At 40.4% G+C, this 144,179-nt stretch overlaps 4 protein-coding genes, 2 non-coding genes and 1 pseudogene across 27 annotated transcripts; 5 read left to right on the top strand and 2 right to left on the bottom strand.

The window, feature by feature from the left end:
* Positions 1 to 3,523: 3,523 nt before the first annotated feature.
* Positions 3,524 to 3,932, bottom strand: LOC115930434 (cytochrome c oxidase copper chaperone-like). The gene has a single exon (XM_055359628.2). The coding sequence runs from the start codon at positions 3,863 to 3,865 to the stop codon at positions 3,674 to 3,676; it is 192 nt and encodes a 63-aa protein (XP_055215603.1). The 5' UTR covers positions 3,866 to 3,932; the 3' UTR covers positions 3,524 to 3,673.
* Positions 3,933 to 28,933: 25,001 nt separating this feature from the next.
* LOC115930426 (keratin-associated protein 21-1-like) lies at positions 28,934 to 39,834 on the top strand. Of its 5 annotated transcripts, none has more exons than XR_004067055.3 (5): positions 28,934 to 29,117; positions 30,807 to 30,897; positions 33,837 to 34,076; positions 37,136 to 37,209; positions 39,526 to 39,834. XR_004067055.3 is itself a non-coding variant. In XM_031001334.2 (2 exons), the coding sequence occupies exon 1, from the start codon at positions 35,745 to 35,747 to the stop codon at positions 36,000 to 36,002; it is 258 nt and encodes an 85-aa protein (XP_030857194.1). In that variant the 3' UTR covers positions 36,003 to 37,209; positions 39,526 to 39,834. The 5 variants fall into 5 exon arrangements, 1 of the variants encoding a protein (XP_030857194.1); XR_004067057.3 differs by having other exon boundaries at positions 28,940 to 29,117; positions 33,936 to 34,076; XR_004067054.3 differs by having other exon boundaries at positions 28,940 to 29,117; positions 33,851 to 34,076.
* An 11,433-nt stretch (positions 39,835 to 51,267) lies between these two features.
* On the top strand, positions 51,268 to 54,388 carry LOC101125773 (dehydrodolichyl diphosphate synthase complex subunit NUS1-like). Its single transcript, XM_055359626.2, has one exon. It carries the CDS (start codon positions 53,363 to 53,365, stop codon positions 54,242 to 54,244), a length of 882 nt encoding a protein of 293 aa, XP_055215601.2. The 5' UTR covers positions 51,268 to 53,362; the 3' UTR covers positions 54,245 to 54,388.
* Positions 54,389 to 59,601: 5,213 nt separating this feature from the next.
* Positions 59,602 to 65,204, top strand: LOC115930428 (protein phosphatase inhibitor 2-like; annotated as a pseudogene).
* On the top strand, positions 60,050 to 142,056 carry LOC129526151 (protein associated with UVRAG as autophagy enhancer-like). Of its 18 annotated transcripts, none has more exons than XM_063697351.1 (13): positions 60,083 to 60,192; positions 60,991 to 61,094; positions 97,080 to 97,250; positions 101,560 to 101,682; positions 109,483 to 109,685; positions 125,163 to 125,432; positions 128,559 to 128,641; positions 129,125 to 129,335; positions 134,157 to 134,255; positions 134,737 to 134,797; positions 135,759 to 135,891; positions 137,706 to 137,851; positions 140,847 to 142,056. In XM_063697351.1, exons 5-13 carry the CDS (start codon positions 109,532 to 109,534, stop codon positions 140,923 to 140,925), a joined length of 1,236 nt encoding a protein of 411 aa, XP_063553421.1. In that variant the 5' UTR covers positions 60,083 to 60,192; positions 60,991 to 61,094; positions 97,080 to 97,250; positions 101,560 to 101,682; positions 109,483 to 109,531; the 3' UTR covers positions 140,926 to 142,056. The 18 variants fall into 18 exon arrangements, with proteins under 18 accessions (XP_063553425.1, XP_063553434.1, XP_063553426.1 ...); XM_063697358.1 differs by having other exon boundaries at positions 60,086 to 60,192; positions 61,029 to 61,094; XM_063697353.1 differs by lacking the exon at positions 101,560 to 101,682.
* Positions 87,019 to 87,122, bottom strand: LOC115933320 (U6 spliceosomal RNA). The gene has a single exon (XR_004069195.1). It is a non-coding gene; the product is annotated as a U6 spliceosomal RNA (small nuclear RNA).
* On the top strand, positions 122,783 to 122,972 carry LOC115930496 (U2 spliceosomal RNA). The gene has a single exon (XR_004067132.2). It is a non-coding gene; the product is annotated as a U2 spliceosomal RNA (small nuclear RNA).
* Positions 142,057 to 144,179: the final 2,123 nt, after the last annotated feature.

Genomic DNA, 144,179 nt, shown 5'->3' with positions numbered 1-144,179 from the left:
TTATTGAGGAACTTAGAGTAGTCAAATTCATAGAGACAGAAAGAAGAATGGTGGCTGTCGGGGCTGAGGGGTGGGGAATATGAGGTTGTTATTTCAGTTTGGGGTGATAGAAAGCTCTGGTGATGGATGAGGGTGATGGCTACACAACAGTGTGAAAGTACTTAATGCCACTGAATTGTACACTTAAGATGGTTTAAATGGTAAATTTTACATTATGTATATTTCACCATAATAAAAAATAAACAAAAACCAAAAAACTTTGCACTGAAATTGAAATGGCCAATTTTATGTTGAAGCCAGAAAGTTTTACAGATTGGAGGGAAGATGGTGTCAACTCAGAGGTGAGTAAACTGAGCTCCAGGAAGTGAAGCTCACAGCCGGAGGCCCAGCCAGGACTAACACCTAAGCTCCTTAAGCTCCCAGGCCATTGCTCCTCCCGTAACAGCGTTAACAGCCCAGGTTTCATGGGAGATACGTAAGTCACACGGCCATTCTCTGGTGTTCCTACAACATTAAAATGCCTTCCTTAGATCAGTGACCACTTCTGTTTGTTTGTTCAGCTGCTTGACTCCCCAACCCCCTACTCACAATAAGCTCCTTGATCCCAAGATCCATGTCTTTTTTTTTTTTTTTTTTTTTTTTTCAGATGGAGTCTCACTCTGTTGCCAGGCTGGAGTACAATGGCACAATCTTGGCTCACAGCAACCTCCACCTCCCGGGTTCAAGCGATTCTCCTTCCTCAGCCTCCTGAGTAGCTGGGATTACAGACATGCACCATCACACGTGGCAAATTTTCTATATTTTTAGTAGAGACAGAGTGTCACCATGTTGGCCAGCCTGGTCTTGAACTCCTGACCTCAGGTGATCCACCCGCCTCAGCCTCCCAAAGTGCTGGGATTATAGACATGAGCCACCGCACCCAGCCAAGATCCATGCCTTTTTATCTTTGTATTAACACCTAGCAACTTGCCCAGTATATCACCAAACCTGAATAAGTATTGTTAAAGGAATAAACAGGCTGGGTCCAGTGGCTCATGCCTGTATTCCCAGGGCTTTGGGAGGCCAAGGTGGGCGGATCACCTGAGGTAGGGAGTTTGAGACCAGCCTAGCTAACATGGTGAAACCCCATCTCTACTAAAAATACAAAAATTAGTTGGGTGTGGTGGCACATGCCTGTAATCCCAGCTACTTGAGAGGCTGAGGCACAAGAATTGCTTGAACCCGGGAGGCAGAGGTTGCAGTGAGCCAAGATGGTGCCACTGCACTCCAGCCTGGGTGACAGAGTAAGAATCAATCTCAAATAAATAAATAAATAAATGAACAAGCCACCTATCAGCAGTTATAGGTTGCTCAGCCTTGAAAACAAGTATCAGGAAGAGGATGGTTCATTATCTTATTCGTCAGTCCTTGAATATTGGGTGGGAATCCAATTGCAAAGAAAATACTGTATCATTTTGTTTTGTTGTTTTTAAACCCAGATTTGGAGTTTGAAGAATAAATCAATACTCACATTCATGCAAAGTAATATAAAGATATGTTTCTAATTTTATTAGGGAACAAAGACAAACAATAACAACTTGTTCCTTTGGCCACCTCTTCATTTTGTACTTTGCAATGCCCAGATGCTGTTTTCTCAGCCAGAAAGATGAAGTTTGGTGCCCTCTTGTGGTCTTCCATTTTTTAAAAGAGAAATGCAAGAAGTTTTGTCCTGGGAAATTTGGATCCAGGAAATAGCATCTTGCTTCTCTCTGGAGGAAAACTGCTTCCTTGAGACTCATTGCTTCTGATACTAACCATGCTTTTAAACAATTTTAAATCAGAATATCCTACCTGCCAAAGATGTAGTCAGGGTGGTTGTGATGTCTTTGTTGGTAACCCAGGAATGTATTTGAGTCCTGCGGAGTTGCTCTAAAGAAAGAGAATTAAGATACATGAGATCACAATTAAAACCCTTTTATAATTCCATAGTGCTAGATCACATCCATGTGTCATATAAGGACCTTCATGATCCAGCCCACAAATTTAACTTCATTTTCCTCTCTCTCATGTCCTCCTCATCCTCATGTCCCCTTGGTTAAAAACATTTGTCTATTTCTCTCTTGGTGCCTCTACCTCCTCCCAGTCTCTATAACGGCTGACAACTGATTGTACTTTGCTTTGTATTTATCCGAATCCGTCACTAATGGTTGTGCTTTTGAGCACAGAGTTTTGGTCTTGAGGAAGTAACTACATATTCCCAGCCACCCAATGCTTAGCACAAAGGTGCAGTAAATGTTGATTGAATTACTATAAACTGAAGAGCAAAGCAGAAAATCATATGGAAGCAAAGAACAGGGAAAAACTAGTAGTTGTCTCCAAGGACTCCAAGATTCTTCTCCCTTTTTCACTGCACTGTGTGATCTGTTATTTGGTACAGAGACTATAAAGGCAGCATCACTTCCATGAAGTCTGCAGATCCCCTAGACCAAAAGGAGATAAAAAGATACATTTTCCATGGCCACTGTATGTTTTTTAGAAAGCTTTAGTAAGTCAAACTAACCCCTTAATGTAATGGAAACCTAAAGAGAGCTGAAAGCACTGTGATATTCCTCCCATATAAATATATGAGGATGACAGGACTCAGTGTATTGATAAAGAAATGAGCTTAGAGAGACGTTGCTTGCCCTAAGCCACACAACCCAAAAATGATGGCATGGGGACTGGAATGTGGACCCCTGACTCCAGTCCCATGCACTGTTCATCATGTGGTGCAGTACTTCCTCTGGGCAGGGAACTCTATTCCTGCACTGGACGTGTGGGCTCTCCGTGCACACACATATACAAAATATTTTAGTAAATGTTGAAAATTATTTACATACAGCAGGAGGCCATCACTAACCAGGCTTCCCCACTTCCAGTTTCCAACTAAAACAAAACAAAACAAACAAAAACAAACCCATGCCATGAAAACAAATGAACAAAACCACTAACCACACTCCCATGGGCCCAGCAGAGTAGCAAGAGTGCTTTGGAGGAATCTGGACACTTGAGACTGCGTGGGAATCCATGCTCTGCCACACAGTTCACTCCTCTCTGCCTTCATTTCCTCATATACAAAATAGGTAAGAAATTGTGTGTAGCGGCCAGGAGCAGTGGTTCACACCTATAATCCCAGCACTTTGGGAGGCCAAGACGGGCAGATCACTTGAGGTCAGGAGTTTGAGACCAGCCTGGCCAACATGGTGAAACCCTGTCTCTACTAAAAATACAAAAATTAGCTGGGCATGGTGGCACTTACCTGTAATCCCAGCTACTCTGGAGGCTGAGGCAGGAAAATTTCTTGAACCCGGGAGGTGGAGGTTGCAGCCAGCCGAGATCACAACACTGCACTCCAGCCTGGGGCAACAGAGCAAGACTGTCTCAAAAACCAAACAAAACAAAGTATAGTTTGTGTTTTCTTTTTCTGGACAATTGTCTACACTGGTGAAATTCACTGCACATTATTTTATTTTTCTTTATATTAGCTACAGTCTTTGATGGATGATTTCTTTTTTTTTCCCACTAGTAATATTTTACTTTCTTCTTACAATAAATTATAAATACTTTTTCCACATATCAAAGTTCATCAAAGAACTCCCAAAATTAATCTTCTTCATTCTTCAGGAATTATTTATTCACACAGCAGACCACCATTTCATATTTTAAATCCTAGGGCTCTCATGCATTCCTTGTGGGCCTCAATTAGATGTCCACAGTGTTCTTCTCCTTTCTCGATGATACACGCATCGCGCGCCTTCTTGGTCTCCGGGCAAGCGCAACAGGGCTTCAGCGGCTTCTTCTCCTGAGACTCAGGCAGGGCAGGGTTTGAGTCAACCAGATCCGGCATCTTTCGCGCCAAAAGCAGCTATGAGCGGAGACAGCCAAATCTATGCCAGCCTCGGCAAACGCCAATTCATCCGATTTCTTTAAATTAAAGTTGATTGCACCTACTGTGCTATACATATCAGCAAGACCATCTCATCCTTCTCACTCTCTTGGTTTCAAAATTAAGAAATCATTTTAATTCTGTCACTCCAGATAAGCTCTTCTGTAATGCTCTGTATGTCCCATTTCCAAAGGTCAGGGGCTCAAGGCAATCAATTCTTTAAGTAACTGGCTCAGACTCTTGTCAATGTGGAAAAGGAAGCTCTGCCTGTTTGCTTCTGAGAGGCAGCTGTTCTCTGAAAACATCTACCCCAAAGGGAAGCGTGGGGGTGGGGGAGAATTGATTGCCTTTGATTACTTTTATACCCCTGTAACTGGCTTTAACTCTCTGACTTTTCATCTCTTTCAATACCAGTTCATGATACAAATATCCCTTGACGGATTGGGGAACTAATAGTGCCCTCTGGCCAACTCACTTCTGTATCCCAAAAGAGCCAATAGCAATCACAGCTTCCCAAGCACAGCCTGGCGCCTACCCTTCACTGCTGCACGTGGTGGTGTTTCTCCTTTATCTTAACACACACATTATCCTAATCAGGTGGGATTTGCCTGGCTTTTAAGCAATAGTCCTATCAGACGGTGTTTGTTTTCTTCCTAGAAATAGAAAGGATTGCTTCTGCCAGAGCAAGGGATTAAATCTTTATTTGGAAGCAGTCAACAAACACATTTGTAGTGAGATCTTTGAACTAAGCATCTTAGAAGCATTAACCCTTTTGATACCATCTGAAAGAGAAACTGAGCTAAACGCTTCCTGGAAAAAGACTAAAAATTAAGCTTGGTAGTAACCAAATTAGATGGCTACTGAGGACAACCTCGAATTTAGTAAAACAGGGGAATCTCCAAACAGGCGCTTGTCACCAGCTAAGCATGTGACTCCTACAAGCATTGATGATTGTGACTCAGGGCATTTGGGCAGAAACTTGGGATTGTGTTTCCTGGCTCTGCGCCTCAGAGTCCTGGTAAAACTACAGACCCACCACCTGGGAGATTTCTTTTCCTCTCTTAAAGAAATTCAAACCACATGTGGTGACTTATTAAAGAAACATATGTCATAACATATTTGGGTAACTCTTGGGCAAACTAAAAATAAGTTGGCAACAAATCTCAGAAAAGTGACTCAATCGTTGTCTGGGAAGGCAAAGCAACTTTCTGGACGCACAGTGACTTTCCATTTCTTTATGCTTCCGGTGTGAGCGGCTGCAGGGCTGAGGAGGACTATGACCAAGATGCTCCTTTATCCTTTCTTCCTGAGCAGGGTGAAGGTGGGGGTCTCCAGTCCAGCTAGAGATGTTTGCCTGCACTGCATCTAAGGAGGCAAAAGCCCAGCCAAGTCCCACCGTGTGCACCAGACTTGTTTGAAGGATGAGACTGCTCATGTGAGCAACTGGAGATCAACTCGTTTAGGTCTCTGCAGGTTTGCAGGGCACACTGGAAGGCCTTTGAGTTAATTGGCAGTTGGTTCTTTTTTTTTTTTTGAGACAGAGTCTTGTTCTGTCACCCAGGCTGGAGTGCAGTGGACCCAACTCGGCTCACTGCAACCTCTGCCTCCCGGGTTCAAGCGATTTTCCTGTCTCAGCCTCCTGAGTAGCCGGGGTACAGGCACCCACCACCACGCCTGGCTAATTTGTGTAGTTTTAGTAGAGATGTGGCTTCACCATGTTGGCCAGGCTGGTCTCAAACTCCTGACCTCGGGTGATACACCCACCTCAGTCTCCCTAAGTGCTGAGATTACAGGCATAAGCCACCTCACCCAGCCCACAGTTGGTTCTTAGAATCTTTTGTCTTGCAATTCTGTTGGGGTAGTAAATTTATAAATGCAAAAAATACCAAATACACAGAAATGCGAACCTATCCCCCTTTCTGGTGTCACAGGAGCTAGGAAATACAAAAGCATCGATAGAGACATTCGAAGTTGCAAGTTGGTTTGAAGTTTCCCCGCTTTTCTGTGGTTATTGTAGCTGCTTAAGATGATGATAGACAAATAAGACAACATGCTTAAAATTCACAGATGGAACTCGAAAATCATCTTTACAGCTAACACTGAATCTCTTACTGTTTGTATGGTATGGCAGAAAGAGACTTGGGCTCAGGGGAATTAGGTCCTGGAAGCCAAGGAAGGGGAGGAACATTTCAAAGAGGAGGAAATTTCCAGTTTTCTCAGACACTGCAGTTAAATCAAGTAAATGTAGGACTTAAACATGTGTATGGGATTTTTTTTTTAAAAAAAACAGCGTTATGGCAGTACAACTGACATATAACAAGATATTTAAATACAAATATGTAAAGTGTATGGTTTGACAAGTTTTAGCATATGTACATACCCTAAAATGATCACCAAAATCAAGATAACAACTTCTGTCATCCTAAAATTTCCTCCTCTTCTTTTGTAATCCCTCCTTCCTGCCTGTCATGAACCCTCCTTCTTAGGCAACAACTGATCTGCTTTCTGTCACTATAGTTTGTATTTTGTAGAATTTTATGTAAGTGAAGTACTACAGTGATATGGTTTGGATATGTGTCCCCACCCAAATCTCATGTCGAATTGTAATCCCCAGTGTTGGAGGTGGGGCCTGGTGGGAGGTGATTGGGTTATAGGGACAGAATTCTCATAAATGGGTTAGCACCATCCCCTCGGTGCTGCTCTTGTGATAGGGAGTGAGTGAGTTATCGTGAGATCTGGTTGTTTAAAAGTGTGTAGCACCTCCTGCTCCCTCTTTCTCCTGCTCCTGCCATGTAAGACAGTTTGCCTTCCCAGAAGCAGGTGCTGCCATGCTTCCTTACAGCCTGCAGAACCATGAGCCAATTAAACCTCTCTTCTTTATAAATTACCCAGTCTCAGGTATTTCTTTACAGCAGTGTGAAAATGGACTAATACATAGAGTATGTACTCCCTTTTTTGTCTGGCTTTTTTCACTTTCACTTGGGCTGATTATTTTGAAACCGAGAGTCATCTGTGTTGGAGAATGTATCAATAGCTCATTCATTGTTTTGCTTTGTTTTTGTAAGCAGTATTCCATTGTATGGATAGAACACAGTTTGTTTACCCATTCACCTGTTGGTGCACATTTGGGTTGTCTCCAGTTTGGGCTATTACAAATAAAGTTGTTTTGAATATTTGTATTTATGTCTTTGTATGAACATTTGTGTAATGGACTAAATGTTCGTGTCCTCGAATTCATGTCTTGAAATCCTAATTCCCAAAATGATAGTCCTAGGAGGTAGGGTATTTGGGAGGTAATTGGGCCTTGAGGGAGGAGCCCTCATGAATGGGATTAGTGCCCTTGTAAAAAGAACCCCTAAGAGTTCCTTGCTTTCTTTCTACCATGTGAAGGCAAAAGACAGTCGTCTATGAACTAGAAAGTGGATCCTCACCAGGCACTGAATTATCTGGTACTTTGATCTTAGACTTTCTAGCCTCCAGAACTGTGAGAAATGAATGTTTGTTGTTTAAGCCATTCATGCTACAGTACTTTGCTGTAGCAACCCAAACTGACAGAGACAATGTGTTTTCCCTTCTCTTGGGTAAATATCCAGGAGTGAAATAGCTGGATCATATAGTATGTGCTTATTCAACTTTTTTTTTTTTTTTTTTTTGAGACAGAGTCTTGCTCTGTCTCCCAGGCTGAAGTGCAATGGCACGATCTTGGCTCACTGAAATCTCTGCCTCCTGGGTTCAAGTGATTCTCCTGTCTCAGCCTCCCGAGTAGCTGGGACTACAGGCATGTGCCACCACACTGGGATAATTTTTTGTATTTTTAGTAAAGACAGGGTTTCACCATGTTAGCCAGGATGGTCTCGATCTCCTGACCTCGTGATCCACCGGCCTTGGCCTCCCAAAGTGCTGGGATTACAGGCATAAGCCACCATGCCCGGCCTGTATGTTCAACTTTTTAAGAAACTGCCAAACTGTTTTTCAAAGTGAAGCTACCATTTTACATTCCCACCAGCAGTGTTTGAGTTCAGGTTCTTCCACATCTTTGTCAACACTTGGTAGTGTCAGTCTTTTTCATTTTAGCCACCCCACTGGGGGTTGTCCATAAAATCTGACAATCAGAATGTTCTGACCATCTTCAGAAAGCATCTCCATTGTAGGTATGGGGACACAAGCGAGACTGCAGTGGTCAGGGAGGCAGAAGTGAAGCAGGGGAGACCACGAGTGTAGGCTGTTTCACAGACCTTTGGCTATAAAGGAATGCTCCAAATTTGTATGAAGATCAAGGTCACATATTCAAAATTGGACCACTGTAAATTGGAATTAGAACATTTTCAAGTTTATTAGTATCCTAGTTCACTGTGTGGGCAGTTAGGTGGAGCTTTACAGAACAAAAATTTGTTTTGAATTTTACCAAATCATAAGGCCACGTCACTTCTTGCATAATATCTAAGCATGAAGGTTGGGTAAAATTAGCTGGAACTTCTCACAGTCCATTAATAAAGCTTTAAATATGACACATGTGTTGTTATCCTCTTCCAACAGGGCACACCCAGACAGAAGACAAAGAAGGCTGAAGAAGTAAGAGTGAGAAACCAAGAGGGTGAGCACCTGTCCCAGCTTTAGCACTGAAGGCGTTGCATCTGTGAGTGTGCGGGGCATGAGTTCTGCTTTAGTCAAAGACAAAACAAGAATCATGTCAATAAAGCCTGAGGACTTGGATGGAGGAAAGATGTCACATGTTCTCTCACTAGTTTAGAAAATATTTCTTATTTCTTCCTAAAAATGAGAAGTGCAACTTCACAAACCAGCAATGTGGGATACGTGAAGGAGTCATACAAAAACTAGGCATTTCATAAGATGGAAAATGTTTCAGAGCCACTCATGAAAGCACATAGGTTCAGTGAGAGCAGGGACAAGGCTGGGATGAGTTCATGATCCCTCCCCTGCTCCTCTCTCTCCACTCTCCATCCTGTGGCCACTGGTTTCTTCTACCCATTTTGGATGCTGTCCTAACCTCAGCCACTTGTGAGCTTATTTGGAAATAGGGTCTTTGCTGATGTAATCAAGTTATGATGAGGTCATTCTGGATTAGAGTAGGCCCTAATCCAGTGGCTGGTGTCCTTATAAGGAAGGAGAAATTTGAACACAGAAACACACTCAAGGGAAGACCACGTGCTGATGAGGGCAGAAGCTGGAGTGATGCGTCTACAGCCAGGAACACAGGGACTCCTGGCAGCCACCAGAAGCTGAGAGCGAGGCATGAAGCAGAGTCTCCCTCTGAGCCTCCAAACAGAAACCGGCCCTGCCCCAAACCTTGATTTCGGACTTGAGTCTCCAGAACTGTGAGACAATAAATTTCTGTTGGTTTAAGCCCCCTAGTTTGTGATACTTGGTTACAGCAGCCCTGGGAAAGGGATACAGATACTTCCACTCTATGGATCATTTTCATCCTGAATACTCATTTGACAAAAGTTTATTGAGGCCGGGCATGGTGGCTCACACCTGTAATCCCAGCACTTTGGGAAGCCAAGGCAGGTGGATCACCTGAGGTCAGGAGTTCAAGACGCCTGAACAGCATGGAGAAACCCCATCTCTACTAAAATTACAAGATTAGCCAGGCGTGATGGCACATGCCTATCATCCCAGCTACTCGGGAGGCTGAGGCAGGAGAATCGCTTGAACCCAGAAGGTGGAAGTTGCAGTGAGCCGAGATTGAGCCATTGCACTCCAGCCTGGGCAATAAGTGTGAAACTCTGTCTAAAAAAAAAAAATAGAAGGGCCGGGTGTGTTGGTTCATGCCTGTAATCCCAGCACTTTGGGAGGCCAAGGCGGGTGGATCACAAGGTCAGGAGATCGAGACCATCCTGGCTAACACGATGAAACCCCGTCTCTACTAAAAATACAAAAAAATTATCCGGGCGTGGTGGTGGACGCCTATAGTCCCAGCTACTCCGGAGGCTGAGGCAGGAGAATGGCGTGAACCCGGGAGGCGGAGCTTGCAGTGAGCCGAGATCACAACATTGCACTCCAGCCTGGGCCACAGAGCGAGACTCTGCCTCAAAAAAAAAAAAGTTTATTGAGTAACAACAATGTTCAAGGCCTATGTGGGCATTTTGACAAAGTAAAACGGCAAGGTCTTGCCTTCTTCTTTGCCTGGACTACTCATGTGTACTTTCCAACTCTACACTCAGCTGTTAACTCCTTTTAAAGAGCCTGTCTTCATTATAACTCCCTAGATGGGTTTCAGGATTCTCAACTGTCTGTGAGCCCCAGAATCACCTGGGGAGCTTGTAAAAATATCTAATGCCCTCTAGAGCTGAGATTCAGAGTCGATTATTCTGAAGGGGGCCAGATAAATTTTTTTTTTTTTTTTTTTGGAGATGGTGTCGCTCTGTCGCCGAGGCTGGAGTGTAGTGGCGCAATCTCGGCTCACTGCAACCTTTGCCTCCTGGGATCAAGCAATTCTCCTGCCTCAGCCTCCCGAGTAGCTGGGACTACAGGCACACACGAGTAGCTGGGACTACAGCCACCACGCCAGGCTAATTTTTCTGTATTTTAGTAGAGATGGGGTTTCACCGTGTTGCCCAGGCTGGTCTCGAACTCCTGAGCTCAGGCAATCTGCCTGCCTCGGCCTCCCAACGTGCTAGGATTACAGGGGTGAGCCACCACGTCTGGCCTCTCCCGTGGATTTTTATAGAACTATGTGACTACTTACTTCAGCCTCAGAACTCTCAGTATTGTATTGAAATGAGGTGCTTCTTCTAACACAACAACTTTCCTCAACTTTGGCTGCACAATCAAACCATCCAGGAAATTAAAATTCCTGATATCCCTGACCAATCTGAGGCCCATCAAATCAGAATCTCTCCAGGCAATTCCAAATTGCAGCCAAGTTTTGATAGTCACTCTACTATAATAGATCATAAACACTTTGGGAGCAGGAATTTAGCCTTATTGATCTTGGTAACTCCATTGCCAATACACTGCTGGTGTGGGACTGGCATAAGCACACTGACAAATGTTTCTTAAATTAGCTCCACCAGAAAGTGAGTTTATAACCTAGAAGGGGATAAAACAAACAAGCAATTTATTATTTACAAGGTTGTAATCAATGACCTAGAACAGATACAATGAAGTTGTGTCTTATTTGGGAGATGATGGGTAAGGAGAAAATTAAGAGTTTTTAATTTTTAATTTTTAAAAACTGGCACATAATAATTGTACATATTTGGGGAGTACATAGTGATGTTGTAATACATATAATGTATGGTGATCTGATCAGGGTAATTAGCATATTCATCATCTTGAACATCATTTCTTTGTGTCATGAGCATTCAATATCCTTCTGCAAGCCTGGATTTAGAGCACCCTCCAGTGCTGAGATGGCTTCAGTGGTCACAGGCTGAAGGAACTCAGCAGTCAGCTTAGAATTTTAGGAAAGCCCTCAGCAGAAGGACAGCCACAAACAAAGCCAGACTGCAAAGACTAAAATAAATACCTAATCCCTCAAAGCACAGACGTTGTCACGCATCCACAAAAAACAAGAACATTTAGGGAAATATGACCTCACCAAATGGACAAAGTAAAGTTGCCAGTGACCAACCCTAAAGTGATGGAGATGTGTGATGAGGTAAATAATTCAAAATAGCTGTTTTAAGGAAGCTCAATAAACTTCAAGCAAACACAGAGTCAATTCAGAAATTTATCAGAGAAATTTAACAGAGATTGAAATACTTAAAAAAATTAAACATAAACCTTAGAACTGAAAAATACAATGAGTGAAATGAAAAATGCAATAGACAGCATCAACAGCAGAACTGATCAAACAGAATAAAGAATCAGATCAAAGAGACCGTTATAAAATATGCAGGAGAAAAACGAAAATGAATGAAAAGGAAGGAAGCTAGCTCATGGAATCTTCGGGACAACATCAAAAGAACAAATATTTGGGTTATTGGTGTTAAAGAAGGAACTGAGAAAGACAAAGGAGTCAAAATCTTATTCAAAGAAATGATAACGGAAAACTTTTTTTTTTTGAGATGGAGTCTTGCTCTGTCACCCAGGTTGCAACCTTTGCCTCCCGGGTTCAAGCAATTCTCCCTGCTTCAGCCTCCAGAGCAGCTGGGATTACAGGTGCCTGCCACCACACCTGGCTACTTTTTATATTTTTTAGTAGAAACGGGGTTTTGCCATGTTGGCCAGGCTGGTCTTGAGCTTCTGACCTCAGATGATCTTCCCACCTTGGCCTCTCAAAGTGCTGGGATTACAGGCATGAGCCACTGTACCTGGCCTGATAACAGAAAACTTTCTAAACCTGGAGAAAGTTATAAATAGAAACCCATAAATCCACACACAGCCAACTCATTTTTGACAAAGGTGTCAAGAACATACACTGGGGAAAGGACAGTCTCTTTAATAAATGATGCTGGGAAAATTCAATATCCATAAGCAAAAGAGTGAAGCAAGATCCCCATCTTTCATCATATACAAAAAATCAACCTAAATGAATTAAAGACTTCTGAATGTGGAAAAAAACAACAATTAATGTGCTTTTTCCTATTTTCTCACTCAATAATACAACAACAATCAATACAGGAGTCTTCCGTGACCCCAAAATATGTGGGGATTTCTCCCCGCCAGGAAGCAAGCAATTAATTCTGCAGTGAACACCAGCTGAGTGTTCTTCAATTTAATTCCGACACTATCTACCTAGTGATAATGTCAGATCCCACAGGTTGAGGGCTCAGTCCCCAAGACAACCTCCAGCCTTCAGACACCAGTAGCAGGTTCAGGACTCTGAAAATTCTAACTGACCAGCTTCAAGTTGGAGTTCCCATGACCCTGTCTTTGGATTTGACTAATTTACTAGAGTGGCTCACATATCTCAGCCATACACCTACTTATGTTTACCAGTTTATTACAAAGAATATTTTAAAGAATACAAATAAATAGCCAGATGAAGAGATGCATAGGACAAGGTCTGAAAAGGTCTGGAGTGCAGGAGCTTCTGATCCATGGAGTTGAGGTGTGCCATCCTTACAGCACATGAATGAATTCTTGTTTACCTTCCTGTCAGCCTCCATGTGTTCAGCTCTCTGGAAGGCCCCCAAACCCAGTCCTCTTGAGCCTTTTATGGAGACTTTGTTGGATAGGCATGATTGAAACATGGACATCCATGTCAAAATGTGATTGGACAAAACAGGTATGATTCAATACTAATAGACTGATTGGGGAAACCCAGAAAGGCCTGTCTGTTCACGTCATTCTGTCCTCTCTGTGCAGCACTTTTTTCCTTTAGGGTATGGGGCAGGACACTCTCGCAAATGAGGCTCTTAGGGCCCACAACCAGACTAGGGTCCTGCCTTGGGCAGGTCAAAGGAGGACAGGAGAATGTTAGAGAGAGAGAGAGAGAGATTCTGTTTTCTGATTCCTGCTTCCAATGCCTGGCCTACAGTGCCCCAACATTATAACAAAATTCTGTCCGTGGAAGTTATGAGATAGGAATTGTGGATAAAAACCTACAAACACACACACACACACACAATCACACACACACAGAGGCTGGCAGCCATAGGAAGCAGCTGTGAGAGTCTTTGTTTCTGTTCCTGAGTCCATTTAACCTTAAGGGTGGCTCTAGTTCTGTCCCCATTCTAAAAGCATTTCATTATCTCCCAATTATAAAGGACTTTTTTCCTCCCAAAGCTGTTTGCTGGTACAAGGAAACAGAATAATATACACTATATGTATGTATGTATTTAAGATAGGATCTCACTGTATCATCCAGACCAGAGTGCAGTGGCACAATCACAGCTCACTGCAGCCTCGACCTTCCAGACTCGGGTGATCCTTCCACCTTAGCCTTCCAAGCAGTTGGGACTACAGGCACACGCCACCATGCCCTGGTGATGAATATCTCAGTTACCCTATTTGATAATTACACATTGTACATATTTGTACACATTACAAATTATCACATGTACCCCAAAAATATGTACAACTGATATGAATCAGTTTTTAAAATACATTTTTGCTAAATAAATAAAATAGCAATGGAAACTTGAAGAGGAAGACGAGGTCTCAGAGGATGTGCTGTCTGAATTAATTCCAGAGGTCTCTGTAAATGAATTGTGCACCAGCTGATTGAAATATGAGGCTGGTGCTCAGGAGAAAGGTAAGGTCTTGATAAGTAAGCAGGGATGTGGTCTGCATAGAGAAGAGAAATAAGGAAGTGGATGTCAATATTAAAGAGAAACTATGGAACAACAAAAGAAGCAAGAATGACTGAAACTTGAAGAAGCCTCTGCATGTAAAGAGCCAGAAACAGAGAGAGAAACAGCGTAATGTGAGATCTAGAAAGAGCAGCTGTGGGAGAAAGACTGTGATGCTGAAATATCTGAAGAAGGTGTGACTGAGTCTTGAACCTTGACAGACAATAGGGTTGCCTAGGAGAAGGGTATGGGATGAGTAGATTTCATGGACTTCAAAAGAGCAGGAAGATAAGGAGATGTTGATGGCATCTACCTCTTCTTCCCCTTGGTTCCTAACCTTCTCCCATGCCTTTCCTGCCCCTCTCTGACCCAATTGCTCTATCCGGCCAATGTATGGACATGGCAGCAGCAGGAATAAGTAGACAGATGTTAGGAGAGTGGATGCAGGTTCTCTCTAGCCCATGGAAGCATAAGCTTTAATTACCCTGTCTCTGACTCAACTCTTCTCATGCTTATCAGTAGCGTAGCTGAGATCATTGAACATTCTCTGTTACAGTGCCTATTTTATCTAGAGCCAGCCTTCATAAACAAGTTGGCAGCTATCTATTCGAGATGGAATTTCCAGTAACCCTCCTTGACTGGTAGCCGATGTCTGCCATTCCACTATCAAAGCTTCATTTTGTTGGTCTAAAGCTTTGTTTCCTTTTGGGTTCCAGATTCCACTGGGAGAACACACACATGCATCTGCTATCAGTACATAATTTTGTTACAGAATTTATTATCATGGTTCTTTACTTTGTTGTCCATCTCCTTGACTAGCCCATGCATTAATCTGAAGCCATAAGCTGTGTTTTATTTACTTCCGAGCCCCCAGTCCTTAGCATGGCCCCTGAGTGTGTTGGAGCCAGCATGCACTGGCTTGCCAGGGTGGACCGTGCTCATCTCTTTCCAATTCTGTGATATCATGTTGATGGCTTGACATCAACGTGATCAGTTGCAGTAGGAGTATTTGCATCACAGATCTTGGCAAGTACAGCCTTTTTCAGGCCTTTTTCCTCTGGAGGGTCATCTACGACCACACTGCTGCATGTTCTTTTAAACTTAAGCAGCTTATTTTTCCTAACTATTGAACTTCTGGGACTATAGTAGGTTTCAAAGTGATACTACTGTGTATTAGTCTGTTCTCACACTGCTAATAAAGACATACCCGAGACTGGGTAATTTATAAAGAAAAGAGATTTAATGGGCTCACAGTTCCACATGGCTGGGGAGGCCTCACAATCATGGCGGGAGGCAAAGGAGGAGTAAAGTCACATCTCGCATGGTGACAGGCACGAAGGCATGTGCAGGGAACTCCCCTTTATAAAGCCATCAGATATTGTGAGACTTACTCAATATCACGAGAACAGCACAGGAAAGACTCACCCCCATGATTCAATTATCTCCCACCAGTTTCCTCCCATGACACGTGGGAATTGTGGGAGCTACAATTCAGGATGAGATTTGGGTGGGGACACAGCCAAACCATATCATACTGTAAAATAATAATAATGGGTTCTTAAATTTCCTTAATGCTTTACAGCTTCCTCCTTTGACCTCTCAACAAAGCTGTGAGGTAGGCCAGGAAGACTGTCGAGCCATCTGGGTTAGTGGTGAGCTTGCCAGGGATGTGATCAAGGAACTCTGCAGGGTGGCATGGAGGGAGAAATAGGGAGGATTTTCTCCCTGTGTCTCATGGAGTAGTCCTGTTCATGAACTTGGAATCATCCTCTTTGCCCCTTTTCTGAACTGCTTTTAGCTTTTGAAGACTAAGGACCAGAACTAGCTGCAGTATTGGGCTAAGCAGCCGTCCCCAGGATGCAGACGTAAATAGCCAAGGGCTACTTTTAAATATGTAGAAGAGCAGTTTGTGAGGTAAGCTGTGAGAGACCACCAGCCTTATCTTGCTTGATTCTGTGGCTTTTTGTAATCAGTATCCTAGAGGATCTTATCGGGTGAATCTAAAAGTAAGACTGCTGACAAAGAGAGTATGTTTCAAACTTAGCCTGGAGGCTGAAGAGCTTTTCCCCATCCTGCCCGTCTCTGTCTCCAAAGAGCCTCAGGATAATTGGAATATGGCAGCATGCTAAGCCAAGATGAGAGAATCCAGTAGCATTCCCCAGCAAGGAGGATGTTTTGATGTGTTTTAAGCATAACGTTGTACATCATGGCGAAAGCTCTAAACCGGAGATCTGAGGCTTCTTTGGAGAAAAAGCAATTAGCTTAGGAAATGTAATCATGTCTTAAGTGGAGAATATTCTGGCTCTGTGGCCTGGCTCTGACTTCTGACATGTTCCTAGGACCAAGCCCCAGGTTTGCTCTACTGGAATCATGTTCTCTGGTGGGTTCTGCCAAGCCTGGACCCTGCTTTGATAACAGGTCAGGTATCTCAGCCGCTGGGCCAGGAATGCCACAGTAGTTTCAGTCTTCCCAGGTGGCTGGATTCCTGGCCCTGGGCTGTGTTGAACAGCTACATCCTAATTGCAGGCCTCATCTCTGCTTCTTTTCAGCACTTGGAACTCTCTTCAGGCTGCCCATAACATCTCATCTAATGCTCTTCCTGCTTGCTCCTTCTCCAGAAAAACACTTATCATTCTTGAGTACTGCCCCCTCCCCAAGCCATTCTGTATTTTTCTTGATAGTACTATGTGAAACTACCCTTTTAGTTGTCCAATTACTTATTTACCATCTGTCTCTCCTGCTTCTTTGCTAATTACTAGAATATAGACTCCAGGAAGACAGGGATTGTTTTGTTTACACTGGATTTCCAATACCTAGGATAGTATCTGACCCACAGATAGTATCTGACCCACAGTAAGCTCTCAAGGAAGTATTTGAATGAATGCATACATGCATAAAGCCTTAGGCTACACTGTTCTGTCTTTACTCTGTCATTTCTCTAACTGCCTTCACCTGGGACGCTAGTGCCGCTGCCATCACAGTAGGTCTGTTTTATTCCTAGTCCCCATCTGTCTTTCCACTCCCCAGCTCAACTGGGCTTATGCCAGGAGACTCAGCATCAAATCTCTGGAGTTCTAAGTTTCCATTCTGAGAACTTGCAATCTCCATAACTGTCCAGATCTCTGTTTACCTGCCTGGTCTTGACATCTATCCTTGCTCTTATTGCCAGTAGCTCTGCCTACTTGACACTTGATTCCCACTATGAGCTGTGGTCTCCCTGCTCTGCCTTGTGTCTTCTTTTTCCTAATCGTGCTCCCCCAACTTTTGTCCATCCCTTCATATTTCAGCTCCTGCCCTTGCTGCCTATGGTGCCAGGACTTTGATGGAGAAGCCAGCATCAAGGCTGGTGGCTCCCTCAGCTTCTAATCCTAAATATGAAGGACTTTCAGAGATACCAAAGTGAGAGACTCACTCTAGTGAAACCCAGAGTGTGTCAGTCACTAAATATTCAATGGTGCCCAAGTCTCATCTTTGAGAGAATGTTTATCTTTCTAGGGATGATTAATGTAGCCATTTATCTCATTAAAAAAATTGTGAAATAAAACATGCACTCGTAAAAAATGCATAAAACATGTTTTGTTTAGTGAATAATTATATCACAAACTCCCTGTCTTAGCCTTTTTTGTGCTGCTATCCACAATATCTGACTGGGCAAAAAAGAGAATTTATTTCTCTGTTATGGAAACTGAGAAGTCCAAGATCGAGGTGCCAGCATCTGGTGTCTGGTGAGAGCCTTCTTGTCAGGTTCTCAGATAGCCTGGCTCTCTGGTGTCTGTGCACTTAACCTCTGTGCTATGGTAATTGGCTAGATACCGCATTCTCACATGGTGGAAGGTGGAAGGGCAAGCAGGGTCCAACAATTTGTCCTCATGTCCCAAAACAGTAAAAGAGAGTGAACCCATTCCTGCAAACCTCTTTTATAAGGGCCTTGATGAGGGTGGAGCCTCATGACCTAAACACCTCCCAAAGGCCCCACCTCCTAATACTGTTGCACTTGGGATTACATTTCCAACACCATTTCTGGAGACGCATTCAGACCACACGACACTTTATATAACTACCACCCAGATTAAGAAATATAACATTACCAATGATACAGGAGTTAAGAAGAAATTACTTAGGCCAGGCGCGGTGGCTCACGCATGTAACCCCGGCACTTTGGGAGGCCAAGGCAGGCGGATCAGGAGGTCAGGAGATGGAGACCATTCTGGCTAACGCGGAGAAACCCCGTCTCTACTAAAAATACAAAAAAAAAATTAACCGGGCGTGGTGGCGGGCACCTGCAGTCCCAGCTACTCCGGAGGCTGAGGCAGGAGAATGGCGTGAACCCGGGAGGCGGAGCTTGCAGTGAGCTGAGATGGCGCCACTGCACTCCAGCCTGGGCGACAGAGTGAGACTCCATCTCAAAAAAAAAAAATAAAGAAATTACTTAGGCAGATAGTGAGGAGTACAGAAGTCCTCAGTAAGGTTTTCCTTTTAATGAAAAGCAGCCCCAAATTATTTTCCTTTCTAACAAAGAGCAGCCTGTAAAATTGAGCTGCAGACATAGATCCTGGCAGTTGTGCCAGTCATGTTCAAGATGGCAGCACCATCTTCCCTTCTCTTTGTCAGCCATGTGGACAGTAAGGAGCAGACAAGATGGCGCCACAAAGGGGAAAGTTCATTTGCGTAATAAGATTAGGGTGGGGAGGCCAGCCTTCCCCTCTCGATATGTAAACGTCATACCTGATGGAACCAATCTGTGTGCCCTATGTAAATCAGACACTGCCTCCTCAAACCTGACTATACATACAATTCGGAGCATCTGCCACTGGCCAGTCTTTCTTCTTGGAAGGCCCCTCTCTCTCTCACTGGAGAAAGAGCTGTTTTCCTTTCTCTTTCTTTTGCCTATTAAACCTCTGCTCCTAAACTCCTCGTGTGTGTCCGTGTCCTAAATTTTCCTGGCTGAGATGACGAACCCCGGATATTTACCCCAGACAACGTAGCCACTTCAGCAGCGATCCAGAACTCCCCTTGTGTTTCCACTCAATCGCAGCCTGTTCCCACCCTACCCCTAATGGGAACCACTACGCTGAATTCTGTGCTTATTTCTTTATTTTTCTTCGTGCTGGTACCACTTATCACTCTCTCGCTCTAAAAAACAGATTTGGATATTGTCTATTTTGAATTTCATGTAAATGGAAACAAACTCTATGTATCTTCTTATTTCTACTTCTTTGATGGAAACTCATCATTTGTTATGAGAGTGTTGTTTTCAAAAGACATTCTCTTTCTTTGTCATTCTGCCTGTACCATCAGGATCTAGCAAAAATTATTATTGCTAAATTTATCCTTTTCTCATCCCAGGTTTTCTCGGAATGTGACTTGCAGTTTCCAGACAGGGTTTACTACTATGTTTTCCAGATTGCTTTATAGTAAATCCAGTTTCAGTATGCAGGCCCTCACCCCCTCCTAGCTGCCTACCACCCATCCCCTCCACCAAAGAAGGCGCACAAGATGCTTCCTTATCTCGTCTTTTGCACGTTAATAATAGAGATCCAGGCCAGGCACGGTGGCTCACGCCTGTAATCCCAGCGCTTTAGGAGGCTGAGGCAGGCAGATCACCTGAGGTCGGGAGTTCAAGACCAGCCTGACCAACATGGAGAAACCCCATCTCTACCAAAAATACAAAATTAGCCAGATGTGGTGGTGCATGCCTGTAATCCCAGGTACCCGGGAGGCTGAGGCAGGAGAATCGCTTGAACCTGGGAGGCAGAGGTTGCAATGAGCCGAGATTATGCCATTGCACTCCAGCCTGGGCAACAAGAGTGAAACTGTATGTCAAAAATCATTATAATAGAGATCAAAATGCTCAGTGACTTGCATTGAAACCTAATATGTGAAGATGCAAGTTCTTGTTCTGTAGAAAAATAGAAGAATTGCTGAGGCTTTTGCCCTGACACAGGAAAAAGAATGTTGAAGAGTTGCCAGTCTTGGATAAAAATGATTCATGTGTCCAGGCAGGGCACGTGTCTGTAGTCCCACCTACTCAGGAGGCTGAAGTGGGAGGATTGCTTGAGCCCAGCAGTTTGAGTCCAGCCCAGGCAACATAGCAAGACCTTATCTCAAAAAAACAAAAACAAAAACAAACAAACAAAAAAAGATTGATGTGGAGTAGCTAACCACTAATTTGTTGTAAAGAGAAGCTTTTAGAGTTTTCGAACAGGAATAAACTAGTACATTTTAAAGTACTTCAATTCTAGAGTGCATTCATATCACTTAAAAATATTGAGATAGTCTAATTCTAGTATTCAAGAAAAATAGTGATCTGAATATGTCTTTTGATTCAAGCTGAATCTTTCAGTAAGTGTATCTGTGCAGTTCTATTTATGTTGCACAGTTTTGTAAATAGGGCCTGAGTGCATTCTCTGGGTGAAATGAGTCATGAAAGTGGTGCTTCATGTTGCTGCTGTTCCAATGTTGGCTTTCCGAGTCACGGGTGTCATCACTAATTTATATGCGGGAGGATGATCATTCTGAGGCAAAGAATAAAAAACAAAGCCAAACAAAAACAACAACAAAAAAGTCTTCTCTTTTTGGCGATCAAGTCAGAAGCTTCCATGTGGTTCTCAGAAATTGCATAAATCCACCCACTGTTCTGAGCTCATTCATACTCTGCACTAGAGCCGTTTGGCATGCGGTGTAGTCATTGCAAAGGGCTGTGTCAGCAGGTTCTAGTTCTTATCCATGCTCCCGGTTGCTGGCGTCTGAACAGGTGTGGGTGTGTACTCTTGCACCTGTGAGTAATGTCTTTAACAAATCTAATCTCACCGGTACCTTTGGATAGGGGGATCGTCTCTAAATACTCACTATTACTTTCAAGAATAAATACCTAAAGCCCAGGACTTTCCGGCTCACATGCACATCTCAGTTGCCTCTGTTTCTACCTTTTGCACAGCCAAATGTTTTCTTACCAGTAAGATAGAGGGAGAAGGAAAATACAAGAATAACCTTCACACAACCATCTGAAAGATGTCAACTATATGAAACAAGAAGAAACAAAGCATGCAGCTTATGACATTGTGGGGCCCAGGCCAACTTTGTGTCAGGACCTTTCCCTCCTGGAGAGGGGGCCCTTGGAGTGGCTCTTTGCTTAGGGAGTTAGGTGGCTACAAAAAGCAGCTGAAAGTTGTTTGGGGAATCCACCCAGAGACAAAGTCCCACAGAGTTTGGAAAGCCATACACAATATAATTTATTGTAAAAATACTCTTTAAAGAATTAGTGCAGAGGAGTTCATTTTTCAGCTAATTTTATCTGTGTAACTCGGGAACACACCCCAAGTGGGACTGTGAAGTGAGTTCTCTTCTGTCCTCTCCTTGACTGTCATCATATTAAAAACTAAAAATGCTAGCAGGAGTCTAGGTAATTTAGATGTTCTTCCTTGTCCCCTCCTGCCCCCTCCTTAACCTCCTCCCAAATAGTTCCACTTCATTTCTATTAACTCTCATTGAAATCTAGTCCATATACATCCTACCCCATCACAATGTAGTGGGGCTAGATGCTTTGTAGAAGGATGCTGCAACGTTTGCAGTTACTAGTGTTTTATAGTCAATTATTTTATTTTATTTAATTAATTTATTTATTTATTTTGAGACAGAGTCTCACTCTGTCACCCAGGCTGAAGTGCAGTGGTGTGATCTCAGCTCACTGCAACCTCTGCCTCCCAGGTTCAAGCGATTCTTCTGCCTCAGACTCCTAAGTAGCTGGGATTACCGGCACCCGCCACCATGCCTGGCTAATTTTTTGTATCTTTAGTAGAGACAGGGTTTCACCATGTTGGTCAGGCTGGTCTTGAACGCCTGACCTCGTGATCCGCCTGCCTCGGCCTCCCAAAGTGCTGGGATTACAGGAGTGAGCCACTGCGCCTGGCATACAGTCAATTATTTTTATCCTCAATCTGCCTTAATCTGTTTCTGCTGCTATAACAAAAATACCTTAGACTGGGTGATGTATAAACAATAGAAATTTATTGCTCACAATTCTGGAGGCTGGGAAGTCCGAGATCAAGGTGCCGGCAGATTTGCTGTCTGGTGAAGGCTCACTTTCTGCTTCAAAGATGGTGCCTTGTTGCTGCCTCCTCACATGGTGGAAGGGGAGGAAGGACCATGCAGGCTCCCTCAAGCCTTTTTATAAGGCACTAATTCCATCTGTGAGAGCAGAGCCCTCATGACCTAATTGCCTTCTAAAGGCCCCACCTCTTAACTGTCACATCAGGATTAAGTTTCAACATGAAGTTTGGAGAAATACGTACATTCAAACCATAGCATCAGCATTCCATGAATACCATAGATTCTGAGACTAGCAGTAAGCAGAATGTCTCTTATAAACCCACCCCTCCTTTGGGAGGCCGAGGTGGGCGGATCACGAGGTCAGGAGATCGAGACCACAGTGAAACCCCATCTCTACTAAAAATACAAAAAATTAGCCGGGCGCAGTGGCGGGCGCCTGTAGTCCCAGCTACTCGGGAGGCTGAGGCAGGAGAATGGCGTGAACCCGGGAGGCGGAGCTTGCAGTGAGCCGAGATTGCACCACTGCACTCCAGCCTGGGCGACAGAGCGAGACCCCGTCTCAAAAAAAAATAAAATAAAATAAAATAAACCCACCCCTCAAGGGCCAGGCAGAGCTGACAGCTGTGGGTGGGGTTAAGGGTCTGTAGGGGTGAGTGTCAGTAGGAGATAGGCTAGTGAGTGTGGCTGGCTTAGGGCAAAACTATGCAACAATATTTTTTTTCGTAAGACACGGTCTCACTCTGTCACCCAGGCTGGAGTGCGGTGCCATGATCTCAGCTCACTGCAGCCTCCCCCTCCTGAGTTTAAGTGATTCTCCCACCTCAGCCTCCCAAGTAGCTGAGACTACAGGCACACACCATCACGCCCAACTAAGTTTTGTATTTTTTGGTAGAGACCAGGTTTCACCGTGTTGGCCAGGCTGGTCTCAAACTCCTGACCTCAAGTGATCTGCCCACCCTGGCCTCCCAAAGTGCTGAGATGACAGGTGTGAGCCACCACATGCAGCCCAGCCCTATGCAACTTTTTTTTTCTTTTCTTTTCTTTTTTTTTTTTTTTGATACAGCGTCTCACTCTGTTGCCAGGCTGGAGTGCAGTGGTGTGATCTCGGCTCACTGCAACCTCTGCCTCCTGGGTTCAAGCGATTCTCCAGCCTCAGCCTCCCAAATAGGTGGGACTACAGGTGCGTGCCACCAGGCCCAGCTAGTTTTTGTGTTTTCAGTAGAGACAGGGTTTCACCATATTGGCCAGGCTGATCTCGCACTCCTGACCTCATGATCTGCCTGCCTCGACCTCCCAAAGTGTTGGGATTACAGGCGTGAGCCACTGCGCCTGGCCCCTATGCAACATTTTTGATGAAAAAAAACTCAACTGACTTTTGAAGATAAAAGGAAGAGCTAGGTATGTTTGGATTTATATGAAGAGTTTACATTTAAATTGATTTGAAAATTCCTTTCATTCAACAATTAAATACAGATTTCATCTCTAATAAGAATTCATTTGTTTACAACTCAGAGTGGCCAAAGGAAATAGCAACACAGAGAACTTAGTCTATTGAATGAACAAATAACTCATTCACCAACAAGGCTGCTACCTCTTAGGATCTGCTGGGAACATGTGAGTGAAAAACTAAATGTAGGAATCAAGGTAAAACTTACTGTTTATCACCATAGGCAAACACATCAGTCACTGCATCATCTATCTCCTTCAAGTTGTGAACCAAAACATATCTGATACAGGTCTCAATCCATTTAGAGATAAATTGCCCAAGGTTAAGTATATGCAGCTGAGAGGCAGGTCTGTGCCTTTCTCCAGAGATGATTTTGAGGGCTTTAATATTTAAAGGGGAAAGAGCGGATACTGGGGAAAGAGGAAGAAATGTTTACAAGGTGTGGAAAGATACGAGACAAATGGTTGCATTCTTTTGAGTCTTTGATCAGCCTTTCACCAAATACGCAATTTACACGTGAGAGGAGGGTGAAGGAGTAGTCACTTACGCCTTAGTCTAGCTCAGTGAATGTGCATTTTTATAGAGGAAGCAATCAGGTATGCATTTGTCTTAGGTGAGTACAGAGGGATGACTTAGAGCTCTGTCCTTTGTCCTGTACCTGTGAAGATAAGCTATCAGTTTACATTGTCAGGGTAAAATTCAACAGAACTGTTTTAGGGTAAAGATCTTGGGGCCCACAAGGAATTTCCTGATGAACAAATTGTGAGGGAGGTATGTAGCCTTTTAAAAAATCTTGGCCTGGTGCGGTGGCTCATGCCTATAATCCCAGCACTTTGGGAGGCTGAGGTGGGTGGATCGCATGAGGCCAGGAGTTCGAGACCAGCCTGGCCAACATGGCAAAGCCCTGTCTCTACTAAAAACCCAAAAATTAGCCAGGCGTGGTAGTGCGTGCCTGTCATCCCAGCTACTCAGGAGGCTGAGGCAGGAGAATCGCTTGAACCCAGGAGGCGTAGGTTGCCGTGAGTGGAGATCGTGCCATTGCACTCCAGCCTGGGCAACAAGAGTGAAACTCCATCTCAAAAAAAAAAAATCTTTGGGCCAGGTGGGATGGCTCACATCTGTAATCCTAGCACACTGGGAGGCCAAGGTGAGCAGATCACTTGAGATCAGGAGTTCAAGACCAGCCTGGCCAACATGGTGAAACCCTGTCTCTACTAAAAATACAAAAAATTAGCCAGACATGGTGGCAGGCGCCTGTAGTCCCAGCTACTCGGGAGGCTGAGGCAGGAGAATCGCTTGAACCTGGGATGCAGAGGTTGCAGTGAGCTGAGATTATGCCACTGCACTCCAGCCTGGGTGACAGAGCGAGACTCCATCTTAAAATAAATAAATAAATAAATAAATAAATAAATAAATAAATAAATCTTTGTAGCTGTCTTATTTAGGAATAAAATGGGAGGCAGGTTTGCATGACACAGTTCCCAGCTTGACATTTTCCTTTGGCTTAGTGATGTTGGGGTTCCAAGATTTATTTTCCTTTCACAAAGCCAAATTTTAAAGGTCACGATAGAAATGGAGACTAAAGTTATTTGCTGTCATTCTTTATACATCTGACACTTCTAGTATCTAAACCATTAATGTATCCCTTGGTCTCCAACTATATAAATAGAACTTGGCCCACTCTTTTGTATAAAAAGTGAATCGTACCCCTGGCATATGTGGTGGAATGGTAATTTTATTAAGCAGTGAGTGTTGGTTAAATAAATTGTGGATCAGCCATATTATGGACTATTACACAGTCATTCAAAATCAGGTTTTTTGAAAGACATTTAGTGATTATAAAGCTGCTGATGCTATAATGTTGTTTTTAAAAGTTAGATATTTGATAAGATGATTATTTTAATATGCGTATGTGTAACATATATACTGTGCATCCATATATGCAAAAAAGACTAAAAGAAAATATACCAAAATATTAATAATGGTTATAAGTTTTAGGATTATATATGATTTAGACATTTAGAATATTTTTCCATCCCAACTATTGTACAATGCACATATTATATTTAGTATAGAAAAAAAAATTTTGTTTAAGAATTGCTATCACTCCCAAAGTGTCTAATCTATTTTCTGGAACATTACCAAAAGATGAACATTAAATTAGACGTTGATAATGTCAGGAAGACAAATTTAATCATTTTGCAAACTATTTACTTTGGTTCCCTGGCCACATGCTACCCCAAATCTGCAGAGCTGTCCCTAAAACAAAAGACACAGATAACTGCTGGTGAAGCAGCTTGAAGTCCTTGTCTTTTTTTTTTTTTTTTTTTTTTTTTTGAGACAGAGTCTCACTTTGTTGCCCAGGCTGGATGGAGTGCAATGGTGTGATCTCGGCTCACTGCAGTCTCCAACTCCAAGGTTCAAGCAATTCTTCTGCCTCAGCTTCCCAAGTAGTTGGGATCACAGGTGCCACCACCACACCTGGCTAATTTTTGTATTTTTAGTAGAGACAGGGTTTCACCATGTTGGCCTGCCTGGTCTCGAACTCTAGACCTCAGGTGATCTACCCACCTCAGCTTCCCAAAGTGCTGAGATTACAGGCATGAGCCACCACACCCGGCCTGAAGACCTTGTCTTTTCTTTTTTCTTTTTTTTTTTGAAACGGAGTCTCACTCTGTCACCCAGGCTGGAGTGCAGTGGCACGATCTCTGCTCACTGCAACCTCTGCTTCCCGGGTTCAAGCGATTCTCCTGCCTCAGCCTCATGAGTAGCTGGGATTACAGGCACCCGCCACCACGTCCAGCTAATTTTTTGTAATTTTAGTAGAGACGGGGTTTCACCACGTTAAGCAGGATGGTCTCGATCTCCTGACCTTGTGATCTGCCTGCCTCGGCCTCCCAAAGTGCTGGGATTACAGGCCTGGCCCAAGCCCTTGTCTTTTTTTTGTTTTGTTTTTTGAGACAGTCTTTCTCTGTCACCCAGCCTGGAGGGCAGTGGCGCAATCTCGGCTTACTGCAAGCTCTGCCTCCCAGGTTCACGCCATTCTCCTGCCTCAGCCTCCCGAGTAGCTGGGACTACAGGTGCCCGCCACTACGCCCAGCTAATTTTTTATATTGTTTTAGTAGAGATGGGGTTTCACTGTGTTAGTCAGGATGGTCTCGATCTCCTGACCTCGTGGTCCGGCTGCCTCAGCCTCCCAGAATGCTGGGATTACAAGCGTGAGTCACCCACCACGCCCGGCCCCAAGCCCTTATCTTTTAATGGGTCAATTGCATCATCCTCACCTATGAATGACAGCACTGGAAATGGTGACTCCATGGGTAAATACATGGTTTTATTTTTCCTATTCTTTTCTTTTTTTTGAGATGGTGTCTCTCTATGTTGCCTAGCCTGGTCTCGAACTCCTGGGCTCAAGTGATCCTCCTGCCTCAGCCTCCCAAAGTGCTAAGATTACTGGTGTGAGCCACCATGCCGGTCCAGCAATCCATGGTTCCATAGAGGTGAATAGGAAGACTTTCTTTCTTATTATTTAGATATCTTTGAAAGATAATCAGTAGTTTAAAGCAAAATTAGCTCCATACTAAATATTCATACTAGCTATTTTAATTTTTATAATTATACTATTGAAGTGGATACTCTTATGCAGACTTTACAAATGAACAAACTGAAGTTTAGAGATTCTAAATATTCTAAATAAATAGGTCATATAGGCATATCATTATACTGTCTGTTGCTCAATGCCCTTGACAGTGCACAGTTCTTTGGCTAAAAGTATGTGGAAGCAGGGAAAAATGAATCCAGCAATTACTACATTTAGCTGCTTTTACAAATGCCTCTTGGTTAAAAAAAAAAAAAAAAAAAGACATTCATTGGTAGACATTACCACATTGCCAAGTGACTCATAAATCTAAGTACGAAAGTCAGTAAAAAAGGATGATGTTATCTGATTCACTGAAAGGGAAATAAGCTGAGATCTGCTGGGTTAGGACAAAGGCCAGCTGGGCTTTATGAGAATTCAGATGGCAAGGAACAAGCTTTTTATGGCAATGACAGAGTGAGAAGGGAACAATACTATAAGGAAGAATCTTTGTGGTTCAAACAGATTATGTGGTTTATTATTTTCATTTAGATTAGGGAAAAAATCAGTGGGCACAGAATAAATAGCAACTGCCTCTTTCCCCCTCCCCAGCAAGCAGAATATTCATTTCCTCTTTGAGGAAAGGATACATTAAAAAGAATACTCTTGAGATGATAAATATGCTAATTACCGTGATCTAATCCCTATACATTATGTATATGGAAACACCACTATGTACCCCATGAATGTGTACAATTATTGTCAATTTAAAAATACAATTTTAAAAACACTTATTTTATTTTTTTAAATTAATCGTTCTTATTTTAAAAATTATTATTTTTTAGGGATGGGATCTCACTGCATTGCTCAGGCTGGTCTCAAACTCCTGGGCTCAAGCAATCTTCCTGCCTTAGCTTCCCAAAGTTCTGGGATTACAGGCATGAGCCACCACTCCCAGCCAAAAAAAAAATACTCATTTAAATCTGCACAAGTTTGATGGCACAAGTCTGTATAACTGGACCTGTGCCTTTATAAAACCTCAAACACTGCAAAGGTTCATGAAACAACGTATATCTATTCTTCTTATTCACTGTCATCAATGCTGACCACGGAAAATTGCACAGGTGCGTGTGTGTGTGTGTGTGTGTGTGTGTGTGTGTGTGTGTGTGTGTGTGTGTGTAGGGCTAGTGAAGCAGGCAACTACCAGAGATACATTATTAAAAAGCTAACATTCATTGGCCAGGGGCGGTGGCTTACGTCTGTAATCCCAGCACTCTCACGGGCGGTGCCTCCCCGCCGGCAATGGGGTTCCCAAGATCCAGGGGGGGAAAAGGGGATGGCTCTCAGCCACCACAAAATGGGGGGCCTGTATGTTCAGGTTTTGCCCAAGAGTCAGCTTATTTGATTCTTGTACTAGCAGGGCAGTTGCTGCCAAGGCCTCAAACAGGGGGGCCATCCTTTAGGAACCCTGTCTAGTTGTTCAGAGATGTAGGCCACCAGCCTCAGCCAGGGCCCCACAGTTTGGGTTAAAAGTCCAGCTGCCATCTTTTCTCTCTCTAACGCATACAATGGAAAAGGCTTTGTCAGATCGGGTAGCCCCGGGGCTGGGGCTGCCAGAAGTTTTTCCTTGAACTCATGAAAGACTTGCTGTTCTTGGGATCCCCATTCCAAAGGTTCCCGGTCCCCGCCCCCTTTGTGACCTCATACAAAGGCTTGGCTAATACTGCAAAGCTTGGGATCCACAGTCTACAAAACCCCACATCCCCTGAGAATTCTCTCGCCTGCCTTCGGACCTTAGGCTCCGGTAGATTGCAAATGACCTGCTTTCTTTCTGTTCCCGGCGTTTGGACCCCTGTCGGAGAGTAAATCCCAAGTATGGTACCTGCCGTCGGAGATTTGAGCTTTCTTCTTGGACACCTAATACCCACAGTCCTCCAGGTGGGTCCTAAGGTTCTTAGGATCCGCGATGGGGGTCCTAAGCCAGGGGGGGATGAGGGGCTGGCTCTCAGTCCCCACCTCGCGGGGGGTGCCTCCCCCCTCTGCGATGCGGTTTCTAAGAGCCAGGGGGGATGTGGGGCTGGCTCTCAGTCCCTGCCTCGTGGGGGGTGCCTCCCCCTCCTGCGATGGGTGTCCTAAGAGCCGGGGGCGGGGAAGAGGGGCTGGCTCTCAGTCCCCGCCTCGTGGGGGGTGCCTCCCCCCCCAGCGATGGGGGTCCCGAGAGCCGAGGCGGATGAGGGGCTGGCTCTCAGTACCTGCCTCGTGGGGGGTGCCTCCCCCCCTGCGATGGGGGTCCTAAGAGCCTGGGGCGGAAGAGGGGCTGGCTCTCAGTCCCTGCCTTGTGGGGGGTGCCTCCCCCTCCTGCGATGGTGGTCCTAAGAGCCACAGGGGGAAGAGGGGCTGGCTCTGACTCCCTGTCTCGTGGGGGGTGCCTCCCCCTCCTGCGATGGTGGTCCTAAGAGCCACAGGGGGAAGAGGGGCTGGCTTTCAGTCCCCACCTCGTGGGGGGTGCCTCCACCCCTGCGTTGGGGGTCCTAAGAGCCGGGGGCGGAAGAGGGGCTGCCTCTGAGTCCCTGCCTCGTGGGGGGTGCTTCCCCCTCCTGCGATGGTGGTCCTAAGAGCTATAGGGGGAAGAGGGGCTGGCTCTCAGTCCCTGCCTCGTGGGGGTTGCCTCCCCCACCTGCGATGGGGGTCGTGAGAGCCGGGGGGGATGAGGGGCTGGCTCTCAGTCCCTGCCTCGTTGGGGGTGCCTCCTCCCCCTGCGATGGATGTCCTAAGAGCCGGGGGCCGAAGAGGGGCTGGCTCTGAGTCCCCTCCTCGCGGGGGGTGCCTCCCCCCCTGTGATGGGGGTCATAAGAGCCTGGGGTGGAAGCAGGGCTGGCTCTCAGTCCCTGCCTCGCGGGGGGTGCCTCCCCCACCTGCGATGGGGGTCCTGAGAGCCAGGGGGGCAGAGGGGCTGGCTCTCAGTCCCCGCCTCGCGGGGGGTGCCTCCCCCCCTGCGATGGGGGTCCTAAGAGCCTGGGGCGGAATAGGGGCTGGCTCTCAGTCCCCGCCTCGCGGGTGGTGCCACCCCCTCTGCGATCGGGGTCCCAAGAGCCATGGGGGGAAAAAGGGCTGGCTCTCAGCCACCATAAAATGGGGGGCCTTTATGTTCAGGTTTTGCCCAAGAGTCAGCTTATTTGCTTCTTGTACTAGCAGGGCAGTTGCTGCCAAGGCCCTCAAACAGGGGGGCCATCCTTTAGAAACCCTGTCTAGTTGTTCAGAGACGTAGGCCACCGGCCTCTGCCAGGGCCCCACGGTTTGGGTTAAAAGTCCAGCTGCCATCTTTTCTCTCTCTAACGCATGCAATGGAAAAGGCTTTGTCAGATCGGGTAGCCCCAGGGCTGGGGCTGCCAGAAGTTTTTCCTTCAACTCATGAAAGACTTGCTGTTCTTGGGATCCCCATTCCAAAGGTTCCCAGTGCCCACCCCCTTTGTGACCTCATACAAAGGCTTGGCTAATACTACAAAGTTTGGGATCCACAGTCTACAAAACCCCACAGCTCCTGAGAATTCTCTCGCCTGCCTTCCGCCCTTAGGCTCTGGTAGATTGCAAATAACCTGCCTTCTTTCTGTTCCCGGGTGGCGTCAGACCCATGTCGGAGAGTAAATCCCAATTAAGGTACCTGTCGTCGGCAGATTTGAGCTTTCTTCTTGGACACCTAATACCCACAGTTCTCCAGGTGTGTCCTAAGGATCTCAGGATCAGGGATGGGGGTCCTAAGGCGGGGGGGAAGAGGGGCTGGCTCTTACTCCCCTGCGATGGGGATCATCATATCCACAGGGCGAGAGGGGGGTGATATGACTGCCTGCATCGCGGGTGGCGCCCGCCCCCCTGCGATGTGGATCGTCTTATCCAGGGTGTGAAAGGTGGGCGATATTACTCCTCGCGTGGGTGGGGGTCGCCCGCCCCACTGCGATGTGGATCGTAATATCCAGAGGGTTAGAGGCCGGTGGTATTACTCCTTGCATCGCAGGGGGCACCCGCCCCCCTGCGATGTGGATGGTCATATACAGGGGGCCATAGGGTGGTGAGATTACTCCTGGATTTTTCCTAGGATCCTTTCTATACTGCCACCCTCGGTTCACACCCTGGAACATTATCTTCCATATTCTAGCGAGATGCGGCTTCTAAAGTCGCAGGGGGTACACACCCTTCAATATTATTCGTAATTTTGTAGGGGAATATTAAACCTGATGTCACAGGACTCTGTACACTGTGATGTTATTCCCAATGTCCTAGCTTTACCGTAATAATAATGTCACATTGTGTGTACACCTTGTGGTGTTATTCTTATTCTCCTAAGGGGAGGTTGCATTTATTGTGACACCAGGTATGTTCCTTTTGATATTATCCATAACGTCCTAGAGGGATGTCACCCCTTATGTCACAGGGTTTGTACACCTTGTGAAATTACTCGTATTATCCTCATAAGATGTCACTCCTCATATCACAGACGGTGTACACTCCGTGATATTGTCATCATATTCTAGGGAAATGTTACTTTTAATATCACAGAGGGTGCACAGCTTGTGAATTATTCGTTATAATTTTGTGGGATGTTACCCCTAATGTCACACGGCATGTACACACCGTGATGTTACGTGCAATATGCTATGGAAATGTTACTCGTAATTCAGAGGTCCTGTACACCCTTTAATATTCTTCATAATCTTCTAGGAAAACGTTACTGCTAATGTCATAGGGCCTGTAGACCCTGTCATAAAATTCCTAATATCCTAGCGGGAGTTCACTACTAATTTCACAATGTGTGTACACCCTTTGATATTATTTGTATTGTCCTGAAGAGATGTTACTACTGATGTCCCAATGCAGGTACATTCTCTGATCTTATTGGTTATATCCTCGGGGGATGTTACTTCTAATGTCACATGGGGTGTCCTCCCTGTGTTCCATTTCGTAATATCCCATGGCAATTTTACTTTTAATGACACAGGGGGTGTACACATCGTGATATTATTCGTGATATTCTAGAAAGATGTTACTCCTAATGTCACAGGGCTGTACACCCTGTGATAGTATTCATAATTTCCCAGGGGTCTATACTCCTATTGGCACAGACAATAACACCCTGTGACATTATTCGTAATATTCTAGCAAGATGATACTCCTCATGTCACAGGGGGTGTACATCCCCTGTTATTATTCTTACTATTCTAGGGGGATGTTACTCCTAATGTCACAGGGATGTACACCCTGTGATATTATTCATAGTGTACCAGAGGAATATTAGCACTAATGTCATGATGTGTGTACACCTTGTGATATTATTTGTCATATCCTAATGTCACAGGGGGTGTGTTCCGTGTGACAGTCTTCCTAACATCCTAGACGGATATTGCTCCTAACGTCACAGGGTGTGTACACCTTGTCACATCATTCATAATATCCTAAAACTACGTTATTCCTCAGGTCACAGGGGGTGTTCACCCTGTGATATTTTTCATCATAGTTTTGTGGGATGTTACTCCTAAAGCCACATGGGGTGTACACAGAGTCACACAGTGATATGAGTTGTAACATTCTATAGACATGTTACTTGTAAATCACAGGGGCTGTACCTCCTGTGATATGATTCCTAATATTCTAGGGGAATGTTGCTACTATTGTCACGGGGGTGTACACCGTGTGATATGACTCATCATATCCCAGCGGAATGTTACTACTAATGTCACAATGCCTGTACACCCTGTGATACTATTTGTAATATCCTAAAGAGATGTTACTACTAAGGTCACAATGTATGTACACCCTCTGATATTATTCGTTATATCCTTGGGGGATGTTATTCCTAATGTCACATGGGGTGTACTCCCTGTCATATTATTCGTAATATCCAAGGGGGATGTTATTTTTAATGTCACTGGGGGTGACATTACAGATTAGAAATGCGTATTCAACACCTGTGATACTATTCCTAATATCCTAGGGGCATGCTGTTCCGAATGTCACATGGGGTGTACTCCATGTGTGTACACCTGCTGTGATATTATTCATAATATCCTAGGGGGATGTTACTCCTGATGACACAGGCGGTGTACACCATGTGTGTACCCCTCCTGTGTTATTATTCATAATATCCTAGGGGGATGTTTCTTTTAATGTCACAAAGTGTGTACAAAACGTCACAGAGGTGTACACACTGTGACGTGATCTGTAATACCCTAGAAGGATGTTACTCCTAATGTGTCACAGGGGTGTACATGCTTTGATGTTATTTGCAATCTCATAGAGAGATATTACTTCAAATATCACAGTGCATATACACACATAGTATATACCCTGTGATAGTATTCATAATATCCTAGGGAGATACAACTCCTGATATCACAGTGCGTGTACCCCGTGTGTGTACACCCTTGATGTTAGTCGTAATATCCAGGGTAAATATTACTCCTCATATCACACAGTGTGCACACCCTGTGATATTTTTCCTCATACTTTAGGGAGATATTGCTTCTAATATCACAGTGGGTGTACCCCATCTGTGTATACTCTGTGACAGTATATTCTATATCCTAGGGAGGTATTACTCCTAATATTACATTGGGTGTTCACCCTGTGATATCATTCTTATTTGACCTTGCTGCCTTTTTTAAGCCACACTACAGAAGGAATGGAACAGATAAGAAGATACTGAGATTGGACGGTGCTGCCGTGCGGCCGCCGCAGGACACTTTTAATATCCCTGTTTCTCAGGCTGTAGATGAAGGGGTTCAGCATGGAGGTGATCACCGTGTACATCACTGAGGCCACTGCAGCCTTTCTCGGGGAAGATGACACATCTGAACTGAGGTACCCTCCAACGCCTGTTCCGTAAAATCAGCAAACAACTGACAGGTGAGACCCACAGGTGGAGAAGGCCTTATACTTCCCACGTGATGATGAAACCCTCAGAATGGAGGAAACAATTTTATAGTAAGAGAAAAGGGTCGCTGAGATGGGAAGAAAACCAAATATGGCAGCAGGGAAATACATGATTATGTTATTGGTGAAGGTGTCACAACATGCAAGATGGGGGAGTTGAGAAGGGTCACAGAAGAAACTAGGAATTTCTGCATCCTGGAAGCAGGTCATTTGTAAGGCAATCAAGTTGTGCAGCTGGGCGTCTAAAAGACTGAGAAAAAAAAAAAAAGACAAGAAAACTAGAAAGCCACAGAAACACGAGGTCACGATGGGGTTCCTAAGAGCCAGGGGTGGGAGAGGGGCTGGCTCTTACTTCCCGCATTGCAGGGGGTGCCTCACCCCCCTGTGATGGGGGTCCTAAGAGCCGGGCAGGGGGAGAGGGGCTGGCTCTTACTTCCCTCATTGCGGGTGGTGCCTCACCCCCCTGCACTATTCACAATAGCAAAGACTTGGAACCAACCCAAATGTCCTTCAATGATAGACTGGATTAAGAAAATGTGGCACATATACACCGTGGAATACTATGCAGCCATAAAAAAGGATGAGTTCATGTCCTTTGTAAGGACATGGATGAAGCTGGAAGCCATCATTCTCAGCAAGCTATCACAGGGACAAAAAAAGAAAACGCCTCATGTTCTCCCTCATAGGTGGGAATTGAACAATGAGAACACTTGGACACAGGAAGGGGAACATCACATACTGGGGCCTGTCATGGGGTGGGGAGAGGGGAGAGGGATAGGATTAGGATATATACCTAATGTAAATGATGAGTTAATGGGTGCAGCACACCAACATGGGACATGTATACATATGCAACAAACTTGCACATTAAAGTATAACTATATATATATATATATATTTAAAATGAAGCTGGTTTGGTTTTAAAAGGCTCCTCAATGACAATTACTTATATAGCTGAAGAAATGGGAGACAAAAGGAGGGCTTCTCTGCCTCCCAAGGGTCTTGGTTTGCCTGGAGGATGGAAGGAAAATATAAGAAGCACTTGCAGATAGCATACAGTCTGGCTTTGAATGATCAGATGTAAATATGTTTCTTGGGATTTGAGGGAGGTTGGACAAGGGGTAGGTGTGGAAGTGCAGAGTGAGTTGGAGAAAGAAGTCTGGCAAAGAAGTTGTAATGACTCAGGAAAGGGAATAGGGTTGTCTCTTTCCCTATGGGTAGAGGTAGATATTTTAGGAAAAGAGAGAGAGAGAGAAAAAGGATAAAATTTTGTTATGATCCCCCCAAAACTTGTTATGTAAGATATATATCTACTGATAGGACATTTTGAAAATTAGTATCAGCTTTATATTTGGGCACATGATTTCACTGAGATGGTTCTTTGGCAGAGCAGATTAAAATGATGTTCCTGAAATGAAACTAGAGTCTCCAAAATAATTGGCTCATTTTAAGCAAAATATTATTGATGATCAACAGTGACTGGCACATAATAATTGTTTAAATATTTGTTGGCTAAGTCAGGGAATGAATGATATGCTTTGGCAATTACTGACAGTATATAAAGGTCTCAGGGAAGTAGAAGATGTCCACACCTCAGAAGCATCTTCTTGAAACCCATCTCAAGTCTCTCCTCTTGACAACATGTGTTGCAACTACTACGGCAACTCCTGTGGCTATGGCTCCAGCTATGGCTGTGGCTATGGCTCTGGTTATGGCTGTGGCTATGGCTCCAGCTATGGCTGTGGCTATGGCTCTGGCTCTGGCTGTGGCTATGGAACTGGCTACGGCTGTGGGTATGGCTGTGATTATGGAACTGGCTATGGCTGTGGATGTGGCTCTAGCTCTGGCTACTGTGGCTACCGGCCATTTTGCTTTAGAAGATGCTATTCTTCCTGCTAAAACATCACTGTCAGAGGACCATTTGCTTCTAAAATGACACGTCTAAAGATAATACTGATTCAAGGATTCATACTCCAAGATTTCTATATCCAAGGATTACATGCCTGACAGAGTCTTGGACCTCTAGCCTCACATTTCTTTGAATGAAATCATGGCCATAGGATCCACGGTGTCATCTGACTGTTTTCCAAATGTTATCTTTTGCTCCCTTAATCTCTGATTCTCTGTTATGACTGTGTTAATGATCATAACATCTACAATTGGGGAAGTCAATCATTTGTAATAAAAATGGTTCTTTATTCCAGAAAAAAAATGTTTTAGTACAAAAGAGTCAAAAAGCTAAAATAAAATATAGTTTATAAAGCAAAAAATTATCAGTAAGCTAAGTTTAGTGTATTATTGAAGAAATAAAATGTATTTTATACATTTACCCAATGCCTAATGTTTAAGACATCTACTGTAGTGTACAGTAATATCCCAGGCCTTCACATTCACTCACTAATCACTCACTGATCCACCCAGAACAATTTTCAGCCCTTTAAGTGCCATTCGTGCTAAGTGGTCTATATAGGTACTGTTTTATTATTATTATTATTATTATTATTATTATTTTATACTGTGTTTTTACTGTATCTTTTCTAGACTTCAATAAGTTGAGATACACAAATATTTATTATTGTGTTACAGTTGCCTATATTATCCAATATGGTAACATGCTGTGCAGGTTTGTATTCCAGAAGCAATAGGCTATACCTTATAACCTAGGTGTGTTCTAAGCTATACCATACAGGTTTATGTAAGTACACTGTGAAATCTGCATGGCAAACATCATTGCCTTATGATACATTTCTCAAATTTTCAGAACATATCCCTGTTGTTTAGCAGCACATGAATGTATTTGATTTATTGTCTTGATGTCCCTTGGCTTTCCCCATGTGTTACCATCAACTGCCTAATGAAACAGCCTGGGATTGTGTAATGACTAACTTAGTGCTTTGAGTTTAATTCTTTTTCAGCCACTGTGGTATGTTGATTACTATATTAATAATGTGTCTCCTTTATGTGTTTTCAAATAGTTACTTGGTCATGAACTATTGATAAGCTTTGGAAACATGATTTCATTTATTCTGCAGGATAACTTCAGGAAGTGGGTATTAATTCTCACGGTATAAGTGAAGACATTAAGCACCAGAGTTTAAGTAGCTTGGTAAGTGTTATTCCAGTAATTAAATAGGCGTAAATAGAGTTCAACTTTCTGAGTTCTATCTATAATTTCTCTCTATGTATGGGCTTATTTATATCAACCAGTATACACCTTGGTTTCGGCAGTCAGTTATTGACTTTCTTTAAAGAAGGAAGAGAAGAAAAAAAAGGGAAGAAAAAACAAAAACCATAACCCTCTTACTGTCAGACACCACATTTTTCTCTTCCACATTATCTTCTTTAAAGAACTGCATGTTGCAGAGTCTATGAGTGCAAGTGCTAGAAAGGCCAGGTAGAAATATTAAAAGTGATGCAGTTCAATACTGACAGTGATGAAATACAGAATGTATGGACCCTAATGTCCTTAAAAGGTGGCACAAATACACCATGGAATACTATGCAGCCATAAAAAAGGATGAGTTCATGTCCTTTGTAGGGACATGGATGAAGCTGGAAATCATCATTCTCAGCAAACTATCGCAGGGACAAAAAACCAAACACTGCATGTTCTCACTCATAGGTGGGAAATGAACAATGAGAACCCTTGGACACCGGAAGGGGAACATCACACACTGGGGCCAGTCGTGGGGTGGGGGGAGGGGAGAAGGATAGCATTAGGAGATATACCTAATGTAAATGATGAGTTAATGGGTGCAGCACACCAACATGGCACATGTATACATATGTAACAAACCTGCAAGTTGTGCGCACATACCCTAGAACTTAAAGTATAATAAAAAAAAAAAAAGAATGTATGGACCCTATAATCTCAAGGAGGGGCGGCAACCCGGTTGAATATTTTTTCAAGCCAGTTTAGGGAAAGATGGATAAGGTTTCCAATTTTTCAAAAGGACCCATAATCCAAATTTTTATATGAAATCTAATTTTTAATTTGAGTTGGAAATTAAAATCAATGTGTTATTTATATTATGATCTCTACTTTTGGTTCTATGAGATTATTACTTGTTTAACTCTCTGTAATCTGAATTCTGCCACCCACAAGCCATATTAATGGAGATCGTGAATGACTTACATGTTGTCTTTTGAATACATATTAATTTGCATCTTAATTGACCTGCAAGCAGTTTAAAACTCTTCAGGTGTGTTTATCAAAAGATTCCTTCATGTGACTTTTTATCTTTCTCTACTCTTTCATCAATCTCATTTATTATTAAATTTCGGTTATCAGCTGCCATGCCAGTAACTGCCAACTCTAAACATTTAGCACAGTTTACTATGCAAGCTTTATAGGAATATTAATATACCTCATATTCACATATTCAGTATACATCTTAAGTATTAATTCCCCAAACATATGATTGTCGTTCAGGAGACTTTCTTTGAACCTCAATAAATGTCATTACACTTTATAGCACTCTATTTTTGTTTCATAGAACTTCACTGTTTTATTAATCATTTCTTTGGATAATATCATATATCTTCTACAAAAGTATAATTTCTATAGGGAAGATAATTTTATTTCTTATTTTTACTGTGACATTTTAGCATCTACTATGCTGGCCAGCATGCCACATATTTGTCAATAAATAATGTATTGCCTCTCAGCTCCAAATTTACCCCGCAATCACTCTGCCATAACGTGTGGAATTCCTCTTGTATTTACTTCCCCATAGTGAGCACAGTATTCAAGCCTTCTCAGTAGAGAGCACCGGAGAGATGTTGTAGAGGAAAGGGCTCTCCTGTGGTGCCTGGCTCCTTACAGTGAGTGGGTGGTGTGAGTGTCAGAACATCTAGAGGTGCTATACTTCAGAATCTGAGGTCCCTCAGGAATCTTACAGCTGGGGCTGGCTTCCTGCAGCCTTCTCAGCATGGACACCACAATTTGCAGGCTTCATACCTCCACAGGTTTTTTGATTCCCTCTGCCCACCTGTGTACCTGGGCCCTTGCTAACTTTTGCCTGTGGCCTGCTTGCAGTTAAGAATTTGTCATTAAAAAAAAAAAAAAAGAACTTGTCATTGGCAGCCGGGCGCGGTGGCTCACGCTTGTAATCCCAGCTCTTTGGGAGGCCAAGGAGGGCGGATCACGAGGTCAGGAGATCGAGACCATCCTGGCTAACACGGTGAAATCCCGTCTCTACTAAAAATACAAAATTTAGCCGGGCATGGTCGCGGGCGCCTGAGGTCCCAGCCACTCTGGAGGCTGAGGCAGGAGAATGGCGTGAACCCGGGAGGCGGAGCTTGCAGTGAGCCGAGATCACGCCACTGCACTCCATCCTGGGCGACAGAGTGAGACCCCGTCTCAAAAAAAAAAAAAAAAAAGACTGTCATTGGCTCACTCCTTCTATATCCTTTTACCTAGATCCACTGAAAGAGATTCAACTGGGTGGAACCTATGCCGCGGAGAATTGCTTTCTGCCATTGTTATCGTCCAGCAGTTGCCGAATAGCTCTGACCTGAGCAAAGCAGTGAAACGCGGTGCTGTTGAGTGGGTTGCCACTGCACCTTTTTCAACTACTCTAGTCTTGTGGAGAAAACACCCCTTCTAAATTTTTTCTTCATTGAATACTCTCCCTCAGGTCCAGGGTACCATATAGAGTTTTCTTGTATTTTAGAGTTACTGTTTTATCAAAGTTTACCAGTCTTTTGTATTACATTTCTCCTGTCTAAATCAACTGTGTGGTTGCTACTCATTATGGATATAGATTGATACAAACTCAATAAATATTTCTGAATGCATAACTCCACAGTCCAAGTTATTTTAATCACTATACAAAATCTCCAGAGTTTCTTCCATATTTCTGAACATGGTAACTATGTATCAAGAGACAAACCACAAATTTAAAGAAGGTGTGGTCAAATTTTATAAGTGTTTATAATATTTGTAAATGTTTGGCATCTAGAATACATGTATAATTCCAACAAATAAATAAGAAAAAAAAATAATCCAGTGGGATATTGGGCAAAATATTGAAACCAAAGTGTCATAAAAGAGGAAATATTAGTTTTTAATACACGTGGAAAATGTGTACCCACCTGAGCAATCACATAATGCAAATGAAAGTTAAAACAAAATACAACAAGGCAAAAAAAATTCCCTTGCTTAAGCCTAATGTAAACAAACAAACAAAAATTCATCAAAAGACTATTAGTTTCTATACAGTCAAGGATAATGTCCAAAATCTGGAGCCGGGAACTGATTCAGGGAGGAAACCACGCTCACCACCATTGAAGATAAGTTGCTATAACTTACATGGGTGTCACTATTGTTTCAGTAACTTGATCTTGCCCCTACTGCTATTGCTACCAGTGAGAATTTTATAGTGCTTAAATGTATCATTATATCATAATTAAAATTCTGGGGAGTGGGTTAATCTAATTGGTAGAGCTTAGGTCATCGGGCATACCCTAGCTGCAACAGAGACTGAGATAATGATTACCGTTATCTTCAGCTTCTATAGTAGGTGGCAAGCTCTGCATTGCAACAATAATCACAAAATAAAAGGTTTCTCAATCATATAAAGGTGATTAAGATACTGAGCAGCCGAAATGCACATATGTACATAAACAGACACTCTCATTACACATATGCCCAAAGAGATTTATTTCAGTATTTTATATAATATTAAAAAGTTGAAGAAAATCTAAATATTGGCCAATACAAAAATGCTTGAATAAATGGTGACATGTTATTGGCAGACATTACTATTAGCAGCCATAAGTCAGTCTCTATATGCCACTTTCTCTGGCATTCTACTATGGAAAATAAACAAATAAACACTTTCAAAGTTTCTCTTTTGCCTTTTAGTCCATGTAAATTATATCTTGGTTAGTAATATTTGAAGAGAGATCTCCTGTGAGGTTTATGAGAAAGTTATTTCTCTTCCTATAAAGACGTGTGTGTGTGTGTGTGTGTGTGTGTGTGTGTTGAGGGGCTGTACATAGGAGACCAGCCTAGTTCTTGCTTAATAGTGAGGGCATAATACGGTGAATTGAAGCAACTACCTTTCAGTTATGAGGCTGCGGGTCTAAGAATGAAAGTGAGGATTGCTGATGGAAAGAAGTGAGCCTGGCCTACAATAACATTATTTAGGGACTGACTCTCTGTCCAGATCTTTATTATTTGAGAAAACAACCCCTAAATTTAAATGGAAGTTTGTCGGGAATTTCTATTAAGTAAACTGAAAGTATCCTTAACTTACTCAACATTTATTTCATAGAATATTAAACAGCACTTGATTATGCTGGACCCAAATGCATCAAATCTTAAAAGTATAATGTTGAGTAAGAAACCACTATGTTTGGAATAAGTATAATATGATGAAATGTATTAATTAAGAAAAATTATAAAACATTTCTGAATATTGTCCAAGCATACATATTTAATGATAATGTGAAATATGAATAAGAAAGTTGCACAGCGACACCAGAGAGGGAAAGAATAAAATAGAAATCGTTCAGGAGAGGAAAATTTTGACTCCCTCTTTAATACTCAGAAATAATATAAAGCAAGTTTAATTAAAATTGTTGAATATGGAAGTAAATACATGGATGTCTATTATATTATGCTATTTTGTTTTGTATGTTAGGCATATTTCAAACTTAAAAACTTTTAGAGTGCTTTCCAAAGTAATGTGCAATTAAATTCTTAGAGAAACACTGTAAAGAAAGTAGTATTGTCTCATACTACAGAGTAAACTACTGAGCCTCTGCACAATTGTTTCTACTCCAACTGAAGTATTTTACAAATTGTTATGTCACAACCTGGGATTTTTCTTTTGCGTTATCATCATAGATATTCAGGAAATATCTACTCATATGTTCATAAAATTGCCTTAAAATGTTTTTTACCAAAGAGACAAATGTTTTCATAGCCTTCATTCTTCGAAAAACCATCTATAACTTTAAACTCATGATAATGTGTTTCAAGAAATACGTGACATATGAAATTTTCCCACAGATTAAGTGGTAAAGATGAGAGCTCAGTGGTGGATAAAGGACAATAATAAATAGCTATTTTTGTATTTCTCCTTTTTTACATATTGCTCTTCTTCACTATAAATCAAGTATACATTATTTTATTAAAATAAGTGAAACACTAGAATCTAAATATCTACAAAAATTAAGTGAAGAAATATATCAGAACCCATTGTAGGTTGAGCATTCTGAATCTGAAAATATGAAATGCAAAACGCTTCAAAATCTGAAACATTTTAAGTGCTAATATGATGCCACAAGTGGAAAATTCCACACCTAACTTCATGTGATAGGTTGCAGTCAAAAGGCACAACCCACAGTTTATTCAGCATCTCCAAGGAAAAATGACCATCTTAGCCCACTTCAGCTGTGATATATCTTCTCCATGCCCTTCTACGAAGGGTAATAAAATGGCACATGCACAGGCTGGATGTGTGTTCCCACCAGTGCCCTACATGGGGCCAAGACCTACGTGCATTACTGACTGTGCTTTTTCTTGCTTATTCTCTGCTCTTTGGTGTAAAGACATTACTGAAAATGTCAAAAAGGTCTGCAAATACCTCTGTGGGTAATGGTAATAAGAAAAAATAAAAGCGTTTCTGTTTATCTATATAAGAGAAAGTCAAGTTGCTAGAGAAACTGGACAGCAGTGTACGTGTGAAACATCTTACAGAAGAATATGGTGGTAGACTAACTGTCCTATATACCCATGGAGAAACACAAGGATAGACTGTTGAAGATCTGTGCTGAAAGTGATGAGCAGAAGATATTGAAAAATACAAAACCACTGCATAAAGCTAAAAATAAATAGGTAAGTTGTGTAACCAAAGTGGATATGTTAGCATCCCTGAAGAAACACATATATACCCCTGAAGAAACTTAAGGGTAAACTGCTGAAGATCTGTGCTGAACGTGATCAGCAGAAGATAATGAAAAATACAAAAACACTGAATAAAGCTACAAATAAATATGCTTTATTTATAAAGCATGCCACTTAATGGTGTGTGGATCATGACATTAGCAAAGATCTATTACAATGAACTAGAAAATTGAAAAGAACTCTGAATATTAAACAGATTGGTTGCAAAAATTTAACAAAAGTCATGACATTACATTTTTAAAGATTTATGGTGATAAAGCATCTGCTGACCATTAGGCTGTAGATAAATTTATTAATGAGTATATCAAGATTATCGCTGATGAAGATCTGATGCCAGAACAAGTCTATAATGCTGATGAAACATTCATTTCTGTTTTGGTGTTGTTGCTCTAGAAAGACATCGACTAGAGCTGATAAGACAGCCACTATAGGAATTAAGTATGCCAAGGACAGAATAAGTGTCTGGGATGTACTAATGCAACAGGCAAACATAAGTATAAACTTCCTGTGATAGGAGAAAGCTTGCATCCTCACTCTTTTCAAGGAGTAAATTTCTTAGTCCATTATTATGCTAACAAGAAAGCATGAATCATCAAGGCGTCTTCTTTGACTGGTTTCACAAACATTTTGTACCAGCAGCTCAAGCTCACTGCAGCGTCGCTGGACTGGATGATGATTGCAAGATTTTGTTATTCCTTGACAACTGTTCTCCTCATCCTCCAGTTGAAATTCTCATCAAAAATAATTTTATGCCATGTGTTTTTCCCCAAATATGACTTCATTAATTCCATCATATCACCAACATATTGTTAGATCAATAAAGAGTAAATATAAACACACTTTTTTTGAAGAGATGCTAGCAGCAGTGAACAGAGATGTGAATGTAGAAGGTTTTCAAAAGAAGTTTAGCATGAAGGATGCCATCTACGCTGTTGCCAATGCTAGAATAAAGTGACTAAAGACACAGTTGTGCATGTCTGGAATAGCCTCTAGTCTGTAACCATGTTTAGTGATGATGATGAATAAGGTGGTGGGTTTGAAGGATTCCACATATGAAGTGAGGAAAAAAAACGATGTCTGATCTCCTTACATATGCAAAAAACACCTTCAGAGTCCCTCAGTAAGCCGGAAGAAGTGGAATTTAGGAAGTTTTTAACAGTGATAATGAGAACGCAGTTTTTCATTCATTGACTCATGATCAAACAGCCAAAATGGTTCCGAATCAACGTGATCATGAAAATAGTGATCATGAAGATGATTTATACGTTGCAGAAAAAGAGCCCACGACAACATGGTGAAAATATGTGATGAGCTTATTGAAGGCCTAAAGCACTGTGCACTCATAACAGAAACAGAAATCTCAGTTCATAAAATCAGAAAGTGACTTCTAAGACAAAGAGTGTTGTTAATGAGACAGATGATTCTGGAGGAAGCATTTAAAAAAGCCATCCAGCTGAATGTCTCCTCACCCCTAGAGGATCCACTTCCTGGTTGGCGACTGTTTCTAGTGTTTTTTTCTCACCTACAAAAGATAAAATACTGTCTACAGTAACCTTTTAATCAAAACACAGCTTCTTACATGGAGACTGAAAGCCTGCTCTTATTTTTTGTTGCTGTTGTTTAACAGCTGTTAAAGGTATTCTGGTGAAGCTAGTGTGCTGATTAGTTATCCTAAATATATTATTTTTTCACTGTATTAATATTATGTCATATTTATTATGGTTAAGTGCTTATGTGTGAAAAAAATATAAGAAAATGCTTATCAGTAGTTATAAATTCAGAGTTAGGAATGATGGTGTTGCCAAAAAAAAAATCCCCACAGACTGTTCACGTGGGTGGCTGAGATAGTAGCACTTTTGGTTTCTGATGGTTCACTGTACAAGAACTTTATTTTATGCACAAAATTGTTAAAAATATTATGTAATGTTAGCTTCAGACTATCTTGGTAAAGTGCTTATGAAAAATAAATTTTGTGTTTACATTTGTGTCTCAACCTCAAGACGTCTCATTATGTATATGCAAATATTTCAAAATCCCAAGCAATTCAAAATCTTACACACTTCTGGTTCCAAGAATTTTAGACAAGGAATAGTTAATATGTATGAATAAACAGCACTTAAGAGAGAAAATGAAATTAAATAAAAGCTGAAAGAAGAATAAAGAAATTTTACTTCACTAAGAAAAATAAAAATAGCAAAGAAGAAATGTGATGTGTTACTGTGCTAACCTAGAGTTAGAGTTATGCTACCATTGCAATGACTTTCAGGAATATTTGATGATATCAACAAGGTATTGCTTCTGCAATACATGGAAAAGGCTATAGAGATAGTTTCGGCTTAATTGAAGTGGAGCTAACATTGTTAGTTTTACTAACAATGGAAGTGATATGCATGATATTAGAATTATATAATTGTTCTGCAGGTTTTGACTGCATGCTCTATGTCACCAATTTTTAATATTACAAAAGTACAAGAGTGGGAAAAGTACAAATGGGCATGATTTTTTGTGTGTGCTTAATGTGTTACCAAAATGTAAGGGCTGGTGATTGGTAATTCTATCAAAAAGAACATACACACTGCATACATACATATCCTGGAAAGAGAAGATTTAAAAGAAAAGTGAAATTAAGATCAATAGAGTCTGTGCTAAATAACAGTTGACATAACAGACATTGTATACTATTTCAAACAATAATTTCCATAATAGCTATAAGATAGGTTACCATTATTATTCAAATTTTAGAGATAAGGAAACTGAATTATGGTTTTATTTAGCACTGGAGAAAGCACAGACAGTAAGTAGTAGATATTTATTTAAAACAATATTCATATTTTATCTAGAGCCCACAGTTTGAACATAATATCATAAAGGATTAAGTTGGAAAAATTAAGAACTATTAGAAGGTGATGACAGTCCTAGGTTTACATCATATTCTTATAATTTATTAATTTTTCTTCCATATTTATGTGTATTTTCTGAACCCGTTTCCTTATCTTAAAAATGGAAGTGTTAATACTAGTCTTGTAAGAGTTATTCTATCTTTCCCACAGTTTTATCATGGACAGAAAAAAAAACTGATAGCTACGTATAAACGCATGAAAAATGAAATGATATTCATTGTTCAAATATTTTATCACATATATGTACACCTCTTGTTAAACTTTATTTTTTCACAGAAAATGATACAAGTTATTATTAAATTTATTGCTTAATCAATGTCTTATAAGCTTAATTTATAAGTTTGTAGTTGGCCATTTTATTCTCTATTTTATTGAGAATTATTCACTAACCATGCAGTAGTATTGTTAGTACCTTTCTTTTTGATCATATGAATGATTTTCTAAAAAAGTGAAGATAGAGTTTTGTGGATTAAATACCATTCAAATTATAATTTATTGTTTTATTTCACTGGCACTGCTAGAAAACTAGTAGGTTTAACTATGTAAAGATGCTCCATGTTTTTCATATTTTAACTAAATGTTATATTTAGTTTAACTATATAAATATTAACTTCCTAATACCCCAATATATTACTCACAAGCCATGAATGAACATACTTTACATGGTAAAAAACAACTTTTACAAGTAGACTCAGATGCCAGTATGTAATTCCCAAAAGGCTAAGAGGCTAAGAACTTGGTCTTGTGTACTGCTGTATTACTAATGGCTGAGAAAATGCCTGGGACTCAGTGAACACTCCATAAATATTGATCCTATGAGCGTGAGAGTGTGTGTGTGTGTATATGCACGCATGTGTCTGCGTGTGTGTGAGAGAGAGAGAGAAGGAGAGAGAGAGAAAGAAGAGAGATCAACTTCCATCTCATTATTTCAGGCAAGAGCCACCATAAACAATGTGTACTAAGTCATAAGAAGAAATGGAATTAGAGCTTTATTTTGGAATAAGTACTCACTGATATTAAGCAATGTCAAACATACAGAAGATTAACGTAATGTTCAGGATTTGAGTAAAAATAAATCAGAAGAACTGGGAGAAGAATATATCTGCTTAAGTTTTGAAACCCTACAAAACAAAGTAGCAGCTTACATATATCAAAGTCTGGCTGTTTAGTAACTATTTTCTACTTCTGTTTAATTTTTATTGTGTGTGTGTGTGTGTGTGTGTGTTTGTGTAGCCTTAAATTTGCAGAATAACTTAGGACCATTTCACATTATTATCAAATTAATGCAGCAAATGAGGAAAAAAAGTCAGTGTATCTACATCAAAAAGCAAGGGTTATTTTTAACATTAATAGTAATGAAATGTTTAAATGCACTGTTTAAACTTCAAAACAGAAGTGATAGGTGCCCATTTTCAATGAGAGGAGGCAAATGAACATTTGGGAATTTTCCAACAATTCCACAATTAAAGAATATATAAAAACTAGATATTGAAAATGTGTATATCATCAGGGTGTTTGACTAAAATGTACTGTCTGTTTTGATGAACCAAAGCAAGGAAGTGTTTCAGGAGTTCATCAGTGTTGAACAGTTGCTGACAACTTTGTTCTAATTTTTGAAAACAATCGTTTGCTAAATTATGGGGTACCTGATGAATAACTTTAATTAGATTAGCATCAAGAAAAAAGAATAAAAAAGAATATATTCTTTAACTACATCAAGATCTAAGCTTATGTTTATATTCAGTGAAAGAAATCTATTAATGAGAAAACCTTTTTGTTTTTCCCAAAAAATACAATTTAAAAAGCAGATGTCTGTCTCTTACGGTCCACTGTTTTCCTGGTTTTAATACCAGGGTGTGCTTCCAGTTTTAAACTCCTTTAGTCCCCTTGATGGTAGAAATCTTTTTCGGAGCCAACATCATCATTTCTTAGGGCATATATCAAAAGCTTAACATATTATTTCAGGCTGAAAATATATCAGTGCAAATGTAATTGCAATCTCTGCAGCATCAAAGTAGAAATACCCAGAGTTCATGATTGGTCATTCTTATCCATGAATGTATCATAATAGGCTGATATGCTCCCTTTCCCAGGAAACAAATTTTCTTTTGGACATGGTCCTTCTGATTAAATAATATCTTATCACAAAGAATGACACTAATCGTAGAAATTTCAGGCCTTGGACATTTCATCACTGATCCAACCTGGTAAGTATAGAACATTATTAAAGGGGAAAAAAAGCTTATAAGTTGCTTAGTAATCAATCAACTAGCATTTACAACCATCATTTGATTATTACTGTCTGTGGTACTGTAGTGGAAGGAAAATCTAAGCCGTCCATCCACTCCTAAAAGAGATTTGAATTAAGCATATCTGATATATCACATCAATTTAATGAGTAAAATTATTCAGTTGAGCACTTTCTGTTGAATACTTTCAAAGAGCAGCTTTGGACACTGTCAGTGTTATGTTTAATGCTTTTTCCCAGAAAGTGCTAGCCAATCTAGTATTCAATGATCAACTCTAGTCACATCAATTCTAAATTATATCTATAAATGTAAACTTTCTTTAATATTCCAGAAATCTATTTTCGTATTTAATATATTTCATTTATTCAAAAGATACATTTATTAGTCGCCTATTTACATGTACCTCTCTAAGCTCTGTAACAATTTTACCAGTTTTGATAGCTCAGTGTCATAATCGTTGATTCTTGATCATTGAAATGTTCAATAACATGGACATCAAGTCAAGCAATCATAGACACTTAAATTACTTATAAAAGCCCCTAGACAATTAATTTTCACTTACCAATCCTTATTTGCTAAAAATTTTGTCAGGATTTATTCTTTCTAGAGTATTCAGATGGTACTTTTATGAAACTTAACCTGAGTTTTTCTATTTTTCAAAAAATATGTATTCAAATTTGTATTTTCTAGAGTAGTTATCTGATTTTTACCTAGAATTTCAATTTCTTAAAATTTTTACTTTATATTTTTTAAACCTGATTGTCACCAAGATAATTTTTATTTAGTACAGTAGGCACACTATTTTTCTACTAAATATACACTTAGTTCTACCTTTCTACCTTTGATTCCACCACAGCAAAAAAACAAAGTCTGGCATAACCTCCTCCTTTTGTTTCAGCTTTTTTGCTCATAGATATATTGGCCTGTGGCTTTGAGTTTATTTATTCATCTGCATCATTTACCTATTCCAAGTATTGTTGCAAAAATGTGCCCATCTATCTACCTTTTTCTTTACTTCGCATTTTACTACCAACTTCCTTTTTCTTCTCTTTTCTAATTGCCATCAGTAAGTATAAAGCATCACAGATTTCAGTGTGAAAATTAATGTGGCTGAAAAAAGAGATGTTAAGAAATAAATGCCTATAAATGCATTTTAGGTAAGGAAAATATTATCCTGTGTAAAGATTCCTGAATTACTCTGGTGGAATTTACTTTATTCTTGTTTGTGGAGCACGGGAATTATTAAGATAAATAGAGCTTTGTTGATTCCCTTCCCCTAGTGAATGGATTCCTCCCCACACATTCACAAATTTGGTAATAGAGAATATGTTACCAGAGAAAAAGGAATACTTTTATTGATTTTTTCTTTTTTACAAACATCATGTGCAAGCACCACAGTATGATTTTATGCTATCTTTATCCCAGAATGAGTGAAATGTTAAATTTTATCTAATATTGGCTTCTAGGGGCAATAGGGAGTGAAATAGATTAAAGTGGATTATCTCAGAGGCGGGGCAGATTGAAATTCCAGTGCTTTGATGTGGGAGACAGGTGTAGTATGGCATTAGAAATAGTGCTGGAAATCCTAAACTGAGATCATTAGGTATTTGAATGCTGTTTGCATGAATAATACCAAATAATTTGCATATATATGTCTTTGCAGAGGCTGAAAATGAACATGTAGCACTTCTGCCTTGGGATTCTAAGCAAAGGCCTTGTTGGCTGAATGTTGCCTTTGGGAGGAAAGATCATTCTAGGGGAGTTTACTATTGAACTTTGAAGGGGCCATGTGGGCACAAGAAAGGTGCCAAGTTGGCCCAGGAAAGATGCATGTCAGCCATGGCAACAACAGGAAGTTCTTCCCATTTCCCTGAAGTGTATAAACTTCAGATCACTCAGGATGCTCAGATGCTTTCAACTGGCAATCTTCATAAACAATTAAAGATTAAATCTGGAGAGAGTAAGGGGAGCAGGACAGATTTATTTTGCTCAGGAAAAAAAAAGGAATACAATATTTCTTTCACCTGCGGATATTTTAAAACTATAAATTGCCCTTGAATTTCAGTCAGTTATGAACTGAGATTAAATCTTACTTAGAATATTGTTCTACTTCAGGAAACACGCACTGTGATTCTCTAATGAGAAAAAGCAATATTGTGCTATGTTTTCTATAAAGATTATGAAATACATGGAGGGAATAATGTTTACTTAGCACAATTAAAATAAACATTATGATAGGTGAGGATTGGTATCTTATTGTTGTTTAATTTGAAAGACTCCAAAGATTAATGAGCAAGTTGGAATATTTTAGCTATCAGGCAACTTGGTTATACTCTTTTTTGCAGTACCCAGTCAAGTCTTGGCCCCTGTGCATGTGTGTATACACACACACACAGAGACACACACACACGCAAAGAGAATTATTGAATTCTCTTGAATTATTAGGAAATCATGACTTTTGTTATGGATTGAGATTAAAGTTCAAGGTGTTTTTAAATCCAATATGAATATCAAATTTCTTCAGCATGACTTATTAAAAAATAAGCTATACTTTTTCATATATATATATTTAAACAGAGAGACAGAGAGTGAGCGAGTGAGAGAGAGAGAGATCATGAGCCTATAGAGGTGAGTCTTTTTCTGGACTGGCTTTTGTTCCATTAGTGTACATCCTATTTTTGTTTAATACTACACTGTTTTAATTATTGCAGAATAGGAATCCTTGATATATTGTAGGGCATAATCTCCATCTCTGCTCTTTTTCAACATTGATTTGGCTCTTCTAGATTCCTTAGGATTTGCTTAAAATTTCCACAAAAAATAAAAATGCAAACAATCAAATAAATTTTATAAAAAGAAAACTTTCCATGACGTAAAATATCACAGGATATAGATAAAACTTTTTCACAATTATAAAGTCAATAATTAAATGTTCATTTAGGAAAAGAATAAATTAACTAAGTATTCCAGTTGGCTGAAGGAAAGGGAGAATGACCATATTATAGGAGGAAGAACAAAAAGTAAATTAAAAAAAATACAGTAATCACAGTGATTAATGCAAACACTTTAAAGAAAAGTAAACCAGAAAATATCTAGAAAATCTAATCATATTTTTTAATAAACAAACTTCAAATAAGATAAGAGCATTAATTTGCACAGAGGCTACTTATAATATATAATACATTTCAAAGTACATTAATATGACATGTTTAAAAATATTTTTATTTTTGTGAATAAGATGGCAGAAACAAAATGGCACAAAGCAAGAATAATAATAGGGTAAAGAAGCAAAGAAGGAAGGTGAAAAATTTACTTTGTATATTAGAGACCTTTGAGGATTATAATATATATTATGAAGATATGAGAATCATTACTTCATTTTATGCTCTAAAAATGAAATATAAATTCAAATAATACTATCTTAATCATTCTTTTCAGTTTTTCTTAAAAATAAATAAATTGATGGTGCATTCTTATGTGAAGTATAAGTGAATTTGCAAGTTTAGAGAAATACAAGATTATATATTTCTCATTAAATGCATGAACTATTCAGCATTTAGAGAAACAAATTCTTAACCAAACATTATGGAACCATCCAGAATCTAAAGTAAAAGGTTATGATGTGCACAATGGAATAAATAACTTGAATAAAGATATATTTTAAGCAAAAGTTAGGTATTAAAATTAAACCTTTTAAAAATTTATTTAAAGTATTAAAGCTAACTGAATATGCACAGAAATATGTGTTTGCACGAGCAGTAAAAGGACATAAATATTCATTAACAGAAAGTGTTGAGGCATCGTTCTGTACTTAGGTTATGCTTATTCAATGTTACCTTGCTTCTAATTATTCTTCATTTAACCACTTGTGTCTCAAAGGTTTTCTGATATAAAGGAAAAATGCAGCTTGAAGCAAAAAACCAAATACTCGAATGCATTCAAATTTATACACCTGGATATACTTTCTCAACTTACAGAGGCACTTTTGTGAATTACCACTTCATCAGTGAAATGAGGTGAAAAACTAACATTGCTTTTACCTTAGGCATTCTCGTCAAGGGAACATTAGAAGCTGAAAAATGAGACTCTTTAAGTCTTCATTTATCATATTCTCCAAAATCTTAAAGTAATTGTATGTCATTTCACATATAAACACAACACATCCACTTCCCTGGATATTCTAAAAGCAAAATCACAAACTATCTGTGAAAACCGTTACATTAAAATGTGGATCAGAACAGCTGTTAGCATTGTTTTATTTGCTTTCTTAAAAATCTAATGTTATGAACATTAATTATCCATAAAATATCATCATTATGTAAAAGAGATAATTTCTCAAATCACTTTTTCTCCAAACTAATTATAGTCGAATGAAACCATGCTTCATCACTTTATGAGAAAAGAAGCGACATATTAAAAGTGTAAGCTTAGAAGCCCATCACAACTTATAAGTAAATACTGACATAAAAATAAATCTACTTTGACCTGTCTCTGTTCTGCTTGTCACTTCTTCAAGGATTTTCTGTAACTTCTCTAATCCTCTTTTGTCTCTCTATCTTATGCTCTCCCAATTCCACACATTTCTATTTTATTCAGAAATTAACTTAGGGAAACATGACTTTTTTTCCGCTTATGCCTGTGGCATCATAGAGATTGCTGATTTTAGGATGCTGGCATTTCCCCATTTTCTAGAAGACCATGGTTTCAAAAAGGTGAAACCATCACTTCTATGTGAGAACATGGTAAGTTAGATAATTTATTCACTGACTATGTCAATAATAGTGGAAGAGAAGGATAGTTTTTGAAACTATGGGAACTATTGTCTTAATTCTTTAATTCTAGTTATATATAAGTGACATTAAAATGAGTTTCACTACATAACTCATTAGATTTTATTTTTAACGAAGATTTCAAACTGAGTTTGAAAACAATTCATTTTCTCATAAAACACAAAAATGACTGAGACTTTAAAACATATAAATGTAGTCACGTATATAATTGTACCTAGAGTTATGGAATAAATACTTTAAGACTATTAAGGAAAGTTAAGGTGTTGGCAGTGGAAAGGGGTTCGGGCTCGGGGGGCGGGGGGACGCGGAGCGATGGCCCGCGCCGGCCGCAGGGGCGGATAAAAAGCCGTCGCGCCGCGGGAGTGGGCGGGAGGGAGAGGGGGTGTCCGAGGGCCACAAGAGTATGAGGGGGGTGTACGAGCTGGTGCGGCGGGTGCTGCACGCGCTGCTCTGTCTGCACCGGACGCTCACCTCCTGGCTCCGCGTTACGTTCGGCACCTGGAACTGGATCTGGCGGCGCTGCTGCCGCGCCGCCTCTGCCGCGGTCCTAGCGCCGCTCGGCTTCACGCTCCGCAAGCCCCCGGCAGTCGGCAGGAACCGCCGTCACCACCGGCACCCGCGCGGGGGGTCGTGCCTGGCAGTCGCACTCCACCGGATGCGCTGGCGCGCGGACGGTCGTTCCTTGGAGAAGCTGCCTGTGCATATGGGCCTGGTGATCACCGAGGTGGAGCAGGAACCCAGCTTCTCGGACATCGCGAGCCTCGTGGTGTGGTGTATGGCCGTGGGCATCTCCTACATTAGCGTCTACGACCACCAAGGTATTTTCAAAAGAAATAATTCCAGATTGATGGATGAAATTTTAAAAGAACAGCAAGAACTTCTGGGCCTAGATTGTTCAAAATACTCACCAGAATTTGCAAATAGTAATGACAAAGATGATCAAGTTTTAAATTGCCATTTGGCAGTGAAGGTGCTGTCTCCGGAAGATAGAAAAGCAGATATTGTAATAGCTGCTCAGTACTTTTGCCAGTTAGTAGCCCAGAAGCAAAAGAGACCCACAGATGTGGATGTAGATACGTTAGGCAGTTTACTTAGTTCAAATGGTTGTCCTGATCCTGATTTAGTATTGAAGTTCTGTCCTGTGGACAGCACATTAGGCTTTCTTCCCTGGCACATCAGATTGACTGAGATTGTCTCTTTGCCTTCCCACCTAAACATCAGTTATGAGGACTTTTTCTCTGCCCTTCGTCAATATGCAGCCTGTGAACGGCGTCTGGGAAAGTAGTGGTCATTGGTTGCATAATTTGATTTGAGGCTTGTGGAGGAAAGGACCCAAGTGACTCTGATGTTTACAAAGCACCTATGAAACCCTGTACACACCTAGTTCATAATCCTCATAATTTATCAACAAACACAAAAAAGTGTCTTACTTGAGAGTGTGTGTGTGTGCGTGTGCACGTGCACACATGTGCACGTTTGTATGTATGGAAATAAACTTATAAATGGGGACGTATTGGAGAAGGAAATACATAGACCTACAACTTTGAGCAAATAGCAGTGATGTTTTAGGAACTGAAATGTCACACTTAAAGTCTTCAGCCCAGCTACTTCCCTATTTTTGTGGGGAGAAGAGGGCCTGATTAGAACTGTTCTGGTTGTGTTTGGCGGGAGGGGAATAATTTTTGTTCAGTCCTTCTTAGTGACCAAACTTTAATTTTTAAGAATAATATATTGACTTACTGAACTGAAGCATTCTGAGTTGAAAGGAGCTCCAAAGGAGTGGAGTTCTGTGTTGCTCACATGTTAAAATCTTGCTCACCTTCAGAGCAGAGGGAATACCTATCTTCAGATATCCATCCATTTTCATCTCTTAATTGTAGTCAAAAGTATGACTTGAGAGTGTTGCTCTGGTATTCTGGGTTCTGAAGTCTGGTATTCTGGTATTCTGGTATTCTGGGTTCAAAAGTATGACTTGAGAGTGTTGCTCTGGTATTCTGAGAGTGTTGCTCTGTATTCTGGGTTCTGAAGATTATTTGAAAAATAACTCTTACTACATTGAAATGCAGACTTTTAAAAATTTAAACATTGGATTAGGCAGTCAAAAAAACCAAGCAAGCATAAAAGGTCAATAAGTTGTAATCTTGATAGTAAAGGTGGAAAACTTATTATAAATGGAAAGAAAGTTTTGATTTCCTTTTTTGTTTGATGGGCAGTATGCCATATTATACCCAAAGTTCTTTTAAAAAATATTTCCATCAACTATTTTTATTTAAACATTTGAGGGAAGTTACCAAGGCAGCTTTTTTCCTCAAAAGTAACCTGTTCCTCTTTGGAATAGCACATTTTAGGGGCATGGTTAATACCTGAGATTTTTACTCAGTAAATCCTGATGGTTACTGTGTGTAAAATATCTTTAAGTAGGACTGAAGGCCTCTGGGGGGGAATAAAATATTACCAAAGTCTATAAAAATAAATTTTACATGTTCTCTTTTATGACAGAGAGCAGCACTGGTTCTGTTATTTTTAAAATGAATAAGTGATTTCTTGATAGGTGTTTAATATTTCTTCCCTCACTGCTGATTCTTAGATAGAAACCATTCTTTATATTTGATAGACTGTTTTCAGAAAACCCTTATCAACAAGTGTACAATACTTATCTAAAACTATACATTTAGAATGGAGCAGTTTAATACTAGATCTCAGAAGTTTGAAAAATAGCAAAGAAGACTGGATTTGGAAAGCATGGTCTACAATTGGTTGTTAAATTCTGAAGCTTTGAAGAATAAATGTTTCAACTTTGGATTATGAAACCCCATTTATGATTTTTTAAATACACTTGAAATAAAAATGATTAAACTAAAAAAAAAAGGAAAGTTAAAAGAACTTTCCATAATTAAAATATTATATTTTTGATGTAGAATATAATGAGTTTGTTTTGGGAGCCCTTATATAATAGGGAAAAAAGGATTTCATTAAAACATAGAGGATGCAAACATTATGGTCAATATCTTACAAATCTCATAGATTTTCAATTGCCTTGCAGAATAAATGAGGAGAATAAAAGTGTTGACACAGCTTGATGAGTTGATATTTTTTAATGCTTACTTTAAAAGAGTGCCTGGTGCAAGCTATTTGGCAATTTTGCCAAGTTTCTAATTTCTGAACTCTCATTTGAATTAAACTGTCTACCAACCTCTTGCTCCTTGCATGAGGAGACATAAAAACTGAATTAAGTTGATGGAATATACATTTTAACTAAACAGTTTTTTAAGTGTATTGTATTAAACTGGAATTAAAATTTTAGCACCTATAAAGACACCCCACTATCCAAAAATAAATAGATAATAGCCCAACTTATAACTTTATAACTATAGTCACTAATTCTGTCTTAAAATATTTCCTCTTATAGTATATAATTATTCAATGCTAGCACTAAATGGTTACAATCTAAGATGTAGTATTTGTGAACTTACATTAATAAAAGATGCTATCGGTGGTGGCGGGAGGCAGACAGGTTCCTAGGCAGGGCAGGTCCCTGGTGGGGCCCAACCATCAAGTCAAGGATAACCTAAAGCCTGGGGGCTGGGCTTCCAGTTCCAGGTAGGGTCTGCAACCCAGAGTGGGAACTTCCTTGATGCCTTTCAGCCAGTCAGTTGGCGCTTTTTCCACACTCACCCATGGACCAACTCAGAACCACTTCCTCCTGCCCATGGACCAGTCAGCATGCACTTCCTCCATTCTGAGCCCATAAAAACCAAGGACTCAACCGGACTCAGGCACCTCACAGGCTACTCGACTTTGGGTAGGGGGCTGCCCTCTTTGGGTCCCCTCTCTGCTAAAACCTGTGCTGTTGTCGCTCAGTAAAAGTCTCCACCCTCCTCACCCTTCAGTTATCAGAGTAACTTCATTCTTCTTGGAAGTGGGACAAGAACTTGGGACCTGCCAAACGTTGGTATGAAAAAGGCTGAACCACTGTAGCCCACAGTCCTCCACCAGTGTCTGGCGGCTGCCCTAGACAACAGAAAGTAGCAGTGGGGCTGGGTCTGCCCGGGAACCACAGGCCAGAGTTGGGCAACAGGACTGAAAAAGATGTTAACACACCCCTGTACACTGAGCTGCAGAGGGTGGGAATGATACCCCCTCAATAATAATACTGGAGTTGCTGGTGTCTCCGAGTTTCTTGGCAGCCACTGCATTCCCCTCATCCAGATGCAGGTGCCCAAGGTGGAAGAAGGTTGCTGCATGCCCGGCTGAGCTGCAGGCTGAGCGTGGGATCCCACCGTGAGTGCTTGATCCAGCCTGGAGCACAAGCCAAAGGCAGCCCACTGAACCAAGTGGGTGGGGTACCTCCCGTGGCAATCCAAGGGCAATCCTGGGTAGGGGCGTCACCAGCCTCAGAAGTCACCAGCTTGCAAAGCAGCACCGAAAATTCCTGTGTCACTAGTCTGCTTTCTTAGTTTAAGATACTGGGAGGAGACATAGTTCTTTGCTCCGCTGATACTAATAAAAAATACCTTTTGAATATTAAGCCTCCTTCTTACTTGTGCCTCCCCCAACAATTTGCTCTATAAATTCAGACAAATGTCTTAGCATCATCAATGCATTTTTCATTAGCTCAACCTATTTCTCAGTTCCTTCACGATCTGCCATATTTTTTCAAGGTGACCTATTACCGTATACATTCTATTTAAGCAACACTTGAGCAGGACACAATGCTTTTCTAAGTAAGTATTCATTGACAAAGTGTATTTTCTAACATAAGTAATTCTCTAAAGGTCACCATATATTGAACTAGAATTCTTAGTATCTGATGTACTTAACCTAAATTTTATATTAACTTAAACATTTGTGTCAAACACAAAAAATATCGCAGGCATGAAAAAAGTACATTTCACAGAGAATGAATTGAATCAATAAGGATAAATTTGAAAAGTGTTAGGGAAATGAATAGAAGGTCAAAAGTCAAATATTCTTTTGAATATATGCAAACAGTCTTAGTGCCAAGACTGAAAATTAGTTTTTATGATTACAGAAGCTGTAGATATGCCCTGACATTTGCAAAAAATATGCTATAGTAGTGGGCCAAGAGAGGTAGTCTAGAAACTGATTGATTTGGAGAACATATAAAATAATCAGCTTAAAATGTATTATTATTGTTTTCTTACCATAGCCAGTTCTGTGAATCAGGAATGAATCTAGGAATGCTGTATTCTGAAAGCATGTGGTGATTTTATGGTTCAAGTAAAACAATAACAAAAATATTAAAATAAGTACCACACACTTGTTACAAAAGGAATGAACACTGAAGTCAAATATGATTCGGTTTTAAATCTCTTAGATATATTAGTGTATCTTGATATCACAAATGTATTTAATAAATATACTTCTAATTTGATGTCAATTTGAATTAAGTGATTACATAATAACATAATTGTTATTAACTTGTAAAGAGCTTCTTTTTTGCCAGACTCTATTCTATTTTGTTTACTCCTTACAACTCACTGAGAAAGTTATTTTTTTTTCATTTTACAACGGAGGAATGTGAGGTTATAAATGAATTTCCCAAGATCACACTATTCCTGACTTGATACCAGTTATATCTTGGTCCAAAATAAAAATAAAAGCTGTAATTTGTTTTAAAAATTTGTGTAAAGAATATTATGTTATTTATCATCTATTTATCTCTATCAGCTGTATTTCTTATAACATCCCAATTGCTAGATACCATGACACTGCAAGTCATTCAATCCCTTCTCAGAATTAACGAGATTTAATAGTGCTGAGTATATTAAGTATATTTTGACTGTAAATGAAATGTTTAATGACTGATATTCAAGTATAAAGGCATCAATCATCTGGCACGCACCATTTTTAAGAGAAAAATAATGTATTTTAAATTCATGATGAAAGAAGGAATTCCTAATTTGGACTCAAAATAAGATCAAAAGTCCAACGACTAGCACTGGTTCTGCTAATAGCCATCTTAATGGCTCCTTGCATAAAGATACCTGATATTTTCCGTCTCACTCATCTCCATATTTATTCAAACAGTATTTTAAAAGGACTTATGATGTGCCAAAAACAAAAGCCGAGCTCGGAATAAAGTGATATAACAGAGTCATCAAACATACAGACTACTTTTCCAGGCATTGGACTGCACGAAATAACTTAGCAACAGGGTGCAGAAATTATAATAGAGAAGTGGTTGGAAGTCTCAGTTCGTAGACACAGAAGAAATTCCAGATCCATAAAATGAAAAAGGATAAGCAAAGGGGAGTGAGAAACAGCTGCCAATGTGATAGAATTTAAACCAAGGTAAGATATCGCGAGAGGGCGGTCCCGCTAGGCTTGGCGTCGCTCCCGAGCTGGAGCTCTTACCGGCGTCTCCCCGCGAGCAGCGGCTGAAGTGCTGGCGGCTAAGGGCCCGTGAGCAGCCGCCACTCCTTCGGCCGTTGGCTCTTGCGCCGGGGTCGTTGTTTCGTCACAACCACCCAGGTAGCCGTTTCTGAGACGGCAGATGCGGCCGCTTTAGCCCTGAGCGGGCTCCGCGGCTCCCTGGACGGTCTCTGCCAGTGCCCGACTCTTCTCTTCCGGACTCCACGCCAAGCAGCGACCCTGAGCCAACAGCCAGAGCGCCCAGAAATGGCGGCCTGGACTGCCTCGCACTGGCCAGTCAAGGGGATCCCGAAGAACAAGACCTCTACAGCTTCCTCTATGGTGGCCTCGGCTGAACAGCCCAGCGGGAGTGTCGAGGAGGAGCTGAGCAAAAAATCCCAGAAGTGGGAAGAAATGAACATCCTGGGGACATATCATCCAGCGGACAAAGACTATGGTTTAATGAAAATAGATGAACCAAGCACTCCTTACTGTCGTAAGATGGGTGATGGTGAAGATGCGTGTAGTGGTACAGAAACCACTGAAGCCGTGGCACCAGATATCTTGCTGTTGCTGAAGGCTTGAACCCAAAGTATCGGGTTCAGGAACAAGAAAGCAGTGGAGAGGAGGCTAGTGACCTCTCACCTGAAGAACGAGAAAAAAGGCGACAATTTCAAATGAAAAGGAAGCTTCACTACAATGAGGGACTCAATATCAAACTAGCTAGAGAATTAATTTGAAAAGACCTACATGATGACAAAGATGAAGAAATGTTAAAGACTGCAGATGGAGAAAGCATGAAGATGGAAGAATCAAATCAAAGCTCTACAAGAAGTGACCAACGGCAAAACACATTCAGTAAGTTCATAGAAGAGCTTTGTTCAACACTGCAACTGTTTGCTAGATAGAAACCCTGTTACTATAATACATTGCTTCTTCTTCTCCACAATTTATGATTTAAGTATCAAAATCATACCAGTTATTATATATTACCAAGAATTAAATGATATCCTTAGAAACTGATTAGACGGAACATGCCTAATTGGTATATATATCTTGTGCCTAGTACTTTACCACAAATCCAGTGTAATATCATCAGTCCAAAACTGCATTACTTTTGTAAAAACACTGGTTAATTTGTGTAAGATATTATATAGCATTTTTAGAGGATAAAAAATATCTTTGGGGAGGGGAACTAAGTTATTTTCATCACTCTAAATGGGGCGATACCTCTTAGAAGTTTGTTGGTTTGCTTTTTTTTTAAATCAAAAGACAATTGAACAACAGGATGTATAGGCTGATAAATATTCAGGCCGAATAGTATTTTAACACTTGTCTTCAACTTGATTTGTCTGTTTAATTGAAAAGGATTATAAGAGTTACTCTTGCATTTTCTGTCCTACTACCTTTAAAGTTCCTGTTGAGTTTCTTTGTATTTACAAGGGAAGGACTGAACTTTTTCTCATCAAAACTAGCCTTTTTTTCTCACAAATAAATTATGTTTAAACTTGCAAAAAAAAAAAAATTAAGCCAAGGTAGAATGTAGTTGTGGTCTGAGGAAATTAATGTTCTAAAAGTTGTAGAATGATAACAGGGTGTGAAAAGATACTGTTAAGTCAACTTAAACATGAACTGATAATTGACCACTGGATTCAGGTGAGCAGAGATGACAACAGCATGTGATATTTCTTCAGAGTAGAGGAAGCAAAGTCTGATTGAAGTTTGCTGGAGAGAGGATGGGAAGAGAAAGCGTTCAGACAGTAAGTACAGTTACACTTTCAATGAGTTTTGTTGAATAGAACAGTCAAGTCAGGCATTAGAGGAAGAGGCAGAGTCAATGGACTTTTATTTTTTTTGTTGCTTTGTTTCTAAGGCGGTAGAAACTGCAATGTTTCTATACAAATGAAAATGCCTAAATAATAAGGAAAACATTGATCATGCAGGAACATGATAGGGAAGTTGCCGGAGTAATTCACTTTGCAAACAAGAGGTAATGGGATCTGTTGCACAAGTGTAGAGCTGAGACTTATATAGGAGCATATAGCTTATTTGTTGTGGGAAGAGGATAGGAGTATAGGAAGGTTGATAGACTCGATGATGGGTCCATGCAGGCATTTTCTTCATATACTTTCTACTTTCTCAGTGAAATAATAGCCATGAATATGTATCTGGAAGAAAAATGCTCTAGTTCCATAGAGTGGGGAATAATTGGAACAGTTACGCAGAATAATGGGAGAGCAAATTGAATAAGGAGATAGAGTGGTATCACCCTACAGCCTTAAGGAATCCCTTGAGTTCAGTGGTCAGGATATTAAAATGAGATCATTCAACACTGTTGTGAGGTTTTCTCCTTTAAGTTCACTTATTCGATGATGACTTAGAACAGGTGACCAGTGAAAAACCAGTGAAAACAGTAAACATTTTTTCAGGAAAAAAAACACGGGTGTTGATAATGGTATTGAGGCTTTATGAACAATGGAAAGAGGTTATAATGAGTGGTTATAAGATGTAAGTCAGATAGGTAGGAAAGACATGGTGAAACAGTGAAAATACAGTAGTATCAATGGATTGGTTGGAAGATGGGATGAACCTAGTAATAAGTGAGGAAGAGGGGTTAGCTGTTACTGGTAATTTTCAAAGTTCCGATGGCTGAACTAACAGGGACCAGAAGTCCATTGAAGGAGAATTCCTAAAGGAACTGCGTGTGTAAATAAATGGATGTTGAAAGCATAGTGTATATGGATAGGAAATTTACTGAAAAGTTGCAGAGATAGTTTGGAAGAGAAAGATAGTAAGCTGAATTACTAAACTTCAGAGAATGAGGGAGACAAAATTACAGATCTGGAGATCTGTAAATAGCTGTGGCAAAAAGGGGCAATGTGTGTCATAAACTGTTGTCATGAGCTTCAAAATAGATGAGAGTTTGGAGAAATGATGAGGAACATTGGTTTGTTTGTTGTGAATAACACCACAGATGATTATGGGATAGGTATAAGACTTTTGAGTGGATATGAAGAATCAGGTAGGCCAAAATCATACTAGCATAAACTGTGTTTGTTGATTGTAAATGCAGTGGGCTCCTTGAGTTAGAGAACTGGGTGGTCCTTGATGCTTCCCAAGAGTCTCTGCCTGGCACTTGGTCTGCCACACCTTAGGATCAGACTTTTTGGTAACCACACCCTGATTATAAATACCCGTGGTTTATCTGTCTGTTGAATCACATTTCTCCCCTCCTATCCAACAAGACTTGTATATTTAAGAAACCATTATCCTACTACAGTGGGAAATCAGTACCTTGTCCCATACTCCAAATAGAATTTCCTCACTCCAACAGAGTAGCACTTCCATTGTGATGCTATAAAACAGGGGGCACAAACTCAAATATGTACAGGAAATTTAAATAAAGTGGCTAGAGGAAAGAAAAATCAACTACCAAAAATATAATAAAACACTACTTTTACAGAACTATGTAGTAAATAACAATATAAGGATGATTAGTCCTAACAATTATATTTTAAATGTAAAAAAAGTAATGCAATTACAATCAAAACAGCTGTGCATGACCTTTTTCTTAACTTTTGATTCAGTTTTGATATAATAGAACTTTTTTTTCTTAACTTCAAAATGAGAATGTTATATCTTTTTCTTTTTTTTTTGGATGTTGTAATATAAACCATAGCATGTCAGAAACTTTTATAGCGACCACATGAAGATTATTTTAAAATTAAATCTGTTACAATTTTAAATTGTAGTTATAAGTTGTTAGTGAATTGAACATATGTTGAGTAAATTAAGTTTTTATTTTTAAAGGTTAGTATCTATAATTGTCAACTTAGTACTGATGTAAGGATTTTGTTGGGAATGTAGGGATTAAATTATAATGACACCATGAAGAATAATTCTATCTTCAGAATTACTAAAAGTAAATCTACTCAAAGATCAGAAGATTGGAGGATTTGTGAGGTCAGGAAATGTGTCTGTATTGTTCACTGTTAGATTCTTGGAACATGGAATAAGGCCTGGAACATAGCATCCATTCAGGAAATATTTTTGAGTGAGTTAATAAATAAATTTCATACCTGTGAAAGAATTTTTTTCTGTTAATGCTGCCTAAAAGGACATTGCTAGATAAATTTTAATAATTTTATGTCTCACTTAATGAACATGTCATGTTAACAATAACATAAAAAGTAAATTATTTTCGTATTTGAAATTAACTTCTGTAAAATCGATGTTCCCATTTTTTGCTTCTTTGTTTCCAGAAAAGTACAGCGCTATGCATTTACCCTTGAAAAAAAGATGTGCTTTAAAATAATGAATTGAATCCCATTATTTAAGGATGTGAATGCATTATTCTGTAGAATTTACACTTGAAAATGTCAATTAGTAATGGGGGCAGTACTTATTTTGAAGTGCAGAAATCTGATCATAGGATCATAGGCTATATAGTGTTCATGTTTACAATGCTACAAGGCACAAGCCCAAAGAGATAACAGTGTATCTTAGAAATCCTGCAGAGAAACACACCCCTGTCACCCAGGCTTCAATCACAAGCCTATGATAAGGTTTGAGTATAGAAGAATATTACTCCCTTTATCTCATTCCTGTCCCCAGCTACTCTGGCTAAGAAGAATCAGTGGAAGAACATTAGGCTTAGTAATCATTTTAATGCATGCCTGAGCCTATTTGTAGCTATCTCTCATAGACAATGTTTCTTTAACCTTTTATTGTTTCTGATTGTTCTGTTTGTGAATGGTTTTATTGTTTATAATGAGGTTCTGTATTGTTGATTGTTGTAGTTTTGTGTTCTTTGAGGTTTTTTCTTTGCTTTTTTTTTTTTTTTTGTCCTATCTAGCTGTAGTTGCCTCTGTTTCTTCATGGTATGTTTATGTGTGGTTGTGTATGTCTGCATGCACCTATGTGTGTGTGTCTTTACAGAGTACTCTGTAGACAAATTTGGAACTCCAGATCTCATGAGGCTTCTGTTGGAACAGTGAGACTATCCAGAGTTGACCTCAGTCTAACTCAGTGTGGGAAATTTACGTGACATAAATTAAAACTCGTTATGTAAATAGGAAGAGATCCAAGTTAACATAGTTTCTAATAGTCCCACAAGGTGTTACAGTTCATCTGACAAGATTATCAGGCTATTTCATTTCTATGAGTCATTATGTTCTGTATTACATTCTTCAAAGTAAGACTGTTTACTTTAGCTCCTAGGAAGCAGTCACATTACCATCAGTGATAATTACCATCATTAAAACAATACCTTAATAGAACACTAATTTGGGGGCTCTTGCAATTCTTTTATAGGAAGCGTTACATGATGAGTGGATGTTACACTTACTTTCACACAAGTTCCTAATAATAATGAGACACAAGAGAGCCTCCCATTGGGAAATGTCTCACCTCACCAAACACTACAGAATTTCATGGGAAGTGATTTTAATTCAGATATAAAAGTATATTCATAAAAATTCCAACTTGTTTAACTACTTGTATTTTTATAATGAATGAACAAATACATAATTATATTTTGAGTTTGGAGAAAGGAGTATCATCATCAAGTATTTGATGATTGATGATATAATTATAGTTATACCCTTTGGTGCAAAAAATGTGTGTTAAATATATCTAACTAATGGCTGATTGGTTTTAAAATAATGATGGAGCTGTGTGGAAACAATGGAGATATAAATGTAAGTTTTAAAATTTTGATTATCTTGAATGTGTCTAGTATTTACAAAAATCAATCCCTTACATCAGTGGTTCTCTCCTTAGGCTGCATTCTGGTATTACCTTGAAGTCTTAAAAACCCGAGTGTGCTGGATGCAACCCAGTCCAATTAAATCAATGTCTCTAGAGATGGGACCCAGAGACCTGTATTATATAAAGCCTCAGGTGACTGTTTTGTGCAGACAGTGATGAGAACCATTGAGGATAATCTGAATACATGATTAGGCTTCAAGCTAACCTGGAAAACTTCGCAACAAAAGAATGATGTGAGTCAAATCAAAACACAAATTTTTTTATGAAGATAATCACTAACAATGTTTTTCCTGAAGAAAATGTTCTATAGCGAGTTATTATCCCAACTAGCTACTGATTTTGAAGAGCCATAACCAATATTTTCTCACTGTTTTGTGTGCTTTTCCATAAGACAAAGTTTATTAACACCAAAGGTTATTGTATTTATCACTTAAGTCAGATAAGCAGTTTATTAGAATAAAATTATATTCTGTGTCCTTTATTTTCTCTAATGTGTGGGACACATATGTACACTACATATATATGTGTATGTATATATATGTGTGTATGTGTATATGTGTATATATGCATATATATCTTAAAAACTATTCTGGTGTACTAATTTTTGAGAAAATATAAGTATATACTGAAAAAATATAGTGATGTTTGTTCTGTATACACAAATGAGCTCTGAAACATGAGCTCATTTCTTTGCTAGATTATGTCAATTAAAGGACTTTAAGATAAGCTCAATTATTCATCAATATACAGTTTTTTCAAGAAATTCTCTCAAAGAATAATATTTAAGAACAATGTAAGTTCATTTAAAAATGCCCCCACCGAGATATAAATCTTACAACAATCCCATTAAATGCATTCGATGTTATTTAAGCTTTTAAAACATACAGGCCCCTCAGCAGATATGCTGCTTTTTGTTAAAATTTCCCAACCTCTTTTGGACAGTAAACATATCATGCATGTTTTATGCAAATGGTAGAAACAATTTTCCATATGTGAATACTTTTAGCAATTAAAATAACTACTTTCATGAGTATACTAGTGTCTTTTGAACATTTTAAAAATGACCTTATGCTAATTTTTCCTGTGATAATTTTTTAAACAGGGCATTTTTCTGACCTAGAGAACTACCTCTATACATTTTGTTTGTCCAAAAGATCAAGAGAACCAGTATCATTATAATTTTCCTGTATAAACTGCAAGGTGCAAGGGTTTCATTATTGTTCTATATCTGAAATTTAACATGTAATTTATGTTATTACGTACCCATTTGCATATCAAATTAGATAATATGCTGTGCTCAGTGACATAAATAATTATATTCATTTATGTCACAGAGGTTAATTATATTCAACCTCTGTAGGCTGAATGTCTTTTCAGCTCTCTAATCAAATGATGATTTAGAGTTATAGGATTAAATAAAATTATAAAATAATTAGTTATATATCTCATCTATTGATTACAACAGAAGCTTGTTTGTTTTATCAACAATAAAATGTATGTCGTTCTAAATAAGAATTTTGATACCTTGTCGCTCTTTGAAATAATTATCATTATGAACTGAATATAAATGATCACTTGGGCTATAATCAATAAAATATGTCAATATTGTTTTAAAAAGTAAAGTCCTTTTAATGTTTAGTTATCCTGCTTTTGAACACTATATAAAATAAATGGTTTTGAAAATTTTTATAAATCCACTTTTACAGCACAAATTTTAAAAACTTGAATACTGTATATAGGTAATAGTCCTATTCACTGTTTTATTAGAATTCAAGCATCCTACTTAACTACTTAGATTTATAATATGTTACCTGTAATATAATTTTATAATTAATGGTAATATAATCAGTCTTCCATCGCACATATTATTAGGCACCCCTAAATACACTTAAGATATTACCAAATAAACAAGAATTTATGCTTTCTTACAACCCAGTTCTAAAAGATGGATGTTTGTTAGTTGCTGCAGCAGTAAATAAATCTTGGCCATGACTCTCCTGAAACAGTCCAACATGCTGTGTGGCAAGCTTGCCACAGGTAAAGATGTGGTAGGTACGAAATTAAATGTTAGCTTAAAGGTTAGAAAGTTAAGTTCAAACAAGTTGAGAAAGGCAGCATATGCAACTTCTTGCTGCCTGCATGGCTGCGTAAGAGTGGCCTTGGGCCTGTAATATTTCTTATTGGGAGATAAAAAACCCTCATAGCCTGGGCTGGGCTTGTCATATTTCCAGCAAGAAAATACTTTTCCCTGTTTAGGCTTGATGTATGCTCCATAAATATTCTACTTAGGCCCAAGCTTCAGTGATCCTCTGGCACTCCCCCAGCTTTCTGTATTTCAGACCCAAGGGGAAGAGGTCATGGTCCCTTTAGTGCAGTACAAAGTGAGGGACCTGCAGCCACACTAACCACATCGGCTATGGAGTGGATTCTCTGGCCATGGGGAAACAAAGTCTTGCACTCCTTTTCTTCTTTTTCTGTAAATAAATAGCTGTACCATACCACTGGAGCCTAGTGTACATGTCTACGGTTCTCAGTGACCCCAAATCATGTAGGTCTCTTCCCTGGGTGGCATTCATCTGCTTGTTAACCTTGGCCACGCTCATTTTATATTCTGTCCTGCAGCACAGCTTGACCGCCCCGTGAACAGTGAAACACAGCTATTTCTAAAAAGTATTTTGGTAAACTCTCTTGGAAGGAACAAAAGTAGTGTTTGTTGGTCTTCTATATTACCATGTGAAACTGAGAGTGTTAAGGCACAACTACTGCAGATAGTTGCTAAGTGATGTCAGGGAAACTTGTGCACCTCTTAAAAATGTGAACAACTCAAAGTTGTGCTGTATTCAAAGTTTAAAATCAAGCATACAGCTTCAAATATTTTGATACATGCTTTTAAACAAGAGTATGTCCAAATAGGCTATACATCAGAAAAATCTAGAGGCTCAGAACATACCTTGCAAATAGAATTGTAAAAAATGTAGCCTAAGTAAAAGCAGATAAAATCTTCTGATTGAAAAAATTACTGCATAGCATTGGGCAATTTTTTTTTTTTGAGATGGAGATCTGTGCTAAGAAACTATTATATACAGGAACTGAAGTCATCATTTGGGGAACACTAGAGTAAATAGAAAACAAAAATAGGAAAAAGATAAAAGAAAAAACAAAATATATGAAGGTCTCCGTCTTTGTGTGTTTTATATTCTGGATAGGAGAGACAGATTATAACCAAACAGTTAGAAAATGTTATAGAGGCTAAAATATGATAAATGTTAGTGAAAGAATAAACAAATAGATCAACAAAATAGAAAAGAAAGAGAAAGACTAGAATAGAAAGCCCAGGAATAGACCCAAATAAATACAATTGATCTTAAATCAACTTAACTTAGACAAAGGAGTAAAGGTCCTACAATGCAGGAAAGACAGTATTTCCAACAAATGGTGCTGGAGCTTCTGTGTATCCACATGCAAAATAATGAAATCTAGACACAGACCTTACATCCTTCACAAAATTTAATCCTAAATGGATCTTAGATCTAAATGTAAAACACAAAAGTATACAACTACCAGAAGATAACATAAGAAGAAGCCTAGATGATCCTGGGTATGGTGATGACCTTTTAGATACAACGTCAAGCGCATGATCCAAGAAACAGAAAAATTGGTAAGATGAATTTAAAAACCGTTCTGCAAAAGACAGTGCTAAGATAATTAGAAGACAATCCACAGGGTAGGGGAAAATATTTGCAAAACACACATCAGATAAAGGACTGTTACGAAAAATACGACGAACTCTTCAAATTCAACAATAACAAATCAAATAACCTGATTGAAAATGCAAATTAAATAAGAATGAGATACCACTACACATCTTTTGAATGATCGAAGTCTGAAATACTGGCAACACTAAATGCTGGCAGGTATTTTGAGTAATAGGCACTCTCATTCATTGCTGGTGGGAATTAAACATGGTACAGTCACTTTGGAAGACCATTGGAGCTTTCTTACAAAATAAACATAAAATCCAGCAATTGCCCACTGTCCACCTGTATACTTAACAAAGGAATTGAAAACTTATATCCACACAAAAACTTGCACAGCATATTTTTATAGCAGCCTTGTTTATCATTTCCAAAACTTGGAAGCAACCAAAATGTCCTTTAATAAGTGAATGGGTGCATAAACTATGACACATCCAGACAATGAAATATTAATCATCACTAAGAATAAATGAATTATCAAGCCATAAACAGACATAGAGAAACCTTAAATGAATATGACTAAGTGAAATAAAACAATCTGAAAAGATACATACTGTATGATTCTGTCAGTTTGATATTTGGACATTTGTCCAAACCCATACAGTGTAAATCCTAATGTTAACTATGAACTTCAAGTTATTATGAGGTGCCAATGTAGGTTCGTCAATTATAACAAAGGTATAATTGTGGTAGGGGATGTAGATAATAGGGGAGCAAATGCATGGGTGTGGGCAGTGGGTATATAGCACACTAGTCACATCTTATCTACAGGGTAGAAGTTCTAAGACTTCCAGTGGATGCCTGAAACCACTACAGATAGTACCAAACTTTGTATTTTTAGTTGACTCTTGAACAGTATGGGGGTTTGCGGTGCCAGTCCCCCATGCAATAAAATACCCGCATATAACTTTTGTCTCTTCAAAAACTTAACTACTAATAGCTACTGTTGACTAGAGCCTTATCAATAACATAAAAGAGTCAATTGACACATATTTGTCTGTTATATGTATTATATACTGTATTCTTACAATAAATAAGCTAGGAAAAAAATATTAAAATCTTAAGAAAGAAAATATGTTTTACTATTTATTAAGTGGAAGTGGATCATCATAAAGGTCTATCATCATTATCTTCACATTGAGTAGGCTGAGGAGGAGGAGGTAGAGGAGGGGTTGGTCTTGCTGCCTCAAGGGTGACAGTGGTGGAAGAAAATCTGTACATAAGTGGATCCACTTAGTTCAAATCTGTATTGCTCAAGGGTCAACTGAGTGTTATGTGTTTTTCCTATATATATATACCTATCTACAATAAAGACACTTTAATTTATTAATTAGGTATATTAAGAAATTAATAACAATATTACTGTATTAATCAGTTTTCATGCTGCTGATAAAGACATATCTGGGGCCAGGTGCGGTGGCTCACGCATGTAATTCCAGCACTTTGGGAGGCCGAGGTGAGTGGATCACCTGAGGTCAGGAGTTCGAGACCAGCCTGACCAACGTGGTGAAACCGTGTCTCTAGTGAAAATACAAAATTAGCCAGGGGTGGTGGAACGTGCCAGTAATCCCAACTGCTTGGGAGGCTAAGGCGGGTGAATCACTTGAACCCGGGAGGCGGAGGTTGCAGTGAGCCAAGATTGCGCCATTGCACTCCAGCCTGGGCAACAAGAGCAAAACTCCATTTCAAAAAAGAAAAAGAAAAAGAAGATATACCTGGGACTGAGAAAATTTACCAAAGAAAGAGGTGCATAGGAGTTACAGTTCCATTCCACATGGCTGGGGAGGCCTCACAACCATGGTGGAAGGCAAGGAGGAGCAAGTCACATCTTCGGTGGATGGCAGCAGGCAAAGAGAGCTTGTGCAGCTCAACTCTCGTTTTTAAAACCATCAGATCTCATGAGACTTTTTCACTATCATGAGAACAGCAAGAGAAAGACTCACCCCCATGAATCAATTACCTCCCGCTGGGTCCCTTCCACAACACGTGGGATTTCAAGATGATATTTGGGTGGGTACACAGCCAAACCATATCAACTACCAATAAAATATGACAGATAAAAATATCCCAGCGTCACAGTCCTTGTACTTTGGGGCTGTTATTAAGTAAACTAAAATAAGGGTTACATAAACACAAGCACTACAGTTCCATGGCAATCTGATAACCAAGGGGTCTACTAAGTGACTAATGGGTGGGATGATTTATGGCCCTGGTCCCTGGGCAGGACAGAGTGGGGCAGCATGAGGTTTCATCATGCTACTCAAGATGATGTGCAATGTTAAACTTATGAATTGTTTATTTCTGGAATTTTACATTTAATATTTTTGGACCATGAAAGTAACTGAAACTGAAAAGTCAAACCACAGATAATGAGAGACTACTGTAATTCTCTGTACTTTCTGCTCTATTGTGGCATGAGCTTAACTGCTCTAAATAAAAATAAAATCTTTAAAAGTAAAAAAAAAAGGTGGCTTATTTCATCTACATATAAAAATATGTATGCATATATGGTAAATGTTACATTTTTTTAAAGTAGAATATGGATTATGAGCGGTTCCCATGGTAATGCCTTGTGGTGCAGTATTGTGGGCATAACGACACATAGAGAAGATGAGATTTGAGCAAATCTTTGAGAAAGGTAAAGGAGATGCCAAGCAAATATTTTAGAGATGTGCCCTGCAGTCATGGGGAGTGTTGAAGGAAGAACACTGTGGTCAGTGTGCCTGGATATTATCTGTTCTTACATGGAAATCATTTTATTATTCTGCGTGTTGTGGGTTTCCATGAAAATGCCATTTCTCTTCTTTAATCATAAGCTGCGTATGAAAATATATTTTCTGTAACTCATTTTTTATGCCTGCATATCCTGGTGGTTAGAAGCTGCATTGAACCAAATTGATTCTAGATATGAAGTCAGACAAAAATGATAAATAAAGTTTTCATAAGCATCCAGTTTGAATTACTCAAAAGGTATAAAGGGAAAGAAAAAAATAATGAGAATGCAATATTTATATGATATTTGTAATGAGGTCAACTTTAATGTTATTTTTCTGTGTTTTGGGTCAGCTTTGCATGGGGGGAGGATGATCTAGTCAATATGCTCAGTTGAAAGAGATATATAACCACTAGAAATTTACAAAGATAATTTATATAAAACAACATTGCTTACTTAGCAGACAAGACTGAGAAGCAGTTAATAAGCTGAAATATATAACAAGAAAATTCTGAGAAGACAAAGTAATAAGCATGTAAAAAATAAAGCAATAAAAAGACATGGCAGAGTAAGGTAGTATGATCTGCATCTAATTGAAGTTCTGGAAATAAACATATAAATAAATGTGTAAATATGTAATAATTTCAGAGGTAATGGTAAAATTTATGGCAAGTGTTGACACACAGATTTAAGAAGCCCCAAATTCAAATCATAATGCATAAAATATAAATTTCACTTCAATGCATCTTAGTAAAGCTAGAGTTAACAAAAAGACTTTAACAATAGCCAGAGAAGAGATAAATAATAACTGGAAGTCAGAGAATAAATGAATGTCTGCAGAGTACTAAGAGAAAATAATTAGCTTAGAATTCTAACACACAGTCAATATATCTTTCAAGAATGATAGTGGAATAAAAATACTTTCTACTAACAAATGTTCTCTATGAAAGATATTTTCTAATGAAAGATCTAATAGATGTTTTTATGATGAAGAAAAATTACTTCAAATGTAAAATTTGAGATTCAAAAAGTAATGATAAAGAAAATAATTGATAAATTTGTAGGTTGATAGAAACAAAGACATAATTTTTAAAAATCATTACTTCATTTAGCATGAGGAAAGAGATATTAATTTTAACAATTACTTGGTTGACATACATTCTGGCTTCCCACGATATTTTAAATGTATAATTATGTAAATAAACTGTATGTCTCACTATAAATACAAATATAACTCATATTTTCAACAATGCCCTGAATTAGATGACAAATCATATGCTAATAGTGGCCCTAACGTTGATAGGTGAGTTTTATAGCAAAAATCTGTCAGAAAATATTAGGGAAATAGAAATGACATATTTAAGTTACAAATTATTAGAGAAAATAAAGAAAAGATCTAAATCAATTAAAACATAAGAAAATAGAAAAACCACATTAAGGGATGGTATAAACAGAAATTACATAAGATATTTGAGAAATAACAGTAGTTCAGTAATAATTATTAATTAATAAAAAAGACCTAGAAAAGACAAAGATTATAAAACTGCATTAAACTACTAAATTTATCTATATATTTTTTAAATAAACATACATAAAAACAAAGAACAAATTTTCAGAATAAAAGAGTGATAAAAGATGATCTAGCCAAATATGTAGTAACTGGAAATAGCGGAGATAGCCACGTTTATATCTGACAATATAGACTTTACATAACATTTTTACTAGAAAATAAGAATTCAAATTACCCTTAAATATCTAAATCTTTTAAAATGTATAAATGTAAATATTCCTAACAGCACATCTTCAGAATATATAAATTAAAAATTTATGTTCTGGTTAGGGGATGGGTAGCAGCAGAAACCCAGCAGTATTCATTGTGTATTTGGTGGTTCTACCATCAGAAGAGTATATGAATTTCAGTTCTCATTATCAGGTTGATTTTGGGGGTCGTATATCTGGCCAGTTGTTCTGTGAAAAGGTGATTTTCTTCAGTGTGATTTCATCTGACAATAGACTAAAAACAGAGAAGTTCTCCTTTATGGAAATCTTTAGGGGATACTCATGAGACTGCTTGTTGAATTTCAAGTTGGGCAGATTCTAGAACCTCTTGTTGCAGAGAATCCCATTCAGAGTGGGCTGATTTGTGAATTATAGCATAAATTAGGCTAAATAAAATTTTAAAATAGGAATATATTGCCTCCAGAACCTTCAAAGCCTTAAAAGAAGTCAAGATTCTTTCAGCATTCTTGGTGCTGAGATGATCAATAGTTTGTTGTTGTTGTTGTTGTTGTTGTTGTTGTTTCTAACAGTGTCAGGGATGGAACAGTTTTTAACAAACCAAATATTTTTCAGAAATCTAACTGAAGTAGTGGGACCTTGTTGTAAATGCAGAGTTATAACCTATTTCCACCGCTACTTTTTGTAAACGCCTTTGTGATTACTTTTATGTCCTGCATGTGTGTGTGACAAATAAATCTCCTTGGAGGAGATACCATCAATGTAATGTCAGACCTGTGCTCCTGGAGAAAGCCAGATACAACTAAGATCTTTCCTACAAAGACTGTAAAAGAATGCAAGGCTATTGAATCACCCCATCAGTATCCAGGAAAATGCATATCCCTTCAAAGGTGAAGGCACTGCAGCTGAAATAAGCACTAAACAGAACATGTTCACCTAACTAGGCACTGAGTAGAGCATATTAATCAAATCTAGTACTATAAAGTATTTACTAGTTGTTGATTGGATGGAATCGATGATTTCAGTAATATTATAGGTGTGGGCTTTAATGGGTAGAGCCACACTGAGTTCATGGTCATCCACTGCCACTGCAAGATGTCCATCATTATTTTCAGTTTTAAGAACAGATTGAATTGGGCTATTTAATAGTAAAATAGTAAAAATAATCATCCTTTTCTACATAGGGCTACAAAGTAGATTTCAAACATTGAAACCCACATTTTAATTTATATTAGGCTTTATCAACTGTTTTAATTAAAAAAACTAGAAGATCCATCGGGTTTTATTTGTCAAGTCGATTTTAAGTGCCAAAGACATAATTTTATTTCAATTATTTACTTGAGTCAAAGGGGCCACTATAGGATATTTTAAGGGCAATGAATACTATGGCCATTAGAAATTCTGGCAAAGCAACATTTCTCATGGTTAAGGTAACACATATCTGTTAGTTTTCTGTTTTATGCCTGGTAACTTCCTTAAGAAAATAGCAGGTACTTTGTTTAAATTTAGTGAATTTAGTGGGACATCCATGTATAATAACAATTTTGTCACCTATATCAGTTAAGGCCATGAATAGTTGTCAATACGTACATTTCAGCAGATTTTAAAATTAATTTAGAACCAATGATGTAGAGATTTAAATGTCAAACAGCACCCTTTTAATATTTCTATTGGGTAAATTCTTTAAGTAAGTAAATTTATTTCCATTTATATCAGACTGTGGGCCTCTGTCTGAGTTTCTGGCTTGTCATCATGTATCTAGGTGTCTGTCTTGGTTTTTGTGCTGATGGTAGCTCATTTTGTGTATTTGTCCCTGTTAGTCCCCATGTTCTTAGGGTCCTTCTCTACACTCCTAATATTTATAAGTTTCTTCCTCCAGAAGTTCCCAAATTGCTGTCATCACAGTAAAGAGGCTCCCCACGGTACTTATTGCATTACTGGCTTTAGAGGCGCTAGGCAAAAGCCAGGTTTGAATGATCTCTTTGGTATGTTGACAAGCCATAGCATTCATCAGACTCACAGTCCAACCATTTTATCCTTGTCCAATAGATTGATGATGCCCCCTGGCTTTTTAAAGAAGAGGTGGGTGGAAGATAAGGCGATATAAAGGATTCAAGATAGCTTTTCCCAAGATCTATGCCAAGGTTCCTTGGATGTTTTCCTCCTTAAGTTTGAGGATCAGAATCTCTGTTGTGATAGAAGTATAGATGGCGGTAGCAGCATTTGGATTCCTAGAGACCTATCTGATATTAAGAGCGTTGACATCAGCATTCAAAAATGGTGACTATAGTTATTTAAGCAACCACCTAATGGGTCCATAAATTGTACAGTATATAGGTGTTTTCCCAAGCACTCAGTAGAAAGTGAGCCAATGTTTTACTGATGTCTAGATTCAATCAAAGCTTATGGTTAGATCAAAATAAATGATTTAATTTGACACACAGATAGGTATAGGCTGAGACACACAATCTGTGCCATGTTAAGGAAGATCCCTAATCCCATGCTGGTATTCTTGAGCACCAACTACCAAAATTTTCAAATAATGCCAGTTAAATATGAAGCAGAACCTTGACAGAAGTAACATATGTGGCACTAAGAAGTAAAGCTCAAAGCACATGGAAGTCAGCTGGCAACAGCCGAAAGTACATACTGTCCAGCAGAGAGCAGAGCCAATCAGTGAACCAGGACATAAAGGGCCACAGATGGTGGTCATTACCTAGGCTATCCTGTTCACATACCAATTGTTTTCTGGTTCACTATGGGATCCATCCCTCCAACCCAAAACTGATATGGATGTGGAGATTGATTATACCACAAAAACACCAAGGTATAAAAAGATTTATTACTCACATAATGGGACTTTTTGATTGAGTGTTTAAGGTGGAGGAGGAGAGAGAGGGTTTCTGCATGGGAGCTTGGGTTTGTGTTGTTTGATCTTTCCTGTTCATCAAAGAAAGGTGCCTGTGGGCTCTATCTGCTTTTCCAGAAATAGCACAAAAACAGAAAGGGGCAATTTAGGCCTCAAAGCTATCCAACAGTCAAATATTAAAAACAGAGTCGTTTAAAAAGATTGTGTCTTTTTATTTGTCTAATATAACAGGTATATAAAAATTTCACAAGGCATATGTATATCAAATCATCACATTGTATACTCATATTTATATAATTTTTGTCAATAGATATTAATAAAACTAACAGAATTTTATTTTAAAAATAGAAGCCTATAACCACAATCCAATTAAGCAAAAATAAAGAGAAACCAGGAAAAATGTGTTTGGAAACTAAAATATATTTCTGAATAAATCAATGTCAAAAAAGGGAAAATATAATAAAAGCAGGAAATTTTCTTAACAGATGTCTTTCTTTCTTTTTTTTCTTTTTTTTTTTTTTTTTGAGACGGAGTCTCACTGTGTCACCAGGCTGGAATGCAATGGTGCGATCTCGGCTCACTGCAACCTCTACCTCCCAGGTTCAAGTGATTCTCCTGCCTCAGCCTCCTGAGTAGCTGGGATTACAGGCATGTGCCACCATGCCCAGCTAATTTTATATTTTCAGTAGAGATGGGGTTTCACTGTGTTGGTCAGGCTGGTCTTGAACTCCCAACCTCAGGTGATCCACCCACCTTGGCCTCCCAAAGTGCTGGGATTACAGGCGTGAGACACTGTGCCAGGCAAATAGATGCCATTATTAAAGCTGTGAACTAAGACTACAATATTGCTCCAGAAATAAATGAATTGATTAATGGAACATTAAAACAATTCAAAAATATATATTGTTTCAGTTGGCCTTAGTTGCATGTGATGGGCTGAACTGTGGCAAAATTCAAATGTTGAATCCCTATCTCCCAGTGGATTTTATTTGGAGATAGAGCCTATACGAAAGTGATAATTGTTAAATGAAGTCATTATTGTGAGAGTAGGGCTGATGATGTTATAAGAAATGACATCTCTATCTCTGTGCACACCCAGAAGAAGGCCATGTGAAGCTACTGCCAGAAGGGCCATCTGCAAACCAGGAAGAGAGACCTCACTGGAGACAAACCCTGACATTACCTTGATCTAGATGTATAGACCCCAGAACTGTAAGAAAATAAATTTCTGACATTTAAGCCAGGCTGTGGTATTTTGTTATGGCAGCCCAAGTAGGCTAATACATTCCATAACACAATAGTGGCTTAAACAACAATTAATTACTTCTCATGATTCTGTGCATTGGCAAACTTGGTAGTTCTTCTCTTTGTTTACCTAGAGTCAATTATACGGCAGCAGTAGTCTGGTATCTAGGCTGGAGCTAGAGATTGTCTTAGAGACCCTCAGCCTAGTAGTGCCTCACCATACACCTGCCTCCAGTGCTTCACCACGCTAGTACTGGACAGTGATCATGAGGTCTGGCACCTCATCAAATGCTGACCGCACATTTTCTCTCATTTCAGATGTCCACATTTTTCTTGGGTGGAAGGTGTTCCTATGGCACAGTCATTCATATTTCATTCACATGAGTGGTGGATAAATTTTTTAAACAGCAGAAAACCAGGAATCACACAAGCACAGGGCACTCTCAGGCACTCACTAGCACCTAAACATTGTCTTCACTACTTCTAGACTCTTGCCCTGTGCTAGGCTGGTTTTTCTACTTTATTTCCCACCAGTTGTTTATAGTGTAAATCTTAAGACTGCCTTAAAGCTTACTATTTTAAAACTCTAATGGCACTTTCAATGTTAAAAAAAATGCTTGCTTGAAAAATGTAAGATATTTACTCTCAACACTGCTCTTCTGATATAAGTTTCTGGATCATGTTTTGGGCCACTATAGCAATCATTCTTTCTTTATGTAATCTTGCCATCAAATTTTCAGTGCTTCTAACTAAAAAAGAGGGTTGTTAAATCTGTCGGATTAGGTCATGTCATGCAGCTGTAGAAAACATTCTAAAAATCATAGAAACTTATTAAAACAGACCTTATTTCATTTTCCCATTTTATTTTAATTATGGGTCAGTGGTTGCTCTGCTCAATGTCATCTAATTTGCAGGACTCAAATCGTAAAGCAGCTTCTATCTAGACTATTTCCATACATCACAGCAGAAAAGACATCTGCACTTGATTCATGCGTTTCTACCTTTCATTGCCAACAAGAGTCACATTCATATTTCTGAGTAGAACAGGGAGAAATTGTAGTCTTGTATGGAAGGCAACTGCCAGGAAGAAAAACACATGTAGCATGGTCACCTATGCAGAAGGCCAGGTGTTATGTTGCCATAATTTTACTACTAATATCTATGACTCATCAAATATGTAAAATACAGAGTGTTATAGAACATTTTACACTTATTATCTCAGTGAATTTTCATGCTAATTTTAAGTAAATTTGCCTAGACCACACAAATTTTAGTGGCACTTCTTATATAAACCCAATCCTGTGATTCTTGGTTTTCTGCTTTTTGAAAAATGTCTCTACCTCTTATGTTAATGAAATATGAATTACCATATGCTGCTTCATAATTATAACACATTGCATTTATGTAGTATCCATATTATACAGGTGGTTCTTCTAGTTTTTCACTTATAAAATCAATTGATTCCTATATGTATTTAGCAAATATGCACAGAATGTCTAATATGTACCCCCAAAATTACTCTGGGGCACAGTATTGAACAAAGCAAATATGTGACCTACTATCACAGAGCGTATTGTCTAGTGAACAACGGAGACATATCACTAAAGTGACAAATAATTTCCAAATCATGTATAGAGATTTGCAAATGCCTATGGTAGTTGAATCTAGTTTACTCTGTGCATTTAGGGAGACCAGTCTGAGAACCCACTTTTATACTGAGATCTGAAGGTGAGTGGACAAATAGTTTCCAATAAAAGCACTTTATAGCTAAAGCGTATCATATTCTTGACCATTATATAATCAGGCATGTTTCATCTTTAACTCCGCCATCATTCACTGTAGTGTTGTGCATTAAATGATCAAAGTTTTCTATTTACCAACAATAAAAGTTCAATTGTAGTTGTTTAGCACTTTCTCAAGATATTTTTTGGCTAAGCGGTTTATCAAAAAAGCATCAACATAAGCATCTCTAAAAGATGGTGAGAGCTGCAAAAAGAGCATTAATATACTTTGGGGCTGTAAAGGTGATCTCTTCTGTCTCATCTCACACAGCTTCTATCCTTCTGGTATAATTCTGGATGAACACAGGCTGTTCAGAAGAGCCTGCAGACAATGACCTAGTGTACTTTGTGGCCTGAGGTAAAATTGCTATTCATCAAGTCATTTCCTTTTGAACTTAACTCTCACAGTTGTCCTTGATTCATCACAGTTGTCATTCTCAGTACAGCACAAACATTGTCCTTCTTTGTCAATATAGATTTATTTATGAGCCTCATTTTTATGTAAATATCTAAAATAACTGTAAAATATGATGTTTTTCCTCATGCAAATGTGATCAACACATTTCAGTGCTAAAATAAATTTTATAATATTGTTGAAGGGTTATTTCTCTATGTAGGCAGCTTTGTATGTAACTTTTTTCCCTCTTATTTGTTATTCTTTTGAAAATCAACAGTCTGTTTTATTACAAATTTATATTATTATTTTTGACAGTTGACTCTACCAATATAGTAGCAGGACTGTAGGAGGAATTTTTTCACATCAAATTTAGGATTACAGTAATCACCAATGACAAATTTTAATGTTAACAATGTTCGCCTCACAAGTAACAAATGACAGTATGTTTGCAGACAAAATCCTTGAGAAACAAGTTAAAAATACAAAGCGAGAAAAAACTGAAAAGGGCACAAATCATCCACATATATATGTAATTATCTTGGAAAAATAGTCTATTACCTATTTCATAATGATTAATATTAAACCAAATCAATTTATAAAAATCATTATACCAAAAGGAGTCTCTAATTTTTAATTGTCCAAATAGTGCCTCAACAATTAATCAGTAATCCAGTATACAAGTTAAAGAATAAGGGTGTGTGTTTGTGTTAAACTAAACAAAATTACAACAAAATGAATTATTATCCTTTGACAGAATGATTTCTGGCTACAAGAGAGTGCTTACTTAACAAAACCAGGCATGAGAAATGAAAAAATAATATAATGCCTAAAATGGAAATAGGAGAAAATGCTCTTATCTCAATTTATTGAGTGTTTTCTCATGAGAAGAAAAGGTAGTCTAAATATTCTGTTATTTCTATCATGTGAAATGAGATAACTGCTTTTCTATCTAACCCAGACTTTACTTTTTGCAACTTAATATAAATTCTGCCTGGCATCTTTGCTTTTGATTCTTTTCTCAAATAAGTTGTGGCTAGTATTATATTACTTTAAGTGCATTTCTCCTGGTGGAATAAAGAGTGATTAAACATTTGCATTTCTATTACAATGTTAAGGTACTCCTGTTTTTTTTTTTTTGAAATATTTTATCCACATCTGACCCTCCATATTCCATTAAACACTAGTTTCCCTTTGTTTTGCATTATCAGTCACTGTTTCAGAAATTTGTATTTGATTCCTGAAAAAGACGTTCTTGTTACCTGTAGTCATATATAACCAAGTCGTTATTAAATAAAGTGATTTTTTTAAGCAGCAATGTATCAGTAAATATACTGTGAGGAATAAACTATTCTAAGAATCTTCGGGATGAATTAGATCAGAGAATAATTTGATTTTGATTACAGGTTGTCTCTCTACTCCTCATTTAATGTTCCATTAAGATTATTTTTTAGTCAAGCCAGGTAGAATCAAAATATCCAAGAATATAGTTATGAATTGTCATAGGAATCTGGCATGAATCACATACTTATTATTAAAATGCAAAGGTTACTCTATCTTCCTGGAAATCATAATTCACTTTTCTCTGCCTTTTCTGATGCAATTTAAAATTTTCCCATGTAGATGCTCCATCAAAAGCATGGAAACTTAATTTTTTGTATTTAGAAAAATGTCTTAAATATCTTATGGGCAGCTGATTAGAACTTTATCGATGATATTTAACTCAAGTTTATAAAATATTTTGCTATTAATAAGGCTAAGATAACAATAAGGTAACTATGCTAAGTAAAGCCTTTGTGCATTATTTATATTTATTATTTGTCACATTTAAATATATGAAAGACGGGAATAGGCATTATTTTGTCTTTTTAAATAAGTTTTAATTTTTGTGTGTACATGTTAGGTGTGTACCTTAATGGGGAACATGAGATCTTTTGATTGAGGCATACAATGCATAATAATCACATCAGGATAAATGGGGTATTCATCACCTCAGGCACTTATCCTTTCTTTGTGTTACAAACAACCCAATTATAATGTTTTAGTTATTTTAAAATGCATAATAAATTACTGTTGACAGTAGTGACCATGCTGTGCTCTCAAATACTAGATCTTATTTGATTCGATCTTTTAATCAAATGGTTTAAATCATTTTCATTTAATTTAAATGATTCAATTTAAATTTAATTTGGTTACATTTTCTTTTTTTTCCTTTAACTTTTAAGTTTGGGAGTACATGTGCAGGATATGTGGTTTGTTACATAGGTAAATGTGCACCATGGTGATTTGCTGCACAGATCATCCCATCACCTAAGTATTAAGCCCAGCATCCATTAGCTATTCTTTCTGATGAGCCCCCTCCCACCACAACTCCCCTGACAGGCACCAATATGTGTTGTTTCCCCCACAGTGTGTCCATGTGTTCTCATTGTTCAGCTCCCACTTTTAAGTAAGAACATTAGTGTTTGGTTTTCTGTTCCTGCAAAAATCTGCTGAGGATAACGGCTTCCGGCTCTGTCCATATCCTTCCGAAGGACATGATCTTGTTCCCTTTTATGGCTGCATTGTATTCCATGGTGTATATGTATCACATTATCTTTATTCAGTCTATCGTTGATGGGCATTTGGGTTGTTTCCACGTCTTTGCTATTGCGAAGAGTGCTGCAATAAATATACGTGTGCATGGGGCCGGGCGCGGTGGCTTACGCCTGTAATCCCAGCACTTTGGGAGGCTGAGGCGGGCGGATCACAAGGTTAGGAGATCGAGACCATCCTGGCTAACATGGTGAAACCCCCTCTCTACTAAAAATACAAAAAATTAGCCAGGTGTAGCAGTGTGCGCCTGTTGTCCCAGCTATTCGGGAGGCTGAGGCAGGAGAATGGTGTGAGCCCAGGAGGCAGAGCTTGCAGTGAGCCAAGATCGCGCCACTGCACTCCTGCCTGGGCAACAGAGAGAGACTCTGTCTCAAAAAAAATAAATAAATAAATAAAATAAATAAATATATGTGCGCATGTATCTTTATAGTAGAATAATTTATACTCCTTGGGTATATACTCAGTAATGGGATTGCTGGGTCAAATAATATATCTAACTCTAGATTTTTGAGGAATTGCCACACTATCTTCCACAATGGTTGAACTAATTTACATTCCCACCAACTGTGTAAAAGCATTCCTTTTCCCCTGCAACCTCACCAGCATCTGTTGTTTCTTGACCTGTTAATAATTGCCATTATCACTGGCACGAGATGGTATCTCATTGTGGGTTTGATTTGCATTGCTCTAATGATCAGTGATGTTGAGATGTTTTTTTCATGTTTGTTGACCGCATGTATGTCTTCTTTTGAGAAGTGTCTGTTCATGTTCTTTGCCCACTTTTTAATGGGGTTGTTTGCTTTTTTTCTTCTAAGTTTGCTTAAGTTTCTTGTAGACTTTCCATATTAAAGCCTTGTCAGATGGATAGATTGCAAAAATATTCTCCCATTGTGTAGGCTACTTGTTCACTCTGATGATACTTTCTTTTGCTGTGCAAAAGCTCTTTAGTTTACTTAGATCCCATTTGTCAAATTTTGCTTTTGAAATTGCTTTTGGCATTTTCATCATGAAATCTTTGCTGGTGCCAATGTCTTGAATGATATTGCCTAGATTTTTTTCTACGGTTTTTATAGTTTCCAGTTTTACATTTAAGTCTTTAATCTCTCTTGAGTTAATTTTTGTATAAGGTATAAGGAAGGGGTCCAGTTTTAATTTGCTGCATATGGCTAGCCAGTTTTCCCGGCATCATTTACTAAATAGGGAATCCTTTCCCCAGTGCTTGTTTTTGTCAGGTTTTTTGATGATCAGATGCTTATAGGTGTGTGGTTTTATTTCTGAGGTCTCTATTCTGTTCCGTTTGTTTTTGTATCTGTTTTTGTACCAGTACCTTGCTGTTTTGGTTACTGTAGCCTTGTAGTATAGTTTGAAGTCAAGTAGCACGATGCCTCCAGCTTTGTTCTTTTTGCTTAGGATTGTCTTGGCTATTCAGGCTCCCTTTTTGACTCCATATGAATTTTAAAATAGTTTATTCTACTTCTGTGAAGAACATCAATGGTAGTTTAATGCGAATAGCATTGAATCTATAAATTACTTTGGGCAGTATGGCCATTTTCACAATATTGATTCTTCCTATTCATGAGCATGGAACGTTTTTCCATTTGCTTGTGTCTTCTTTGATTTCCTTAAGCAATAGTTCATAGTTCTTGAAAAGGTCCTTCACTGCCCTTATAAGCTGTGTTCCTAAATATTTTTCTCTTTTTGTAACAATTGTGTATTGCAGTTCATTCCTGATTTAGCTCTCTGCTTGACTGTTGCTGGCGTACTGGAATGCTAGTGATTTTTGCACATGGATTTTGTATCCTGAGACTTTGCTTAAGTTTCTTATTAGCTTAAGAAGCTTTTTGACTGAGACAATGAAATTTTCTTGACATAGGATCATCTGCAAATAAAGATAATTTGACATTCTTTCTCCCTATTTAAATACCCTTTATTTATTTCTCTTGTCTGATTGCCCTGGTCAAAACTTCCATACTGTTTTGAATAGGAGTGGTGAGAGAGTGCATCCTTGTCCTATGATGGTTTTCAAGGAGAATACTTCCAGCTTTTGCCCTTTAAGTATGATATTTGATGTGGATTTGTTAGATATGGTTCTTATTATCTTGAAGTATATTCCTTTAAAACCTAGTTTATTGAGAGTTTTTAAGATAAAGGGATGCTGAATTTTGTCAAAGGTCTTTTCTGCATCTATTGAGAAAATCATGTGGTTTTTGTCTTTAGCTCTGTTTATGTGATGAATTGTATTTATTTATTTTAATATGTTAAACCAACCTTGCACCCTAGGGATGAAACTAACTTGAATGTGATGGATAAGCTTTTTGACGTGCTGCTGGATTTGGTTTGTCAGTATTTATTAAAGATATTTGCATCAGTGTTAATCTGGGATATTAGCTGAAGTTTTCTATTTTTGGTGTATTGTGGTCAGGTTTTTGGTATCAGGATGATGCTGGCCTCATAAAATTAGTTATGGAGGAGTCCCTCCTTTTCAACTTTATGGAATAACTTCAATAGAAATGGTACCAGCTTTTCTTTGTACCTCTGTTAGAATGCAGCTGTAAATCCATCTGGTCCTGGGCTTTTTTGGTTGGTAGACTACTTATTACTGACTCAATTTTAGAACTCATTATTGGTCTACTCAGGGTTTCAATTTCTTTCTGGTTCAGTCTTGGGAGGATGTATGTATTCAGGAATTTATCCATTTCTTCTAGATTTTCTTGTTTATGTGGTTTATGTGCATACAGGTGTTCATAGTATTCTCTGATGGTTGTTTGCTTTACTGTGGGGTCATTGGTGATATCTCCCTTATCATTTCTGATTGTGTCTACTTGATTCTTCTCTCTTTTATTCTTTATTAGTCTAGCTAGTGGTCTACTGTATTATTTTTTTGCAAAAAAAAAAGCTCCTGGATTCATTGATTTGTTGAAGGAATTTTCATGTCTTTATCTTTCAGTTGCCCTCTGATCTTGGTTATTGCTTATCTTCTGCCATCTTTGGGTTTGTTTGCTTTTGGTTTTCTAGTTCTTTTAGTTGTGATATTAGGTTATTAATATGACATCTTCCTAGTTTTTGATGTGAGCATTTAGTGCTATACATTTCCCTGATAACACCACTCTATCAGCATCCCAGAGATTCTGATACATTGTCTCTTTGTTCTCATTAGTTTAAAAGAACTTCTTGATTTTGCCTTAATTTCATTATTTACCCACGAGTGACTCAGGAACAGCTTGTTCAATTTCCATGTAGTTTTGTGGTTCTAAGTGAATTTTTCAGTCTTGAATTCTAATTTGATTGTGCTGTGATCTGAGATACTGTTATGATTTCAGTTCTTCTGCATTTGCTGAAGAGTGTTTTATTTCAGATTATGTGATCAATTTTAGAGTAAGTGTATATGGCAGTGAGAAGAATGTATATCCTGTTGTTTGCAAGATGAGGAGTTCTGTATATATCGATCAGGTCTGCTTGATCCAGAGCTGAGTTCAGGTCCTGAGTATCTTTGTTAATTTTCTGTCTTGATGATCCATCTAACATTGTCAGTGTGGAGTTAAAGTCTCCCACTATTATTTTGTGGGAGTCTACATCTCTTTGTATGTCTCTAAGAACTTGCTTTATAAATCCAGGTGCTCCTTTATTGGGTGTATGTCTACTTAGGAATAGTTAGCTCTTCTTGTTGAATTGACTCCTTTACCATTATATAGGGCCCTTCTTTGTCTTTTCTGATCTTTGTTGGTTTAAAATTTGTTTTGTCAGAAACTAGGTTTGTGACCCCTACTTTTTTCTGTTTTCCATTTGCTTGGTAAATTTTTCTCAGTCCCTTTATGTTGAACCTATGTGTGTCTTTGCATGTGAGATGGGTCTCTTGAAGACAGCATACCAACAGATTTTGACCCCGTCCAGCTTGCCATCCTATGTCTTTTAATTGGGGCATTTAGCTCATTTACATTTAATGTTAATACTGCTATGTGTGAGTTTGATCCTGTCATCATAATTCAAGCTGGTTATTTTGCAGACTTATTACATGGTCACTTCATAGTGTCACTGGTCTGTATACTTCAGTATGTTTTTGTAGTGGCTAGTAACAGTTTTTCCTTTTCATATTTAGTGCTTCCTTCAGGAACTCTTGCAAAGCAGGCCTGGAGGTGACTTATTCCCTCATCCTTTGCTTGTCTGAAAAGAATCTTATTTCTCCCTCGCTTATGAAACTTAGTTGGGCTGGATATGAAATTCTGGGTTGGAAATTGTTTTCTTTAAGAATGTTGAATATTGGCCCCAAATTGCTTCTGTCTTGTAAGGTTTACACTGAGAGGTCTGTTGTTATACTGATGGATTTCCCTTTGTAGGTGACCCAGCCTTTCTCTCTGGCTGCGCGTAACATTTTTTCTTTTCTTTCAACCTTGGAGAATCTGACGATTATGTGCCTTGGCATTGATCTTCTTGTGAAGTATCTTACTGGGGCTCCCTAGATTTCTTGAATTTGAATCTCGGCCTGTCTTTCTAGATTGGAGGAAGTTCTCCTGGATGACCTCCCGAAGTATGTTTTCCAACTTGGGTCTGTCCTCCCTGTCTCTTTCAAGTACCCCAATCAGTTGTAGGTTCAGTCTTTTTACATAGTCCCACATTTCTGAGAGGTTTTGTTCATTCCTTTTCATTTTTTTTTCTCTATTCTTGTCTGCCTGTCTTATTTCAGAAAGATAGTCTTCAAGCTCTGAGATTCTTTTCTCCACTTCATCTATTCTGCTATTGATACGTGTCATTGCACTGTGAATTTCCCATGTTGTGTTCTTCAGCTCCATCAGGTCAGTTATGTTTCTCTCTAATCTGGCTATTCTGGTAAAAATATGGAATGCTTCAAAGATGTGTGTGTCATCTTTGCATAGGGGCCATGCTAGTTTTCTCTCTATTGTTTCAATTTTAGTATAAGTGCCAAAGTGAGCATGACAGTATATGTTTAAAATCCCAAGTGGTTTGTATTTATACCCCATTTATTTACAGACTCCAGAATTATGAAGCTATTTTAAAAATGGTTAGCAAATTTCCCATATCTAGTTTACTAACAGATTTCAAAAAGGCAAAACATAAACAAAAATAAAACAAAATAATATGAAATGAATATGTACAGTATAATAATGAAAACTGTTATTTAATGTTAGGATTTACTATAGTCATCATTTGTATATTAATTTGTGATATAGCAATTTTTAAATCTTAATGACTTATATTAATTCTTTTAAAAGTGCTTCCTTCTAGTAATATTTAACATACTGATTAATGCATTTTAATATTTTTGTTGAGGTTTAATTGACGTACAATAATCAGTGCATAAAGTGTTTAATTTGTTGAACTGATATGCATATAAGCCACTCAAATAAACACTGCAATTAAATTGATAAGTATACCCACCAGCCCCAAGAGTATCTTCTTTTGTAATTCATATAGAGTCCTACAACCTCTCCTTTCTACAACTATTAATTTCCTTTCTGTCATTATATTTTGTTTTTCTTATTTTAAGCATTTTATATAAGTGGAATCTCACATTATGTACTCACTTTGTGGAGTTTATTTTACTACCTTGTTTTTGTTTTCAGATTTATTCACATTTTGGTGTTAATCAACACTTTAAAATTTCTGAATAGTATTCTGCTTTATGGGTATACAATTTGTTTATTCATTTACCTGTTGATGGATATTTGGAATGTTTCCAGTTTGGTGCTTTACAAATAAAGCTATAAAAATTTGTGTATAAATCTTCATGTGAACATAAATATCTAGGAATGAAATGTCTAGAATATATGCAAGTTTAAGTTAGAAAGAATTTCTAAAAACTATATTATAGAAGAGGTTGCTAGCAAGATGGCTGAATAGGAACAGCTCCAGTCTGCAGCTCCTGGTGAGATCAACACAGAAGGCAGGTGATTTCTGCATTTCTAACTGAGGTACCCAGCTCTTCTCATTGGGACTGGTTAGACAGTGGGTGTAGCCCATGGAGGGCAAGCCAAAGCAGGGTGGGGAGTCACCTCCCTTGGAACCACAAGGGGTCGGGAACTCCTTCCCCTAGCCAGGGGGAGCTGTGAGGGACTGTGCCATGAGGAACAATGCACTGCAGCCTAGATACTATGCTTTTCCCACAGTCTTAAGCAACCTGTAGTCCAGGAGATTCCCTTGGGTGCCTATGCCACCAGGGCCCTGGGTTTCAGGCACAAAACTGGGCAGCCATTTGGGCAGACAATAACCTAGCTGCAGGAGTTTTTTTTCATACCCCAGTGGCACCTGGAACACCAGTGAGACGAAACCATTCACTCCCCTGGAAAGGGTGCTGAAGCCAGGAAGTCAAGTGGTCTAACTCAGCAGATCCCACCCCTATGGAGTCCAGCAAGCTAAGATCCACTGGCTTGAAATTCTCACTGCCATTACAGCAGTCTGAAGTTGACCTGAGACACTCGAGCTTCGTTGGGGGAAGAGCGTCCACCATTACTGAGGCTTCAGTAGGTAGTTTTCCCCTCACAGTGTAAACAAAGCCACCAGGATGTTTGAACTGAGTGGAGCAAACTGGAGCTCTGCAAAGCCTCTGTAGCCAGACTGCCTCTCTAGATTCCTCCTCTCTGGGCAGGGCATCTCTGAAAGAAAGGCAGCAGCCCCAGTCAGGGGCTTATAGATAAAACTCCCATCTTCCTGGGACAGAGCACCTGGTAGAAGGGGCAGCTGTGGGCGCAGCTTCAGCAGACTTAAACGTTCCTGCCTGCTGGCTCTGAAGAGAGCAGCAGATCTCCCAGCACAGTGCTCGAGCTCTGCTAAGGGACAGACTGCCTACTCAAGTGGGTCCCTGACCCCTGTGCCGCCTGACTGGGAGACACCTCCCAGCAGGGGTCCACAGACACCTCATACAGGAGAGCTCTTGCTGGCATCTGACAGATGCCTCTCTGGGACGAAGCTTCCACAAGAAGGAACAGGCAGCAATCTTTGTTGTTCTGCAGCCTTTGCTGGTGAAACCCAGGCAAAGGGGGTCTGGAGTGGACCTCCAGCAAACTCCAGCAGACCTGCCGAAGAGGGGCCTGAGTGATAGAATGAAAACTAACAAACAGAAAGGAATAGCTTCAACATCAACAAAAAGGACATCCAGACAGAAACTCCATTTGAAAGTCACCAACATCAAAGACCAAAGGTAGATAAATTCATGAAGATGAGGAAAAACCATTGCAAAAAGCCTGAAAATTCCAAAAACCAGAATACTTCTTCTCCTCCAAAGGATCATAACTCCTCGCCAGCAAGGGAGCAAAACTGGATGGAGAATGAGTTTGACAAATGGACAGAAGTAGGCTTCAGAAGCTGGGTAATAGCAAACTCCTCTGAGCTAAAGCAGCATATTCTAAACCACTGAAAAGAAGCTAAGAATCTTGAAAAAAGGTTAGCAGAATTGCTAACTAAAATAAGAGTTTAGAGAAGAAGTTAAATGACCTCATAGAGTTGAAAAACACAGCAGGAGAACTTTGTGAGGCATACAGAAGTATCAATAGCTGAATTGATCAATCAGAAGAAAGGATATCAGAGACTGAAGATCAACTTAATGAAATAAAGCAGGAAGACAAGATTAGAGAAAAAAAAAATAAAAGGAACAAGCAAAACCTCCAAGAAATATGGGGCTATGTGAAAAGACCAAACCCACGTTTGACTGGTGTACCTGAAAGTCACGGGGAGAAAGGAACCAAGTTGGAAAACACTCTTCAGGATATTATCCGGGAGAACTTCCCCAACCTAGCAAGACAGGCCCACATTCAAATTCAAGAAATACAGAGAACACCAAAAAGATACTCCTTGAGAAGAGCAACTCCAAGACACATAATCATCAGATTCACCAAGGTTGAAATGAAGGAAAAAATGTTAAGGACAGCCAGACAGAAAGGTTGGGTTACTCACAAAGGTAAGCCCATCAGACTAACAGCGGATCTCGCTGCAGAAACCCTGCAAGCCAGAAGGGAGTGGGGGCCAATATTCAACATTCTTAAAGAATTTTCAACCCAGAATTTCATATCCAGCCAAACTAAGTTTCATAAGCGAAGGAGAAATAAAATCATTTACAGACATGCTGAGAGATTTTTGTCACCACCAGACCTGCCTTAAAAGAGCTCATGAAGGAAGCACTGAATATGGAAAGAAAAAGCCGGTACCAGCCACAGCAAAAACATACCAAATTGTAAAGACCGTCGATGCTATGAAGAAACTGCATGTCTGTGTAGTCATTCATGATACATTATGAATCCCCAATAATTATAAACCATAACTAATGTGAACAATTCAGCTAAATTATAGATGTTATTGAATAGCTCTATTTCAAATACCAATCTCTTCTTTTTGGCTAGTGCTTCTCATGTCCTGTTTAAATAATCTTTGTTCAAATCATTATGGTATTCTCCTCTGTGCTCTTTTAAAAAGCTTTATTAAGTTTCACATTTAGGTCTATGATCCACCTCAAATTTATTTTTGTGTATGGTGTGAGGTGAAGGTCAATGTTCAGGTCTTTTCCACATGGATATAAAAATGCCCAAGTACCTTTTGTTTGAAAAAGCCACTCTTTTTGTTGTTGTTGTTGTTGTTTTTTGAGACGGAGTCTCGCTCTGTCGCCCAGGCTGGAGTGCAGTGGCTGATCTCGGCTCACTGCAAGCTCTGCCTCCCAGGTTCAAGCCATTCTCCTGCCTCAGCCTCCCGAGCAGCTGGGACTATAGGCACCCGCCACCACACCCGGCTAATTTTTTGTATTTTTAGTAGACATGGGGTTTCACCATGTTAGCCAGGATGGTCTCGATCTCCTGACCTCATGATCCACCCACCTCGGCCTCCCAGAGTGCTGGGATTACAGGCATGAGCCACCGCGCCTGGCCTGAAAAAGCCATTCTTTCTCCCATTGAATTGCAGTGCATCTTTGTTGCAAATCAAGTGGTCATATATATGTGGCTCTGTTTTTGGATTTTCTCTTTTGTTCCACTGGATTATTTGTCTACGGAAACCTTTAACATTAATTAGTCAGTTATATTCCTTTTCTAAGTTTAGAAGGAAGAGATGACCCAAGTTTAATACATAACTAAATTATAAAGCTATGCATAAAATTTTGAGAAAAGTTTCTGGGAGGTGAAAAGTTGAATTGCATAAAACAATACTTGATAGGCCAAAAAATGATCAGTATGGAAATATTCTAGTCTTTTCCCACTTTATGCACCCAGTAAAGCAAATCCTGTAATTTCTCATTGAGTTTCTCTCACTTTATCACTCTTTGCTTGTTGGGAAAGGGTCTGAAAAGTCAATCTGCATAATAAAACAGAGAAGCATGTTGGGAGAGTTTAGGTGGAATTTGAGACAGAGTGATGGTTGGGAGTAGATTCTGGGTGTAAATAAATTGGAGGGAGGGGCAAAGGTGTTGCAGGATAGATGAGCCCCCAAATTGGGGCTTAGCCCAAGAGGGTTCTTGGCTTTGCCTAGGAAGGAATTCAAGGGTGAGCCAGTGGTGTTAGCAATTTTTTGTTGAATGGCACTGCTCCTTGATAAGCAGGGCTAACTTCCAGTCAGGGCAACCAAAGTTGGCAGCTATGGACTGTTGGCAACTCTATTTATATCCACTTTCAATTATATGCAAATTAAGAGGTGGGCTAATGCAAATTTAGGGGCAGGTTATTCATAACTTTCTAGGAAAGGGGCAGTAACTTCTGGGTGGTTGTCATGGCATTTGTGAACTGTCATGGTGCTGGTAGGAGTGTCTTATGCTAATGAGCAGCTAGGGATCACTTTTCTGGCCATCTGCTGGTTCCTGCCAGTTTCTTTACTTTACCCATGGGGACCAAGAAATAAGTCCTGCCGGTGGTCTCCTACTTCAACTGAATGTGGTGAAGTAGGGTAGAGTTATGATCACCTCTGATGATCCTTTAAAAATGCAAAGAAAGAGTTTTGGTTGCATTATAATTATTGCTGTTTTTTTTTTTTTTTTTTTTTGAGACAGGACCTTGTTCTGTCACTGAAGCTGAAGTACAGTGACACAATCATGGCTCACTGCAGCATTAATATTGTTGGTTCTTGAAATGTGTTTAAGTAGATTCGATGCCATTTCAATTTCATAAGAAAGCATAAGATAGAGTCACAGGAATAGAAACTGATTAAGGAAAATTGTGCTGCTTTCAGAATTATGTCCATTGCCACTTCAACCAATCCACATAAGCAAAATAATCTAATCTCATGAATTTTTCAGATAAACATGATTACATTAAATTGCTTTCTTTCCAATAAAGGCTAATTAATGCATGTTTTCAAGTAAATTTAGCAAAATTTTAATTACTTTATGAATTGTATAATTAAAAATCAGAAAATGTCATTCATCAGGCTATATCCTCATTTTTGGTTCTGAAAATATTACTACTATATATAAAGAAACTATGAGCCTCTCTTGAACTTGACAATAAGCTGAATAAGCTCCCTTCCTTCCTTCCTCCCTCCCCCCTCTTCCTTTCTCCCTTCCTCTTTCACTCCTTCCCTCCCTTTCCTCCCTCCCTTCCTCCCTTCCTGCCTTCCTTCTTTCCTTTTCCTTCTTTTTTGATGTTACTGTTATCCAGTAACTACTATAGTGGCCTTAGAGACTGTGAGACGCATGACTGTGCTGCTGGAGTGTGAACCAAAGAAGCAATGATGGGAATCTTCCATCATCAGAACAGCAATAGTGGATATAAATATGGATCTGGGTTGATAGAGGAGAAGCAAAATGTTTAATTTATACAACATGATCCCATTCCTCTTGGACATGAACTGAAGAAATAGTTGTGGTGAGCTAGGAAAAGTACGCCAAGGACTTCTGAAGAAGAACCTCTGATTACACCCTAAGGAGAGTTAGCCGCACTTCAGAGCTGGAGAGAAGCACACAGCACCCTCCCTTTGATTGCAGTCACTCCCTGGTCGCTGTCCTAACAAATTAAGCTAATGGTGGGGGTAGGGATGCTGAAGGAAATGCCACATCATGTTCCAGATGCCCTTTCTGCCCTGGGGTGGTGATGGTGGCTACAAGGGGGAGGGAATGAGGTTAGCAATGAGAGAGGTAACTGAGGTTGAACTTTTTTTTTTAGAAGAAAAAGTTATTTACTCTAGTTTTTTTGTAGTAAGATGTCTGTATTCTGATAAAACTCCATTCAATTTCACAAATGTTTGTGGAGCCCTCATTATGTGGTAGGCTCTGTGTCAGTTGCTGTCGAAAATATAGACACAAACACTAGCTACTGTGTGTTGAGTAACTTCCTGTAAGAAGTGGCATTTGGAGAGTGAGAGACACTTGGGAGGAGGCTCTGGGTATAAATGAAGCTGAGGGGAGGGGAAATGGAATGCAATAAAGTAAGACTGAGAGTCATGAGTGCGATTGCCTTTGATGGTCCTCAAGTAGTGCAAAGAGGCTGGGCGTGGTGGCTCACGCCTGTAACCCAGCACTTTGGGAGGCCTAGGCAGGCAGATCACCTGCGGTCAGGAGTTCAAGACCAGCCTGGCCAACATGATGAAACACCATCTCTATGAAAAATACAAAAATTAGCTGGGTGTGGTGGCAGGCACCAGCTACTTGGGAGGCTGAGGCGGTAGAATTGCTTGAACTCAGGGGCAGAGGTTGCAGTGAGCTGAGATTGCGCCGCTGCACTCCAGCCTGGGCAACAGAGTGAGACTCTGTTTCAAAAAAAAAGAAAAGAAAAGAAAAGAAAAGAAAAAAAGTGCAAAGAAAGAGTTTTGGTTGCATTGGTTGCATGATAATCATTGTTGGTTGTTGAAGTATGTTTAAGTAAATTACTTTACCTCCTTAATTCCCCCACCAAGTCTTATCATAGGAAGGTAATTCTATTGACAGAAGAGAGAAGGAATGCTCATCTGACTTTAATACATTACTCAAAGTGGAGCCAAGATTTGATATAAGATTTTCAGATTTCAGATTGAATGCATCTGCTTCAATCACTAAAGGACAGAAAAAGACCTTAACACAACTAACAGGAATATAACCTGGAGAAGTATGAGTGCTGAGAACACAGGTGTGGGGCACAGGAAAAGGAATATTTTGAGTCTCCTTCCTGGAAAGAAAGTACTTAGGGGAAGTTTCTAATTTCCAGAGGCTTAGAAGAGCACAGATAAGGGAATGGTGACTCTGCCAGGAGAAACTGACTATTGCCTGACCACTGCTCAAACTAGGGCGAGCTCAGCAAAGACGCAGGGCCCACAGAGAGTCCTTGGTGAGGCACCACTCTCAGGACTTGCAAATTTAAAGGGTGATTCAGGTGATGGACAGGAGGAAAAAGAGAAAACAGAAACTGAAGAAGATGGAGAGATTCTTGAAGAGGAATGCTTCAAGTTACAGTGGCTTGACTTCTTGATTCTGTCTTAATTCCAAACAAGGTTATCATGAGGATATCTCAGGGTTTTTGTTTAACTATTAAACAATTGATTTTATTTTGATCTCACCAGTTTTCTTGTTGATGTTATTTTTAACTAAAAATATGTTATTATAGTAAAATGTACATAACATAAAATTTATCATTTTAAACCATAAAGATACACCCAGTCTTAATTGTGGAATGAGTGTCATTGCAATGGCAGGAAGGTTGGGAGAATCCCAAAGCTCCGTGAGCTCCTGCCATACCTCCTCACACCTCCCATTCATGCTGTCACCATCAAAACCGGCCTTGGAGACTCTTGGAACTAATCTTATCCTGCCGCTTATACAGTGGTGTGCTGAAGGCCAGTTGTTAAACATTTATCAGCACACCACTGTTGTTATCCCTGTTTAAGTCAAACTTTATATTCCTCTCCCCTCCAATTCCCCACCAACCACCACCTCCTCTCCCTCCCCTTTCTTATCTTCCCCCTCTCTCCCCTTTTCTTCTCCTCTTGCTTCTCTTCCTCCCATCCTCTCCTCCTCCTCATCATCTCCATCATCATCACCATCACGAAAGCTATGGTGTATTCAACATCTACCACGTGCCAGGCACTATCCTAAAGTGCTTTACACATGTTACTTAACTCTCACATCACGTCTGTAAAGCATGTATTTTTTTTCCTTTTTTTCCTCTCTCTCTCTCTTTTTTTTTTTTTTTTTTTTTTTGAAATAGGCTCTCGCTGTGTTGCCTGGGCTGGAGTGCAGTGGCTTGATCATGGCTCACTGCAGCCTCAAACTTCTGGGCACAAGCAATCCTCCCACCTTAGCCTCTCAAATAACTGGGACTACAGGCGTATGCCACCACGGCTGACTAATGTTTCAAAATTTTTGTAGAGACACAGTCTCACTGTGTCACCCAGGCTGGTCTCGAACTCCTGACCGCAAGTGATCGTTGGGAGGCCAAGGCCTCATAAAGTGCTGAGATTACAGGTGTAAGCCATGGCGTTCAGACTTAAAGTATGTATTTTGATCATAATAGCTACCATATATTGGATATGTAGGGGCCAAGAGAAAACTTCCCCTTTGCCCTCTGAAGTTTCATTGAAAAATCAACTTGCAAAAGACAGATAATTGCAGAAAATGCTTACAAATTTATTAATATGTACATTGGCAGAATCACAGAATGATTACCCAACCCCCAGTGGAGTACAGAAGGTTACAGAAAGCATGGGGGCTCAGAGCATGGCCAGAAACAGGTTCTGGTAATAAACCAGGTTATAGTGGCAAGGTAAGTTATATGAGAGAGAGAAAAAGAGGAAGGAGGAGCTCTGGCTAGTAAACGTGGTCTTGTTCATGTAAATAAAACCTCACTGGTAGCAGCCCTCAGAGAAAATAGATGGTAAATGTTTCTTTCAGATGTTTAAAGGTGGCAGGCTCTCAGTTCACCTTTCCCACATGTAGACCAGGGAAGGCCTGGTTGCATCAATGCAGATTTTCTGCAGATGCAAATCTCCCCCACAAGACAGCTTTGCTGTCTCCCTGAGCAGCCATCTCAAAATATGTCAAAGAAATATATTTTGGGGTAAAATACTTTAATTTCCTTCAGATGTTTCCTGTGTGCTAGGCACTGTGCTAAGTACTTTACATTTATCATTTCATTTCTACTATAAAAGGGTGTGTGTGTGTGTGTGTGTGTGTATCTATCTATGCTATGATGACCAAAACAAAGGCTAGAGTCCTGTGTTTCTCTCTCCGCAATGTCAATTTAAAATATTCTCTCAGATCTAGTCTTTTTAGTCTAAAAAGAAAATAAAATTTTTAAAAATAGTCAAATTTATGACTCTGCAACCTCCCTTCACATCGCAAGATTATTTGAAGAAAGGCAAACTGGTCACATTTGGAGAATCTGATATTCTTGGCTTGATGTCAATCTCAAGGAATGGGGAAGTCAATCCTGCTGCAGACGGCAGGAAAATAGAATTTTTTTTTTTTTTTTGAGACAGAGCCTTGCTCTGTTGGCCCAGGCTGGAGTGCAGTGGTGCGATCTTGGCTCACTGAAACCTCCACCTCCTGGGTTCAAGTGATTCTTGTGCCTCCGCCTCCCAAGTAGTTAGGATTACATGTGCATGCCACCATACCCAGCTAATTTTTTAGTACAGATGGGGTTTCACCATGTTGGCCAGGCTGGTCTCAAACTCCTGGCCTCAGATGATCTGTCTGCCTCAGCCTCCCAAAGTGCTGGGATTACAGGCGTGAGCCACAGTGCTTGGCCAAATGGAATTTCAAAGCCCATTTGGTAACTGAGCACATGGAGAGCCAGATGAGACACAAAGTTCTGAGCTAAAAGAGCAGAGTCTAAGTAATGGTCCAGAACACAAAACACTCAGAAGGAATGACTAATGACATTGGCACAACGTTCTCTGCCTGAGCAATTAGGTCGCCCCAGGAAAACATGTAGCCATTTGAGGATGGAAAGGAGCTTTGTCTGTGCCTTACGGCTGCTCCCTCGCTTTCTTGCAGGCTCTGAAAAAGCCAGTGGGGGAGGCTCACAAATGATTCTGTCTAGGACTTTGTTACTCAGAGAGCAGTCTGGAGCTCAGCAGCCCTGTCGTCACCTAGGAGCTTGTCGCAGCATCTGGAGACCCACATGAGACTTACTCAGTCAGAATCTGCACTTTCCCAAGATTCCAGGTAATTCCTGTGCACATTAAAGTTTGGAAAGCACTGCCTTAAGGAATATTAGATCACCAAGGAAGGAAAATGCAAATATAGGCTTCCAACCTGATCATGCCCCACTGTTCAAAGCCCTTAAGTAGCTCCCACTGCCCTTGGAATTAAGTCTACAGCTCTTTAAAGTGGTTTTAGACTCCCATCTCCAGACTTTGCTGCTCACTCTTCCTTCTCATAATCCAGCCAAGCTCAACTTAGAGCAGCAACACAAACCAGCCAGGCTTTCTTTTTGTTCCATGTGTTGCACATATTTCTGCCAACTCTTACATGTTTTATCACTTTAACAAATAGGACTGGCCGGGCGTGGTGGCTCAGGCCTGTAATCCCAGCACTTTGGGAGGCTGAGGCGGGAGGATCACGAGGTCAGGAGTTTGAGACCAGTCTGGCCAACACAGTGAAACCCCATCTCTACTAAAAATACAAAAATTAGCCAGGCATAGTAGCACATGCCTGTAGTCCCAGCTACTTGGGAGGCTGAGGCAGGAGAATCATTTGAACCTGGGAGGCGGAGGTTGTGGTAAGCCAAGATTGTGCCACTGCACTCCAGCCTGGGCAACAGAGCGAGACTCCATCTCAACAAGAAAAAGGAAAAGAAAAAAAAACGAATAGGACTGCTTTAAAGTCACAGAAATACAACACTAATTAGGGACAATGAACTTTTTTCTTTTTCTTTCTTTTTTTTTTAGACAGAGTTTCGCTCTTGTTGCCCAGGCTGGAGTGCAATGGCGAGACCTCTGCTCACTGCAACTTCCGCCTCCCGGATTCAAGCAATTCTCCTGCCTCAGCCTCCGGAGTAGCTGGGATTACAGGCATGTGCCACCACGCCCGGCTAATTTTGTATTTTTAGTAGAGACAGGGTTTCTCCATGTTGGTCAGGCTGGTCTTGAACTCCCAACCTCAGGTGATCCACCAACCTCGGCCTTCCAAAGTGCTGGGATTACAGGCATGAGCCACTGCACCCGGCCGAACTTTTTTCTTTAAAGTCCCCAAGCCCACACAGGCCCAGTGAGTGTGGCTAGTCTCAATACAAGAAGCACATCTCTTCCCAGGAGGGTTCTCAAGCCAGCAACTTCCAACTGATAGCATTTTTCAAGGGACCTTTTTATTTACACTTGGTTTGACATTGTGACAGCAGTGCTAGCACCAGACAGTAACAACTGGTCTCTCGGGAGCCCTTCTTAGCTGACCAAATGTTGTAATGGTTCATTGAAACTCTCTACTTGTCTTTTCTTCTTCAGACAGGCTCAGTGTTTAGTGTTGGACATGATATGTTGTCAGCAGTGTTGACCAGAATGTCACCAGCTTCCTAAACTGTCTAAACTTCCTAGACTGCCTAAAGAGCTTCCACACACCTCTAAATAGAAATAAAGCTTCCTGGGCCGGGCGCGGTGGCTCATGCCTGTAGTCCCAACTATTCAGGAGACTGAGTCATGAGAATCGCTTGAACCCGGGAGGCAGAGGTTGCAGTGAGCCGAAATCATGCCACTGCACTCCAGCCTGGGTTACTGGGTAATATTTTTTAAAATATTTTAGACTCTGTCTAAAAAAAAAAAAAAAAAAAAGAAAGAAAGAAAGAAAGCTTCCTCTTGTATGGGGAAAGTCACTACTGTATGTTAAGACTAGGCATTGATTTTCAAATGATTCACATTTTCCATGTAAGAAGAAAAAAGAGCTACGTGTTATCCTCACAAATTTGCTGTTAAGTCCATATAATTTAACTACCAGTTGCTTGATTTTTAGGGTTCTCCAGAGAAATAGAACCAATAGGATATTGAAACTGAGGACTTTTGCTCATTTTGCTTTTGTGTATATATGTGTGTATATGTGTATGTATATATACACAAAAGCATATGTATATGTATACACTATACTTTCTCTGTGTGTATAAATATATGCACATATATAATATACACATAATATATGTATACATGTATATGTATATTTGTATATATATCTATATCTATATATTATATATATGAGAGAGAGAAATTTATTATTTTATTTTATTTTTTGAGATGGAGTCTCCCTCTGTTGCCAGGCTGGAGTGCAGTGGCACGATCTCAGTTCACTGCAAACTCCGCCTCCTGGGTTCAGGCGATTCTCCTGCCTCAGGCTCATGAATAGCTGGGATTACAGGCTCCCGCCACCACACCTGTCTAATTTTTGTATTTTTAGTAGATACACGGTTTCACCATATTGGCCAGGATGGTCTCGAACTCCTGACCTTAGGTGATCCGCCCGCCTTGGCCTCTCAAAGTGCTGGGATTATAGGCATGAGCAACTGCGTCCGGCTGAGAAGTTGATTTATTATGAGAAATTGGCTCACATGATCATGGAGGTTACGGAGGCTGAGAAATCCACAATATGCTGTCTGCTAGTTGGAGACCCAGGAAGGTCGATGGAATAATGAAATACAAGTCTGAAGGGCTGAGAACAAAGGGCACAGTAGGAGATGAGACAAGATGGTCTAGCTGAGGCAGTGGGGCGGAGAAAAAGGGGTGAATTCTTCCTTCCTCTGTCTATTCAGGCCCTCAAGGGATTGAATGATGCCCCCTAACAGTGGGGAGGGCCAACCTACTTTACTGAGTTCACAGATTCAAATGCTGCTAATCTTATCCAGAAACACCCTCACAGACACACCCAGAAATAATGTTTGACCAGCTATCTGGGCATCCTCTTATCCCAGTGACACATAAAATGATCTATCACATTGATATTAGAGGCATTTATTCACAACTCATTAGAGAGAGAAATGGTTAATCCTAAAAGTTTTCAGACTATCAAAAACACACCAGCCATGACTCACAGACTTTATATTTAGCCAAAATTCATTGATTCAACAGATATTTTTAAGAGCCTATATTATGTTCAAAGCATTTGGATAATTAGGGAAAGAAAAAAATTGAGATATTTCCAGGTGAGTCCAGGAAACCACTTGGCAGGTATACGAAATCCAGAGACTGTATGTCGTCAGTGCAACCAAAATAATTCAGGCTGTCAGGGTCCTATTAGTTTCCTCTTGCTGCTGTAACGAGTAACTATAAATTTAGTGCTTATAACAATAGAAATGGCCGGGGACGGTGGCTCACGCCTGTAATCCCAGCACTTTGGGAGGCCGAGGCGGGCTGATCACTTGAGGTCAGGAGTTTGAGACTAGCCTGGCCAACATGGTGAAACCCTGTCTGTACTAAAAATACAAAAAGTAGCCGGGCATCATGGCCTGTGCCTGTAATCGCAGCTACTTGGAAGCTGAGGCAGGAGAATCAGTTGAACCCAGGAGGCGGAGGTTGCAGTGAGCTGAGATCGCACCACTGCACTCCAGCCTGAGTGACAGAGTGAGACTCGGCCTCAAAAGAATCAAACAAACAAACAAAACCAATAGAAATGTATTATCATATAGCTCTGGAGGCCAGAAGTCTGAAATGAGCCTAGCAGGGCTAAAATCAAGGTGTCAGTGGGGCTCTGTTCCTTTTGGAAAGCTCTGGGAGGATCTGTTTCCTAGTCTCTTTGTCTTTATAGACGCTGCCCATATTCTTTGCCTCATGGATGGCCTCCTTCCATTTTTTTCAAAGGCAGCAATGGCTGGTCAAAATTTTGTCACAATGAATCACTCTGACTCTGACTCTCCTGTCTCCCTCTTTTACTATAAGGATCTTTGTGATGACATTGAGCTCATATGGATAACCCAGGATAATCTCTTCATTTTAAAGCCAGCTGATTAACTAGCAATCTTAATTCTTTTTAAAATTTTTAAAAATATTTTATTTTAAATTTTTGTTTATTTATTTTTAAGACTGCATTATGAGACTGGCCAATTTTTGTATTTTTGGTAGAGACAAGGTTTCCTCATATTGCCCAGGCTGGTCTCGAACTCCTGGCCTCAAGTGATTCACCCACTTTGGCCTCCCAAAGTGCTGGGATTACAGGCATGAACCACTGTGCCCAGCCTAGCAATCTTAATTCTATCTGCGGTTTTAATTCCCCCTTACCGTGTAACATAATTACAGGCTCCTGGCATTAAAATGTGGACATCTTTGGGGGACCATTATTCCACTTATTACAGAGTCTGATGTAATCGGACCAAACTCACTAGAGATTAATATATAAGCAAGAATGATAATTTATTACTATGTACTATAAAAATATAACATTAGGGGAGTGGAGTAGGTGGGAATGTCCATACTGGTTGGTAAATGCCTTCTATTTTTTTTTTCAGTGTATTTTCTCTTTTATTCCGACACTATATTTACTTTTTTTTTTTTTTTTTAAGATGGAGTTGCACTCTTGTTGCCCAGGCTGGAGCACAATGGCACGATCTCAGCTCACTGCAACCTCTGCCTCCTGGGTTCAAGCGATGCTCCTGCCTTAGCCTCCTGAGTAGCTGAGATTACAGGTGCCCACCACCACCCCCGGCTACTTTACTAATATTTTATTTAGGGTCTTTGCAAACATGTGAATGAGTTAAATTGTTTTATTTATTAATTATACTGTAAGTTCTGTGATACATATGCAGAACATGCAGGTTTGTTTCATTGGTATACATGTACCATGGTGGTATGCCGCAGCCATCAACCCCTCATCTAGGTTTTTTTTGTTTGGTTTTGTTTTGTTTTTTTGAGACGGAGTCTTACTCTGTCACCCAGGCTGGAGTGCAGTGGCGCGGTCTCGATTCACTGCAACTTCTACCCCCTGGGTTCAAGCAATTCTCTGCCTCAGCATCCTGAGTAGCTGGGATTACAGGCACTTGCCACCATGCCCAACTAATTTTTGTATTTTTAGTAGAGACAGGGTTTCACCATCTTGGCCAGGCTGGTCCTGAACTCCTGACCTCGTGATCCACCCGCCTTGGCCTCCCAAAGTGCTGGGATTAAAGGCGTGAGCCACCGTGTCCGGCCTGTCATCTAGGTTTTAAGCCCGGCATGCATTAGGTATTTGTCCTAGTGCTTTCCCTCCCCTTAGCCCCCACCCCTTGACAGGCCCTGGTGTGTGATATTCCCCTCCCTGTGTCCATGTGTTCTCATTGTTCAGCTCCCACTTTGCACGCATGCTTATTGCAGCACTATTCACAATAGCAAAGACTTGGAACCAACCCAAATGCCCATCAATGATAGCCTGGATAAAGAAAACGTGGCACATATACACCATGGAATACTATGCAGCCATACAAAAGAATGAGTTAATGTCCTTTGCAGGGACATGGATGAAGCTGGAAACCATCATTCTCTGCAAACTAACACAAGAACAGAAAACCAAACACCACATGTTCTCACTCATAAATGCCTTCTCTTTCTATAAGCAAATTGACATAGAAAGTCCACTTTTAAGTAGATGGCTTGGTGAGCATAAAATCAGAGCATCACATTAAGCTGAATGACTTTAATGGCTGGTGAAGTTAATTGATGCAAGAGAAGCTGGATCTATAAACTTTCTAGAGATGCAACCTCTGTTCAGGTCACAGACCAGTATCCGTTGGTATTCATTGTACCAGTGCATTAGAATTTATGAACCACTGTGGCAGGATAATTTATTGAGGAATTCATTTGTATTTTGCGGCTGCTGATAATTAAGAAATTGATTTGTTTTGTTCTTACTGCTTTGTGGAAAAATCTGAATCAATGAGACCTCTTTTCTCTCCCCTCCTGAAAGACGGCCAGCAGGGCTGGGAGTCCCAAGGGGCAGAGTTAAAGATTTTTGTCTTTAGTTTTTTTGTCTCTAAGATATGGTATGCAGAGAGGCAGGAGTTGCCTGACTGGGAGGTAGCTTCTTCAGGTAGGAGATAAGGGAGAGGGATTTTTTGTTTGTTTGTTTTGCTGGGAAGTTTGAAGAAGGTGTTTGAATGAGGAAGAGACTCTCTGAAAGGGTAGCATTTGGATGCTGAACCATTAAACCTCTAGGGGCTTGGCAAAGGATCCCTGTACCTACACTGGGCATAGAGTGATAGAACTTCCTAATTAACACAGGCTTTGAAAATGGGAATTTCTGCAGTGATAATGATGGAACAAAGGCCAGAAATCTTTCCCTGGATGTTCCGTAAGTACCTGGGCTCTCAAGAAGCTCTAGCGGGATAAGAGTAAGGCTCTCCAACATGTGGTAGACTCCATTGCTTGTCATTTACTCAAGTAGGAAATACCAGGTCAATTTCATTTGAGTTAGAAGAAATTTTGGAAAAATAAGATAATGTCACTTTTTTTTGATACCAGAGTTATAGAATAAAATTCATACTAGCCACCTAAGATTTTATCTAAGTCTTTTAGCCTTTCCTTATCAAACAGTCCATGTGGAAATGACTTGGGGATTATCTAAACTGGGCTGCAAGGCTACCCCCGAGACAAAGGAAATGTCAGGCACAAAACACTGAAGTATAGGGTCAACACTAGGAAGTACATGTGAAGAATATAAGATGTGGTCAATGACTTGGGGTACGAGGGTAGGAAAATGGAGAATATTCCCAGAACAATTGATGGCTATTGTGGATTTTAGGGTATTTGAGGCAGGCTTGAAAGAAGAGACTGAAAATTAGGTTGAAATTTCAGACAACACTATAAATGTTAGATGAAGACTTTGAACTTTGGACATATTAACTGTTTCCAAGCATGGGATAATCTTAGTTTAACGTCTTTCTGTTTTGCAGGATGGCATTCAAATCATACCGCACAAGCCATGAGAGCAGTTAAAAACATTTATGAAACACCTAAAATATATAAAGTACGTGGCTAGGTTCTGGATGGGGGATGGGGAAGAAATTCAAGAATGAGTAAGGTTTTCCTGGCTCCACAACCCAGTGGGCAAGACAGAATACAAACAACTTAATGTCTTTAGTTCTAATGGTAGACTGCCATTGCACTCATGTGGAACCACGGATTTTATCTATACCACATTGTTAGTCATAAAAGTAGACCACAAGACAGGTGCAGCTTCTAGTTCTACTAGTCCAGCTAAGAGCATCTTCAAAGAGGAAAAGTGGCAACTGTGTACTGAAGACACAAGAGGAAGGACTAAAAGTCAAAGGTTACTTCCTGTTATCTGTCAGACCAAGAGCACATCCCCTCATCCAGTCATTTTCAGGAACAGGCTTACCCTGGGGATAATGGTCAGCCTGAAGCTATGGGATGGTCCTAACTGGTCATCTTGGCTGCTGGAAGCAAATAGTCAGTTGGGTCTACAATCCTTTTAATTTCTTCAATTTCTCTCTCTCTCTCATTCCCTCCCTTTCCTTCTCCCTCTCTCTTTGTAAATAGTGCATAGATTTAATATCAAAGGTGTCGACGAAAAGAGTCAAACTCTATAAAATATTTGAAGAGATTTATTCTGAGCCAAATATGAGTGACCATGACCAGTGACACAGCCCTCAGGAGGTCCTGAGAACATGTGTCCAAGGTGGTCAGGGCCCAGCTTGGTTTTACACATTTTAGAGAGGCATGAGACATCCATCAAATACACTGAAGAAATAGTTGGTTTGGTCCGGAAAGGCGGGACAATTCAAAGCCGGCGGTGGTGGGGCTTCCAGGTTATAGGGGAATTTAAACATTTTCTGGTTGACAATTGGTTGAGTTTGTCTAAAAACCTGGGATTCATAAGAAGGGAATGTTCAGGTTAAGATAAAAATTGTGGTGACCAAAGTTGTTTTGAAGTCTTATAGTGTCTGCCCTTAGAGACAATAGATGACAAATGTTTCCTATTCAGATCCTAGTTAATCTCTTTAGATTGGGAGGGTCTGGAAGAAAAAGATCTAGCTATTTTAATAGAGATCTTTTACAGATGTAAATTTTCCCCCACAAAGAACAGCTTTGCAGGGTCATTTCAAAATATGGCAAAGAAACACGTTTTGGGGTAAAATATTTTGATTTTCTTCCTTGTCTCGTGATGTTATGCCAGAGTCAGATTGGAAAGTAAGTCACGACATACAGGGTTAAATAAAACCCATCTGATGAGAATTTATGATTTGTAGGGCATGACTCCCCAGACCGCTTAGATAGGAATTTGGGCAAAAAAAAAAAAAATGAGTTTAGTCCTCAAAGGTAAAGAGTCCCTTTTAGGGCCACATCTCTGACTATGCCACCACAAACCCCCAGCTACTTAACACCAGCTGGAGCAGAGAGTAAAATGGCAGAACTACTCTTCCTTCTGAATAAGGAGCTGCAACAACCCAAAAGCTGGGCCCTGGGCACCCCTAAATGGAAAGAAAAATAAATTAAGATTCATTTATTTATTTGATTATTTTGAGACAGAGTCTTGCTCTGTTGCTCAGGCTGGAGTGTAGTGGCACTATCCTGGCTCACTGCAACCTCTGCCTCCCGGGTTCAAGCGATTCTCCTGCCTCAGCCTACCAAGTAGCTGGGATTACAGGCATCTGCCACCATGCCCAGCTAATTTTTATATTTTAGTAGAGGTGGAGTTTCACCATGTTGGCCAGGCTGGTCTGGAACTCCTGACCTCAAGAGATCCACCCACCTCCACCTCCCAAAGTGCTTGGATTACAGGTGTGAGCCACCATGCCTGGCAAAGATTTATTAACATTCATAGAGCCAGGCGTAGTGGTTCATGCCTGTAATCCCAGCACTCTGGGAGGCCAAGGCGGGAGGATTGTTTGAGCCCAGGAGTTCGAGACCAGCCTGAGAAACATAGGGAAACCCTCATCTCTACAAATAACTTAAAAAATTTAGCTGGGTGTGGTGCTGTTTGCCTGTAGTCCCAATTATTAGGGAGGCTGAGGTGGGAGGATCACCTGAGCCTGGGAGGTCGAGGCTGCAGTGAGTCATGATCATGCCGCTGCACTCAGGCTGGGCAACAGAGCAAGACCCTGTCTCAAAAAAAAAAAATTAAAAGCAAAAAGGCTGGGTGTGGTGGCTCACACCTGTAATCCCAGCACTTTGGGAGACCAAGGCAGGCAGATCACCTGTGGTCAGGAGTTCGAGACCAGCCTGGCCAACATGGTGAAACCCCATCTCTACTACAAATACAAAAATTAGCTGGGTGTGGTGGTGCATGCCTGTAATCCTAGCTAGTTGGGAGGCTGAGGCACAAGAATTGCTTGAACCTGGGAGGTAGAGGTTGCACTGAGCCGAGATCATGCCACTGCACTCCAGCCTGGGTGACAGAGTGAGACTCCATCTCAAAAATAAATAAATAAAAATTAAAAAGAGAAATGAACAAAAATTCAAGTGAAGAATTTCCAGATGTAGGGGCCCTGTCAGCTGATTGCTTTCACCTGGGCTTTTACTCCAAAGAAGTATTACATCATGATAATACATTTATATTTTTTTACATATATATGTATATGTAAAATATATAAATAATATATACATATATACATACACCATACACATATATATTTGTGGTAAAATATAACAAAATGTATTATCATAACCATTTTTCAGTGTACAATTCAGTGGCATTAAGTACATTTACAGCATTGTGCAACTATCACTACAATCTCTCTCCAGAACTTTTTCATCAACCAGACAGAAAATCTGTGTCCATCAAGCAATAACTCTGGATTCCCCATCCTGCCAGGCCCTGCCAACTTCTGTTCTACTTTCTGTCTCTATGAATTTGTCTATTCTAGGTTCCTCATGTAAGTGGATTCATACAGATGTGTCCTTTTGCAGACAGTGGCTGTTTAAATCAGGCAAGGAGGAAGAGAAACAGCCAAGCCAAATGCAGCTTTCCTCGGTTCTTTCCTTCCCTGGTGCTTGTCTGGGCTTCTCTCCCATGCGAAATCATCAGTCTTTCTTCCTGGGACTTCTATGTGGTGAAGATGCCATTAGGCACCCTCTGGTAGCTTATAATGCAGTTCATTTCATCTCATTTCCTTCCTGTTTTGTACAGAGACTGGTTTCCCCTTTGCTGACTGTCAGCTGAGTTCAAAACCGGGGTCAAAGCTCTGCTCACAGCACAAATCACTTCTTGTGAAGCCTGGCTGGGTTTTGGCAGGCAGCTGCTAGGCTTTCGGTCTTTTATGAGGCTATCCTGGCCACAATGGAGCTTTGTGTGTGATCAATGGGTGCTGGGCATGAGCCCGGCTGGGCTAGCTGACACAGTGAGTTGTCCCTGACACTCATGACTTTCAAGCCCTGTGTCTTGGAGGGCACTGTGATCTGGAAGTTCACCTTCCCCATGAAAAAACCCAAACCAGCCTCTCCTTTTCCTGCATGGTGATCCGTCTGTAATGATCAGTGACATTCTCAGAATTAACCAATCAGGAAATTCTTGGAAAGTCCACGCCTCAGCATTTAGTGCTTGGGAAATTCTACTTCCAGATCCCAGAGGGGACAGAGCAGATTTCCAGTGAGCATTCCTAACTTGAAAAACCTGTCCCTGAATGTTTCTCCTTAGTCCTAGAGATGCTCTTTCAGAATGTGAACCTCCTGCGTCTGTGACGAGATGTCGAAGGTCTATACTCAGATTTAGTAGGATGTCCACGTGATAGTGCCTAGGCCTGCCTTATGGCAGTTTTGAGAAAGGTGATTTCAGAGTGGCTTCAGAGGGGATGACTAAAGCCCACAATCTTGGTCCAAAATATCCTAATCTCCCTACAAAAACGATTTTCTTGCCTTGGACTATGTCCAGTCTGCCAACTAGTACAGCTGTTTCTGGTTTTTGACTCACTGATTTACCTGGCATGACATTTCCTCTTGTTTCAAGATTCTTTCTCTAAGTTCCTCCTGACTCCTCTTTCCCTTTAAGTATTCCTGAAACTGGCTCTTGCCTGGTCCCTTTATTTCATTATTCTTCCATCTTGCTGGTAGTATGGTGGAAATTGGACATAGGGTTTCGTGTCAGATACACCTGCCTTCAAAGCCTAACTGTGCTACCTACTAGCTCTGCGACCTTGGGCAAGTTATTTGAACCTCTCTAAGTCATAGATTCCCCCTTGCGAAATGGGAACAAATGATTTGTTATTCTCAGGGATGTTCACAGACTTGCTTAAAATAATAAGAAAAAGTACCTGGCACATAGCCGATACTCAAAAAATGTTAGCACACACCCACACCTTTTTCTTTCTGATTCATTTAAGGTAAGCCCTTCCCAATCGGCCTTCAGCTGACCTGAATTCCTGGGATACTGTATTTGGAATTTTAAATATTCCAAATATCCAGAGTTCTTGCAGGTCAAAGCTGGTCTATGCTCCAAACAGGCTGCCCCCAAGGGAAGCAGGGTAATTGGCAGCTAGTATTCATCTGACTTTTGTCATATTGATTCAATATTTTATCCGAAGATGGCAGCAACTAGTACATGGTGCCACCGTTTAGCCACTCCATGCCAGAGGTACCAGGCAAGTAAAAGCCAAATTACCAGTGCCTCTGCTCCATCCTGGAAATGACAAAGGACAAAGCCAAGGAACCCAGGAAAGTGCAACGGGATTTGGTTTTATGCAGCAGGGAATCTTCTAAGAAAGCCAGGACCGGTTCACCTACGTGTCATTACCAGTGCAGGCAGCTCAGAGGTCCTTCCCCGGGAGAAGTCAGGGCACTGCGAGAGAGAGCTTAGCTTCCTTCCTTCCTCCATCCCTCCCTCCCTTCCTTCTGGGACTTAGGTTCCTTCCTTCCTTTCTACTTTTCTTTCCTTCCTTCCTTCCTTGGCTTTGGTTCCTTCATTCCTTCTACCTTCCTTCCTTCCTTCTTTCCTTCCTTCCTGGGCTTAGGTTCCTTCCTTCCTTGGCTTAGGTTCCTTCCTTCGTTCGCCCTTCCTTCCTTCCTTCCTTTCTTTGCTTTCCTTCCTTCCTTCCTTCCTTGGCTTAGGTTCCTTCCTTCCTTCCTTCCTCCCTTCTTCCCTCCCTCCCTCCCTTGGGTTCCTTCCTGCCTGCCTGCCTTCCTCCCTCCCTCCCTCCTTCCCTTCTTCTCCTTTCTGTTTTTTTTTTTTTTTTTTTTTGACAGAGTCTTGCTCTGTCGCCCAGGCTGGACTGCAATGGCGCGATCTCGGCTTACTGCAACCTCCGCCTCCCGGGTTGCTCCTGCTTCAGTCTCCCTAGTAGCCGGCATAACAGGCGCCCACCACCACGCTCGGCTAATTTTTATATTTTTAGTAGAGACAGGCTTTCACCATGTTGGCCAGGCTGGTCTCAAACTCCTAACCTCAAGTGATCCATCCGCCTTGGCCTCCCAAAGTAGGTGCTGGGATCACAGGCTTGAACCACCGCACCCGGCCAGAGCTTAGGTTTCTATTCGTGACAACTTTCTGTATTGGTTGGCAGGTTCTCCTAGCACCACCATGATCTCAGGACTAACCACTGCACACCCGTGATGGGATTCCAAACCTTCGCTGCAAGAGGACAAGGTGACGAGTTGCTGACAGTGAAGGCTGAACTAACGCGGACAGTGAAGTGCTACATGAGTCGGACTCAGACTCCAGGTGAAGCAGCCAGCAGAGGTCAGAGAGAGACAGCTCACGTTCCGGGTAAGTTGCAGGTCGATTTCAGGGCCGACTCATCCAGATTACTCATTCTTCATTTCAGGCAATTGTATGACTGCTAAATACTGCTGCTGGGGGCATCTGGGGTTGGGAAGTCATTTCTGCCAGGTCTTTGACCCCTGAAAACGTCGTTGCGTCTGGCGCCGCGGGTAGGCAGGGCGGGATTTCTAGGAGGACCGGCAGAGGCGCGCATAGGTGCGTGGTGCTGGGCCCGGGCGCCGCGGCACCGGTGTAGGAGCGCGCATCTCCAGAGTTTCTTCCATCTGGGCGACGTCTCGGTGCCTGCAGCGGGAATGGCGCTTTGCTTCCCTGAGGAGCTTCTAGAGAGCTACGGTGGCCCCCGTGTGGGAGGCGGGGGGCGTGGCGGCGTCCGGGCGTCGCTGTCCCCTCCTCGGTAGCTCTCCTCCCTCCCCTTTCTGCTGTTACCGGGAGCGCGGTGGCCACGGAACGCTGCCCGGAGCCGCGCGAGGGAGGACCCGACGCGCGGCGTTTACCCGGCGCAGCGTTCCACCGCTCGGGTTTGGCTGGGTGAGGCGGGCGGGGCCGGGGGCGAGAGGGGAGCGGCGCGGGGTGGAGAGGGTGGTTGGAGAAAGGGAAGGGAGGGCCGCGGGAGAGGTTGGATGGTGGAAGTGGCGCCAGAGAGGTTTGTGCCCAGCAGAGACATCCAGGTATCTTAGGGTCGCTCAGGGCAGTGTCAGGGACCCCTTGGAGACAGTAGGAAGGGGCTCCTCGCGGGGTGGCGGATTTCTATCCTGTTGACTTTGTAGAGTGAGGTTGACCCTGTGTTCGGCTTGGGCCGGGAAGGGCGCAGAAGCGGGACCTCAGGACACTTTTACGCAGGGCGATTCTCAGAGACTACAAAGCCTGCGCCCTGTGTCCTCCCAGGCGCAGTGTTCTGGGATCAGTGTCTTTTCTCTGTTTTCGTCCTCAACACAGCCAAAGTCGTGGATATGTGGTGACAGAAAAACATTTGGCTACATAACTGAGCTAGGCTGGAGTGTGAAATCGCGGCGTGTTATTTGGTCCGGGCGCCCTACATAGCAACCCCCACTCTTCTCGCCCCCAACCCCCCGCCACGCCGGACACGGTCAGGCGGGCGTTCCCCCAACCCGCCCCTTGTGAAGTCCACCTGCTGAGACTGATACAGATCCCCTGCGAACTTGATGCTGTCCGCTTGGAAAACGTGGAGAACTTTCAGCGGAGGGGTTATTTCGCCTTGAGTGAAAATTAAGACTCGAAAAGGAATACTCAAGAGCTGCCCTTACTGGGTTATTTCTGTGAAATTTGGAAGGATCTTTGAATTGAAGATGTGGTGGGAGCGCGCAGAGAACACAGAATCCGTAAGCTTGAGTTTCTTAGACCCAGTTTCTTAAAGCCGAAGTAGCGGGGAGATCTTGGCAAGTCAAGAAACCTTCTTGAACTTCAGTTCCCTTGCCTCAGGGGGAGAATACTCCAGCCATACCCCACTGTGTGGTTTAGAAGGTTAATGGCCTGGAGGGAGGGAAGTGTTTTGAAGCCTATAAAGTATCCTGTGAAGGTATCACCACATTGCTGCCCGCTGAAACACTGCCGGCCGCCGACAGAACTTTGTTTGGAGCCGAGTTAAGACAGCATCTTTATGGCAGTGCTGGGGTTTTCATGATTACCGGTCCAGAGTGTCAGGACACGTCTGTTTCTCAAACCCCAGTTTCTGCACTGCCACATGAAACTGCTCATTACTGAGTGACAGCAGAGGACAGGAACTTTGCCTTTTTTCATTAACTTCTTTAGGGCCTTTACAAAGTGGGAGATGGTAGGAACTTTGATGAAAATTGAGGGTCATAGCCTTGGAGCGGGGTGAGGGGTTAGATTTGACTGGACATAGTCTTCATGCAACCGTTTAACAACAAAAACATTGTTGGCTGAGTTCTTGTTTTTTGATACAGGGAACATTCTGTCAGAGCCAAGGTTAAACATCCAAGAGTAAACGTTTGTTGGTTTTTTTGTTTTTTTTTTTTTGCATGATCTTTAGAGGATAATAAGTGAAAAACTAAAGAAAGGGTGCATTGCTTGCTGACACATTTTTCCCCACCCATCTGAAGGCACACAAATAATAGCACTGGCAAATTTGAATAGTTTCCCTTGTTACCAAATCTACATTCTTATTTCTAATATGGAACGATTATTTCTAGTATGGAGAGAAATATGGAATTTCTAATATGGAAGATTTAGCATGGTGTGTCATTGTAAAAATTTAGGCAGTTCTTGGATAAGTATGTCCAGCCTTCCAGAGACTATAAGTGTAGTAATATTAGTGCCTGTTAGTCATATTGTGTATCTTCCTGATACCCAATTAGATCTCTGATTGTTTTTTCTTTTTAATTAAAAGGAGCTGAAAGATGACTCAGTTAAGAAGCTGGAAAATAAAACCAGGTCTCTTTAACTGTGCTGTCTTATTCTGAACTGAAAGTCTTTCTGCAATAATAATGATGGTAATAAAGCTAACCTTCATAGGACATTGTGTACCAGACTGATACACGTGCTACAATTCTGTTCGTTCTCACACCATCCGTCATGGGGGAGGTTAAGAGCATTGCTCAAAATCACACAGCTAATAAGTCATTTTTCTCAGATTGGCATTAAAATTGTATTTAATTGGGTCCTGTGTGTGCGAGTGTTTTAACTTTTGCATTGTCTTTTATCCCACACACGGAGGCAACATGGATGGTGAGACTAGGGGCTATGGACAAGGTTCCAGGGTTTGGACTTGAGCGTGCTGCTGAGTGGCTATGTGGTCATCACTTTACTTCCTTTTCTGACCCGTGAAATGATGATAATAATTCTACATTGAATGAATCCTTTGTTTCTACTGAGCCCAAAGTATGCTCCGTGAAAGTAAAATACTTCTCAGAGTGTAGAAAGAAAAGTTTCAGATTCAAGCCTTTTTGTCATCAGTAGGCCGGAAAATGAATAGAAGTTAGAATAAACTATACACTTAATGTGATTTTTCCAACAATTATGTTGAAAAATTGTTTAAAAATGCATTCATTCCAATGATCCTTAGCTTTATATTTATTGAAAGAAGTAAATGTAAATTAGACCTCAAAGTTTTTTTTTTAACAGGTAACGTTGAAAAGCACCCACAGTAAGCAGGTACTGTTTGCTGGTTGATTTTAGATGATGAAAATTGTAGAGTAAGTACGTTTGCAGAAAACTGTAGAGTAAGTACAATTATAGAGTAAGTATAAGAAGAATTGTATTCAAAGGTATTGTATTATAAAGAAATGTATTCTTCTTATACTTTTTTACGTTCTTTTATTCCGACAAGCTAGAGTTGATCAGAAAAGAACTGAATTCCAAAAATATATTTAGGGCACTTCCCTATTCTCTCTGTATTTACTTGGAAATGATTCTTAGAAGTTTTTGGCATGGGACTTTTAAGTTTGTTAAGTGAAGGGACTAGCACTTATCTATATGCATATTTTGCAAGTATTTTTAAAAATATGGCTCAATTGTTAAATCATTTTATTCGTCCCATGACTTATATAAAAATCTGGGGCTTTTTTGGTTGCTCACTTTTAGTTTAGGCTTGGTTTTATGGTGATCTGGGCTCAGGGAGGTAGACATGTCAATGTCATTAGCATTGCCAAGGTATAGGCAGTCTGCTGCATGCTGTGTGAATATTAATATTCTGAAGAGATATTTGAGTCCACAAGATTTAAAGATCTTCTGTTCACTGCTGTGCTTGTAGAATTAGGGCTAAATTAGTTTAGCCTGGGCCTCCTGGGTCTTGGTCATTTGAAAATAGCTCCTCAAGTAGGCTGGCTATGTGTCTTAGTATAGCAGAAACAATTCATTATTCACTCCATGTGTCGTCTGTTATACTGTGAAATTACAGATGATAGTTTTCTTGCTTTCTGTTTTTCCAAACAGTGCCACCTGGACTTGTGGGTTTGGCTCATATACTGACTGTTTCTTAATCAAGATAGCTTTAATAGTCTTCACCCTACCCCCATCCTCCAGCTGCCCTTTGGATGTTGCTGTGTAGAAACCAAGAGAGTTCATTTTTGTTGGGGGCTGGGCTAGGTTGCTAATAATCTGAAGCGCCTTGAAGGATTCTGACCTAATCAAGGCATAAGGAAATGATGTGTGTGTGTGTGTAGAAAATTTGGAACTGTGCCAGGCACAAAGTAAATGTCATATAAGCATTAGTTATGAATTGATGAGGAGGAAGGTGTCAGAAGATGAATGCTGTAGAGAAGGCTACGGGGCAGTACATGGAGAGAGTGGTTATCTGTAGAGATGTGGTTTTGTCATAGGTGATGGGAAAGGTCTCAGTTTGAAGGTGATGGGTAAGGTCTTCATTTGAATAAAGATCCACAAGAGAGTATGGGTAGAGGGGCATAGAGGTGTCCAGGTAGCAGATAAGGAGGTCAGATAGGCAACCTAGGGACTCATGGACAGATGTAGCAAATTGAAGGTTTTTAGAAAACTTACAGGAATTTTTTAATGGAAAATTTCAAGCTTAAACATAGAATGGTACAATGAACAACCTTCTCCCTTCTCCCAGTATCAACATGGCCAGTTGTGCTTCATCCATGTTGCCCACTGGCATTATTTTAAAGCAAGTTTAAGAAATTCTACCAATTATTTCTATTTATCGTCCCCACTGACATTCTATCAGTTATTTCTAAATACTTCTGTATATATATTTCTAAAAAATAGGCACTTAAAACATAACCACAATACTTAACTTTTTTTACCTTGTTTATCATCTGTAAATCTTGGCCTTAGAGCCTTCTTGCAGCACTGGTTGAAAGATAAGCATGGATAGGCCAGGCGCGGTGGCTCATGCCTGTAATCCCAGCACTTTGGGAGGCTGAGGCGGGTGGATCACTAGGTCAGGAGTTCGAGACTAGCCTGGCCAACATAGCGAAACCCCGTCTCTACTAAAAATACAAAAAAAATTAGCCGGGCATGGTGGTGGGCACCTGTAATCCCAGCTACTTGGGAGGTTAAGGCAAGGAGAATCGCTTGAACCTGGGAGGCAGAGGTTGCAGTGAACTGAGATCGTGCCACTGCACTCCAGCCTGGGTGACAAGAGCGAAACTTCGTCTCAAAAAAGAAGATAATCTTGGATGTCTGGATTCCTCAGGGTAGGGTCTGACAGTAGGTGCTCAATTGCTGGTGGTCATCTGTTATCTTTACCAGCCCTTGATTTTTTTTTTCTTTTCCTTTTCTAGATAGTTCTATCATGACAATTTCACTTTTACTTCCTCTTTCTTCTCCTTACCTATTTTTGACACATTTATTCAGTATTTCCCGTATCTACTCTCTACTTCTCCTTTTAACTTTCTCCTGTCCTTTCAGTATTTTTGTTCACAGCCGGGTGTGTAGCTTGTGCTCTTTTGATCCCTGTAGCCCATGAAATACAGCTCCCTTTAGTTCTAGATCTTTTTGAAGGGAGATGAGCATTTCCTATTCTTATTTTTTAAAAAATACTGTTACTGAGATTGAGATAGAATTTACATGCCAAATGCTTCACTGATTTGAAGTGTACAAGTCTAGCCAGGCATGGTGGCTCTTGCCTATAATCCCAGCACTTTGGGAGGCTGAACTGGGAGGATTGCTTGAGGCCAGGAGTTTGAGACCAACCTGAGCAACATAGTGAGGCCTTTCCTCTACAACAATAAAAAATTGGCCAGATATGGTGGCACACCTGTGGTCCTAGCTGCTCTAAAGGCTGAGACAATAGGATCACTTGAGCCCGGGAGGTCAAGGCTGCAGTGAGCCATGATCATGCCACTGCACTCTAGCCTGAGCAACAGAGGCCGAGGCGGGCAGATCACCTGAGGTCAGGAGTTCGAGACCAGCCTGACAAACATGGAGAAACCCTGTCTCTACTAAAAATACAAAAATTGCCGGGCGTGGTGGCGCATGCCTGTAATCCCAGCTACTCTGGAGGCTGAGGCAGAAGAATCACTTGAACCCAGGAGGCAGAGGTTGCAGTGAGCCGAGATCGCACCATTGCACTCCAGCCTGGGCAACAAGAGCGAAACTCCGTCTCAAAAACCGAAAAAAAAAAAAAGGAAAAAAGTGTACAAGTCAGTGATTTTCAGTGTATTCACAAATATATGCCATCATTACCACAGTTGATTTTATAACATTTTCATCACCTCAAAAAGAAACCTGGTACCCTTTAGCTGTTCCCATCCCACCACCCTAAGCAACCACGAATCTCCTTTCTATTTCAATGGATTTGCCTATTCTGGACATTTTATATATATATATATATATATATATATATATATATATATGAAATGGCTTTTGTTTCTGGCTTCTTTCACTTAGCATAGTCATTTCAGTGCTCATCCATGTCAGAGCATAAATTAGTACTTCATTTCTAATGATGGCTGAATAACATTACATTGTACGGATATAGCACACTTTGTTAATTCATCAGTTGATGGTCATTTCATTTGTTTCCACTTTTTGGCTATTATGAATAGTGCTGCTAGAAATATTCGGGCACGAGTTTTTGTGTGAATGTGTGTTCTCATTTCTCTTGGGTATATATATCCAGGAGTAGAATTATTAGATTAAATGGTAACTGTATATTTAATATTTGAGGAACTGTCAGACCATTTTTCCAATATGGCTTTCCATTTTATTTGCCCAAACATGGAAATCTAGCCATTTTTCAAGTGCAGCTGCCTACCTTTACTTTGGGTAAATTTCTGTATTAATATTTTTTCACTGTCTTAGTTATCAAATTCTGTTGCATATAAATCTGGTTTTTTTAATATATGTAAAGTTTTTAGGTAGAATGTTAATTTAGTGGTGGTCCCCAAAGTGGAGGGTATTTACCTTTAAGTGTAAGATGATTCATTGGAAAGAAAGAACAAAATTCTATTTTTACATATGCTGTATGTATCCTAATGTATTAGCATAGCTGTACACATGTAAGGTGTATAAATTAATATTCTTATATTAGATCTGTGTGGTGCAAAGTTTTTTAATACAAGTATGAATAATAATAAAATTTTATGAACAATTGTCCAGAGGCATGAAATCAAATATACCTATGTAGGTCTTAATCCTATATTTTATGACATGTCTGGTGGGAAAGTTCTTAAAATTACTTTGCTAATGAAATTGAAAATAGCCTGCTAATTTCAGCCCACACGGAACGTGTGAAATACCAGTGGAAACAGCTTTGGATCAGGTTCAGACTTTGGTTTTTGTCCTACTTCTGCTAATTACTAATGGTGAGACTTTGGGTAAGTCCCCTAATGGTCTCCATTTCATTTCTCAACTTGGCATAATAACACCTGAAATTTTGCAAATTATGACTTTGCAGAATGAGACTGGGAAGGGCGTCATATGCAGCGACCAGAGGGAGTTAGTCATTTGGGTGTTTTGGGCAACCCTGCAGTTCTTTTAGGTGAAATATTCAATTTTCCGTGAACTTTGCCTTCCCCTTCTTACTTACCCATTTCTCTTGATTGCTTTCTGTCCTTCTGTTGTGTTCTTCTGACAGCAAACCTTCAAAATTAATGGTCATTACCAAAGGCTAAATCAGCTGGAGTGGAGTCCTTTGTGATACCACCCAGCCAGGGAAACAGTATAGCACTGTTTCCTTTCTGCTGCTTTTATTACAACATAGTATAGAGTATATAGATGAAATAAGAAAATTGCAGTTTACTGCAATTCCTGGACACTGTTTTGGAAGCTGTTGAGTTAAATTATTGGGCATCTTGATGGTTTCTATTTGATATGTGATAGTTTTAGGCTCTGTTATTCTCTTTGGGATGTGAATCTTTGCCTAACGTCAAAGCATGAAGAGAAGTAGATCCTGAGAAAGAAGGGAAGAAGTTCTGGGGAACTGTGGTAACCAAACAGCTCTCATGCTACAGTTGAAGATTTATTCATGCTCTACTCAGTATTTGTTTATTACTGGCTGTGCTTAGTAATGTACTATAAAATTGATAAAAATGAATTTTACTTTTCACTCTAGACTCTTATTTATTTGTGATTTCTATTCTCTAGTATCCTTTATTCTAAGGAAGTGGTTGATGAACATTTAGGTCATGATTTCTAATTTCTTCTAAAGGGTGACATCCATTCTTGACTTCCTTTCTTGGGTGACAAGGAAATAAACAACATAACCATATCTAGGTATCGTTTGATAATTTGTTCATGATTTCATTCATAAGTGCAAAGAATATATTTATCGAACACCTATTATTGCCACTGGTCTGGGTTCTGGGGACAAAGCAGTGTCCAAAATACGTTATTTTAAAAAGTGCCCTCGGCCGCCTGCGGTGGCTCATACCTGTAATCCCAGCACTTTGGGAGGCCGAGGTGGGTGGATCACCTGAGATCAGGAGTTCGAGACCAGCCTGGCCAACATGGTGAAACCCTGTCTCTACAAAATACTAAAAATTAGCCAGGCATGGTGGCGGGCACCTGTAATCCCAGCTACTTGGGAGACTGAGGCAGGAGAATTGCTTGAACTTGGGAGGCAGAGGTCACAGTGAGCCGAGATTGTGCCTGGGCAACAAGATGGAAACTCTGTCTCAAAAAAATAAATAAATAAAAATAAAAGGGCCCTCCTAGATTTAACATTCTGGGGGGTACTAGTCATTGAGGTTAGATACAATGAGATTTGTGCTAAAGAGAGAAATAGAGCTAAAGAGAGGGATAGGAGCTGTTTGGGAGGGGCAATTACCAGTTTTTATAGGGTGACCAAGGAAGCATTACTGACAAGGTAAGATTTAAGATGTGTCTTTACTCTGTTGCCCCCAGTTGTGTATTCAATAGGCAGTTAGTATTGGGGCATAGAAAATCCTAAAACCTAAATCTGATGTACTTTTGCCTATTCATGAAATAACTTGAAGACTGTTATACATAGTGGGAGCTAAAGCTGCTCTGCCCTCCAAGTGCTGGCTGCTTATGATCTGAAAGACTTCTGTGAGGTCACCGTAGGCGTCATGGTGGCACTGAGGCATCTATCCCTCCTGCAGAAGTTGCATCTTTGCTGTTAATACTGTGTCTCTGTTGGCTCTAGTGATGCAATCATTCTCGATGGGGCCACTGACTCTGATGTCACAATGACTTGGCTGGAGGAGTCCTGAAGTCTCTTGTTTGTCCAGGGCCTTTGCTGCAGCTTATATGTTCACTAGTAATCTGGCCTGTGCTTACCTTTTAATCCCAGCTGGAAAATCTCAGTAAGAATGATGGTAAGCTTTGAGATTGATATCTCTTCCCTTAAAAGTTTTTGGAAATTGATTTTATTTTTTGTACCTAAGTATCTCTGATTCAAAGGACCCCCTTTGTGACAGTGGCAGGAAGTATGTTGAGAAGATGCTAAGTATTGCTTAGACCTGTATTATCTCTGCTTATCAATCCTTGAAATGTTTGTGTGTCTGAATGTATAAATGTATGTCTATTCACTATCTCCCTTCCTCCAGAACATAAGCTGAGGAAGGGCAGGAAGCTTATTTTAGTCCCGTCTGTTACCCCAGTGCTACCAAAACAAAAACAATGCCAGACCTGTAGTAGATGCTCAGTAAAAAAATATTTCTTAACTGAATAACTAACACACTACAAACAATATGGCAACAAGTAACATACCTGGCAGTGGTATCATAGTACCTGGCAAATTGTTTTTTGCCTTAAAGATAAAATAAAAAATGGGGATATTGACCTCCTCTCACTACTGCATGGACTTTGATGGTTTCCAATCATTACTTTCTCCTCTGTGTCAATCTGCCTCTTCGAGAAATTCATACTCCTGGTCCGACCTGGCCTTTTGTCTTCTCTCTGCCACTGCCCAGCTGTGACCTTAGACATGGTTGTGAATCTATTATGGGCCTATTCTAACTCTCAATGCTTTGCTTTTATAACCTGGCAAAGCTGCACCTGCTGGTTATTTTTGTGAAGCAACAACACTTTTCTAGAAGGAAGTGAAGAAAGCACCTGCTTTTGACAGTTGTTTTTTATGAGGACGTTGGTTTTTGCTCAGTTCACTTAGGTCAGTCCATGTATGGGAAGTTCCAAATAAGGTCATTCTCTTTGAACTATTAACTATAACTTGTTTATAAAAAACACTGGGATCAGCCAGGCACAGTGGCCCACACCTGCAATCCAGCACTTCGGAAGGCCGAGTTGGGTGGATCACTTGATGTCAGGAGTTTGAGACCAGCCTGGCCAACATGGTGAAACCCCATCTCTACTAAAAATACAAAAATTAGGCAGGCGTGGTGGTGCCCACCTGTAATCCCAGCTGCTAGGGAGGCTGAGGCATGAGAATTGCTTGAATCCATGAGGCAGAGGTTGCAGTGAGCCGAGATCGTGCCACTGCACTCCAGCCTGGGCAACAGATCGAGACTTGTCTCAAAGAAAACAAAATGAAAAACAAAACCACCTGGAATCACTACTGCTTTACCATTTGAGACTGCATGTTTTTCATGTGATTTCACATCTATAATCATCTCCCCCCACCAAACACACAAAAGATATGTGTAGAAAATTGAGAATAAACCATAACTTACTTATATAGTTTTATTCTCTTGGAAATAATGAGGCTATCATGAACTATGGACTCAGACTAAGAGTGGAACTAGTAAGAGAAAGGAACTAAAAAAAGAAAGTCAACCAAAAAATGACATGAACAAGGATGTTCATTGTTATATACTGTATAACTGCAAAAAGCTAAAAATAAATTTCTATCAGTAGGGTCTGGCTAAGTAAGTATGATATATTTATACTATAGAAAGTGATAACACAGTTTAGGAGAATCACATAGACCCTCAAGACATAATGTTGAGTGAAAAAGAAGATAAGTTGTAAAATATCTCCAGTATGATCCCATGGATGTGTATAAAAAAGAAAACATATCTTCTGGTCTGAAATATGTACGTTAATTCATAGATAAAGGTCTAGAAAGAATAGAATGGTTAACAATGTTATTTCTGAGAATAAAGTAGGATTGTGGGGCTTGGGGTGATGAGTGCTGTTCACTTTTTACTCTAGGCTTCTGTGTTTGGGCATTTTATAAAAATGTAGTCATGGTTTCCTTTTGTAATTATAAAATCCAGAATTATTGGAGACGAAAAGATGTGTGACAAAGAGAAATTGGTGCACAAGGTGGGATTTGAGGTCAGGAGAGGGAAGATAGGCATTTTGGGCTGGTGAGTTCTGGCAGTTAACACAACCAGCTGTACTCTGTGATATTTTGTGAATGGTGATTTGGGGCTTTCGTAGTGTTTTCAAGATGCATGTATATGTTTATATATGTATGTTACATACAAAAGATGCATTTATATATTAATATATGTTATATACAAAAGATATATATATCTATATGCCTCCAAAAACAATATATGTCATATGCAAAAGATATATATATACACACACACATAGAGTTGACCCTTCACAATGCAGGGGTTAGGGACACTAACACCCTGTGCCGTTGAAAATCTGCACACAACTTTTGACTCCCCCAAAACTTAACACTACTTATAACCTACTGTTAACTGCAGCCTTACTGATAACATAAACAGTTGATTAACACATATGTTGCATGTTAGTGTATAATACTATATAATGCATTCTTACAATAAAGCAGAGGAAAGAAAATGTCATTAAGAAAACCATAAGGAAGAGAGAATATATTTACTGTTCATTAAGTGGAAATAGATCATTATAAAGGTCTTCATCCTCATCCTCTCATGCTGAGTAGACTGAAGAGAGGAAAAAGAGGCGTTAGTCTTGCTGCCTCATGGTGACAGATATGGAAGAAAATCCACATGTTAGTGGACCCACCAAGTTCAAATCCATGTAGTTCAAGGGTCAACTGTGTGGGTGTGTGTGTATAAATTATAATCCTTATTACTCCAGAAGGTATAAACTAAAATATAGGGCCCTCAAATCAAGAAGTCTCCAAAACTCTTGAGACTCAAAGTCTCAAGAACAGTTTTCATATGTACCTTATTTTGGTCTACTGAACTTTTATTATTGGGTGAGAACAATTTCATGTTTTAGGAAATGTGGATTCACTTCTATTCCTACATGAGTAATTCTGCCCCATTAATAGAACAGTTATATCTGCCACAGAGGTCTTTTCTCTAGCTCTTTTTATTTTTATTTTTATTTTTTTGAGACAGAGTCTCGCTGTCGTCCAGGCTGGAGTGCAATGGCATGATCTTGTCTCACTGCAACCTCCGCCTGCCAGGTTCAAGCGATTCTCCTGCCTCAGCCTCCTCAGTAGCTGGGATTATAGGCGCCCGCCACCACGCCCAGCTAATTTTTGTATTTTTAGTAGAGATGGGGTTTCGCCATGTTGGTCAGGCTGGTCTCGAACTCCTGACTTCAGGTTCTCCACCCGCCTTGGCTTCCCAAAGTGCTGGGATTATAGGCATGAGCCACTGCGCCCGGTCTTTTCTCTAACTCTTAACTTTGTCTCCATTTTGTTGGATTTGTTCTTTCAACTCATAAACATTTATTGAACCCTCATATGCAGCTCTAGGTATGGGGCATGCTACCCAGCAGGGAACAGACAAGGCCCCTCCTCTCATGAAGCTTACAGTTAGGTGGGAGTAGGGGGAGAATGGCGGTAATGAACTAAAAAATAGCAGGAAGTGAGCACCTCTGTGACGAAAACTAAATGTTTATGGTGATGTGAGAGGTAATGATGGGGGAACTACCTTAAGCAGAAAGGTGGTTAGGAAAGATATCTTTGAGGAAGTAATTTATAAATCAAGGCATTTACGACAGGAAGGAGCCAGATATGTCATCATCTGGGGGAGGAGCATTTCGGAAAGAGGAAACATAAAACAGCATTCCTAGGGTTAGAAGGAGCCTGTAGGGTTCAATAACTTGCAATGTGGTTGGGGCTTATGGAGGCTGGATGAAGATAAGTGAGAGAGGTTTACAGGGACAGCATCATGTCAGGCCTTGAGGGCAAGGTAAGGAGTCTGGATTTTATTCCAGATTTGATGGGAAGCCTTTGGGGGATTTTGATTAGGGCAATGACATGATCTGATTTAGGTTTATAAAAGATCTCTTGAATGCCTCTTGATTGTAAATGGGCAAGAGTAATCGCTTCTCGGCCTTTTGGCTAAGATCAAGTGTAGTATCTGTTCTTATCAGTTAATATCTGATATGTCCTTTATCCGAGGACAATATATTAAATGGAGTTTTGGAGCAGGGACATGGACTAGGAGCTGGCTCCGTCCACTCCATGCATCAACTTGGTATTGCTGTACCCCTAGGAACGGCGCACCCCTCTGGGTGTTAAAACACGGTGTTACTGGCCGGGCACGGTGGATCCCACCTGTAATCCCAGCACTTTGGGAGGCTGAGGCAGGTGGATCACAAGGTCAGGAGTTCAAGATCAGCCTGGCCAACATGGTGAAACCCCGTCTCTGTTAAAAATACAAAAATTAGCTGGGTGTGGTGGCATGCACCTGTAATCCCAGCTACTTGGGAGGCTGAGGCAGAGAACTGCTTGAACCTGGGAGGCAGAGGTTGGAGTGAGCCGAGATTGTGCCACTGCACTCCAGCCTGGGCAAGAGTAACAGCAGAGAAATCTATTGGGAAGCTATGGCTGCACGTCCAGGTGTGAGAAGACGGTAACTCAGACTAAGACAGCAGCTATAGCTATAAACTTGCTGATGGAATGAAGTTGGAGAGCTAAGGAAAGATAGGATCAGAAATGACTCCTAAGTTTCAGCCTTGGGCAATTGGAAGAGGGAAAAGCAGGGAAGGAGCAGGTTTCAGGAGAAATGAGTGACTGTTTTGGATGTATCAGGTTGCAGTACCCACTGGACAGATGTCAAATAGGCAATAAGATTTGCTAGCCGGGAAATCAGAAATAGAGATACATGTGGGAGTTGCCTAAATACACAGCCATGGTATTTACAGCCCTGTAATTAACTCCAAAGTCTCCCGTTCACCACTGTGCAGGGTGAATGTGGCATAGGCCACCCTTCTATCTCTAGGCCTTCCCCTGTCTCTTCTTGCTTTTGCTGTTGAAAGTTGCGTTTAGCTTCACAATGCAAAGGACAGTGGAAGAACAGAAAAGCAAAACATTTCCCGAGCCTGTAATTACAGTGACAAGAGTGCTTCTTGTTTGTGTAGCTCTCAACATTTTAATCATTACGTCTTCACTAAAGCTAAAATGTGAGCTTAGAAGTGAGTGGGTTTTAAAGATGGGCTCTAGATTCATACTGTGTTCTTTAAATGTTATGAACTGAGAATACATTGATACTGATATTATAAGTATGAAAGGTAATATAAGTTACATGAAGCAAAGTCTTCAGTGCTATGGATCATCCGTCTGTTTTATGTACCACTTTGCCTACTTTGTTGAAACACAAGAACAAACTAAATGAAAATAAGAACATATGGAAATGGCTGGGCGCAGTGGCTCATGCATGTAATCCCAGCACTTTGAGAGGCTGAGGCGAGTGGATCACCTGAGGTCAGGAGTTTGAAACCAGCCTGGCCAACATGGTGAAACCCCATCCCTACTAAAAATACAGAAATCAGCCAGGCGTGGTGGCACGTGCCTGTAATCCCAGCTGCTCGGGAGGCTGAGGCACCAGAATAGCTTGAACCCGGGAGGCGGAGGTTGCAGTGAGCCGAGATGGCCCCACTGCACTCCAGGCTGGGTGACAGAGTGAGACTCTGTGTTTAAAAAAAAAAAAAAAAAAGAAAGGAAATGTGGAAATGTGTCTTTACTTCCAGATAGTATTCCTGTCTTGGATTTGACATTTAATTTTATTAAAATAATTTTGATGCATGGGTGTTTTACATTTTTATGGGATTTATCAGTTGATCCTTTGTGATTTCTTAATTTTATGCTTTGAAGAATGTTTCCTCTCCCAATGTCAAGCCTCTGTAGGTTTACTGCTAGTTTTATGGCTGATTTATTTATTTTTTCACTTATAAATCCAAGCGGGCTTTACTATGTTGGATAGAGCCAAGTACAGACTTCTAAATTTTTTGGGTTTTGCCATCTCCAAATAATTTGTAGCCAAAATACAATTGAATTCTTACTTATTTTGAATGATTCTTTGCTCATTGCAGAATAGCTCTCCAGACCCCCAGCTGGCCATGTGGTGAGTTCAGGGCCCAAATCTAGTAGCACCAGCAACCAGGGAACTCCTATCTGTTTTGAATGGATTCACACCAGTCACAAGCCTGGAAAGATGGTGTCATAGTCTACAGTCAGGCAGGATTCTCCTGTGGAGCCCTGGGAAGGGATCAGCGATCACTCTGGCATTATTGATGGTTCACCCAGACTCCTGAACACTGACCATCCTCCTTGCCAATTAGACATCAGGCTCATGAGGCACAAAGCTGTCTGGATTAACCCCCAGGATGTGCAGCAACAGCCGCAGGACTTGCAATCTCAGGTGCCAGCAGCAGGGAACAGTGGGACCCATTTTGTGACAGATGCTGCCTCTCCCTCAGGCCCTTCACCTTCGTGCCTCGGGGACTCCCTGGCAGAGACAGCGTCGTCTGAGGATACCACAGACTCCGTTGGCAGCGCTTCTCCCCATGGCTCGAGTGAAAAGAGTAGCAGCTTCTCTCTGTCCTCAACAGAGGTACACATGGTCCGCCCAGGATACTCTCATCGGGTGTCTCTGCCCACAAGCCCTAGGATTTTGGCCACCTCCCCATATCCTGAGACTGACAGTGCTTTTTTTGAGCCTTCCCATCTGACATCTTCTGCTGATGAAGGTAATTTTAGTAGGTGACCTCCCTCATTCCTCTCTGTTCACACCCTTGCTTCGCCTTGCTCTAAAGCCTGCCTTGTTGTCTTCCCCATGGGACAATGCATTGCCTCATCTAATATTGTCAGCAGCCCAGCCATCTGGGCGGTCACAACAGGTGAAATCAAATATTGGCTTTCTCCTTAGACTGCAGAGGATTGTTATCTTTTTAGCTTAACGTAGTTGATAATCAGTGCCATGTGCCATCTTTAAGCTGGTGTCTGCCTTCAGGAACTTAGAGCTCATTAAATTGTCTACAAGGGAGAGCATCGGAAGCACTCTCAAGTCAGTGTGGAGGTTGGAGGTGTTTCCAGACAGTCACGGGGTCTGCATTTCACACCAGTACCTAGTAGGTGGTGAAGTCACTTCACTTGTTATATTTACCTGTATAGAATCTGACAGGAAAATAGTAAGATTTTTAAACAATAACTACAGTTTCCCCCGAAGACTATACAAAACCCCTTTTTATTAAAACAAGGGCTCTCACTGCTATGAAGTAATGTACATATTCCTAAGACCCTAAAATTCCTAAAAATTGGATAATCCGTGCGAAGTACTACTCATGAGTCAATAAATTAGCTATTATTGTTATAATCTGTGACATGTTTATTTCATTTTAAAATATTTGTTATAGTCACACTTGTCATTATTAATTTACATTTCTATTCAAACCCTAGTATAAATAATCAATGAAGCTTTTTCTTTCAAAGCAATTTAAAAAGTCATCAGTCTGCCTGCTGCCTGCCTGTCTATTTCTCTGTATATTTATTTCTCACTAGCAGGAGCTCATCTTCCCCCTTACCTAAAATATGGAGTTTATTTGTTCTTTTGGAAATGTTTGAGCAATCAAAGATGATGACAGTCTTTAACACATTTATTCATTGCTTAAGAAGAACAAATTTTGGACAATCTTTCAATGGTTAATTTTGAGATAAGGACCAAGTTTGAGCAAAATGACAAGACTGATTACAGGCCTTTTTTTTTTTTTTTTTTTTTTTCTATTTTTTTGCTCACTTGCTTGGATAGTTCTAAGGATTAAGAGTGACTTGCAAATTTAGTAGTGGCTAAGTGAGAGATTAGTCTTAATAGATTGTCTTATAGAGGAAAGCCCTCTCCCCAACAGAGAACCACCATAATGACAAGTTATAATAAACTGAAGATGATCTTTGGGGCCTAGCATACCCTTGCCTGAAACTTTTTATTCTATCATGGTACAGGAAGTAGTTCTACAATTTAAAATTATCCTTTAGCTTTTTCTTTTACTCAGAAAGAAAACAGATACCCCAGCCCCTTTTGCCCAAAGACAAGGACTCCCAACAGCTCCTGTCAGTGCCTTTAGAAACAACTCACGGAATGTTTTGAGAATATCTCTTAAACTCAGTAAGGGGATTCATTCTTTAAGATTAAGAAAAAGAAGCCTTGAGTGATCTGGTTCTTTCTCTGGTGCGGAGGCAGCAATAGGGAAAACAGCCATTGGCCACTAAGATGTGGATATTCCTATGACCGCTGCATCTCAGATGGCGGCAAAAGGGTTTTCTTTTTTCAGAAAATACTTTAGGGAAAGACTATCGGCATCTGTAAGCATTTCTTAAGGCTGTAGGAAGGGATTCCACAGTTTATTGTGTTTGCATAGGAACTACACATTTACAAGCACTTTCCCCTTCCTTTATCTCCTAATGTCCTGATAAATATCCCAATGTAAGGGCTGAGAGCGTTTTGATGCAGAGGCACAGCTGGTGACCGGACAGCTGGAACTGGAATCCACTCTGTTCCGATTCTTCTCTGTGCTCTTTCCTCTATACTCAGAGTCTGCAAACTATGACCTGTGGACCAAATCCTGCCAGCTTCCTGTTTTTATAAATGAATTTCTCTTTTGTCTATAGCTGCTTTCTCACGACAGCGGCAGAAGAGAGTGGTTGAAACAGATACTGTATGGCTCTCAGATCCTCCAATATATACCAGCTAGCTGTTTACAGGAAAAGTTTGCCAGCCATAGCTTCTGAAGCTAAGAAGTCCAAATTTTTCCATGCAACAACTACCTTCTTGAACATGAAGCAAGGGATTTGAATGACTCTGCTTGCAACTCCATCATGCTGAGAGCTGTGTCACCACCACGTGCAGCATTTTGTTCTAATTTAGCAGGTTGGGACATCTCAGCTCTTGACACAGAAATTTTTGCTTTAAATGCTGCAGTAAGAAATCACATGACAGAAAAAATGTTTGTTTTGATGGTGGTCATTGCCAGTAATGGAGTGGCTAAGGGTGCAGGAATGGATGTGTCAGCAGAATGTACCTTCTGCAGTTTGTTGGTTTTGACTGGAAGAAGACTAACTTAGAGAAGCAATGCTGACCTTTTTTGGTTGGATTTTATTTCTCTAGACAGGAGGTTTAGGGCTGGGTGCGGTGGCTCAATCTGCCTGTAATCTCAGTGTTTTGGGACGCTAAGGTGGAAGGATAGCTTGAGCCCAGTAATTTGAGACCAGCCTGGGCAACCTAATGAGACCCCCATCTCTGCAAAAATAATTTAGAAAATCAGCTGGTCATGGTGGCACCTGTAATCTCAGCTGCTAGGGAGGCTGAGGTGGAAGAATCGCTTGAGCCCAGGAGGTTGAAGCTGCACTAAAGTGTGATCACGCCGCTGCACTCTAGCCTGGGTGACAGAGCAAGATATTGTCTCAAAAGAAGAAGAAAAAAGGAAGTTTAAGATCAATCACAATGAGTTAGAGAAGCGATCTCATAATCCTTAGGACCCTGCTTTTGGACTGTGGCTTCTCACTCTACCCCAGCCCGTGTTGGGATTTCCCAGGACCCTATTCTCTTTCTACCCTCTTTTCCTCATTGGTCTCCTCCACTCTGGTGGCTGAGGATACCTCCCAGTTACTCCAACAGCCTCTCCTAGAAATGGTCATCATTAAAGCAATATCTGTAAGACCTGCCATCAGAAAGATCTTTCTTTTCCTGTCATCTTAATTTATTCTAGAATTGTGCTTATTTTTTTACATTATTTAAAAGCCACTTCCTATAATTGTTTTATTTTATTAGGTAATCTTTAAACTCCCTTTTCCCCATTTTTAACAATTTGCTATATTGGCAGGTGCTGTTCAAGTCAGTAGAAGAACCATTTCTTTGAATTCCTTCTCACCAGAGGTATTTGTGCTGCCTGTTGATGTAGAAAAGGTGAATGCTATCTTCTTTCTTTTTAACCATAGAGTCTTAATCCTTTAGATAGTGTTGTTCTGATTTAAATCTGGAAACTTCAATTTGATGAATCATTACAAATAGGTTTCCTTTCAGCATTTGATTGATGGAGACTGCCAGAAACACTAAGCTAAGAAGGGTTCCGAGGCAGTGCCTGTGCTCAGCTAGAAAGTTTTCTGTGATTGATGAATGATGTCTGGCATTAGGCTTCCCCCAACCTAAGGTTTTGTATAACAAGAAATCCAACTTGAGTTGTCCGTTGATTATAGTAAGCCGAATCTATGTCTCTGGACAATGTGTGCTATAAGTCATAGAGTGACCTATGGTAACTCAGTTAAATGAATATTTATACTGATATGCATTAATTCCACTTAAATAGAGCATATTGATTTTTCAAATCTAATATACCCTCCATGAAAAAGTTGATTATGCTTGTATTTTAATTGATTTCTTTTTCTGCAGGAAAATGCCCACTTTTATGTTGCAGATATGATTATATCAGCAATGGAGAAAATGAAGTGTAACATTCTGAGTCAACAGCAGACAGAGAGCTGGAGTAAAGAAGAAGTCAGTGGGTTACTTGGGAGTGATCAGCCTGACTCTGAAATGACTTTTGATACCAACATAAAGCAAGAGTCTGTGTCTTCTACTTCTTCATACAGTGGCTATGAAGGCAAGTTGGGCAAATATGAGGAAGTTGTATGTTATGTGTTTCACATATATCTCCTCTATAATTACCCTTTATCCACGGGGCATATATTCCAAGACCCCCAGTGGAAGCCTGAAACTTCAGATAGTACCAAACTCTATATACACTACTTTTTTTTTGTTCTTGTAACCAAGAGGGTTACTAAGTGACTAGTGGGTGGGTAGTATATACAGTGTGGTGTGCTGGACAAAGGATGATTCATGTTCCAGAGGGGACATGGCAAGACGTGTGGGAGTTCATCATCCTACTCAGGATGGTGCACAATTTAAAACTTAAGAATTGTTCATTTCTGGAACTTTTCATTGGATATTTTTGGACCAGTTGACTGCAGGTAACTAAAACCATGGGAAGTAAAACTGCAGATAAAGGAGGACAAATGTATGTCTTTAAATCCTTTGTCTAAAAACTTCTTGAGTAACCTCTGTAATCCTCACCCTTTCTGCCATCTTGGGTCAGGATTGGTTATCATGCTCCGTTCAGTTGTCAAATCCTATGTTTTGTTTTGTTTTGTTCTTTTAATCTTGGACTTCATCCTACTTTTCTTTTTCACTGGAAATAAAAGTGGCTGATGTCTCCTCGTCCTTTGTTTTCTGTCACATGGCATTCTCCTAGCTGTTCTTACACCATCTTTCCTTTTCCAATGAATCTTCTTTTTTTCATTCAGTAATGGGCCTGTGCTGTGCTAGGTGCTGAACATCAACAGTATGCAGGGTGTGCTCCTTCCCTCAAGGAGTCTGCGTGCTGGAGCATGGGACCGGGAAGCCCTGTGGGGTAACTTGTAGAACAGAGGTGGGGACCCAGCACAGTGCGTCACTGTCACTGAGGAGGAGTGCCTCGGCTCACTCTGGGACCTGGGGGTTCTTCCCCGAGGGACGAGTGCCTAAGCCGATAGCTCATGTTAGGGTTTGCTACTTTCTTACCATTTCTTAAGTCCTGCCTCCAGTCCTATATTCTTTTTTTAATCTGTATTTGCTTCCTGGCAGATTTAACCTACTATACACCTTCAATTATTCCTTCTCAGCTATTATCTCCTGAATCTATATTTTCAGTCCTGGACATCTCTTCTAAGTGCTTGCTCTCTATGGCTGGAGGCTTGTCCGTCTGGCTGGCCGCCCAGGACCTGTGACTTAATACTTCATTTCTGGGTGACTTAAAATGCTTCATTTTATTCATTGTTGATATATGTTCACTGCAACATAAAGGTGGGCGTAGTTAACCTCTAACTTAATATGTCTAAACTAGTCATCTCTCCATCACTGTCTCACAATCCCCTTCTTTCCAAAGAAAACCACTAAAGCTTGCTTTTCTTCTTGACTTCCTTTACTACACGTTAATCAGTAATACTCAATAACAAAGGAAGAACTCACTCCATATGGTGTGTAGCATAATGCCTGGCACAGAATAGGTATATGATCAAATACCTGTTGAATGCACTAACTGGCTCAAATTAAAAGGGTTGTTTTGTCTTAAGATATAGAACATTCTCACTGAACCCAGTGGTGGGAAATATATCTGGGACACATATGATCAGTATAGACAAAGCTCCAGTGTCTATCTTTTCGGGGACTTTGGGCCTCTCATCTCTTCTTTTCTAGCAATTGCTTCATTCTTTTTCTGTAGCCTACCTACTTCTACCCACCCCTGGCATCTAGTTTCAGCTCTGCAGTCTTCCTGACCACTCAGCCAGGTCACAGCTCAACAACTCAGTTTTGCAGGACCCTCAGTCCAGATCCCAGGACAGAGCACCTGATGGGCCTTACCTTGGTTAGATGTCCATAACTGGTTGGTCAGATGCAGCCAGGGGGCGGGGAAATCTGATATGGACGATCATGCCCTCTGAGGCTACCAGTAGGGAGAAAATGAATGTGGGTGGAGAAGGAGTGATTCCTATGTAGTATACTGGACTCTTCCTTCTTCTGTGGTCTTGTGCTCCTGTCCCGTTTCTAGTTAGTAAACAAATCAATCCTGACTTCTCAGTCGTAATCACTTCTCTTCCATCCATTTCCCATTTCTATCCCTTACCTGGCCTGCTGCAGTAGCCTTCTGGCTAGTCATTTTGTAAGGACTACAATTTAGTTCTTTAATACCGATTTGGTTTAATTTTCTCTCTTTACTTTCAACTTGTTTCCCCTAGTTGATCCTGCATGTATCTGTCTTCCTGGATCACAACTTTTTGTCCTCTATAATGGCTTGCCGACCTTTTGCCACATTTTATTCTGGAATTTTTAGCCTTGTGGCATCCGGCTGCTTCCTGCCTTTTAAACAGGAATCTCCTGCCATTCCCCTTGGCTGGATGGTGGGCTGTAGTTGAACTAGACTGTGTATAGTTGCTGGCAGACATTTCCCCCCATGGCTTTGGGAAGGATGTCCTGAAATGTGGGTTCCCCCAGTAACCACACATCAGGTCTTTGATCCTTCGCATCCTTCAGAAGCAATGTCCTGCCACTGTCACTGTGACATGTTCCCTGGTTTGTATCCCAGGGGAGGAGCACCATCCATGTGGAATGAAACACAGGTTGTGCTCCAGGATGCTCCAGTGCCATCTGCATGCTCGTCTTTCCCTGGAGTTGTGTAGTGCAGACCCCTGCCTCAGAACTTCTCAAGGCCCATGCAATGCAACTGTGTTTTTTTGTGTGTGTATGTGGTTTAGGTCTGTTAGTATCTCAGCTCCCTCATGAGATTTTTTTTTTTTTTTTTTTGAGATGGAGTCTTTCTCTGTTGCCCAGGCTGGAGTAGAGTGGTGTGATCTCGGCTCACAGCAACCTCTACCTCCCACGTTCAAACCATTCTTCTGCCTCAGCCTCCCAAATAGCTGGGATTACAGCCGCACACCATCACGCCCAGCTAATTTTTGTATTTTTAGTAGAGACGAGCTTTCACCATGTTGGCCAGGCTGGTCTCAAACTCCTGACCTCAGGTGATCCGCTTGCCTCGGCCTCCCAAATTGCTGGGATTACAGGCACGAGCCACCACACCCAGCCCTTCATGAGATTTTAAACTCTTAGATGGCTGAGAAATTGTCTTCTTTGTATTTGTGTTTAGTATAATTCCTTGTCTGAAATAGGTATTTTTATAAATAGTGGTTGGGTGTAAATTGATGGTAGCTGAAATTTTAAGAAAACATGAATAAATATGAATATGTTAAATGAAAATTAAGAATATTTCTATCCTCCAAATATAAATATTTATCTTTTATTAAGTACTTCTCTTGTGACATTTGTGGCAATAGATGTTCCTCCATGAGGTGGGTTGGTATTACTCAAACTGCCAGTTGGTCCTGAGAACATTAAAAAAAAAAAACAAGGGTAGAAAATAGCAGAGTGCATCTCACTGAGGGTGAGCAATGTTTCCTGAAAGTTTTTTTTTTTATCAGTTAAACATATTATTGTGTCTGTACTAAGTCACAATGTAAATTGTACGTTACTATGGATGATGGGCAAAAGACAGTGAAAAACACAGATGGGTGCTCTTACCCCCATTCTATCCATGAGGAAACTGCAGCTGGAAGTGGTGGTTGTCCATCGTCACCCAGCTAGAATGGGTTCTGTCTTAAAGTCAGCCAGCCTACTTCAAAACCCTTCACATAACTTCTTTTTTTTTTTGAGATGGAGTCCGTCTGTGTTGCCTAGGCTGGAGTGCAATGGTGTGGTTTTAGCTTACTGCAACCTCTGCCTCCCAGGTTCAAGCGATTCTCTGGCCTCAGCCTCCCAAGTAGCTGGGACTACAGGCACCTGCCACCACGCCTGGCTAATTTTTTTTGTATTTTTAGTAGAGATGGGGTTTCACCTTGTTGGCCACTCTGGTCTCAAACTCCTGACCTTGTGATCCGCCTGCCTCAGCCTCCCAAAGTGCTGGGATTACAGGCATGAGCCACCGTGCCCAGCCCACATAACTTCTGTGTAAACTATGGGCTAGGCTATTTCCTTAAGCAACTGTATTCCTTTTTCTGTGTTTCTCTCCTATGTTTATTCAAATGAAGACAGTTTTACAAATTTATATTTACAATGATTATATAATTATATTAATAATATAATGATTATTAATGCTATTATTATCAGTATTATTAATAGTATTAATACTATTCATACTAATAGTATTAATAATCATGTTGCTATAGTTTTCACTTTTTTTTTTTTTTTGAGACAGGGTCTTACTCTGTCACCCAGGCTGGAGTGCAGTGGCATGATCTCAGCTCACTACAATCTCCGCCTCCCAGGCTCAAGTGATTCTCCCACCTCAGTCTTTTGAGCAGCTGGGACTACAGGTGCTGGCTGGGCCACCACACTGGGCTAATTTTTTTGTATTTTTTGTAGAGACGGGGGTTCTGCCATGTTGCCCAGGCTGGACTTGAACTCCTGGGCTCAAGTGATTCTCCTACCTCAGCCTCCTGAGTAGCTGGGACTACAAGTGCACGCCCCTGCCCCTGGCAGATTTACATTTTTAAATGATAGCATTTAATCGTGTGATTTGCAAAATCAATTTCCTATTATTAAACGTTTAGATGCTTTCAATGTTTCAATATTTTAAAACGTTGGATGGACTGCAGATAGCTTCTTTGTGATGAAAGCCTTCTGAGTAGTGGGACTACAGGCACTTAATCATAGTGAGTGCAAAAAGAACACACAAATAGTTCCCCAGTTTTTTAATTCTGTAAGTTGAAATGTTTAATTCTCTTAAACTTTTAGCCCTCTTCATTTCCCAATTTCTATTTAGTTGGGTGTTGCAGGTTGTACAGTTTTTCTTTTTCTTCTTATTGGTAAAAACCTCCTTCCTTTCTTTGTCTAGGTTGTGCTGTGTTACAGGTCAGCCCAGTGACTGAAACACGTACTTACCATGATGTGAAAGAGATTTGCAAATGCGATGTTGATGAATTTGTTATTTTAGGTAAGATTTGGAAACTGTTTGGATGTGACTGGCTGCCTCCCCAATCCCATCCGCATACACACACTAACATGCATCACACACAAAACTACGTTACAGTGGCATTCAAACCAACTTCTTCCAAAATCAGATTATGGCCCTGATATATATATATATAAAAGATGTTCTTGTTTCAAATGTCTGGATAGCTAATCTCTCATCTCACTTGTAGAGTTGAATGAAAAAGCAGATATTCATTATGGTCGGATATCCTTTGGCCTCTCAGTTATATTTTGGTGAAATTTCAGATGAAATCCCATCTTTGATCATTATCTGTCCTCTCATTATCTGTTCCGTCCATTTCTCAGAACCTGAAGCATGGAGATGCTGAATAATTTGCTCTTTCTGAGATGCAGGGAGTGATTTTAGTGTTCTTATAAAATGGACTGCGATTAAATGAAACAGACTAAAAGACCTCACCACTCTTTCTTTTATTTTCCCACAGAGCTTGGAGATTTTAATGATATCACAGAAACCTGTAGCTGTTCCTGCAGCTCCTCTAGGAGGTATCTGTCTTCCGTGCACAGTGCACATAGACCCTTGGGCTGTCACCTCTGAGGCAGTGTGAACACTAGGCCTCTGACATTCTGGGCCCACTTTAGCTAGTTCCAGTGATTTGTTCCCATGAATCTAGGAGAGTATCACCTAGAAATGAAACAATCACCCCCAAAGTTTCTATAGTGTTTTACAATATATAAAAGGCTTTTGTATGCATTTTCATTTAATCCTCATTTCAGTTAAACAGGTTGGGTGAATTTTATGTATGCATGTGTGTGTATATTTATGTTTTTGTTGTTGTTGTTTTTGAGACCGAGTTTTGCTCTTGTCACCCAGGGTAGAGTGCAATGGCCCAATCTCGGCTCACTGCAACCTCCGCCTCCTGGGTTCAAGCAATTCTCCTGCCTCAGCCTCCTGAATAGCTGGGATTATAGGCACCTGCCACCACACCTGGTTAATTTTTTTTTTTTTGTATTTTTAGTAGAGATGGGGTTTCACTATGTTGACCAGGCTGGTCTTGAACTCCTGACCTCAGGTGATCCGCCTGCCCCAGCCTCCCAAAATTCTGGGATTACAGGTGTGAGCCACCATGCCCGACCATATATTTGTGTATTTTTAAACCTCATTTTATAGACACAAAAATTGAGACTTATATATAGGATGTGCTTCGGGACACGAAGGCTGTGAGGTAGAAGTAGGGCTTGAATGCAGGTCTTCTGACTCTAAAGCCAGTGCTCTTTCACCACACCTCTAAGTCTTAGTGCCCTCAGTAAATAAAAGATGCTTTATTTATTGAACATGCAGGAGCTACGTTGAGTAAGATGCCTGGTGAGTGATTCATGCTTCATCTCATATGACAGCCTCTTCTGAGTTTTGGGGGCTGGGAAGAACAGTTGAAAACCTCAGGAAGACCCTGAACATACTCCTCATGAATATAGTTTTCCAGTATTTGCATGTCTTACATTTCAGTGTCACTTATGAGCCAGACTTCAATTCTGCAGAACTATTAGCCAAAGAGCTGTTCCGCGTGTTCCAGAAGTGCTGGATACTGTCAGTAGTTAATTCTCAGCTGGCAGGTTCCCTGAGTGCAGCTGGCTCGATTGTAAGTATCAAAAAAAATTGACTTTGAATTGAAAGTTCCTAAATCCTCATTTTGCCTGCCCTGTTCACTTTAAACATTTGTCTTTCCTTGTATGGTCACTGGATATTAGGGGAGACTCAAAATGAATGAGGAAACTGGCATGTGTTGAGTACTTATTGTGTACCAGAGACTGTGCTCAGCAGTCCACATTATTTTATTTTATTTATTAATTTTTTTGAGATGGATTCTTGCTCTGTCACCCAGGCTGGAGTGCAGTGGTGCAATCTCAGCTCACTGCAACCTCCACCTCCTGGGTTCAAGCGATTCTCCTGCCTCAGCCTCCCAAGTAGCTGGGACTACAGGCGCATGCCACCACGCCCAGCTAACTTTTTTGTATTTTTAGTAGAGACAGGGTTTCACCATGCTGGCCAGCTGGTTTCCAACTCCTGACCTCAAGTGATCTGCCCACCTTGGCCTCTCAAAGTGCTAGGATTATAGGCCTGAGCTACTGTGCCCGGCCAGCAGTCCACATTTTAATCCTCATAAGTATCCTGTTAGGTAGAGGCTGTCCTTATTTTTATTTTTAGGTGGTGGGCCCAGCCTCCCAGCAGGGCTGGTCAGCTGTGAAGCAGGAGTCATGCCCAGGCTGCCTCATTGGAAAGTACATGTTGGTTCCCTCATGGAACACACTGCTCACTGCTGTCAGAGAGCAAGCAGCCTTCTGAGGGTAGAGAACATTATGACAAAGGCTAAAACAGGGGTAGGGAAAATGCCCTCGAAGTGCAGAGGAAGGAGTGTTTAATTTTACCAGGGGAACTTAGGAAGGCTGACTGCAGATTTCAGAACTTGAGCTAAGTATCGGGCTGGCCAGAACTGTGGCAGGTAGGAAGGTTGGGAGAGGACTTTCTTGGCAAAAGGAAGCTGCAGCAAAAGTGGAGGGGCATGCTATGCCGTTGAGCAGAGTGATTCGGTGCAGTTGGATAATACCCGTTTGTGAGTATTTGTGTCTGAGAGGTTGTTCTTTATGGAAATAAGGTTTGAATGATAGTAGCCAAATTGTGGAGGATGTAGAATGCTAATTTGAGAAGTTTGGATTTTATTTTATTTTATTTTATTTTATTTATTTTTTAAGATGGAGTCTCACTCTCTTGCCCAGGGTGGAGTGCAGTGACATAAGGTCGACTCACTGCAACCTCCACCTCCTGGGTTCAAGCAATTTCTGGCTAACTTCTGTATTTTTAGTAGAGACAGGGTTTCACTATGTTGGCCAGGCTGGTCTCAAACTCCTGACCTCAAGTGATCCACCCACCTCGGCCTCCCAAAGTGCTAGGAAAACAGGCATGAGCCACTGCACCCAGCTGAGAAGTTTGGATTTTAAATGACAGTAGGAAAGTCCAGTGGTTCAGCGGGGAGGCACTGAACATTTGTAAGCAAGGGGAATGGTCTTAATAGAGCTGTTTCTGGGGAAGACTAATAATGATAGGGGTTCTGATTGGTAGCATTTGTCAGTCTGTTGACTAAGAGGGGTGAGGCTTCTGCTATTCATAAATGCATTCCAGGTCAAAATGACCTACTTAGAGTAAATTTGAAGTCTGGAAATAAATGAACTAAAAATACTAAGAAAAGTGATCTCATCTGGGTGGCGTTTAAAGCAATTCTCTTGCAGATGGCTTTAGAGATGTGGAGGGCTCTTGGTATGCCCTTTAGTTCAGTTAAAAGCACTGTTAATTTTTCATGGTAAATTTTAATGTTGGAAATACATTTAGATGTTCCTTTAATTTAAATTCTTTGAAATATGCTTAAGTTGTTCCTAAATCATCTTATGTCTTATGCAGGTCGTAAATGAAGAGCGTGTCCGAAAAGACTTTGAATCCAGTATGAATGTAGTACAGGAAATTAAATTTAAGTCTAGGATCAGAGGGACTGAAGACTGGGCTCCTCCTAGATTTCAAATCATATTTAATATTCATCCACCACTCAAGTAAGTATGGGCTGTTGCTTGGGCCTCCAATCCATTTAAATCACATTGTGACAGATCCCACCTGACTCTCTATGGCAGTAGGTGAAAAAAATACATATGCTAAAGAACACAGGAAAATTTGTTTTAGGGAAAGGAAAGTTGGCTGTATTTTCTGGCTTAGGTTTTTTTTTTTTTCCTCTTGTTTACCATGGACTTTTGGGGGCTCTGTAAGTTTTGACAAGTTGAGAATTCAGCTATGCAACCCTAATTGTGAATATTGCATAGCAACTCAAAATTAAATAGGCTTAAAGGGGATTTTTAAAAGTGGCTAATATCAAAACTTAAAAATTATATACAATAATTTTTTTTAAATTTGTTTCCTTTTTAAAAAAATTAGAGATGGGGTTTCACCATGTTGCCCAGGCTGGTGTTGGACTCCTGGGCTCAAGTGATCTGCCCACCTCAGCCTCCCAAAGTGCTGGGATTACAGGTGTGAGCCACCTCGCTCAGCCTATGATAATTTTAAAAGACTGGACCACTTTATCTTCCAGAACAATCAGTGTGAAATAAAAATGAATGAACAAACTTCTAAAAAAGGAACATTTAATCTTAGGGAAAGCACTTATAGTTAAGAAATGTTACAGAGGCCGGGTACGGTGGCTCACACCTGTCTATAATCCCAGCACTTTGGGAGGCCTAGGCGGGGGTCAGGGATCACCTGATGTCAGGAGTTTGAGGTCAGCCTGGGCAACATGGTGAAACCCTCTCTCTACTAAAAATACAAAAATAAACTAGGTGTGGTGGGTGCAGCCCTCTAATCCCAGCTACTCGGGAGGCTGAGGAGCAAGAATTGCTTTAACCCAGGAGGCAGAGGTTGCAGTGAGCTGAGATTGCACCAGTGCACTCCAGCCTGGGTGACAGAGCGAGACTCGATCTCAAAACCACCAAAAGAAATGTAACAAAATGTAAATAAAAATATGTTTGTTCTCTAAGAAGTGACAAAAGTTCTAAAAGACAAAACAACTAAGATTATGCAAAAAAGGAAATAAACCTATAAATTTAAAGTAATAGTTTAATTGTAATTTATTCTGAGACTATAGGACAGATTATGATCAAAGATTATACACAAAACATTTTAACCAAGTATAATTTTTCCATCCCTCTTGGTTTGTATTCAATTTGGTGTGCAAACTGCCAAGCGTTACAAAGGGACCGGTGAGGGTTGTTGACTGTGCCCAAGGGACTGGAGAGAGGTTGACTCTGCCCCACGGAGGTGCCTTATAGACTAGATCTTTCTTTTGTTTTTCTTCTTTTGAGAGAATGCCAAGAAAGTCTGTGGGGCTGCTTGGGCAGAACTCCCTGTCTAGGCATCGTGAGAGGTTGCTTTCCTTAGCCTGGGATATCTTTTCTTTAGGGGTTTCCTAGGTCCTCACTGTGGCACCTGGGCAGAGATTTAGCATATTTTTATCTTGGCCATCTTTTGCTGATCCTGAACTGTAACCAAATTTTACAATTTCCTTGGTATTTCCAAGTCACATGTAAAACTATGGCATAAACAGTTCAATAGAAAATCCCTCAGGCCGGGCACAGTGGCCGATGCCTGTAATCTCAGCACTTTGGGAGGCCGAGGTGGGCAGGATCACCTGAGGTCAGGAGTTCAAGACCAGCCTGGCTAACATGGCAGAACCCCGTCTCTACTAAAAATACAAAAATTACCCGGGCATGGTGGTGCATGCCTGTGGTCCTAGCTACTTGGGAGGCTGAGGCAGGAGAACCTCTTGAACCTGGGATGTGAAGGTTGCAGTGAGCTGAGATTGCACCACTGCACTCCAGCCTGGGCAACAGAATAAGACTCCGTCTCAACAAAAGAAAGAAAGAAAGAAAGAAAATCCCTCAATGGAATGGAATATCTCTTACCAGAAATGATTTGATTTCTTTGTCTTACGTTACCTCTTATTCGTCTAAATTTCTTTAGATCCATTTGTGAATTTCCTAAGTGCATCATCTTTTGGTGTATGGCCTCCCTGAACTGTCTTCCTTGTATAACATGTCTCTGGATCTCTCTGGAGCTGGAACCCTGTACACGGGCATCGAGACCTCCCTAGAAACCCCTTGGAGTTATCAGTGACGCTGACTTCTGCTTTGGTTTTAGCAGAAGCTTTTTTTTTTTTTTTTGAGATGGAGTCTCACTCTATCACCCAGGCTGGAGTGCAGTGGCGCGATCTTGGCTCACTGCAAGCTCCGTCTCCCGGGTTCACACCATTCTCCTGCCTCAGCCTCCGAAGTAGCTGGGACCACAGGTGTCCACCACCACGCCCGGCTAATTTTTTGTATTTTTAGTAGAGACGGGGTTTGGCCAGGATGGTCTCCATCTCCTGACTTCATGATCCGCCTGCCTCGGCCTCCCAAAGTGCTGGGATTACAGGGGGGAGCCACCGTGCCCAGCCTAGCAGAAGCTTTTAAAGAGACGTAGCTTTAAGGCTGGGCACGGCGGCTCATGCCTGTAATTCCAGCACTTTGGGAGGCCGAAGTAGGGGGATGACTTGAGGCCAGGAGTTCGAAACCAGTGTGGGCAACATAGAGAGACCCTATCTCTACCAAAAAAAAAAAAAAAAAAAGGTAAATAAAGCCAAAAAAAGCTAGCTGGGCATGGTGGCGTGTACATGTAGTCCTAGCTACCTACACAGGCGGCTGAGGATTGCTTGAGCTGAGCCGAGGAGTTTGAGGCAGTAGTGAACTATGATCATGCCAGTGCCCTCCAGCCTGCGTGACAGAGCAAGACCCTGTCTCAGGAAAAAAAATGAAAAATAAAAAAAATTAGTCATAGCTTTAAAAGACCCAGGGATTTCAACTAGAAAATTGTATTGAATAAATCTATTTCTTTCCCAAATGAAAAGTGACAAAGTTAAGGCCCTTAGCTGAGAAAAGTATCACGATGGCAATTTCTTTTCTAATTAGTGAAAAATGTGCCATTGACCTTCTCTGAAATGTAACTAGTATTATTTTTCGTATTCAGGAGGGACCTTGTGGTGGCAGCCCAGAATTTTTTCTGTGCCGGCTGTGGAACTCCAGTGGAGCCTAGTAAGTACGGATAATGGATCACCTGCTTATTATGTGATGACAAGGTCCAGAATAGCAAAGTAGGGCAGCGCATTGCTTGTGTGAGAGATGCCTTTGATGAGAAGTTGTTATAAGAGCTTCAGAGAAGTTGCCCTCTTTTTCATGAGGAGTCCATCATGACTGACAAGGCTGTGTGACCAACTAGGACCGAGGACACCAGGACCAGCCTCCTAGTTCTCTCCCTGTTGGGCATCAGCTCCAGCCACGTGGCCTCCTGCTGCCCCTTGAAAATGTCAGGCTCACTTCCGACATATTTGCGTTTGTGGTTTTCTCTCCCCCAAATGCTCTCTCTGCAGACACCCCCGTGACTAATTCCTTTGCTTCTTTCACATTTTCACTCCAAAGTCACGAGGTCTTCCCTTGCTGCCCTATCTAAAATACCTGTCTTGCCCCACTGCTGGCCACAGACAATCCGATGAACGCTTTATATTACCCATCCTTATTTTTTTTCTTTATTTTCTTGCACAATATTTTCTTAGAAGTTCCTTCTTATTTTGTATTCTTAGCACAGTCTTTCTAAAATAGTGTCTTATATTTTACTAATATGTCTTATTATTATCTGTCTTCAACACTAGATTATAAGTTCTGTGAGGCCACATGTGTTGTCTGTTATATTTATTACTTTATTCCCAGCTTCTAGAAGAGTGCCTGGCACATAGTAGGTCTTCAAAAGATATTTGTTGAGTAAAGGAATGGCTTAACAAGGAGCTAGCCAAACTTCTCTGAGAGTTTGAGGAGGTAGCCTGAGAGGATCATTCCTGGGCCAACTGAGGCCTAGAAGATTAGGCTTTCCTGGGCCAGGCACCGTGTCTCCCACCTGTAATCCCGGCACTTTGGGAGGCTGAGGTGGGTGGATCACCTGAGGTCAGGAGTTTGAGACCAGCCTGGCCAACATGGTGAAACCACATCTCTACTCAAAATACAAAAAAATTAGCCAGGCATGGGTGGCAGGCTCCTGTAATCCCAGCTACTCGGGAGGCTGAGACAGGAAAATTCCTTGAAACCAGGAGGCAGAGGTTGCAGTGAGCCGAGATCACACTATTGTACTCCAGCCTGCATGACAAAGTGAGACTCCGTCTCAAAAAAAAAAAAAAAAAACCTCGGGCTCTCCTCAGTCAGAAATGCAAGTTTCCCCCTTGAGACTGGGAATCACTTGTTCTGCTCTGATGGTACCTGTATGTCTGACCTGCAAAAGGCTGGAAAGAGGAGCTTTGTGGAAAGAGTTCCCTTAGCCTTTGATAGTCGGTTTTTGAAGGAAAAAGACTATGAGGAGCTCCTACTTCAAGAGATAAAAATAGCAAGCAGGAATCGATCTGGGCTTCCTTTCCCACACTGGATGATAATGCCTGACGGGCATCACCATTGTTGCTGATTTTCTTTGAATGAGTCATTTTCCCAGCACATCTAGTGGGGAACATGTCTCTTTGGTTAACCACTGTATCCTGGCACTTCTGTAAATATCGAATGCATGAGTCAGAAACTGTACACATATGACTATCGCTCCACCAACTTTTTGTTATTTCCCTAAGCTTGTTCAGGTATGGAGATGTGTGTCTGCACTTTTGTACAGTGGCCTTGCCCTCAGGGAGCTTGCTTATCATCTTTTAGGGAAGATACACTCATCAGCCAAGTAAGTGTATGTAACACAAAGTGATGTACGTAACAAAAGAGTCAAGAGTGCCGTGGGATTTACAGCAAGGGAGCTTCATCTGAGCTTGAGAAGCTGGGAGTAAGAGGTTTCGTCGGAAAGTGATTGCCCACAGAAGTAGGGGTGTTCGTCATGTGCAAAGGGCCTGTGGCAAGTAAAAGAAACCCTGTGTGGCCAGAGAGTAAGAATAGGAGGAGAAAACATGCTGCAGAGGTAGGCGGAGCACAGATTGTAGACAGCATAGAAATAATTTTGGGCTTTTCCTGTTAAATCCCTCTAGCTTCTAGGATACATTTTTTTAACTTTTGTCTTTGAGATAATTTTAGAATTACAGAAGAATTGCAAAAATAGTAGAGAGAGTTCCTGTACACCCTTCACCCAGCTTCCTTTACTGCTAACATCTTACATAATCATAGTTTCAACCTGAGAAAGTAGTATGGGGTACAGTCCTATTAATGAAACCCCAGGCTTTATTCAGATTTCACCAGGTTTTCAATAACGTCCTTTATCTGTTTCAGAATTCCATGTTGAATTTAGTTGTCGTGTTTTCCTTAGTCTCCTTCAATTTCCACACACTGAACATGACATTTTACCCTTTACTAATTCAGTATATCCCAAAAATAAGGATAAGAAACAAGTTATCACACCAAAAAAATTAAAAACAATTCTCTATATTGTCTACTTCCTAGTCCTTTTTGTTCTTAAGGTATCATTTATGGCTATTTTTTCCATCTAGGTTGCAATCAAATTTCATACATTGCATTTAGTTATTGATTCTCTTTAGTTAGCTTTATTCTAGAACTGCACTATGAAGTATGGTAGCACTAGTCCACCTGGCTATTTAAAATTAAATTAATTGAAATTAAGAATTCAGTTCCTCAGTCACACTAACTACATTTCAAGTACTCAATAGCCACATGTAACTCATGGCTACTGTATTGGACAGCACAGATATAGAACACTTTTATCCCCATGGAAAGTTATACCAGACATCTCTGTTCTAGAATATTTCTCTTCCACCCAACCCCCTGATGCTGACTTTTCATAAAATGAGGACAATTGTGTTTTAGAGCAGGATTTCTCAACTTCAGTACCATGGACTTTGTCGTGGGGGGTCCTGTGCACTGTAGGATGTTTAGCAGCATCAGTAGATGCCAGAAGCAGCTCCCAGTGGCAACTGAAAATGGCGCCAGACATTTGCAAATGCCCCTTGGGAGGCAAAATCACCCTTGGCCAAGAACCACTGGTTTAGGTCACTTCGTATTCTGTTTTAGTTAAAGGACTTAGGAAATTAAAAAAGATGGACATTAGTGTATTCTGTATTGATAGTATAACAGCATGTATTCAATGAAGTTTGATGAATGAGTGAATGGATATTGAGTGTGTGTTGAGGAGTAGATGAAACTGTTGCTACCAGAAGCTCACAGATGCCTAACCCTGAATTTCCCCCAGGAGCAGTGGTTCAGTATTGACTAATTCAGTGTTCATGGCGACTCTAGAGAACATAACTATCATGAATAACAAAAAACAACTCTTTATTTGTTTGCTTTTAAACATCAACTCAGAGTGTGACCTGGGTCT

This window comes from Gorilla gorilla, chromosome 14, assembly GCF_029281585.2.
Source record: "Gorilla gorilla gorilla isolate KB3781 chromosome 14, NHGRI_mGorGor1-v2.1_pri, whole genome shotgun sequence".
Taxonomy (NCBI): Eukaryota; Metazoa; Chordata; class Mammalia; order Primates; family Hominidae; genus Gorilla; species Gorilla gorilla.
This window is presented reverse-complemented; position numbering and strand designations above follow the sequence as displayed.

Excerpts from the sequence above, each read along its gene's own strand:
- LOC115930426 (XM_031001334.2), top strand. The coding sequence starts at position 35,745 with ATGTGTTGCAACTACTACGGCAACTCCTGTGGCTATGGCTCCAGCTAT.
- LOC115930434 (XM_055359628.2), bottom strand. The coding sequence starts at position 3,865 with ATGCCGGATCTGGTTGACTCAAACCCTGCCCTGCCTGAGTCTCAGGAG.
- LOC129526151 (XM_063697355.1), top strand. The coding sequence starts at position 109,532 with ATGGGATTCCAAACCTTCGCTGCAAGAGGACAAGGTGACGAGTTGCTG. Across the intron at positions 109,686-125,162 it reads AGAGACAGCTCACGTTCCGG|GCCCTTCACCTTCGTGCCTC; the intron begins GTAAGTTGCAGG and ends CCTCTCCCTCAG. Across the intron at positions 137,852-140,846 it reads AATATTCATCCACCACTCAA|GAGGGACCTTGTGGTGGCAG; the intron begins GTAAGTATGGGC and ends TTTCGTATTCAG.
- LOC101125773 (XM_055359626.2), top strand. The coding sequence starts at position 53,363 with ATGAGGGGGGTGTACGAGCTGGTGCGGCGGGTGCTGCACGCGCTGCTC.